We start from the raw sequence: 144,179 nt of genomic DNA on the forward strand, positions 1-144,179 counted from the left end.
AGAATAATATATATTTTTTTCACAAATTTTGAAATTCTGATTTCAGTTTCAGGCTTAGATATAACATGCTGCACATGCTGGTTTCGGCTTAGTATACCCTTTTAGCAACACCCTGTATATAAAATTTAGCAGACTTGCGGCCCAGAGCAAGGTTTATCGCGAAGTCAACATTTACGAAGTAATTAGTGTCAAATTAAATATAATTATTTTGAATCTGAATATCGTTGTTGAATACAAGTTCGCGATACTGGCCCAGGTAACAAACTTATATATACCCATTTTAATAATATTTATAAAAAACCAAAACTTTTAATAAAATTCAAAGAAACCAACATCGGAATATTTTAAATGCGGAACACGACACAAAACGTATTTTATTTATTAAAGTACAATAATGATTCTGGCCGCAAATTTATAAAAGCACATGTTGCACATTCGCGCTCGCTGTTCACCATTTGACATCCGTCGGCGCGCGGCGAAACGACGTAACATCAAAAACATAATAACAATATTTGTTTTATTTTATTCAGAGTACAATTTTAAGCAGTCAGCCATCCTCGTATTTGTAACTAGGTAGGTATCTACAATTTTACATGTTTCACAATATCTTTTAGCTTTTACACATCACCACTTCAGCTCCAACTAATGGTACCTATAACTTATAATAATAATATGTTAATGGTTTGTAGGTACTTACTTACTTGTAATTTTTCGTTTTACATATAATGTAGGTAGCGTTTTTAAGCTATAGCTAAAAGACTATTCTAATTTATAGTTACATCCATGTTTAAAATATGTTAAACGTACTAAAACTACCAACGCACAGTCAAATAGTATAGTTTTTGGTCTACTTAGTGTGTCGGTGTCAAGCTAGAGCTGGACTAGGTATTAGATTAATAAAGTTACTACGAACGAGAACTGAATATTTGAATCATTTTGTTAATGTATAGAATGTTTTGTGAAGAACCTATCCGGCTAATCGTACCTAATAATTTGCATTTTACTAATGGATCTTGTAAAGTTAATAGTCTATAATATCTGTATACAGTATAAAACTAAGTAGTACTAAAATCTTTAGGACTTAAAATTGTTGGTGACACGAGAGCTAAAAAAAGCATAGAGTCGTATTGCTTTGTGTATGGTGGCTATTTATTAATTAAAAATACAGGGTGTTGCAAAAAGGATAAGTATACTAAGCCGAAACCTACATGTGCAGCATGGTATATCTAAGATGAAAACAGAATTTGGGTTTCAGCTTCCCCTTTTTGCAACACCCTCTATAATAATTACCTATCCTATCTATGAATTTGTGTAGGTATATCAGCAATCAGTGACCCTTATTGCAGACTCCGCCCATTATGTTCCATTGTATTCTCTGTGGTTCTGTTAGTACCTGAAATATTTCCCAGAAGGATCTCAACAATCTGTCCTCAGCCTTCCTCAGGCAGAAACCAGCTTTCAGTCAAAGGTCGTCGACCAGGTAGGCGTCCCACGCTCAGTTTAATAAACTTAATTATCAAAGCAAACAACCTCTGGTTAAGTCTTCAAAACACTCAAAACAAGACAATTAAATATATTAAAGAGGAACAGTAAATTGTATTATTACGGGACTGCGAAGTTATTTCAATCAAATTAGAAAGCAAATACAAAATGAATAAGAAGAAATTACATAAACTTGTTTTATTATTTTGTTTCTGTTCGTTTGAAAATGATAGCGGGAAATGTTAACTTAGTTAATTATGTCAAAAAAATCGTTAAGTACAGGGGGCTTAAATTTTTATGTTTAAATTTAATGTAAGGCGTAGTTTTTTTTTCAGAAACAATAAATATTACCAGATACGAAAAAATATAAAGCGTCATATACCTACATAAGTAGGTACATAACATTGCTTTCTATATATTCAGTTTATATAACTATGTATTAGTCCACTCCATAGATTTCTCGTTACTTCATGTTATTAATGTGAACAGATGTCCCGGCGCTGAGTTCGCGGAATCATCGTTGAATATAGAATGCATATTTTGTACAAAACCGCAACAGTTTGCTTCAAAATAAAACATAATACTTCTATCTTTATTCCACACGGTGAACATTAAACCAAACTGGATAAGATGGTTTCAGAAGGTTTTTGCACTGCCCCGAATTAAGCTGCGTGTTGCGTGAATTATACAGACTTTTTGTAACACCCTGTATTACGAACGCATGAACGCACATATATGCGTTTTATACAGGATGTTGCAAAAAGGGTATACTAAGCCGAAACCAGCATGTGCAGCATGGTATATCGAAGCCCGAAACTGAAATCAGAATTTCAAAATTCGCGAAAAAAAATATTCATTTTCCATAGAAACTTAGTTGGTCACGTGACTTTTTACTATGGAGAATGAATATTTTTTTTCGCGAATTTGAAATTCTGATTTCAGTTTCGGGCTTAGATATACCATGTATGTATACAATTATGTAAGGTTTGCAAGGTTTTGAACAGTGTCAGTTGCAAACTCACAAATACCTTTAATAACGATTGATTTTATCCCTTGTTATTGGATTGGTTTTTTTATTCGTTTTCTTAAGGACATATTTATTTTTAGATTTACGAACTTGTATCCTGCTTCAGTTTAATACGGTGATACTTTATTATTTATAACTCCAGCTCAGTATGCATTCATAAGTGGCATATTTATGACGCCATCCATAAAAATGACAAAATATGCAATTAATCATGTCAATTTAGGAGCAATGTCGAAAGTATTTTAATTCCCCACACGAGATCAGAGAAGGGAATTAAATAAGCATAAAATTGAAGTGACAGGTGTGTTTAGTTCTTATAAATAGTGCACGTAAAAGTTTTGGAACTGAAAACTAAATATAGTGTTGTGGTTTTTTTTGTCACTGTTTATTTATTTTTATGATGATGTTGAATTTATACTTAGAAAGGTACAGTCTGCAAAAAAGTCAGAATATTTATGCGTGTGGTCCATGGCCATTTTGTATTTTAATTTATTAAAGATAAAAGAAAAAACATATTGTAAAGCATCGTCCCGAATAATCCCTTGAAAAGCCTTTTTTTCTATAAATAAATCAGCGCAAAACCACACACCTGCACAAAAGAGAATAAAATCAACCAAAATAAAAATATTATTAGCCATAAAACCGACTCTATTACCTATGACAACGGAGTAAATATAAAAATGTGATTTATGACACCAAAACATATTTATGCGAGTAAGTAAAAGCTATTTTATAAAATATGGAAGTGATTTTTTAACGTCTTTCCTCTCGTGAGGTTTAATGCATTTTCAGAAAGTAACGTTCGTCTGTCGGTTCTAAATTTGAATTAAAGAACACTTTTCGAGGGTTGCCGCAGTTTTTGTTTGTAAACATTTGAAACGGAAATATGTAGAATGTGTTTTAAAACCGCAGAAAAAACATGTTTTGTAAGTTTTAACTGTTTGATTTTTAATAAGTCTACAGTTGCAGTTGCTTTTTTAAGTATATCAGATTGAAACTTTTTAAGTACTGTTAAATATCGTATGGAAAGAATATTTTTAAAAAAATCTTAGATTCAGCAAATTTATAAAAATGTTAATTATATCTCGAAAACGATTGAATTTTTACCAAGGTCATATTATGATATTCTGGCCACTCATGAGCTGGTCTATCAGCCCTTAAAGGCATATCGTTGAATTTTGGGACACCCTGTATATTTTTAAATCGTTGAATGGAGTTATGATGATGATGATGATGAAATCCTCTTATCCCTCATCAGGTACATAGGGCTCGAAGAAAGGATTTCCACTTCTCCCGATCCTGCACGGCATCTTCCAGGTCGGCCCAGCCGAGACCAGTTGATGCAGCCTCCGCCTCAACTGACCGCCTCCAGGTGGTACGAGGGCGGCCCGGCCTTCTCTTCCCCTTCGCTTGCCATTTCAATCCTTGTTTGGACAAGTGATTGTCTGGTCTCCGCAGCACATGCCCAATCCAGCGCCATTTCTTGAGTAGGATCTCCTTGTCAATGGGTGTCTGGTCAGTCATCTCCCACAGTCTTGCGTTAGATATGGTTCGTGGCCAGTAGATCCCCAGTATGCGCCTAAGATATTTGTTCACGAACACCTGAAGTCTACTTCCCTCTTAACGAATGGAGTTATATTTCTTGAAAAAAAAAGGAATGCATCCATAAGAAGCGAGCGTCTTTGGACCGCATAATCTTTGCTTATCTACCGCCGCATCCGGGACACTTTCTAAGAAATCAGCAGCAATACTTAAATAAATCTCCACTGCTCCGCTATAGCCCCATCCCCTCTCTTTGAAGAGATTTATCGCCTTCGCACAGCATTTCAGATGAGCGTTAATACAAGGCGAAATTTTATCAGTGATACACCCAAAGTAACGAACAATGTTATGCTAAAAAATGTTTATTACCTACATGCTTGTTTGCGACCAAAACCCAACAAACATGGCTGTCTGTGTCAAAGAAAGTTTTTCTTTCTTTCTTTCAAATACGAGTACTTGTACAAAATTCAAAATAAGGTGGCATTAAGTTCATCCGAGCAAAATAGAAGTAGGTATTACAGACAGTGTAACAATCGAAAACGGTTCCTTAAAATATTCTGTGAATAATACGCTCATATTATGGACCGCTGAGATTGTATCTTTGTGCGAAATGCATAATTTATTAGGGTAAAACATACGGGACTTATACGCGCAACTTTCCTGTCGGGCTTTTTAAATGTTAATAAATATTACTTAGATACCTCTATACTTAGAAAGGCAAAATCATTCCTAACCATACGTTTTTTGAGTTAGTAAAAAAAAGAAGTTCCTATAAAATGTCTGTCTCACAATATCCCAGATTTACGTAATACCTAAATCATCCTACATAAATAATGCTCACGATTGTAATCTCCGAAGGGGGAGTCAAAGATGACTCGCAAGCGAGTCACCCAATTTTCACATGAAAGGTCGCGACCCGTATCGCCATTTTGGAATAAGCACAATGCACTTAGGGTACACAACACATGTATGTGAAAATTTCCTCACGATTTTTTCCTTCACCCTAAGAGCACGTGGTATAAAATGTATTTAAATTCCCTGGCCTCTAGTACGGGTTTTGCAATTTACGTAAACGAAAAAGTTTTGGTTTTCTCCTGTCACCTGCATATATACATTATCTGTCAAAAGTTTCATAAACGTTTCCGCTAGAGGTGCTAGTTTGTATGCGAGAAAACTGAAACTTTTATAGTTTTCGACAATCTATCAAGCCTGTACTAGACGTACTTATTTCTAAAGAATTCATTAATACATGGCCGGATTTGAACCTACGAGTTCACGAATGATAGTCGAGATTTTGTCCGTTACCCAACCACGGCTCTCCTATACAGGTTGTTCAGTTTAGAAGATCCCCTAAGTCACCCAATTTCGGCTTAGTATACCCTTTTTGCAACACCCTGTATACTATACCTACCTAAAACAATCACAGCCAGAGCCAAGCTCTCGGTAAGAACATCCTATAACTAATATTATAAATGCGAAAGTAACTGTGTCTGTCTGTCTGTCTGTCTGTTACTCTTTCACGCCAAAACTACTGAACGGATTTGAATGAAATTTGGTATACATATGGTCTAGACCCTGAGAAAGAACATAGGCTACTTTTTATCCCGGAATTCCCACGGGAAAACTTTTAAAGGCGAAGCGAAGCTCGCGGGAACAGCTAGTTAACTATAAATAGATATGTCAAAGGAGAGTCGTCCGTACGACGGTACTTCCTTCGCATTTTCAAGTAAGTAAAATAGGTAAATGTCGCTCAACTGGAAAATTAGGTTACTTCCCGACTCGGCACTAACTTGTAAAACTCAATTGTTAAGTTAAGAAAACTGGCTGCACGCCCGTGAAACTATTTTAACGTGTTTGGATAAAAAATTCGCCGCTTCATCAAAAGACGTGAGTACCGTGTACTGTAGGAGATGAATAATGATTAAATTTATAACATTTCAGATCTAATATGTAAAGTTTAATACGTAAGTATACTTTTTTTCTGTACATTTTAAATCATAAACGAATTCAATGTTGATGGATATAATAATTATGTAACAGAAATGACAAAGTTTGCAGACAAAAAATTCACTTTAACTGTTTTTAAAATAAAATTCATGAATCTGTGTTGTAATCGGACGAAGTTTTGTCAATTAAATTATTCTATTCTCCTCTATAACAATTAAATTCAAAAGAACAAGACCAAGAAGAGAACAAGCCCCAATGTTAATGGAAAGTATCGCAGGCGGGGATACACAGCAGAGAGTTCACCATTTAGCTGATTGTTACTTAGATAGGTACATACATTGTGTGGCTGTTATGTTGGTCCCCGCCTGCGATACTTTGATATCATGATGTGGTGATATCACCACCTTATTTTTCTATAAAATACCTACTTGTTTCCGTCAAACACACCGTGTCCAAACTTTTTTGTGGAATAATCAAGTTTTTTTTTTATGTACGTGTATTATAAAAATATTTCGTTCAATATTATTTATTTACTTATAGAAAAACTTACAGCTAAAATAGTGATAAGATTAAAAATAATAAAAGGTTATAAATTTATTAATTTAAGGCCGCTATCTTCAAGAGCATTAAGGAACAACCCGACATTAAGATTAATCTATTCGTCGTCATTCCGCCCCACTCGCACGTCACGTTTCAGAGCTGCTCCACATTAGCCGTGTTTACCCTGAATATGGCGGCGCTTGATAATAACGTCTCATCATTGACAATGCAGCCAACTAACGGCATTTTACCTAATAGGTATGAGATTTACAATATACGAGATTTAGCCCCTGTTCCACAATGTCTAGTTAGTGGCTACCTGTAAGATAAAATACATGCTGTCACTCTCTGTTATTATTTTTGTGACAGTGACAGCATGTATTTTATCTTACAGGTAGCCACTAACTAGACATTGTGGAACAGGGCCTTATTATTGTATAGTCGTTGAATGCCTGGAGACAAAAAAATGTTTTACAAGTTGCACATGTACCTAACTTATGACAAAATATAAATATACCTACCGCATATTCTATTCTATTCTATACTCTGTGAGGGTGTAGGTACCTGCACCTGGCTCTCTCGAATGGTAACTTTGTGCATATCGCCAAGGTTTAAACTGCCTTCCTAAGCTTGGACCATTTTCCCACCACGCTGGTCCACTGCGCGTTGGTGGGTTCACATATCTAGATGTGCTAAATCTAGATATTATGCAGGTTTCCTCACGATGTTTTTCCTTCACCGTAAGAGTGATGGTATACATTGTGCTTAAATTCAAAGAACTCATTGGTACATGTCAGCGCCGGTATTCGAACCCGCATCTCTGGCGTGAGAAGAGGGCGCTTACCCGACTGAGCTACCACCGTTCCGACCACATAGGTATTACATATTATTATCTGGAGTAAAAATCTACAAAACGGCAAAAGATTAAAAGCTAAAAACGCAACAGCAGCGCCGCCTAGAAATTTGCAAGGCAAAGAAGACAAAAAACACGCTGTAACAACGTCATTTTTGCCGATCGGAACTACGAACGTCGTCCGTTCGGAAACACGAATATCTCCTACGTTTATTCCGCGAATGCAAAGCACTGGCAGCCGACAAACCAAAACGAACGTTTAATTTTGAATTCGGAATCTCACATAGACAGGCGAACAATTTTGGCCGATACCAGCATAGAGGCCCATTTAGCGAGCCACGGAAGCCGCATTAAACGCATAGAAGATTTTCGACAGGACTCCCGTGCTTTCCATGTAAATCCAGCTTAAAGCGCTGCAAGCAGCTCCAAGCGTTTAGAGCATCCGCTGCGTTGCAGCGCTTAGTGCACAGTTGTGTACTTGAGTTTAGCGGACGGTGTTGTCTTTTGTTTTTCGTGTTTTGTTTTTTGACCGGCAGTGTTGCCAGATTCGAAAATTGAATCCGGTTGGCGGTGACAGATGGCGGGAGGAAGATTGAAATTGCGTAGTCTGTCACGCCAATTATGGATGCTTCGTTTCCGGATTGGGAATGTTTGATGGGGATATCGTAATTTTGCTTTGTACTTTGCATAGTAGTAGAGGAATTGATAGCGTAACACTTTGGACTGTGTTTTTCACAATTCTTCTTAAATAGTCCATCATCATCAGCCTTCTACCACCCACTGTTGGGTATAAAAAATATAATAGTTACATAAAGGGCTTGTTGTATTATTTTTACGATGAAGATAAAATGTACAGTGAAAATAAAAGAAATATGTACTACTAGGTACATCCTCCAGCCTGCACGTTTGAAGTTCTTTAGTATAATACATATTGAATGACGTACCTACCTTTTACCTGTTCGTTATGCCTCCACATACACAGATATACGCTTCCAACGCAGTCTGAGCAATGAGCATTCAGCCACTGACGCTAACACACACACACGCACTCACGCCTTGTACTAATGTACTCCCTTGCGGGGTAGGCAGAGGTGCATTGCTGCACCCACTTTTCGCCAGAGTGATATGTTAGTCCCAATGTAATAGGGGGCGGGCCTATTGCCATTTTACGGGCACATCCAAGACCCGAGAACAAATATCTGTGTTTAAACAAATATCTGCCCCAGCCGGGAATCGAACCCGGGACCATCGGCTCAGTAGTCAGGGTCACTAACCACTACGCCATTCGGTCGTCTGACGCTAACATGACCGGCAAATACTCTCACTACGGTGCAGTGACGGTGGCAAACCTAAACGCATCGTACTGAACGGACGCATCGCATTCAGTATTTTCGTACGATGCGATACCGATAGGCTGACGCTTACCTAAATCGATCTCTATCGAAACGTTAAGAACATAAAACATATATTTTTTCCATAATAATAAAAATAATAAACTAATTCATCATCAACAGTTTGTCAGCAGCTGATACCGTCCCACAAAGCCAGTGAACATAATAAGTTTTAAATCAAAGCTGAATACGCCAGTATGGATTTGCGATGAACACGCTTCATAGCTAAATGACTGAAAATACAATGCGACGCGATAGCCGAATTCCAAAACTTATTTCAATACAGTACAAATACAGGATGTTGCAAAAAGGGTATACTAGCTGAAACCTACATGTGCAGCATGGTATAGCTAAGCCCAAAAATGAAATCAGAATTTCAAAATGAATTCTCCATAGTAAAAAGTAACGTGACCAATATATAGTCTCTATGGAAAATGTTTTTTTTTTTGCGTATTTTGAAATTTTGATTTTACTTTCGCGTTTAGATATACCATGCTGCACATGCAGGTTTCGGCTTAGTATACCCTTTGTGCAACACCCTGTATACGTGCGTTTGGAATAATGCACCAGTAATCGACGAGGGCATTCGTTTGAACTGGACGGCGGTCCATTCTGAATGTTGATAGCTCTACAGTGTTCCAGTGGCAATAATAAAAATGTGTTCGTTAAAAATTACTCTTTTCCGAACCGTAAACCGTTTATTCTTTGTCTACTGACAGAAATAGTAATGCTTCACTCCATTTCCGCACGTTTTATTTTAATATTGAGGCTTTTTTTAATTCGTTCCATTTCATATTCGTTTTTGAAATGATGTCAGAGGTACCTATTTGTTTATAGTATGCAATGTACAACAAACACTACCTACTTATTCCTAGAACTGGACTCGGGTTTGTCATCAACGGCGTAAATATTTTTCTCGCCCTAAAGGCCTCTACACACCAAAGCCGCTGACCCGGCGGCTCAGGCCGCCGGCTCGACCCGCCGGCCTCATTTTGTACAATCATGCCTCATTTTGTACTATGTTAACCCGCCGGCGCTAGGCCGCCGGGCTATGCCGCCGGGTCAGCGGCTTTGGTGTGTAGAGGCCTTTATCAGTGCTTGTTCGGCAAAGTATGAAAAAGTTAGCGCTTATAAGTTTCCATCTTTCTGTCTGTATATATCATACTGAGGTCAGTTGTCAGTGACTAACTGCCCAATACACTTACAACAGCCCTCCCCTTAAGGGCCCGTACAGGGTGACGTGCCGCGCCAATTTTGGGTTTTCAATGCTCTTCACACAGCACACGCAGTGACACGCACACATGTAAGTTTGCACAGTGGGTCGATAAACTTTTACTCGCCAACTTTATTGACAATTATGTTCAAGTACATTTTGGGTGATTTTAGGGTAAGTAAGTATAATTCTTACTTACACTGGTAGGCACCAGGAAAGAGTAGAAATTAATAGGGGTGCCACTTTACTCTATACTCGGAACCCGATTAGCTTTCTCAAACAAATGTGGTATTTACTTGTAGAAAGGTAACTACAAGTATTAAAGTGTAGATAATAAGTTTCGGGCATTCTCCAGCCAACTGAACCCCGACGACGAAGCAAAGTAAATACATAGTGTCGCAAAAGGGCTATACTAAGCCAAAAGGGGATGACTCAAGGGGTCATTCTGAACAACTTTTGTTCTACGAGATTTGCAAATTCGCGAAAAAAAATATTCGTTTTCCATGGTAAAAAGTCACATGTCCAACAAAGTTTCTATGAAAAAGGTTTTTTTTTGTTAATTTCCAAAACTCGTAGAGCAAAAGTTCAGAATGACCCCCTGTCTTACTCCTTTTTACCCGACTGCCGAAGGAGGAGGGTAATGTTTTTTGATTGTATGTATGTATATTTGTATGTTTGTCTGTTTCTTTGTTCCCTCCTGTAGCCTAAACGGCTTGATAGATTTTGATGTATGAGGTATTGTTAGAAGCGTATTGATGGCGCGATGGCTATAGGCTATGTGACGTTCCATTAAAATGTACATAGCGCCCTCTTGAGGACATAACGTGATGATCGAAAAAATAATAATTCAACTTTGCCGTGTAAGGTATCAAATGAAAGGACTTGATTTTCACATTACAAAAATATGCATATTGAAGGTATTTAAATAACAACACCAAAATTATTGAAATAAAAAATGATCATGAACTACCTACCGACGTAAAATTTCATAAAATAAAAACAACTAAAAAGTTACAAATAATAAAATACAATTATAAAAAACTAAAAACCTGACTGTACGCTAAAAACATGAAAACGAGTCCCAATGTTAATGGAAAGTATCGCAGGCGGGGACCAACTTGACCGCCACTCAAGGCCGTTTTCTAAGTAACATTCAGCTAAATGGTGAACCCTCTGCTGGTATAATTTGTTTATATACCGCTTTTTCAATACCTGTAAGTACATTTTTTGGCAGCATAATATTTTTACTTAATTTTAGGGTTTCGAACGTCATAAGAAAAAAAGCAACCGTTATAGGATCTCTTTGTTGTCCGTCTGTCTGACTGACTGTCTGTCACCGCTCTTTTTCTCAGAAACGGGTAAAGATATCAAGCTTATATTTCGCATAGATGGGGAGTACCCCAAAAAAAATATTATGGTACTCCCTGTCCCACACAAGTAAATTGCGGCTTATATTTTTTCCAGTTATTTTGATGTGTATCCTTTTTTTTCTTTGTTGTTTTGTATAAGTATGTGTTTCTTTTCTTTAAATCTGTATTTTTTTTGTTGTTGCTGTCTATGTGTCGAAAAAATGTATCTTTATCTTCAAATCACGCCATCTATCGTTTGTTTTTTTTTGTGGCTACTGTCTATAGAAGAAATTCCGTCATTGACAATTTTACGTTACGAATTTATTTTTATTTATTTTATTTTTATTTTTACATTTTCGTGGAGAATCAACAGCATTTTGTGAATAAATAATTATTACTTATGAACACATAACAACTTGATGCCATTAACAGAATGAACTTAGTAAACCCAGTAAACCTAACACATCCAGAGGAAAAACAAAATCTCTTTCTCTCTCTCTGAAAAACATACTTAATAGCCCAAACTGGATGCTTTTAGCTATTAACATCTTTGAAATAAAATTGAGCCACCACCGTGTTACTGCCCTCATCAGATCCTCACGAGACCATACCTCAACCAGCACCAAGAGACTGTATTTTTGATCCCTAACCTAATGTTCGTGCGTATTGTCATCACTTAGATCCATTCGCTATATTCCTGCTCCTCATCAGACCTTTACGAGACTGTAATGTCACGAGAATATTGCACACTATCTAATTTAATTTAATGTATTGAATATACTGGAAGAATTATGCTTCCTCAATTTCAAATCCAATTATGTTGGTGTCATAAAAGTTGAAAAAGTGCAATGACAACCAATGTGCAGTGATTTTGTATCTGTACACGATAAGATCGCGAGCTGTCAGTGCTGCCTAAACCGACGTGACCCTTCTTTGGAGGCCAGCGGCCAACTGAGTCAAACGTCACTTGTGTTTATGATTTTATAACACAGAAAGCCGCCATAGATATTTGTATGAAGATTTGAGGGAAAAAAATTGCTCAAGTTTGGGATTAATTTACACAAAATAAGTGTGTGTTTATTAAAAAAACAAGGTATTTAGCGCCTAGTCCAAGCCTTTAACTTTATAATATGATAAAAATCATATGAAAATTCTTTATAATTACGACACAGTTGTTACAATACGGGAGTGTGATTGACTGGTTTTTCTTGATATTCTGAAATTAATTTACAGTTATCCATAATCATTTACTTAAATTCGAATGATTCAGCACCTAGCTAGACTCTTCAACTACCTGTGTGATTTTTTTCAAGGCTGAAGAGCATCATTTACTACATAATTCTATGACAATGCCAACCCTCGATTCCCTATTGCAGACCCTTAAAAGATGTTACATTTAATTACATCCCCTTCCGAAGACATTGTTCAATATAAACAACTGTGGCCCGATACCACACTGATTAGCATAGCCGTGGCAGGCGCTGATTTAAAATTAAAATACACTCTGTACATTCCCCTAATCAGGGTTAGTTCCATCTCGTGTTGATGCCCTGTAATAATAATTGGAATTTAATTAAATTGTTTAATATTGTACTTAAATTTTTCTTGCTTAACGGATGGAACAACGTAAAAAAGGCTGTGGTAAAAATATTGTGTTAAGTAAGAAAAAAAAGATTATATCTAAGGCAGTTTACCATTAGTTACAGACATGTATTAGTTACAGATATGTGGGTGTATCGTGGTTCGTTATCGTCACTATATCGCGATTCGCCATAAATACGGCGCTGTGATTCGTGAAACGCGGATTAAACGAGTTTATCGACGGCGCGATAACGAACCCCTGTACCGTTCGCAGGATCAATAACATTTTTGTACCATTACCATATCATTAAATTAAAATAACATAGTACAGACAAAAGCAAAAAAAAATATTACCAAAACGAACATCGTCCTGCATTTTCATTCCATAACATCGTTTTAGGGTGTCCTCCCCTCTTAATTTACAAGTCTGAACACAGAAATAACATGTAATTCCCCATTCTTAACATGTGCGTTACAATCTGTGCGTATTTGTATTATGCTTATGTCACTGCTTAGATGAAGAATATCCGTACAAGATGGTGTGTAACATACAAAAACAAAGCAAAAAACTGAAGGCATTGTGTTTATCGAAAAAAACGCATATTTACTTATGAACACTTTATCGTTCAATAACACATTATAAATACGTAACAAATGAAAGCATACAAGCTTATTGCCAAAAAGCAAATTCTTCCAGCCTGCCTTTGTGAGTGAATAAAATAGTTACTTACATTAGTCATACACACAAAAAACGCATATATACCTGCATTCATACAATTCTCGATACACGCATCGCGTCTAAATACACAACAGACAATGAAATAGTTCCACTCACAAAATGCCGACACCAAACGATCCCATTTATTTCAATAATTTAATTTAAAAAATTACATAATATAATGACTGTATTTTGTCGGTAATATCCTGATGCTCTGTTAAATTTACTTCAATGTTGCAGAAGGCACCATTAAGCTATCCTTTTCCGTTAAAGAGTAATTTGGTGTTTTTCTCAGTGGATCTTTTCATTTCCCGTGAGTGTATTTCAAAACATTAACCAACTGACGACCGAATGGCGTAGTGGTTAGTGACCTGACTACTGAGCCGATGGTCCCGGGTTCGATTCCCGGCTGGGGCAGATATTTGTTTAAAGACAGATATTTGTACTCGGGTCTTGGGTGTTGATATTTATATTTAGTATCTATCTATCTATGTATTTGTGTAGATATATTAGCTGTCCGACATCCATAACACAGGTTCTGCCTAGCTTGGGGTCGGATGGCCGTGTGTGAGATGTCCCCACATATTTATTATTTTATTTTATTTTATTTTATAACTAACGGAACAGGCGCAAATATTTCTGCTTCCATATTTTGTTTCATACGTAACCGAAGCTTTCAGATGTGAAATCGAATCACAGGTGAAAACCCTTTCAGTAAAAATTACCCTTTTGAAATGCAAAAAAGTGTGCAGTTTCATGAATACTGAAACCGCTTATTTGCCTACCAGGTATGGTATCTAACGTTTTCAGGAGTTTGCATGCTTTTTTATATTTATGACTAGGTATAGGTATGAAATGTTTGGAATACTATGTTATGTCGTCAAGCACACTAAGTAAGACTGTCGGTATGAAATTGTTATACTGATTCTAAAATATTATGTATACAGGATACGATATTTTAATGCGATTCGTACATATATTTTAATCTAAGTATGTATACATTAACTCAATTAATGAGGTAAGATTTTTCAGTATCTCAGTAATTTGGTGTTTTTCTCAGTGGAACCTTTTCATTGCCCGTGAGTGTAATATATTTTGAATAGCAATTATTGTCAAATAATTTTAAATAGCATATTTAGGTGGAATCTCACCATACGCTAAACGTATTAAGTAGCCTGTCAAACGTCTGTCAGTTTGTACAAAATGTATTTAAAATTTGATTTAAATACAATTTTAAATACGTTTGGTAAAAGTGATCTTTAATATAAAACGCAAGTTGAACATGTCATTAAATTGATTAATAGTTCACTTTACGCCCCGTTGCAGTCATAATCACGTATATTCAATTTTCCAGTAAACAGCCTGTGTTGTTATTAATATTATGAATATTAGGTTGTTCAAAGAATGAATATTTTTAGGTATCTCAGGTCTTGAAGGGATAGAATAGATAAGGCATGACTCGCTTAAGTAGTAATTTTTGTACATTTTTATTCCAAAAAACAGAAGTATATTTTTTTACTTAATCTACGGTGCAGAGCCTATAGTTACTAATGAAACAGCTGTTATTTTCGTGATTACAAAGTTGCTCCCACATTGAAAGTTTCATAGTATGACGGGAAGATTCATATCATTAATAACAATATTACCTATAATAATATCGCTGCTAAAATAACATCCTGTATTTTTGAAACCACATTCTTTATGTACCATTTAAATCTTACGCGTCATGTTCATGCTTCATGCGTAATAACTCCCATAAACATTAAACCACGAACAAAACAGTCAAACGCAAGTCCCCGATTCACTTTAAGCGTGAAAATACGAGTATCACATTAAAGAGACAATGCCAAAGACTTAGCTTCATCTCCTATAGCTCCCCTATTCATTCGAAAATTAGGGTGTGTGTGTGTTAGTTTGAGTGTAATATTGAGTGGCATTAACAATGTACGATCATGGGAGGGGTGCCGGCAATCTAAGGAGGGCAGATAATGTTATGCGCCCTGCATAATTGAAGCTGGCGTTGGATCCTATGGTGGAATTAAGCTGGGCGGTTTCGCTAGTAAATTGGGAATTATGTTCCTTATTTATCTGACATAAAATATATTATAATACACTTTTGTATTGGGTATACTACTACTACTACTGTCTACCAACCCGCAGTCCCGCACTAGGCCAACGTGGTACTAGGCCTAAACCTTTCCTTCATTGGAAAGAGGCCCGTGCGTGCCCTAGCAGTGGGGACGTGATGGGTCGTGATGATTGGGTACTACACTAGTACTGTATTATGTATTGTATTTGAAATGGAGTTAGTGAGCTTGACATTCTGTGCTAAGTACTTTTGTTCTAATTTTTTTTTAAGTATTTCATTTTCTTTGTTATAATTTTTTTCTACAAACATTGTGTTCAAACAACAAAATAACTAAAAGTAGATAAAACTTAAGACAGTTCTATACGAAGCTATTAAAGCCGGGCTTACATTTGAATTAATGCCTCACTCTGTCTTACGCCTAATGAATTCAGCTGTATTTCACAAGATAAGCTTCAATTTAATTATTGCAGTCGAGCAGAATAAAGACAACCGCAGCCTAACTTGTAAACATTAGTTAACTAATGGAAATCTCATACTATACACACATACACTCACACACCCACACAAATGTGCTGCGCACAATCCTGCGAGGATTATTGTAGTATCTTTAAGTTTGTTTTTTCTTATGTATTTTACCTATAATTAAATAGATAAAAAAAAAACAAAAACACTAGTTTCACTATAAAAATAAATGAACCTTTGATCATAATAATATTATTATCTAGAATCAGAGTAGGCCAAAAGGGACTCTGATGGTTATTCTAAAAAAATACTCCTATGAATTTTCGAAATTCGCGAAAATAAAATAGTTCTCCATAAAAATTCTATCTGTTAGTTACTTTTTAATCCTTATGGATAGGTTACTTTTTTATTGTTTCTTATGAGTTAGGTACAATACAATGTATTTTTACATGTTGACTTGAGTCATTTATTGACAAGGCAAGCTTAGGAAAACAGATGGCTTATTTAATTGGCAGAAGTCCACTTTCAAATAATAATGATAAACATCATAAATAAAGATTACATTAAATTTTTACTCATGAAAGGTTATTTTCAGAATCATGAAAAACAACACTATTACCTTTCATAATGGATATAATGTGTCAAATTCATTCCTGCATCGGCCACATTATCTGCGATGTTAATAAACAGATTTCAGTAACAGTTTAAAGTTATTGTGTATGTACGGTGGCCTGTGCCTAAAAGTATACAGGCGGAGTTTTTAAAATAGCGATCCCTGATGATGAAGGGACCAGCTACATCTGTTATGACTCCGGGGACGTGTTGTGTGTGATGTTTGTAGCCGAGGTGTTTATGTGGGTGTGCTTGAGCAGCATGTGAGCTTGAGATCGCTATTTTAAAAACTCCGCCTGTATACTTTTAGGCTCAGGCCACCGTACTATCACTTATTAACTACTTCGTACACTAATATGTCGAGTGTTGACAGTTTGATACTTTTGCGCCCAACCTACACGCAATTTTCATCAACAGGCTCGCCTAGAAAAGGGTAAGCAGTTTGTCTACTGGAAACGCCTAACATACTGGGCTAAATTTAGGGTTGTCAAAACTGCCTACAGCCCAACCTAATTGGATAGCGAGCTGGTGTCATAAATTAGAATATTAAAAGTTGAAATTAGCCGTTCAATTCTTCGTCGCAGTGACGGGCGTAATCCATCAATTAAGGGCTGGCAGCCGTGTAATGCGTCACTGGAAAGATATGAATATTCCAAATGATTCAGCCACAGAGGAATCGACTGTGGCTTAGCAGGAAAGATGCGTTACGTTAGCGACATGATAGATAGATAGATAGATAAGTTATTTATTTACTTAACACAACACATACATAGGTTAAAGAGCAAGATTACTAACATTAAGTTTAAGATTACATAAACACACAACATTAATATGAGACACTGTTATTCAGGTAGGAAACCTGCTTCGGAATACCTTATGATATTTCTTCGTGTTAACAATTACGTAGGTGCACACGTATTGACATCTATAAAATTTTGCAGATAAGTAGGTACGGTGGCCTGTGCCTAAAAGAATACAGGCGGAGTTTTTAAAATAGCGGTCTCAAGCTCACATGCTGCTCAAGCACATCCACATAAACACCACTGCTACACACATCACACACAACACGTCCCCGGATTTATAACACATGTAGCTGGTCCCTTCATCATCAGGGATCGCTATTTTAAAAACTCCGCCTGTATACTTTTAGGCGCAGGCCACCGTACCTACCTACTTATTATTTTATCATTTGTATAAGTGATATGGTATGTATGATATGGTTCGCAACCCATCACGTGAGTACAAATGTGCTGCGAAAAGTGGGTGGCTCGCTTATGAGCCACCTCTGACTACCCCTCCGGGGATTACAGTTGTGAGTGCATATATATGAGTGCATGTCTCACCAGAAAAAAAAACATGTCGATGAAATAAATTTTGTGGATGTTGAACCAAAATGGCATACTTACTTAAATTATTCCCGTCGTGCACTACTTGTAGTTAGAAAGGGCATGTCATACAATTTCAATTTACTATTGCTATCAATGTGATATAGGCAACATCATGACAATGTTATAAATTCATAATATTTTAAATGTTAACAGTTTTTCGCTAGTGAAAAATTCAAAAGTAATCTACCCATCTCAACCCGACATAGCATCTTTCGTGTGTAAATGACCTCAGTGTCCTGCCATAAATCATAAGCTTGTCAAGATCCAGCGAGAAATATGGATGACTGCGTCTCGGGACTCAACGATGATGAGATTCTGCTGAAAAAAAAAACAAAAGTCCATTTTGGCGTTTGTAATCTGGAAAGTGAGATTTTGAAGTGTAATGGCGTTGTCCCGGACGGAGTTTTAGAGCGGTTTATGCGTTGCGTTTGATAATAATTTATTTCACTTTCGCTTTTATCACCTATGAACGGAGGGCGCAGCGGCAGCGGTTATTAACTCTGACTCTTTGACCCAGTGTTTCGGGATCGAATCTCGGGGAAAATATTGTTTCTAGATAGTTTTTTTCTTAGTGTTTGAATTACATGTTGGTTTTATGTGATATATTTAACCTGCTTGCCGTGGAGATGTTAGGACAACCCTGCAGTCCATCTTCTCCAGAAGGGCAAACACGTAGATAAATTACAAGGCTTAACATTATTTGTATCCTTACTAATATCCAATTTTAGATTCAAGAAAAGAACATTGCAACACCTTGGTCACAGCCTGTTCGTAAACCGCCCAAAGTATATGAAAATCTTAGGCCCAACAGCGTTACGCAACCGACAGTAAAGTTATTCACCGAAACAAAGCAACAAAACAATAACAGAAACTCGGAATCCCCACAGATCTAATCATACACAGCCGAGACGGCCCAGCCTGAATCACTTTATAAAATTAATTCCGCTACCCTACATTTTCATCAAGACGACCCTATTACACATCGCCTAATTGACTCGGTCCTAAGTAAACTGGGCCAGTAGTCGTAGTCTATTCTCATTTGAGTACGAGAAGTTGTTCGGGCAACGTCTAATAGTGATAATTATAATCTTGGCGACGAGTTTAAAAGTGCCAGTAATGTTATTTATTCATCATCAACCTGTTCTTGTCCAATGCTAGAAATAGTCCTCTACCAAAGAGTGCCGCGATACTTTATCCTTAGACTTCTTCATGTTATATAATATGTCGCAGGCTATTGGTAATCGGTTCTTTGGCAGATGTGACAGGCCCAACGCCACTTCAGCTTGAAGATTATAAGAGCTATTGCGATGTCGATTACCTTAGAGTTATCTGACGAATAACCTCATTTTTGCTCATATAGAAACCCCAATACGTATGCTTCCGTACACGTGTTTCGTCTACTCAGTGCTTTTCATTTTGAATTTATAATCTTTTGAAGAAAAAAATCAATATATAACGATAAAAAGAACTATAGAAACCAGTTTCTAGGTATTGCGGTTTAAGCACACTGAACGATCGTTTCAACAGAAACACGACTACAGGATGATGTTATAACGAGAATAAACAAAGTAATAAGACGAAACAAAGAAGATTTCATTAGCCATATCTACAATTCAGGCAAAGCTGATTGGCTTAACAAGTTGGTAAAGTATGAGGGGGATGAAAGTTCGCTTTTCTTGACCTGCGCTTACTTGGTAGCCCGAGAGCGTATTACAAAAAGCTATAGTTTGCCACTTTTTAAATTAAGTGAATTCTTAAAAATTACAGGATCCGACTCAGGGGGTCTTTTTGAACAACTTTTGTTCTTCGACTTTTCCATACAAACTTTGTTGGCCACGTGACTTTTTTATTTTATTATTTTAAGATTAACAAACAATAGTACATTATATTTAAGCTAATGGTATTATACACATTAAATAGTAACGAATGTACTACCAACACAGTTAACCACAGATTATTTTGCTACGGGGACTGATTATTTATTCCGAAATTCCGATATTCGTAGAAGAAAAGTTGTTAAGGATTGCGGTAACAGTATCCTAAGTGCTATAGCAGAAAGAAATGACAGTCCACTTGTCTGGCAACTAGTCATAAGAACAAAATCTGTTTTAGTTATTAAGTAGTGTTAAGTAGATATTAGAATTTAAGTTTTGTAAATGTGTGTTTTTATATGGACAAATTGTCTGAAATAAATAAATTATTATTATTATATATTATTATTATTACCCCCTGAGTCACTCCATTTCATCTTAGTATACCGCTTTTGCAACACCCTGCATATTGAATATTGTTGTGGTGATTACTTGAGTTCCCACTAAATACCAACGAAAATTATTACTTAAAACAATCACCATTTTGTAGTTGCCAGAAGGTAATATTGATTGGATTCCACAAAACCACCTCCTACCCCAATTTAACTTCCACCAAGGGAATCTCCTGTTTCATATTTGATATGAAAATTATGTTATTAATGGTTGGTGTGACGATGTAATAATAATAATTTAATGTATCTTCCTCATAATATTGAATGTGGCATCAACATGTTTGAGGTGAAGGACGAGAGAGAAATAAAAAAAAGGTTTCAAATTTTATCATAAATATATATATAAACACTCATACCTTGTAGTAATGTACTCCCTTGCGGGGTAGGCAGAGGTGCATTGCTGCACCCACTTTTCGCCAGTGTTATATTAGTCCCAATGTAATAGGGGGCGGGCCTATTGCCTTTTACGGGCACATCCAAGACCTGAGAACAAATATCTGTGTTTAAACAAATATCTGTCCCAGCCGGGAATCGAACCCGGGACCTTCGGCTCAGTAGTCAGGGTCACTAACCAGCTAACCACTACACACATCCGGTCGTGTATCGAATTTTTTCAGTGCCCGTCATATAGAGCAACTTTCATTTTGATACGGACTCCACTCTTATTATTAGGAGTATTTTTTTTTCAGATTTATCATATGTGGTGATAGTGAACTTGGAATTTAACTTTCGATGCTACTTTAAAATGAAAAAAGTCCCACTTACAACATTCAAACACGAAATAACCAATTTTTTTATTATGAAATAAAAAAATTAGCACAATATTTACGTTTTAAGTTGGTTTAATTCTGATGCGTTAAATGAACTTCAATATTGCAGACGGCGTCATTATCCTAGTCTTTTCGGTTTACAAATAATTTGGTGATTTTCTCACCAGACCTTTCTCATTGCTCGTGACTCTCGTCGAGGGTATTTTATTTGTTTCGTTAAAACGCATACACATCTGCCACAACTAATTCTAATCTCATGGTCCATACTCCCCATTCCATGGTGCTATTTGGACGATTTATTTATACCGAGATTAGGTGGGATTTATGTCGAAGGACTTTTTGGGATTTTCTCCCCTAGGCCATAAAAAGCAGCGACAATCACTGTTTATTTATTGTGATGACCGCGTGGTGGCGGCGACAGGATTTCCGATTTCGGAAGTATTGAGGGAAAAGCATATTATAGACGGATTGAGAACCTCCTCTTTTTTGTGAAGTCAGTAAAAAATAGGACTTTTACTTTGCAGAGGGACGTAAAGTAGAATATTTAAAATAGTATTTTATACTAGTTGAGTGTTAGGCTCCTGGTGCTATGCTTCTGGGAACTCCTAACTTCTTCAATGAAACTCAGATAGAATTTAGACAAAACTGTATTAATTAAAATAGGCGCTGATTGTGCAAAAGGCCGAGAAATGTATATGTTGCGCGGTCGCGGAGGGCTGAGCGAGTGTGTGTGCCGCGCCGCGATGTCTCGGAGCTCGCATCGCGCGAGTGGTGGAGGCACGAAGATTGCCGAGGATCCCCGAGGCGATGTGGGCAGGTTGTAGGTGTAGGCGTTCCGGTCGGAACATACTCCCCGGGTTGAAGAGCTGTGTCTTCAAGAAGTTGAAACAGGAAGGGGGCATATGTTGTTGTATGCCCTTGTGATGGTCCCCTTCTTTGTCAGGATCTCCGCGACTCGGCTGCGGCCATCAGGACCCGGCTTGACGTCGGTCACTCTTCCCAGCAGCCAGAGTAGCGGGGGTTGGTTCACGTCCTTGATCAAGACCATGGTGCCGGTCTTCAAGTCTTGTCCATCTGTCTGCCATTTTGTGCGTTGCTGGAGAAGAGATACATATTCGTTAGCGTAACGCTGCCAAAAATGGTGACGCAACTTCTCAATCCTCTCGTGACGCTCAAGTTGCTGAAGGTTGACGTCGGCGACCTGAGGACCAGGGACTGAGGTGAGTGGCCGTCCAATTAGGAAATGGGCAGGGGACAAGTAAGAAAGATCAGAAGGATCGGAGGATAGAGGCGTCAAGGGTCTGGAATTTAAAATAGCCTCTATCTGAATCAGACATGTGGAGAGCTCTTCATAGGTTAAGTGAGTAAGATTTAGGACTCTACGAAGCAAATGTTTTGTGGATTTTACGGCTGATTCCCATAAGCCCCCGAAGTGGGGTGAGTAGGCAGGAATGAATTTAAAATCGATGCCATGGTTGGCAATGTCTGCCTCTATATCTTTGGAGGAACTTTCAAGAAGACGTGTGAGCTCGTTGAACGCTCCGACGAAGTTGGTGCCGTTGTCGCAGTAGACGCGCTGAGATTTGCCACGACGAGCCGTGAAACGGGAAAAGGCTGCGAGGAATCCCTCCTTAGTGAGGTCGGACACCAGCTCCAGGTGGACGGCTCTGACTGCAAAGCAGACAAACACACAGATATAAGACTTGTGCAATCTGCACCCTCTACCTTTGCGGTCTGCTATCAGCACTGGCCCGGCATAATCTACTCCTACATTTAAGAATGGGAACTCAAGATGTGTTCTGTCAGTAGGTAGATTCCCCATTTTGATTTGGATAGGTTGTGACTTGAAGCGTACACAACGTACACACTGGCGGACAATCTTCTTAGAAAGGTTTTTACCATTTAATGGCCAGTAACTAAGTCGTATGTTGGCTAATAATATTTGAGGTCCAGCATGAAACAAGGCTTTGTGCATGGCTTCGAATATGATTTTGGTTAAATGATGGTTACTGCCAAGTAGTATGGGGTGCTTAACATCATAAGTGTAGTGTGAGTTATCTAAGCGACCACCCACACGGATTATGTCATGCGAATCAATAAATGGGGAAAGGCTGATTAATTTGTTTTTCTTATGCAAGCTTTGATTATTTTTAAGGATTTTGTATTCATCAGGAAACATTTCCTGTTGGGCAGATCTGATGATAAGGGTCTTTGCTGACTGAAGGTCTGAAGATGTTAAAGAGCCTGAGCTTTTAGCGTTAGATTTACAATTTTGAATGAATCTGAGTACGTAAGCAATAAGTCGGATTAACTTTGTTATTGATGAAGATTTATGAATGAGGGCAGAAATTAAATTATTAGAGCTGCAGTCATTGGTTTCATCTGCAACATCCGCGTGCATCACAACTTCAGGCAGTACAAGATTTTGTAAGAGGGGAGATGGGGGAAAATCGATTTCTTTATGTTTGAGGAAATCGGGACCTGACCACCAAAGAGTTGAAGAGCCAATGGAATCAGCTTTCATCCCCCGTGAGTTTAAATCAGCCGGGTTGCTTTTAGACGGCACGTAGCTCCACGTCTGGTTGATCGTAGCTTCTTGAATTTCGCTCACTCTGTTGCGGACGAAACTATTGAGTCTACTCGGTGACGCAGACAGCCATCCCAGCACAATGGTAGAGTCGCACCAGAAGTAGCAGTGGCTCAAAGGAAGGGTAAGTGACTGGCGTACCTTAAGGTAGAGACGTGTGCCTAACAACGCGCCACACAACTCTAGGCGAGGGATCGTGGATGCTTTGATGGGTGAAACCTTGTTTTTTGATGCTAGCAGGCGAACACTGACGGAGCCGTCGACTGCTACTGCTCTTACATAGACACACGCCCCGTATGCCTTTTCAGAAGCGTCTGTAAAGGTGTGGTATTCAATTAAAACTGAAGAGTCACATAAGACCCAGCGAGGAATGCGGATGGAATTGAGAGCTGGAAGTGACTGAATAAAATCATTGAATTTAAGTTTTATGTCTGTGGGAACGCTAGAGTCCCAATCACATTTTTGAATCCACAGATGTTGTAAGAGCATTTTAGCCAGTACAACACATGGTCCTACTAGGCCCATGGGGTCAAAGACCTGGCTAACAATTGATAGTATGGTACGTTTTGTAATTTTGTTTGGGACAGTCAATTCAATTGTAAAAAACAAGTTATCTAAATTAGAATCCCAATACAGGCCGAGAGTTTTACTGGGGGAAGCATCATTTAAGTTGAGGGTTTTTTCTATGTTGTGTTTGTCAAAATTTGAAATTGATTCTAATATTGATTTACTGTTCGACTGCCACTTTCTAAGATTAAATTTTGCTGATCCGAGCGTCTGAACAACCCCATTGCATAGCTCGACAACTGAGTCTACTGTGTCTCCTCCGCTTAAGAAATCGTCTACGTAAAAATCGTGCTTGATAGAGTCTCTTACTGCTGGTTCTGTAGACTGGTCTGCGAGTGACGTTAAACATTTGGTTGCGAGATATGCGGCTGCAGCTGTTCCATAAGTCAAAGTTTTAAGAGTGTAGGATTTTAAGGGCTCGGATCTGTCAAATCTGAATAATATTTGTTGTAACGAGCGCTGATGAGGCTCTACTAAAACTGCACGGTACATTTTTTCGACGTCGCCCGTTACAACAAATTTATGTTGCCTAAACCGCAATAAGATTGATAGCAAGTCGTCCTGAACTGTTGGCCCTACCATCTGGATATCGTTGAAAGACTTGCCTGAGCTGGTACGGGCTGAGCAGTCGTACACGACTCTCAATTTTGTGGTGGTGCTGGACTCTCGAACCACCCCATGATGTGGCATGTAGTATTTTTTATCAGAAGAATGATGCAATGTATTTTCTGACATGTGATCAAGAGCGATGTATTCATGCATGAATTTTAAATATCTGTCCTTTAAAAGAGAATCGCGCTCCAGCTTGCGCTCTAAGGCGTAGAATCTACGCTGAGCCATTGTATAAGAGTCACCTAGGCTTTCAGGCGAGTCTTTCAACGGTATCGTTACCACAAATTGACCATTATCGTCGCGACGTGTGGTTTTCTGAAAGAGTTCCTCACAGGCTTGTTCCTCATTGGAGAAACACTTACCGGCAGGTACCGAGTCCAACTCCCAAAAACGAGTAAGTTGGTCTGACTCTTCAGTCGAAAGAAAGTGACATGCTGGGGGTTGATGACGATTCATTGATGTATGTACACACCCTGATATAAGCCAACCGAATTGTGATGATTGCAAGTTAGGTTGTTTATGACCTAGCTTAATTGAGTTGGAACCTAAGACGTCCCAAAATACTTCAGCGCCAACTAAGATGTCAACAACTGAAGGTATGTTGAAGGTAGGATCTGCTAGCTGAAGACCTGGCGGTATGGGAATCGACTGTGTGTCTATGTAAGAGCCAGGGAGAGCAGTTGTGATTTTAGGTAGAATGTAACAACCTATGTTTGTCCTATAGTCACCCACGCAAGAATAAATAGTTACGTCACACATTTCAGAGGAGCTAGAAACTTGATCATTTATACCTGAGACGGTGGAGCTGGTGCTGCGTCTTACCAAGCCCAGCTTGCCACAGAGGTCTTGGGTGATGAAGTTGGAGGTGCTCCCGTTGTCTAGGAGAAGTCTAGCAGATTGCAGGTTCCCATCGACGTCGGCAACTCTCGCCATAGCTGTGGAAAGCAGGACAATACCTCTGTTACATGCGGATGTTGGAGAAGAAATAATGTTGGTGGACAATGCTACATTGTCACCGTTGTCATTCTCTTGAAAGATTTCCCTGTGAAGCAGGGTGTTGTGCCTATATTTGCAATATTTGCAATGAGACAACGTGCATGATTTTGCAGAATGACCTGGCCTGAGGCAATTCATACAAACATTGCTCTCAGAAGCTTTCTTTATTCTTGCCTCAATGTCGAGTTTTCTAAAAGATTCACAAGTGAATAGAAAATGAGCATCTGAGCACATAGGGCATTTGTTTTTATGTTGAAATGGTTTATGTTTTGTTGTTGAATGAAAGTTTTTTATTTGTTTATTGGAATCCTGATGGGAACTAATAGTTGTGGCTGATGATGATGATGATGACTTGTTTTTATTTATGAACTTGCTGTTGTCGTTTAAAGTTTCGATTAGATCTGCCCTATTCGACAAAAATGACGTGAATTGTTTTAAAGATGGTGAAGAGTTTATTGAATTTTTGAACTCTTCCCATTGCCTGTTGGTCGAGGGGTCTAATTTTTTGGTCATGATGAAGATAATTAAGGTGTCCCAATTATCCACTGGTTCACCGAGTGAAGACAGTGCACGCAGATTTTTGTTGGTGACATCAATGACATTTCTAAGGGCTTGGCTTGATTCCCGTTGGATAGGTTCAACATTGAACAGAGCCTGGACGTGATTGTTGACGAGAAGGCGAGTGTTGTCGTACCGTTCGCTGAGTAACTGCCAAGCAATGTCGTAGTTCGCCTCCGTCAAGTCCAAACTTTGCACAATAATTGATGCACTACCTTTCAATGCTGCGCGAAGATAATGGAATTTGTTAATGTTTGATATGGAACTATTATTATGTATGAGAGAAATATACGTATCTCGGAATTGGAGCCAGTGCTGATAGTCGCCGTCAAAGTGAGGTAAGTCTATCTTGGGAAGTCTCACGAAGTCGTGCTTGCAACCAGAGCCGCTGGAGCGGGCGCCGTCCAGGCTGGGCGCGGGGGCGGCGGGGGCGGGCGCGGCGGCCAGCAGCTCGCGCGCGCGGGACAGCTGCGCGTAGTACTGCGTCTCGAACTGCTCGCGCTCGCTGTACCGCTCGTCCACGTCCTCCGACAACAGCTCCAGCTCCGTCTGTAACGCGTCGAATTCACTATACAGCACTTCCAATCTACTGACACGCATTTCTAATTCTAATACCTGGGATGGAGTAAGAGAATGACCACTATCAGGCATTAGTTTTAAAAAGGTCATGAACTGAGTCATTTTTGCTTTGTAGCTTCCACGCTTCTTAACAAGCTCCCCCAATTTAGCGACAGACATAATGAAGATTTAAGGCAAAAGAAAGATGTCTAAGCTATAAGAAAGGCGGGATTAAGCAGTTAAAAGTTAAGCAAATAAGTTAAGTTACTCACATACAAAGAAGTACCTAAGATGAGTAACACTGTAAGTGTACGATAAAGAGCGTGAAAAAAAATAAGCCACAAATATGAATAAACCTACTATAGGTATGGTAAGACAGCTGTTATTAATGTATTACTAAGAGAAAGGCACAAATAAATGTGTAAAGGAATTTACGTATTACGCAACAAGCCACGTTATACGATTCAAGACAAGTATAAAATAACAAAGTATTTCGCAATTCTACACTGAAAAAAGATGTTTTAATAAGCAAGTAACGTGAATAACAGATAAAATAAATGTATTTGTGTGTATCTATAACTGGAGAATGTTATTCAATGCAAGCCATAAAACACGCTTAACCTTGACATTGACGACGGCTAGCTGATAAGCGAACAAAAGGTGCTAATGGGTTTTTAAGTGCGTTGAATTTTATTGCTATTATGAATGAACAGCTGATGTGTAAATATGCTATAAGTATCTATTTATGATAATAAGCTTATGAAGAGATCAATGACATGCCTGATCCGTATAGCAATATTTTAAATTCCTGGAAAAATGGATGGGGAAAAAATGACAGGAATATAAGGAAATGGAACGGACTCACTCGGTGTACCAAAGTCCCTCAGGGTAGACCGTCCTTCAGGTGTTCTCCAAGCTCCAAGTTGTCTCGGCGAACGTGGCACGGTCCAAAGTCCACAAGCGACGACGAACGCAGTCGAATCTTCTCGGTCCTTTTTTCGTAGGTATTACGAAGGACCACTAGTTGAGTGTTAGGCTCCTGGTGCTATGCTTCTGGGAACTCCTAACTTCTTCAATGAAACTCAGATAGAATTTAGACAAAACTGTATTAATTAAAATAGGCGCTGATTGTGCAAAAGGCCGAGAAATGTATATGTTGCGCGGTCGCGGAGGGCTGAGCGAGTGTGTGTGCCGCGCCGCGATGTCTCGGAGCTCGCATCGCGCGAGTGGTGGAGGCACGAAGATTGCCGAGGATCCCCGAGGCGATGTGGGCAGGTTGTAGGTGTAGGCGTTCCGGTCGGAACAATACAGTTTGTTGCAAAAAGGGTATACTAAGCCGAAATGAAATCAGAAAGCCAAAATTCACGAAAAAAACTTATAATTTTACTTAGAAACTTTGTCGGTCACGTGACTTTTTAGTATGTAGAATGATTTTTTTATTCATTTCCGGGCATATACATATATAAGATTCCGCACGTGGGTTTTGGCTTAGTATACGCTTTTTGCAACACCCTGTATAAGTAGACGTAAGGCGGTTGTCGCAATGCCACGCATCACGCTGCGATTTGCGTGAAATGTATGGACGGATGAACGCACGTAGATGCGTGTATTTGTGGGATTTTGCGTGTAGAAAACACGTCAACATCAGCGTGGCAGTGTAAGCGGTTCGCTATAGTACAACGTTATAGCAAATCTGATGGTGGTCATTGCTTTAAATTCAATTCAATTCAAATCATTGAATTCAGACTCAAAGTCCATAAGTTAACACAATTAATATTCACAATCAAATTTAAAAACAATAAAATACATATAGGGTAAATCGTGGTATAACTGGCATGCGTCAGTAACTGGCACTATATATTAAGCTTTTGGATATCGTCACCTTAAATCGTAAACCGCCTAACTCCACTTTTTGGCGAAAATGACTTTTTGGTATCAATAGAAGCGTTTTTTCAAGGCGCATCTACTCGTATTACTCGTAAATCGATAAAAAATTTGAATTCTGAGAAAATTTAGTTTTCGTTTTCCTCCTAACTCTAAGTCGTAATTTTTAAACAATAAAACCTCGTAACTCCTCCTACTCCCATACAACGAGCGATGTAGGCGGGAGTGAACGTACATTTTTGCAATAAAACTATGTGTTTGGCTTTGTTTTTATTACTACATAAATAAATTATAGAACTTAACATTCTTATTGATCAATTTATAGTTAAATGTTGCTATTTTTTTTAGCAATATTATGCTCTTAAATTAAAAGTTACGCGTATATCACAAACAAAATATTTTGTATATTTTGGTTGGAATCAGCACTTTACTACATACTAATATAGGTTTTTTGCAAACAAGGCAGGACGGCTGCTGCAACCCGTTGCTGACGAATCCATGGCTCCTCTAACCGATCTCATCACAGTCATTCTCTTCGACTTGACAAGATAGGTGCTCCTTGAAGGACAGTAGATTGCACGGCACCCGTATAGATGCGATGGACTCATTTGCGAGGGCCCTCAGATTTGAAAGTAGCCCGTGCACTGCATGGCGTGTAGAGCACCAGCTACTCTTTGATTCTGGGGAACTAACATCTTGCAATGCTCCTTGAATGACCAACAACTATCTACGACTAGGCTGAGGTAGCACATGTGCCGTTCTATAGCAATATGAACCTCACTAACCCGCACCGATAGATCTGTTGGCTCCCTGCACATTAGGAGTTTGTAGGATATCAGGAGGGGCGCTGTTTTAAGGCCTAGGCGGTGGATCATGCCACTATCGTCTTTGATAAATCATCCTCGATGGACGCTCTCTCAGCCATCTTCAATGTGACACACATTGAAGATGGAGATCAGCAGAATGAATTGTGCTAACGCCATTTGCGAGCTTCATTTGCAGGATAGTATTGTATGCCAAGTTACATTGCAGAGGTGTCCAAGACCGACCCCTGTGGAACTCCACAACTGACCTCCTTCTGCGAACATTAACCCTCTCTTATCGGGTAATTATTGTACCAGTTGGTCCTCTGACTATTTGCTGGAGGTAGGATCGGCCGATGGTATTCAAGAGAGGCCCTGAAGGTTCCTCAAGGGATAGAGTTGAACGGGTACACCATGTCTAATCCTTGGTCTAATCTAACACCCAGCGCAACTATCCCCGCGGTTCACATCCTGCTCTGACAGTGAACGAACATAGAAGTACTTCTACTAATACGTATTGTATCCACTATCGATTGTACATTTCGTAAGCCAAACTGACAATCCGAAAGGTAATGACCGTTCATCCAGGGGTGTCACTAATTTAAAAAGCTTGTCAGCCTCTTATAGCAGGCAGATGGGTCTGTACATAGAAAAAGAATCTGCAGGACTGCTTTCTTTCTTCAGGAGCTTTAACGTGGCCTCGTTTCAGTCAGTGGACACCTCACTGGCACTCTGGCTGCTGTTCAACAGACAGATAAACTTTCTGTACAAATTAGCTTTGAGCGCCAGCACTCACACGCGGTCTGGTATTCCATCGGGGCTAGGAACAGTCTTTTGCGCTCCGTTCCAACTCTAGATCCGTCACTCCTTGCTCGTCAGATGATAGAATAGAATAGAATACTCTTTATTTTTCACCATTAAATAAAACGTGATGATGTTCCTAGTCCCTGGGAAACAGCGTGCTTACCACCAGGGATTCAACGGCAACGCCGGGACCATGGCCTCCTAGTACTGATTTATGTTTTCTACTGCTTATAACGATGACTGCTGATTATATAATCATTTTATTAAGTACATCAATAATACTCTAAATTTGAAGAAATAGGAAAAGGTTGGGAGATTTATCTATATTTGAATAGCGTAAGTCCATCAAAGAGAACAATATTATGCAAAATCGAAGTCCGAAAAACTCGTATTTCCAGGAAAAACACGTATCTCCAATAATAGTATTCACATAGAGATTGGGAAAAGATCGTAAGTCCATTTTATGTATAAAGCGATAAAAATAACTAATTTTTCATAACGCCGTTGAATGCGCAACCACTTTTTTAGTCTAGTATCAACAAAATATTAGGGGGTATCCTAAGTAGAAGTACAAAATAAACAGTTTTTTTTGTCTCCTGTAAAATTTGCTCGCGTGGAGTTGGGCGGTTTACGATTTAAGGTGACGATATAGTAAGGCCTTCTTTGATGTGTCTACAGCAATCTCCAATCATTCATTGATATTATAGTTAAATTTTACACCGCTAGGTGGGTATTTTCCGGCGCTAGAAATTATCTCAGTCAAAGCGGCGAAGATCGCTAAAAAAATACTCGTGTGTTAAATTTTTTTTAAGGAGACACCAAAATTTGTATGGCCTGTTTTTGTGAAAATAAATAAGTTTTTTATAAAGTGACAATAACAAGGAAGTAGGGAAAGGTCTAAACAATATCATGATAGCCCGATTCACTGTGATTTTGGTTGCTTTCGAGTTATATTTGAGGGTGCTAGTTACTGAAATGTAATATATATCTTCATTTAGTAACTGGCACCCCCCTGCCAGTTACCAATATTTTGGGTTTTGTAATTTTAAGCTATTTTATGCCTTCTATCGACAGAAAATACGATTTAAAGTGCACTGTAAAAACCCCCAGTGTCTAGTTAGCTTTGTTTCAATAACTGGCACGGGGCTGCCAGTTACTAATTTGCATAGATTTTTCTAACGCACCAGTAACTGGCACTTACTGGTGCAGTAAACATTTCTTTCATGTTTCTTTTCAGAAAAATCACTAAAATCAAGGCAATCATCATCAGCAGTCTGTAATTGTCCACTGCTGGACCTCTCCCTAGCAGTGACACTGCACTCTGTCCTTGATCTTCCTCATCTAACCACCGGCCAGCTGTATAAGGTCGTTGGTCCAGCTAAAGGTATCCCCCGCTACGCTAGCCTGTTCGTGGTCTCCACTCTAGAGCTGGTTTGCCCCACTGGTCATCGGTTCTTCAGCAGCTATGGCCGGCCCACTGCCACTTGAGCATACTGATTCTAAGAGCTATATCGGTCACTCGAGTTTTCTTACGGATTACCTCATTTCTGATATGGTCCTTCAAAGAACCACCAAGCTTAGGTATTTCTAATGCTCACTGATCGGTTTTGAATCGGTGGACCAATCCAACCACGTCTTACCAGTAAGACGCACTGATTGAAGACCTTGGCCTTCAGGTTTTGATGTGAAAATTAACTTCCCCTATCATATCAGTCCAATCCAGTAACATGTTGAATGCACCTTGCAGCTTCCTTTTCAAAGTTCCTTCTGCCTAGTCGAATAGTTTGTCCAAGGTAGACATAATAATATTGTTGCTACACTAAGGCCGCAAAGCATTTTACTGAGTTTCTGCAGATTGCCACTGTGATAACATGAAATGGCGATGTGAAAGGTCTATCGTCTTGAAGACATTTCCAATGTAATTGGTAAACAGCTTCGGCATATAATTTAACACCCCCCTGTCTCCTCTTGTTTTGTGGTCCTGGACTTGGAAGGCATCTCATCTCAACACCTCGATATAACGAGGGGATTCCAGAACTGTCCAGGTCTCGATGTAATCAAAGGCTTTCTCATAGTCCTTGAAGAACTTGATAGAAAGACGGTTCGTGATGACCTTATACAATAACATATACATGACTTATAACTTATAAACAAAATCGGTCTATTCTTCTTTAATAAGGTCTTATCATCCTTCTTGAAGAACAACACCAAGTTCTTGCTCCACGCCTCCAGTGTTGTGCCAGTATGAAAAAGCGAATTGAAAAACTTCTGAGGCTGTTCAAGGATAGTAATAGCTTTCAATAGCGCTGTACTATCTCCGTCTTTACCCAGAGCTTTGTCCTTTTTGAGCTGTTTGAGGACTATCTTAATCTTACCTCTGTCGACGTCTAGGAAATCGTTAGTGTGGTGGCGTGTTAATGGAGCTCTGTAATCAGTGAGCAAGTGAAGCTAAAAGCCGTAGAAACCTTCAATTTCCCCATGAAATTTCAGATGAGAGATACTACCGTCAGCACTCTTCAACGCCGGGTCACTTCTCCCAAGCTGCTGAGTGAATACATCAAGGTCAACAAGCATTTGCTTTCTCCATTTCCGTTTCCAAATCCAAGGGTTTCTCGATTTGTTGCATCCATATGGACCCACGATTCGTCGCATACTTGTACTGTCATTTTGTCGTAGAAGTCGACCATTACACCGGTGATTTTGAGTCTTACCGGTACAGAACCTAGACAGGTAGTGGTACATTACCTAATATCAAATATATTATTGATTTTAGAGTACTTACTTATTGACCTAATTGCATGATTTTTTGAAAGGTGCCAGTTACTGAAACATCATGTGACAGTTACTAATTTTTACTGCCAGTTACTAGGTTTTTTGGGGGTAGTGGATATAAACTTCATTAAAATCGAATATTAATCTTATATCTTTACAATGTATGCCTATAATTGTTCGTCGTCTTATTGCCAGTAATTCAAGCCTACCAGTGCTTAAATCAGGCCAATACTTTATTTTTAAAATATTATTTTGTGTTGCAAATCGCTTAAAGTGCCAGTTACTAGTACTTTTACCCTACTTACATAAATTTCTAAATTAAATTTCTTAAAGTGGACTTAAATAATTATAAGATAATTAGTGTCAATTTCTCCATTTTCTGTTATCTAACCGATAGGGCTTGATTTATAAATTAAACGTAATAAAAACTCCATTGGATATAAAATTCATGACAGATGTATCAAAAGTTAACCACTACTCCCTGGTTATGCTCTAACCGAAAAATTGGCACTTATGCTGTATTAGAAGTGGTTAAAGCCTGCAGTAAAACATTCATATCATATCCCTTTATCGTAAAAAAATATGCGAGATCCAATATTTACACGATTTGCCATACAATTTCATATATTATGAAATCTAAGAAAACTTTAGCTTCAAAATCATTGGCTGTTTTCAAACACACCTATCGATGTAAATCTATATATTTTACAAGAACCGGTCATTCCGTTGTTAAATCTAACCCCATAATAGAGACCGAAAATTCAACAAAAGTAATTAATCAAATTAACTTTAATGACAAGCCTGCTTTCCCTTTACAATGGGCATTACGAGTCAGACCATAGTATTCTGAATTGCCGAGGGTGCGAATGCAAAAATAGCTTACGTTCATCATAATAGTCCCCCAAAGTTCAACGCTTCGCTTCACGACTTTTAAGCGAGGGGAATAGGGACTATTTTTGCCTGTTTAAAGTTAAACTCTGCTAGTAGCGTTTGAGATAAGCCCATGGGGCTGATTGTGAGCTCCAAGAATAGGGTTCCATATTCGGTATCCAATTTGGTCAATTGAACGGTAGGATTCTACTAAATACACGCGAAATGGATTTGTTTTCTTGACAAAAACATGCAATGACAGGTCTAATTGTAGAGCTGTCATTTTCATGATATTTTATGAGGGATTCTCATTCCATGATAGTAAACGGTTTCAAAAGAATGGATGCATCCGTCAGAACATTTTGTCTAAAGAAAATGTCACTCATGCGCTAGCCCCAATTCCAACAATTATGACAAATATACATAATATGAGATTTTGAGGCCAGCGCAAGGGTGCCCGGTCTTTACGCTAGTAATATATTCAATGACGTTGGTACGTAATTTGTCGACTAAGAATCGCCATAATCTGGTTTAGACTAATGTTGCCCACAAATACACTGCATAGTTTTGCAATGTCTAGTGTTCTACGCCATATCCCCAACCCATAATATGATAGTAACTAGTATGTATTAATATACAGTAAGCAAGACATGCACCATGACATTTATCAACGTTGATAAAGAAGCTGTGCAGCTGGGACAGTACTTGGTTATCGGATAACGATATTGACATTAAAAATATATATTATACCTACATGTTTCAGTAAAATATACTAGAATTGACTCCTTGTTCTAATGTTAGACATCGAGAATATTTAAGTAGCATAATTTACTGTAATTGGATGTAAACTAAGACTAAAATTAAGGAATTGTTTCAATGACCTAGTTTTAGCTAGTGATAATTATAAGTTATTGGTCTTAGTATAAGTAAATTGTACAAATTATATCCCCCTTATTCATAGAAAAGATACAAGACGTTTTAACTAATATACTATTTTGTCTCTCTCTGTCAAAGAAAAAATTGTTCTTCGTCGGAGAGGGACAAAACAGTTTATTAGTTAAAACGTTCTGTAACTTTTCTATGAATAAGGGGGTAAGGGTGGTGGGGGAAGGGAGCGGAAGGAACTCTAGCAAAGGGAGCCCTATTCTATTCTATTCTCTGCGGGGGTACCTGTAAGTACCTGCTCCTGGCTATCTCGAATGGAACCTTTGTGCATATCCCCTAGGTCTAAACTGCCTTCCTAAGCTTGGACCATTTCCCAGCACACTGGTCTACTGCGGATTGGTGCGTTCAAACATCTATATGTGCTTAATATAGATATGCAGGTCCTATTCTATTCTATTCTATTCTCTGTGGGAGTGTCAGTGCCTGCACCTGGCTCTCTCGAATGGAACCTTTGTGCATATCCCCTAGGTCTAAACTGCCTTCCTAAGCTTGGACCATTTTCCAGCACACTGGTCTACTGCGGGTTGGTGCGTTCACACATCTTCATGTGCTTAAACTAGATATGCAGGTTTCATCGCTATGTTTTTCCTTCACCGTAAGAGCGATGGTAATTAAGTACCTACCTATACATTTTACTTAAATTCAAGGAATTTGTTGGTTCATGTCAGCACCGGGATTCGATCCCGCATCTCTGGCGTGAGAAGCGGGCGCTTACCCGACTGAGCTACCACCGCTCTTTCTCGAAAGTCCTTTATGAGAAAATCTTTAACAGGGAGACTGAAGATTGCGGGCAAATGATAAATATATTTAGTAAGGACCTATTACGTATACTAAAATCACCAATTATAAGCGACAGACAATAAATTATCTCAATAAATACGCTATGTTATTATAAATGTTGGTAAAATTAATTATAAATGAACTATTTTATTACTTTCTTTCACCCAAAATCTCTGTTTGAGAAGCCACATGTTGAAAATAAATTTTAATGAACAACACTTCATAAAATTTACGATTGTGTTTTCAATTTTCATATTTTTATATGCTATTAAATATATTAATAAATAAGTGCTTTTAGATTTCTTTTTTATCAAACATCGAGGATCATATAGTTAGTGTGGAATTTTATAAGTGATATTTCCATTGGCACGTAAATCTGAGCAACTTTTAATCTTACGAAATATCTTCCAAAAGCCCTATTTTTATATGCGGAAATTTCAAGAGAAACCCAGTAAATCTGTGAAACATCTCAACTGAATTTGATGAAACATTTTATAAGTAAGTAAGATAACTTAGATACAAATCATTCAAACCAATGTACTAAGGTAAGCTAATTAATTAATCAGCCTTCCTGCTGCACAGAAGCGACATTGAATGAAAGACTTTTTCAGAACTCCAAGCAAGCTTCATATAGATTTCACAAGGGTAGCCCTGTCTCGTTTATTCAATACTGCGATCTCTTTCACATCAGAACTTGGCAAGAGCCCTAGTGCGTACTCTACCCTCCACTGGCATAGACGTCAGATACCCCGCGCGCCCTCGCGACTACGGAATGGAAATCCGCGATTTAAATTTTTGATTTTAGAACGAGTTTTCTTTTTTCGTCGCGCGGATTTTAAAATGTGATTGGCTGCTGTTTTTCCGAATGTTTCCCGCGCTTGAATTGTTCCTAATTCAAAAGTGAGTGTGTGTTTTGTGAAGGAGAAAGTTGTTGCGTTATTTTTCTTCATAAATATTTGAGATGTGAGTTTCTTAGTGGACAGGAATGTAATAAGGCGTAATACGTATTAACTGTTGAAAGTGAAAATTGTTTTAAGCCTGTTTTGGAACAGAAGGTAAGCTTTACGCCATTTGAGTTTGATTTTAAATAATTAATAAGCAAAAGTCATAAATCGGAAATATAATGCGGTTATGAAATTACTTTTTTAATAATAAATGTGTGCTAAGTATAATTCCTTTTTCCGAAGCTATTATATCCATATGCCGGTCGGTTAAAAATTCTGAATGGAAAATGTGATGAATAAATATTTTTTCAACGAGTAATGTTTGACTGAATTGTTACTTTATCTTCTCGCTTTTTACATTTTTACCACGTTCACCAATATTTAATTCGTTTGAATGATTATTTTTATGTGAAAGGAAATTTAAATTTAAAATTCAACCTGACCTTTTTGGAGGTGGTTTTAAGTTTTGAGTGTAAAATTAATGAAAAATACCGACGTTACTTAGGTACATACGGCTATCCAGGGAAGCTAACGTAATTATTTACTGTTTTTTTACCGACTTCGAAAAAAAGAAGGAGGTTTACAATTCGACTGGATGTTGTTTTAAAAGTAATTTTTTAAAGAAAATGTACTATCTAATACCATTTAACATTAATAAAGAAGACAGGGCCTAAAATTTAAGGCTGTAACTAAATAAACAAAAAAAAGGTAAATCTCAGCCCGTAGGTAATAGCGTACTGCCTTTCCAAGACTGGAGGGTTATTCTATATCTCCACGCTTGGCAGGCGGGTTGGAGATATCACACAACTCAGAGATTTATTAAATATCTTCCCCAGCCGGGAATCGAACTCGGCACCTTCGGCATATCATTCAGGCACTACCCACTACTCCTTCCGGTCGTCTTATAACATTAATACTGTATTAATAAAATATTGATTTATTTTAATTGATCATGACGGCAATTCAATAAATCAATACTTAGGTACTCTCTATAATATTATTATAATACTTTAATAATAATAATATCTGGGGACATCGCACACACGGCCATCCGACCCCAAACTACGCATAACCTGTATAATGACTGTAATATGGGTATCGGGCAGCTGATGTATCTGTCGCAGGCATCTGGTTTAATCTTCTGTTTGATTGAACCACTAGCCCGTTCATTGGATGGCGCTGTTCAGTTGTATGACTAGGCCGAACGTTGATTGTACAAGCGTCACAAAACGTCCAACTAGTTAGCTGACTTAAAATCAGTCAGGTGGTGAATAAAACAAATATGGCGTCTAACAGCTGACACAAAAAGCACCTATATTGTTAGTTTTTTGCAAATAAATTAGCTTTAAAGTGCGTTATTTGTGTTAAAATAGTGTGACAACATGAATTAACCTATTATTACGCCGCGGGCGGATAGTTTCAAAGAAAAAAAGTGGCGAAGCTGGATAATTATGAACAATTATATGAAGGTACGTTTATTGTTATTGTTTACTTAATTTGTGAGATAAGAGCTTTGTAACATAGTCTTTTTGTTGACTCTTGTCAGGTGATGTTCACCCTAACCACACATTATAAAGTTGCTATACTATATCCCATTCAACGACTTCGCTGAATGACGTTCAGTCAAGACGTCGAACGTTACAATCAACGACTTGACGAGTTGTCCTTTAGTCATACAACTGAATAGCGCCATCCAATGAACGGGCTAGTGGTTCAATCAAACAGGAGATTAAACCAGTTGCCTGCGACATATCTACACAGATACAGTCATATTAACACCTAAGACCCGATTATCAAATATCTGTAGTATTTAAAAAAACTACGCGGGAAACGACCGCAGAACCGCATTCGGTTATCGCTTACTTTATAAATAATATATCAAAATTATTATTAAAAATACCCATAAATACAATATAAGCCGGTTAAATTATTTATAGGTAGGTAGGTGTAATAATAGTTTATACTTAATAATATTATATTTTTGTTTGGAATGTAAAATGGAAATAACTGTGAAATCGGGCTTAAATATAAAATAATTATTCATTATTGTCAACCTTTGTGTGATCCATACTAGATATTAACCACAAATGTAGGTAACACTTCTATGCATATCCCACCCCTTGCATATTATGTGATTCCATACGTGGTCTCAATTTTTAAGTCATGGAATAAGTTTTAATGGGATTTTAGACACTGAAGATCCTTTCCTTTGAGATAACCTTTCGCTATATTTCAATCTCCTCTTTGACAGTGATCCACCAAAGTTTCTAAACTTAGTAAGTACCTATTTCAATACAATCCGAAGGGTCTGCCTTGGATTTCTTACTTCAAATTGGATTCCTGCTTTAGGTATTTGCATTCAAAAAGGGGATTGATTTGTAGTTTGTGATTAGGGGATTGATTGTAACGACGACTTGTTAGTAAATAATGGTTGAGCAGTTTCGTAATTCTTGTATACTGTATATCGTAAATATTATATGAGTTAGTATTTATAGATATTTAAACAAACTTAACTTATTTCATATCTGCATATCGCACTACCTATCACTTTCTCCACAACACCCAAGGTTAACTGGAGAATTATATTAACATTAAGTTCGCCTATATTTCAATTTATTTATGCGCAATAAATAATGTATTAATAACAATAAGGAATCGTCTATAAAATGAATAAGCCACATCAAAACGGTGAGGCGATTTTTATTATATGCCTGTGACATTATAGTATATTTATAAATGCACAGTAACACTATACTTCTGTTAATAATACCTACATAATCACGGTCGTATGTTACCTAAAGGCATCAAAAGTGTCAGTCATCTGATACCAGTCAAATCCAATATCTTTGAACATACTTACTTACTTATGTACCTACTAAAGGTATTATTAATATGTAGTAGGTATCAAAACATATTCAATGTTTTAAGGAATGGATATAATATGAGGTTTGTGACTTTGGCAAAGTACTAAAGCTTTTAAGATGACTGGTACATACATACACTTAACATATCAATTTTTGGACATCAGCAGATCTAAGTCTGAATGTAACTTAGAAACTATAATTCTAAAAAACAAATTGATCGTCTTTCATGAATGGGAGGGAGAAAGAATTTTATTTTTTATGTATTTTGACATTCTGATTTCATCTTCGGGGTTAGATATAAAATGCTGCATACGTAGGCTTAGTATACCTTTTTGCAACACCCTGTATAAACGGTACCGTGCAGCGTCACAGGCAGCATCGCATATTCTCGTGCTAAGAGCTTTTCCAGACTGTCGAATTTCGGCTTATTGATTAAAGGAAAGCGTCCACGTATTTGGTATTGTACGTATCAGCCCGAACGAATTGTCATAAACGTATGGAGAAATGACGTCACCAATGCCGATGAAGTGGACGCACTTGTGTGAATTTCTATAGGTACAAAGAATTCTGAATCCGATGCGTCTGTTGCAAGAAAGTTGGACCCTTACCATTCCATAAACATACATGCATTCCGTATAAGTGTAAGTAGAAGCATATATAATAAAATTCGCCTCTGTCCTGTCTACGAAAGTTTCTTTCAAGAAAAAACAAACGAACGAGTGAAAATGGCGGCCCAACTTTTTGTCCTTCTCAGAAAGTAGCCTAGAACATGGTCGAGTAAATAAAAAAATACGTAACTATTTCAAAGATGCTCCAAGCTTCGCTACGGTTCCACCGTTTGAAGTTGGTTTTGCTTACGAGCAAAAACTTAAGGTTTATTTTGTTCTTGATACTATTTATTATTCTTCTCCGTACATTATAAAGTAAGTATGTTTTGTTGGGAGCTATTCCATCAATGTCAGCGGCAAATTGAAAAATACCAACATAAATATTTGGAAAGATCCCTTGTTGTATTCCTTACTGATACACATATTAGGTAATTTAAACATAGATAATATATTTTTACTTAGGGACTTAGATATGCACGAATCATGGGAATGACACTAGCGAATAGCCTGGCTCGCCAGTACTAACAATTGTAGAAAAGTTAGTAAAACCATTTATTTAACATGATATTTATAACGTTTACAAGTAATAACATAAAATAAAACGCCAGTAAAAATAAACTATTATTTCTAGGTCCGTTAAAGTCACACCTAGATCTTTTACCTGCCCATAAACTAACTCCTAAGCTATAAAAATATTTTCCTGTTCAGCAAATTGGTTCAACATTACCTTTCACCGTTAAGAAATATTACCTACAAGAGCGTTTATTCTCTTGACGATATTTTTCCCACTAGTGCTTGCCTGATAAATGCCTTTTACACAGGTTTCTGAAAGCGCCGTTCTTTTGTTTTTCACCCTCGACTTAAACTCGTTATAATTTATGACCCCAGACTGGAATCAGGGCGGCCAGTCTGCTAAATTTTAATATATTGCATGTCAATAAGTGTTTTAATTGGATGCATTATCCATATATGTAGGTATATCTGTTGATTACTTTTTCGTTATTTTAAAGTTTTAGAATACTAGCTGTTCCCGCGAGCTTCACTTCGCCTTAAAAAGTTTTTCATGGGAATTCCGCGATTAAAAGTAGCCTTTGTTCTTTTTCACGGTCTATACCATCTGTACACCAAATTTTTATTCTAACCCGTTCAGTAGTTTTGGCGTGTAAGAGTAACTGACAGACAGACAGGCAGACACAGTTACTTTCGCTTTTAAATTATTAGTTATTATTATTATAGTTTGTTATTAACGGCGATACGGCTCGCAACCTATCCCGTGAGTACAAATGTACAGCGAAAAGCGTGTGACTTGCTTGCGAGTCACCTCTGACTACCCCTTCGGGGATTACAGTCGTGAGCATAATGTATTATGATAGTTATGATTTAATACGTAAAATCGCAATATCAAATCTCTGGGAATTTTGGCGAAATATTATACACTAGCAAGCAATGAAAAAGTTCCACGGACAAAAGCACAAAATTACTTCTTAAAAAAAGATTAGCTTAATGAACCCTTCTGCAACATTGAATTGGAATATTTAATAGCGAATCAGTATAATACCAACTAAAAACGTTATTATTTTGTTCAATTTTAAAAGTTTTTTTTATAAGTTGCCCTTTTTGCTGTCTGTATTTTGAAAGTAGATCTTTTCGATCGTGACTGTAGTATCTGTTTTATTTATTTTCACGTTGTCATTATGTATAAACTATAGGAAGTAGGTACTTATTTTACGAATACCCATGAGCAGCGAAATAATAAAAACTCCTTTCGGCTTCCTAAACCACTTTTGCTACACACGTATTACCATAACCTGGCTTAGCTATTCCTAGTTTCCAATACCACGGTAGCGTTATGCCATTAATATCTAGATACAATGTACAATTTGGCAGACATCCAGAAGCGTCAATCAGTGTTCGGCGAAACATGATTTTCATATTTGAAGCCATAAATTATAGATAGGCTTCTATTCATTAGCAGTCTTGATTCTAACAAGCCAGTGGTACGGCTTTTGGCTGATAGATTACTACATTATTGTAGAGTCAAAGAGTGCCCCCTAATAAACTTAGGTAATAAACTGTTTTGTTCATCTATGACAGAGAATTTTGTAAGATTACAGGCTACTAGTGTGTATATTCTGTGTAAAAAGTATCGGGACTGCGTCAATAAAACAAAAAATGTTTGTTATTCATCCAAATTTATTTTATCACCTTCAAACTATGCTCCTTCAGAAACGCCAACGAATTATCCAATCATCACAACATTTTTTTACTTCATTGTAGTACTGGACGCCCTACATTTAGGTTAATTAGGTTTAGGTTTTTATTATATCTACTCATAGTTGCATGTTAGTTTAACTAAGCTGTTGTAAATATAAAAATGTTGTGTTCACCTATAATTGGGGTACATACGTGAACAATTCTTGTATAAAATAATATTAAAACCTTTATGTATGATATCCTGTTGGTGTAACCTTATATATAAATAAATAAATAAATAAATTTCTTGTGCTGTACCTACCTAATACTACCTAATACATATCATCAGACAGTTACGTGAGACGTTTAACATGTTTTTATTTTAGTTTTTTAAGTAGGGTGTTTCAAAAATGGTGTAGGTAGGTATAGTTATCCGAAATGGGATGACTCGGGGGGTCAATTATTTTTTTAACACTTTGCGAATAAAATGTTTACCTTGTGTTTACTAAATTCAAGAGGTATGTACAATAAATTGATTGTTGAATAAGCAAATGAAAACGATTGCTATATGATAAAAAAACATGACATTAGGTCACTCTTTCTAATAATGATTGAGTTAAACATGATTTATGCAAAAAGAAGAAGGTATAATCGGTATAAAACTCAACTTTTACTTTGAGTTTTCTCCTTGATATAACGATGAACTAGAAATTTTAATTCTGAACTAAAAACTCTTTAACTTTTTAATGATGCATCTAAGTCTAAAGAAATGCCACTTTGTTTTCAAAATACTGAAGCCATTTTTACGATAAACACTTCAGAATTTGAAGTATTTTTTCCAAGGACTGTAAATGACAAATATTCAATTTACAGTAAGAAGACAGGGTTATTGGCCGTTTAAATGTTTTTCTAAAACACTTTCATTGGTTATTTATTCATTGCAAGAAACAACTAAGAGTAAATAAAACATTATGTAGATGAACTAACACTTTATTTTCTATGTGGGTACCTACATTACACACAGTGGCAGTAAAAAGGCCAAGCAACTTGAAGAAAACATGAATGTTAAAGTGGGGAATTGATAGCATGCAAAGTGAAAATATTCATGTATGCAGTCTTTGTCATACACAAATATATTCATAGATGTCACTGGACACTCAATATTTTGGACCTCTACGGAATATGAAATGTGTGCAGATCCGCCCGTTTCATGTTTTAAGGTGACAATTGTCTGCCGACGGCAAAAAGTTGCAGCAGACGGCAGACGTATTCGCATTGTGATTACTGGTTTCTATATTTATAGTGTTGTAAAAGTGATAAACTAAGCCACAAGGGAGTGAATCAGGTGATCATTCAGAACAGCATTTTTTCAACGAGGGCGAAAAATTATTGATTTCTTTTCCATTTAGTGACACAAAGTACCTATCTATACAGAAACATGATTTATTTTCTCGAATTTTGAAATTTGTTTATTGATTGAGTCAACTACTTTGAGTCCACTCCTTTGGGTTTAGTAACACTCTGTATAAAGGATCCATTTGGTAGCTGGCTACAATTACATAGTCCACTCTTATATATGCAATTTCTTGGTATTAACATCCAATCGTCATAATTGAGCTCTATCACAAAGGTAAGCGTCCAACTATTAGGTATCGTACGTATCGCACCAATCGGATTGACATAAATGTTTGGAAAAACGATGTCGACAATGCCGATGAAGTCGACCTACTTGTTTGAATTTCTATACAAATAATACTGAACGCGATGCGTCCGTTGCGTACGACGCCGAAAGGTAGACGCTTACCTTTATCATGTACTTCACCCCAATAGTGATGTTGCGAAATGTCGCGTCTTATGCAATCTTATGTAGTCCTCTATCAAGTTGCACCTTAACTTGTGCTAGAGCAAGGCAAGACTTCAAAGAAAATACTGCTCTTTTTCGCGGTGCTGTTCGGCTTGCTAGAAAAATAAAACTAGAGTTTTACGAAGAGACGGGCTGCGTTTGTTTTAGCCTAGATGGCAGCTACTCACGAAGGTAGGGCTAAATTATATTGTTATATACCAACTTTTTATTGGAACACAAACTTTATTTTGACAGTAATTATTGTGTAAACGTACGCTTTCAGCTGATTCAATTTTATTAAATTAGGGTTATGAAATAATGTTTTCCAAAATAGTCACATAATATGTCTAAGAACTTTGAATGTTAGTTATAATCGGTTATAATCGTTAATTCATGGGTTTGTTTGTAGGTTTTATGAAGCCTACGTACATATTATTTATTTATTTATTTAAACTTTTTATTGCATACACATAGAAACATACAAAAATAGGTACAGACAGATCATTACATTTGTCAGTCTATGTAGACAAAGGCGGACTTATCGCCTTAACGCGATTTCTTCCAGTCAACCTTTATGTATACCTATATACTTTTCTATTTATTAATAATGAAAATGGGATCTTATTCCGTGTACTAAGTGCTGTAGTCTAAATTCGATCGTACATTAATTCTAAATGTAACGTTGGACTCACCAAATTAATTCTCCCTTCAAGACAAAGTGATAAGTAAATTAAAAAGAAGTAATCTTCTCATGGGAAAGCACTTTCGGAATTGGAAAGGAAAAGCAAATTACGTTATTCAAACCAAAACGAATTTATTGAACTTCAGTTAAAAAGCTCTTCTTTATGTAAAGGTTTTTATAGGACTAATAAGTGACTCTTATAGTGAGAAAGTAGGCTTGAAATAACTGTGTCTGATGGAATTTTGACTTATAATTGATCAGGTTTTTAGCTCTATTTACACTCACGAGCACGAGCAATAAAAAATACACCATTAACGTTCCATACCTACATGTCACTGAAAAAGTTCCATCCACAAAATGTCGACACCAATTTAATGTCCCCATTTTTTTAAACATTGATGTAATTTTTCATTCGGCTTCCTTGACTCCTTTTTCAACATCCTGTAGAAGTAGTGCCAAAATCCACACAAATTAGTGATATCAAATATGCACTTCAACTCCCGCTAAACATAGATCCAACATTTTTGTGGTAATTAATACAGTAAATATTTAAAAGTAAATAAAGAGATGTTTAAAAACAGCGTAGTAAAAATTGTATCTTCAGAGTGTTTTAATGGCTGTTTAAAATGCCCCGACGTACTCAGCAAATAATTTATAGAGGGTAGAGACTTGGAGAGAGAATAATTTATTTTAGATTTTGCTCGACTGCTTATTTCTGGTTTCCGTTATAAATTTGTGGTTTATTATAACCTGACTACTGCGAAAAGGAAGGTTCCGTGTTCTTCATAGTCTGTAAGTGTGTGAAATATTTTAGGTACTTACTATAAAGAGTCGTGGTGTCATAACGGACACGGCTTCGGCTCTCATTCTTAAGGCCATGGGTTCGAATCCTGCCATGTTCCTACCAATCATTTTTTTTAGAAATAAGAACTTTAAGTAGGTACAATTATACCAGGAAACCCTACCCTTAGTGCATTTTAGTGTGTACTCATTAAAAAACGGCAATGCGGCACCTATTATGCCTAATTAAATAATTACACTCACAGGCAATGAAAAAGTTCCACTCACAAAATGCCAACAGCAATCTTGGAATCCTATTTGACCAAAAACTAACGTTTAGAGACCACTACGATCACATTATAAACAAAGCTTATGGTATGCTAGGGTTTGTAGTGAGATCTACAAAAGGCTTCAAAAACCCAAATAGTTTTATTTATTTGTATAACGCCCTGATTCGGATTGTTCTGGAATATGGCTCTATAATTTGGTCACCACATTACGCGGTGCACTCTGAACGGATTGAAGGAGTCCAGAAAAAAATGCTCCGAATTTTGAGCTTCAAATCAGGTTACGGTCGAAGTTTGATTTCATACACTCAGCGACTAGGTCAATTTAATGTAACACCTCTTTATGTTCGTCGCATGCATCAGGACTTATTATATCTCCATAAAATTATCCATTCCGTTATAGACTCCCCCACATTGCTGTCATTGATTAATTTCAACACTAAACCAAACCCCCGACATCCCAAACCATTCCACCTTCAATCTTATAAAAATAATATTTCATTTTTTAACCCTATTGCAAGAATGTGTCGTCTATATAATGATTATGCCAGCACAAAAGATTCTGTTGTTGATGTTTTCGATCCAAAAGTCATCAGATTTAAAAGGCAAGTACGAATGTTAAAATTTGATACAGAGTAACTATAACTATATTATTATCATCACTTTTAAGTTTGCATGAAAGTTTATATTTTTAATAACTTTATATTTATATAGTACCTAAATTAATTCACCTACTACTAATGTATAATTAAATATGTATATCTAGGATGTTAAATTAGTGCTTTTGTTTACATACGCTTTCCAGGATGTGTATACATACCTCGGTAGTTGATCTAGATTGTATCTTAGAAACTTAAAACTGTGTACCATGTTTTGATTAACTGCTGTTTTGTGTACCATATTGATAAATAAATAAATAAATAAACAGCAAACGACATTTTTTTTTTCAAACTGTATAAAATTTGAACAAAATATTATCGTTTTTTGTTGAAAATATCCTGATGCTCTGTTAAATGTACTTCAATTAGCCGTTTCCGTTTAAGAGTAAGTAATTTGTCAATTTTCTCACTGTATGTAGAAATTATGACTGTACAGTATCATCAATTATCTATATCCAAACGTTGTGAAACCAGGGCCTATAGCAAAGTCAAAATTAGGGTCAAATTCAATTCATTTTCAATATAGGTACCTAGGTTGTACAGACGTTAGTAGTATAGTTGTACTTGTGTACTACACAGGGATACATGTAGTCAATTCATTTTATTGTTGTTAGGTAAGCTATAGAACAGGTTGATGTGGATTGTGTATTAGGTCCGTGATAAGAGGTTTACAAACTAAATCGGATTACCGTCTGTTGTATAGACGTGATTCGTAATCCTGTTATTAAAAACGTCCGGTTTTCTGTTCGTCGCTTATACGAGCAATTTTGTAAGCCTTAAATTCAGCGTCGAATATTCGTTTTCATTTTTATTTTGAAAATGTGAACGTTTTTTTTTATAATTCCTAGTTTTTTGTGCTCTAACTTGAGTTTTCCCCAGTATAAAGACTATTGATCCTTTTATTCAAGATCAGTTTTAGAATCACTTGTATTGATAGGCTTCAATAAAAGTGATTCTAAATCCGATCTTGTATTGATAGGCTTCAATAAAAGTGATTCTAAAACCGATCTTGTATTGATAGGCTTCAATAAAAGTGATTCTCTTCAGGATATAAAATACCTTAAATAATTGTTTTCGATAAAAAAAAGTATCTTCATCTTATTTTACAGTTCGTTATATATATATCTTGATATCTTCTTACATAGTTTTCCTGTAGCTGCGATGATTACAGTACCTTCTTCCTCTTTCTAGCCTTTTCCTTATTTAGGATCGGCTTCGTGCGTCATGTCACGCCATTTTACCCTATCTTCTGTCATGTCCTCATTCACCCTGTATTAGTTAAGTTAGTACCGAATTCAATGCAAAAGTTCCACTCACAAAAAGCCACCAAATGACCCAAATTTTTTCAAACATTTTATTTAAAATTTGAACAAAATATTAGGTACCGTTTTTAGTTGCTAATATGCTGAAGCTCTGTTAAATGTACTTCAATGTTGCAGAAAAGCGCCATTAAGCTAGCCTTTTCTGTTCAGGAGTAATTTGGTGCATTTCTCAGTGGAACCTTTTCATTGCCCGTGAGTGTAGTTAAATCAGTGCCGATTCAAAGGTAAAATAAAACAGTCTGGCGCGAAAAACCATGAAACAAATGAGCTAATTTGCGGTTGAAACCCACGTAATGAAGTGTTTGCGTGATCTATATCAATGTAGATGTAGATACTATTTTATGTCGGTAAATATGATTTCTTTTTTGTTTTACCGTGACGGTTTCTTACAGGTTTGTTAAAAGAGGAAAATTTTTGAGCGTTGTAAAAATTCACGATATTATTTCCGAATAAGGAATACTTACATAGTGAAGTAATCGTGATCTTTGTGTATATAGTGTGTCTAGTAATATCAAATATGTATAATAATATGGGCATTTTTATGAGATTTGTTTAAATTTACATACAAAATGCATAAATATTATAAATTTTCTACCATAAATTATGAAACTTTCAATTAGGTAAAGATATTAAACACCTCACACTTCAGTCATGTTAAGTAATACCGCAATTTCCTATAGGTATGTATCTCATAATACCATTTCATCGCGAAAAAAATGTAAAGAAAGGCACATGAAATTTAAATGGAGTAACAAAATAAGACGCGCATAAAAGGAACTTAATTCCCAAATTCGTATTCTCAAAGAAGCAATATCCATTACAGAATTTCAATACAAAAAAATATAAATATATACCTATTTAAAGCGAAGATTCTCTTGTAAAGATCGTTTCTGGAAATTCCTTAATCCAATACATTGGCAGGTGGGCCGGTAATAGGAGAAAATTTAATTTCGACGCTCAAATCAGTGCGAAAAGGTTCGCCCAATGGACGTAATAAAGAGATCGGCTCGAAACGTTCCAGATTTGAAATTGTGTCGTGCCTTTTTACGTTTACGTTTACGTGTGGTCACCGTCGTGCAGTGAAAGCCAATTAAAATGGGACACTTATTTTTCATAACTAAGGGCGTCTTGCACAACAAAGTTAAATAAAATTAAATAGTTTGTCTCTTGCTCTGACAGTATGCCACAGCAAGAGGTCATAGATTAAATTTTATTTAACTTTGTTGTGCAAGACGCCCTTAGCAAGTCTCAAATAGCCAGTCAACGATAGAAGCAAAGTTGATGAGTCAAGATGACAATTATTTGTATACAAGGTGTTCGGCACATAGACTGCAAATGGCAGATTCCAATTTAGTCGTTCGGTCGCTTTCAAACTAAAAAAAAAACTCAATAACTGTTTATTGTCTTAACAAAAAGTAACTAAGTACCTAACTAATATTTGAAGCCTCCTTTTAGGCGTTGGAAACGCCTGTGCCAGGAGACTCGGCTCTTCCTGTTAAATATTATCTAGACCTAACTTAAGCGTTTATTTGTGATTAACAATATTCGCTTTACATGGTGGAAATATGGCCTTGAAAGTAATAATAACTTTTTACATGCCCAAAAACGCACACGTACATAATATAGGTACTACATACATACATGAATGTTTTCTTATTTGCTTTACATTGGAGTGACTCTACATTTTTCTCTTAGGAGTACAAGTACCTATAGTATGTTTGATAGTGCCGCGGTACAACATATCGGTAAAATTTTAGATTAAACTAGTGGATTAAAAGAAATAAATAATTGTTTTCTAGGAACTGTATGAGTGATTGGCACTAGGCACATACATGTACACACAATGTACATAACTCACGTTCGTAGAAAAAGAAAATTTATTACAGCTGTGTTGTGACATGGTTATACATGCAATTTACTGAAATTTTCCCGCAGTTGTATTGTAACAATTTCTCTGAAAGACTGTAGTTTCCTGAATTTTAATTTCAGCCTAGTTTGTCCCACAAACAATATGAGAAACTATTTTTTTGTTTTGAAACTGCTTTTTAAAATAACAAATCTATCTATTTGGCCGTCAGATCACCGTCAAATTTCCACGAAACAGTCAACAGCCACTTGTGACACAAAAACGATGCGAAACCCACCTAATGCGTCACATTCCCTCTCACTCAAAAAATAATCCGTGTCATATCACATGTAATATTCTTTCATAAATCACTCAGAATGATTAACTGTTTTATTTATGTTACAACACGTGAGCACAATATAAATGATGGTCCCGAGGGAAGAAACGCCAGGATGTAGTACCTTCCAGTTCCCACATAAATAAATAGTTACGTAAGAGAGGTTACATTAGAGCCAGTAGATTTTGTTGTAGTGTTGGAAAAATGCTGCGCTTCTGATGAGTGGGTGAAGTTTTGAACTATACAGGGAGAGTCTTTGGTAGATGCACATCTGAAAGTAGGTCACAGAGGTCTTCATTCTGAATTACATTTCTTATAGTTACTTTGGGATATTATTGTTATCTGATTCTTTATTGCACAAATATAGAAATTTAATGCAGAAAAGGTGGGCTTAAAGCTAAGAACATTTTCTACCAGCCATCCTTCACGGAAAAAATATTAATAAAATAATACACAAAGTTACGTAAACAATTATTGATTTTTATGGGGTGTAATTTTTTCTTATTCTACTACACTCACAGGCAATGAAAAGGTTCCACTGAGAAAAGCACCAAATTACTTCTAAACGGAAAAGGCTAGTTTAATGCTGTCTTATGCAACAATGAAGTACATTTAACAGAGCATCAGGATATAACCAACTAAAATCGGTAATATTTTGTTCCAATTTTAAATTAAATCTTTGAAAAAATTGGGTTCGTTTGTTTTTGGCATTTTGTGAGTGGAACTTTTTCATTGCCCGGCAGTGTATTTCGTTTGAAAATAATGCATCTAATCGAACCTGGCGTAAAGGCCCCCATCACTCTAACTCATTTATCTTTGTCCATAGCGAAGGGAATCCTTTTTCAAAAGTATTTTTAAGCAAAATCTCTATTGCTCTCTAATGCTTCTTCATCGAGTCGCTACATACATATAATCCAAACTAATATTATAAATGCGAAAGTAACTGTGTCTGTCTGTATGTCTGTTACTCTTTCACGTCAAAACTACTAACGGATTTGAATGGAATTTAGTATACATATGGTCTAGACCCTGAGAAAGAATATATGCTACTTTTTATCCCGGAATTCCCACGGGAAAACTTTTTAAGGCGATGCGAAGCTCGCGGATCAGCTAGTTATAAATAAATATAAGTATGTAGTGACATCTCACACACGGTCCTCCGACCCCAAACTAAGCAGAACCTGTGATATGGGTGTCGGACAGCTGATATATCTTCACAAATACATAGATAGATACAATTTAAATGCATAAACGTAAATGCTAATCAAACAGATGTTTGCTCAGGGCGGCATTCGAACCCGCGGCCCCAAGCTTCGGAAGCAGCTTCACTATTGCCATAGATAGCTACGGTGCCGTCCATTTAAAGCTATCGGTAGAAAAAATAATCATAACGAATAAATGTTGCACACAAATAACACTCACGGGCAATGAAAAGGTTCCACTCACAAAATGGCGACACTAAACCAACCCTTTTTTTCTAAAATTTTATTAAAAATTAGAACAAAATATTGCTGTTTTTATTTAGTAATATCCTGATGCTTTATTAAATGTACTTACTTTTATATTGCAGAAGGAGTCATTTAAGCTAGCTTTTTCCGTTTAGGCGAAATTTAGTGATTTTGTCAGTGGAACATTTTTATTTCCCGTGAGTGTATAATAATAACACAAACCTTATACATATACATTTTCAGAAGTGAATGTAATCAAAACATTAGCATTCTCTTATCGGAACATAATCTCTTTATAGAGGTCAGGTATTTATGTTAATTTCAATGTGTTTGAAACCTTTATCACACCGGACCTATTACCAATTTAAAAGTTCCCACATTATTCGAAACATAGGTAGGTATATTTTATCGTAATCGACAAATAATTTAATTTTAGATTAGTTAATCTAAACCTCCTGGTTCTCCTTTTAAAGGTTCTTTATACTTATGAAATAACGACACACAATTATGTACTTATGTAGGTACCTCTATTTTTTAAATTTAGAATGTGACCTGAATATTAACGGTTTTTGTTGGTAATATTCTGATGTGCTGTTAAATGTACTTGAATAGGTATGGCAGTAGACGGCGTCGTTACGCTATTAGTCTTTTCCATTTAGGAGTACTTCAGTGTCATTTAGCAGTACACTATCGTCACAGGAACTTTTTCATTGCTCATGAGTGTAAAAGTCTTCTTGTTAATGATGTGTTAAAAACTTAAACACTAAACATAACCATCTTTATTGCTTAGCTGTACCTACCTACCCGGGTAAACATGCCACTAACATGAAGTTTATTTTCTAAACCGCTGGTCACAAAGGAAATTGAAAACCGTTGCGTGTTATCAGAAATATGAGTTCGACTTTACTCAAATAATATTGAGGCAACGTATTTCATTGGCTAGTGAATGATAAAGCACAAGCCATTTTTAGCGAGGGTTTTTTCATATTCATGCTGTTAGTAGGGTATAAGTCAAAGGTTTTAACCCTTCGATGAAAAATGCGGGTATTTTGTGATTGACTGACATTAGGTATATACCAAGCAGACCTGGCGACGCACGGTAGTGGACGAAGCGAAAAAGATCGGGAAGTCTTGGAGTGAAATCAAAGGCGAAGCTCAAGACAGGTTGCGATGGAGAGTCACTGTGGACGCCCTCTGCCCCATCCAGGGGACATAGGATACTAAGTCAAGTAAGTCAAGTGACATCTCACACACGGTTTTCCGAACCCAAACTAAGCAGAACCTGTAATATGGGTGTCGGACAGCTGATATATCTTCACAAATACATAGATAGATACAATTTAAATGCATAAACGTAAATGCTCATCAAACAGATGTGTGCTTAGGGCGGCATTCGAACCCGCGGCCCCAAGCTTCGGAAGCAGCTTCACTATTGCCATAGATAGCTCTACGGTGCCGTCCATTTAAAGCTATCGGTACGAGTACAAAAAATAATCATAACGAATAAACGTTGCACACAAATAACACTCACGGGCAATGAAAAGGTTCCACTCACAAAATGCCGACACCAAACAAACCCATTTTTTTCTAAAATTTTATTAAAAATTAGAACAAAATATTGCTGTTTTTATTTAGTACCTAATATCCTGATGCTTTATTAAATGTACTTACTTTTATGTTGCAGAAGGAGTCATTTAAGCTAGCTTTTTCCGTTTAGGCGAAATTTAGTGATTTTGTCAGTGGAACTTTTTTATTGCCCGTGAGTGTATAATAATAACACAAACCTTATACATATACATTTTCAGAGGTGAATGTAATCAAAACATTAGCATTCTCTTATCGGAACATAATCTCTTTATAGAGGTCAGGTATTTATGTTAATTTCAATGTGTTTGAAACCTTTATCACACCGGACCTATTACCAATTTAAAAGTTCCCACATTATTCGAAACATAGGTAGGTATATTATTTTATCGTAATCGTCAAATAATTTAATTTTAGATTAACTAGGTACCTCTAATAAGAAAATAGACGAGGTTCTCCTTTTAAAGGTGATTTTCTTTACACTTATGAAATAACGACACACAATTATGTACTTACCTCTATTTTTTAAATTTAGAATGTGACCTGAATATTAACGGTTTTTGTTGGTAATATTCTGATGCGCTGTTAAATGGACTTGAATAGGTATGGCAGTAGACGGCGTCGTTACGCTATTAGTCTTTTCCATTTAGGAGTACTTCAGTGTCATTTAGCAGTGCACTATTGTCACAGGAACTTTTTCATTGCACATGAGTGTAAAAGTTTTCTTGTTAATGATGTGTAAAAAACTTAAACACTAAACATAACCATCTTTATTGCTTAGCTGTACCTACCTACCCGGGTAAACAGACCACTAACATGAAGTTTATTTTCTAAACCGCTGGTCACAAAGGAAATTGAAAACCGTTGCGTGTTATCAGAAATATGAGTTCGACTTTACTCAAATAATATTGAGGCAACGTATTTCATTGGCTAGTGAATGATAAAGCACAAGCCATTTTTAGCGAGGGTTTTTTCATATTCATGCTGTTAGTAGGGTATAAGTCAGAGGTTTCAACCCTTCGATGAAAAATGTGGGTATTTTGTGATTGACTGACATTAGGAATATACCTAGGTCCGAAACGTCTTTGCCATAGGCAGGGAAACACGATACCCATTTTGAACTACGTGATATATTTATTGTGACCTGTATTCTATTTATACAAGTATATATTTATAGTTTATTATTATATTATTTCTATTTATGTATTCCATTTATTGTTAGGTACAGCTGATATTCATATGACGACAGAATGGTGTAGTGGTTAGTGACCCTGACTGCAGGCTATGCCGAAGGTTTGATTTGGGTTTGATTTCCGGCCCGGGCAGGTATTTTTTCAGGGACAGATAATTGTACTCGTGTCTTAGGTGTTAATTTGTACCTATATCATTTGTTTCTATCTATGTATCTGTTCATAATATAAGCTGGCAGATGCTCATATTACATGCTCTTGGGGTCAAATGGCCGTGTGTGAGATGTCCCACATATTATTATTATTATACAGTAAAGTTGGCTCGCAGATTTTGTATGCAATGTTTACTGAACTAAGTAAAATATTACAACATTTAACATCTAATGATTCAATAAAATAAGTATTAAAGTTTATACTGTAACAGAAATCACAGCTCTACTAAACCATTACGTCAATAATCTGGCTTGGGGTTGCGGTTAGTTAAAAGGTATTAAATACTTCGGTGACTTACCGTACTTTAGTTAGTCTAATAATAAACGTGGAAAATACTAAAATAGATTGCAATCCATCTCATACTTGTTTGGTGAGTCCAGTGTAGGCGTTGTATAGCCGGTGAAGTTTAATAGATTTTTGGCACAAGTCTAGGATATACAATAAGCAGCTGTTGGGTTTTTAGGTTTTTTTTTTATATTCCTCTACAAATTAAATAGGTACTCTGTAGTTGTACTAATACCAGCTACGTAAATAAACAAATAGATAAAGGCGCAGTAATCTAACACACGACTTAAATAATATATACCGGCTATATTTATAAGTATAAATAGGTACAAACATACATAATATGGTCTTGTTCATTATATTATTATACTATTTGTTCTCGTGCGTGCATGGTTATTTAAAGGTCTTTTTTTACATAAACCATACACCAAAGGTTCGAAGCTTTCATAAATCGAAAGGGCATATGGACCGGCTATGATGGAAAGCATCGATCGGGAAAATCGTGCTTTCTGATAAAAAAAGGTTCCACAGTGCAAAGATATTACACCGCAACTTTGGATTTAGGTCATAAGTAGTTGTAAAAATCTATTTTACACACTTAAAAAATCTACCTGAAAACAATAAAATAGCACATAGGTACCATTATCATCAAATATTTTCTTGCACAATCCATTTTTAAAGGCCTTGTAAAAAACTGTATGGACCATGTCTAATCGTATAGACTTTAGTAATGGAATACCGTTTGACAAAGCTATCCTTTGCAACGTTGGATTTTGAAACAATATGTCACTGTAGAGTTTAGTCAAAGAGAAGGATTTTCTTGTTGAGTGAGTACACCGTCCTCAATCGGATAGTGATATTGGTGTGATAGAGTATGGGCCTCGAGTCATTTTAAACTGAATGTAGTCTAGAATTACTCAGAATTTTATTTAAAAAAAACATTCTCCTCCTACGGTAGTCGGGTAAAAAGTCAGTTTATGTATCTTTATGTATCTTTTTTGTAATGATCTATTTTAGTCTTGATAGCCTGCAATATTCATACCTAATAATCTAATTATAATAGGTAGCGACATGAAATCCTAAAAAGATGAACGTTCGTGATAGAAATATTACTAATAATAAGTACATAATTATTCTTTCGACACTACGACCTAATTTTCTCTTGAGAATGATAAATTCAACACTATATAAATTATAAATCTACAAAATGCAATATCAATAATAACAATCGACCATCTGTTATTTCGTATCTTTCAAACCCTTTCTACTTATTTAGCAATCTGTACCTATATTTCTCGCAATTTCACTTACCGAATTTCCAGCTTGGCATAAATCAAACCAATACACAAGTATCAATCCAAAAAAAGTACTAACCGTTTCCACGTTATCCATTTCTCCACCGGGAGTAAAGTGCAACCTCATTTTCTATAGTACTTTCACAATTTTACATCATAATATGAGTGCTGCATTGAGCGTTGGGCCAACGTTGGATTTTAAAACAATGCATGTACCAACCGACATCGTTGTGAACGCCGTGGGCTAAAAAGAAAGAGATTATAGAGTTTTTGTTCGCTATTTCTGCACTTCTTTTTCCTTTCATCCGTTTAAAATCTATGCTTCGCTGATCTGTTATGCTTTTATGTTAATCATTTTTCATCGCTGTATGCCGAATCAATATTTTATATATTTTTTCAGTGAATTTCCCGGACGCAGGTATATTTATCTGATAGGTATACTGAAAAACTTTTAATTGCAAAAAATAAACAGCTGTTCCATACTATACGTTAATAAACAATTTTTTTTCTCCGAATCAGTAATTTTCACACATATAAAATAAAATACATTTATACCTACTGATGACATACATAATTATATGCTGTATAACAGTTTAATAATTATAAAAAAAAATTATAAAAGAACCTTTTATATTCTTTATTTTGATATTTAAAGTAATAATGATACATTATTACTTAGACAAACAATAATAAAAATAAGATCCCAATCACAATATTACATTATTATTGCGTATAGCAAACCCCAATCAATACACATTGGAAGAAGCAACCATCAAAATCTTCCTCAACGATTATGATCGATATGAATATCAAAATAGCAAGCCAACCCCAGCACACCACTAGTCACTTTACCAAATGACGTAATCCGCCTCAGGCCGCAACAAAGGCGACCATTTAATCCAATAGGTCAGAGTCCAAATGTCTAGAAACACACAAGAGCCCTACAACCGACCGTTTCCTTTCAACTAGAAGCCAAAGTGTTAAAACGTACGACCGAGGCCGGAAAGCAATCTTTAATACACTCTTAATCAAATGCGAAGAGCCACTCCTCTTAATTGGGTCGTCAACTAGAATCAAACGTTTGAATATCGAGTGGACAACGGGGTAAACGAAATGAAACAGTTTGCATGGATATTGGTTGGTGTTGTGTGATATACTCTTTGATGTTTCAGTGGGATTTCGGAGCTGTGTTTGTCCACGAGAGAGCTCGTCAAAGGTAAAGTGTAATTGCGATTGAATCGTCAGTGCTGGAAAGTTTAAACTTGTAAATATAGGGAGCTGAAAAAGCAAAAGCTTTACTGACGAGGTGACGAGTAATGGTGTTAAAGAACAGAACACACTTTCAATAAGTATTATTCAAATTGAAGCTATGGTAGGTAATTTCATCTTTGCAAAGTTGTGAATCTGACTAAAAAATGCGAAATCCCTGTCAAATGAGCGTTATTACTGTACCGTATATCCCGACAAATATACGGTTACAGTAGTACACAAATGACGTCATTACGGAACAGGCATTACTGGATTAAACCCGGAATAGACTGATTTCAGATAGCAAACGTGACGTATTGGGTACGTTCGTTAAATTCTCCGGAAATTCTGAAACCAGTGGTGCCCGTAGCGGTTAAACTTCATTGAATTATCTCCCCTTTTGTACCTATACCACTTGTACTGGCGTATGTGTGAGGCAGTCAGTGTAAATTATTGTTGGAAGTGGAATTCCAATGTACTACGTTGGTTCACCCAGGTATCGGAGGGTTAAAGGTCTCAGTTGGTTAAAGAAGTTTTAATCAAAGGAGAGAATAGTTCTTGTGAACATTTCAAAACGAATTTTAGACAAAATTGCATTAGGAAAAACTAGAGAGAGAGAGAGACAAAGTTTGCCCAAGATTATTTGCATCGTCGGGCACTGGAATCGAATTGTTAACAGTTCTATGTCTTTTCTAGCTCTTTTTGTCAGCAATTTCTTGGCTGAAGGATTACGATCAATACAATTGGAGCTTGCAAATCTGCATTTCTGCTTGAATAGATTACTCGGTGGTATTACATTTTTCTTTTCATCCACGACGGATTGGATTGAAAATTCTCGTTTGCCGGATCAGTTTCTCATTTTCAAATTTCGCCGCTTGATTATTTTTTTACCGACCTCATTTGTTTGTTCGGTGGGAAAACGGTGAAAGCAATTTATTTATTATAGTTCTGCTTCGATTATGGTTAAAAGCTTTTAGTTTTGCAGTTTAGTTTCCGGTTGTGTACATAAAGTGTGGAATGAATTTACGAGTAGATTATTTTTAGCTCTATTTTATCGATGAGCTTGTTTAGATACCAACCAAGCTTTTATGTAAAACTAAGAAAACTACTATTTACAGAAATAATAATACTGTTTTCGTTAAGTAGTTAGAATCTACACACAATTAATGTCTTAATGTTGGTATCTCATAAAATGTATGAAAGTTACATAATAATAATATCTACCGCTTTCGGCAGAATCTATTAGTTATTTAACTTTAGAAAAGAAAAGCACAGTTCATGTTTATTAACCCCAACGACGTTTTCATTTTATAATCAAAAGGTAAATTGATGTAAAAGTCAATTTGTCTGCAAAGTAATAAAAAAGTTCAACATTTCTTGATGAATGTTATTTCTTTGTGAAATAATAATGAATGATTAATGACTATTGCGTTTACATTGCTAAATATGTCGACGACATTTTTTATACTTTTATTTCATTTCACTACTTATGTGCCTTTTACAAATACCTACATAAATAATAAAATGTTAAACATTTAGGTAGCTACCTCATGTACTGCAAATCAGCGATGCAATGCTAAAAAAGAATCAATTCCTTACGGTTTTTTAAAAGAAAATACTTTTACAAGAAAGTAACACTATTTATATACGGTAATGGTACCTATAATATTTACTAAGTTTATAAAAGTATTGTAATAAAAACTGATCCCAACATGGCCCTTAGAAACAGGCTTTAGCTTTTCCTAATCCAACGCAGAACTCTTGAGAATTCTGTGCCTCGCACGGCTCGGTACGGATATCTCGTGCTCCACATTTCTTGTATTATGTACGTTAAATGAATAAAACATAAGCATGTATACCTTTCGGACGGATGTTTTTAGTACGCATGATGATATTTTTGTCTTTTCAATTATACGAACGAGGTGGATAAACAAGGATACTGAATCCTTGTTTGTACTTAGGTTTTCGTTTCGTTTTGTATTTGCCTGCGGTTGTGTATTTTATGAATTATTATTTCCCGTGGGATCGTTTTTGAATGCTGCGGAGTCATTGTTTTATAATAATAATATGTAATAATTTCAGTTTGTAAAGAAACTCAGATAATTATAATATGATCTAGAATCTAGAGCTACTCATGTACAAATTACATTTTGACCAATACTGGACCTAAGTCTTTCCTAATAGATTTTTCTTTCTTTCCAGAATGCATCACGGAAATTCACACAACAGTTCGAATCAAACCGAACAAAGATCAAGAAATGCAAGATAGTGAAGTGAACAAAATAAAACCATGACTATAAATTTAAGTGTGTACGAACAACAAGTGCTAGTGCTACCAATGTGACACTCCCTTCTATTAGTGCCAAAACAATGTATTGGGGTAACGAACTCAAATTAATTTATGCAACAATAATTTTAATGTTGGAAATCAACGTAAATACGGGTGCGATGGAGAAAATGTCTTCCATAATGACAGAAAATATGGACGATTTGAAATCGTTGGAAGTCTGTATGGCGAGGAACCAGCAACGGTTGGGCAGTGTGTACGGGAATTTCACGAGACATCATAAAAAAGGTAATATGTACCTTTCATTAAAATTTTTAGAAATGAGTTTTTGTATGTACCGGCATACCTATTTGCATTTTTTTCATTGAACAAAAAAAAAGAATGATTATCTGCACTCTCGCAATAATTATAACATTTTATTCAAAATATTCAAGAATATTATATTGGTAACACACAGTATTATTACTTATAATAATATAAAAAAACACTTGCTTTATAATATGGAAAAAATATATAAAATGTCAGGTTTCGGTTTTACTGCTCACCCTTTACGAGCATTTATGGTATTAGATTACGTTTTCATATTTTTCTGGACTAAATTGAATTATTTGACCTTTTTCTGCTTTTGGATTCGAGACCTTCCCGGAAATGTTGTTAAAACCTTAGTTAAATATTTGAACCAGTCAAATTGCTTACAGAAACTTATCCTAACTGAACGAAATTAATTCAAATAATTAGTAAAGTGATAGATAAGGAAAGCGTGGGTCGTCAAAGGCTTTCATAATTAATATTCAAACTTGATTTGTTTGTCTAAGGCTACGATGGGATGATTGAGTTGAATATAACGAGAATAATCCCGATCCTTAATTTATTCACGCCGTAAACAAACTTATGCGAGTAAAACTCAGACGCAATTCATCATAATGATAACTATTTTTTATTAAAAGAAAATGTTTTCTTACAGGTCACAGGAGAAGAACAACAACAACAATTCCAACAACTGTTATTTCCACAACGGAGCTTGAAGAAACAACAACATATGGAACAACAGATCCAGTTTCCGAAACAACAAATGCAAAACTACCCAAACCTCTCCGCCTATCAGCCTCCTCATTAGAAGATGACTATAATGAAGATAATCATAATGTAGATAAAGAATTAGATGAAGAAATAATTGATATAATAGCCAAAGAAAGGCACGCAAAGCATCATAATAGGAATAAAGAGTTAATACAAGATATAAGTGAGACTCGATCGAGTCATTTAAATAAAGTTAAGAAAATGTACAGAGACTCCACGGCATCTGCTGTGAATAGGTTAAATGCTAAATCTAGTAAGAATGGAATATTTTTGACTGAAAACTGTACTACGGTGTTAGCACAGATCGGGACTATGGCGGTGTTGCACTGCGAAGTTAGTGATATAACGGAGAACACGGTGAGTTAATTATTTTGAATAATTTAACACTGAACCACCAACGAAAGTCAGCAATTAACAATCCTTAGTGCCATTCTCGGTTATCTAACCGACAGGGAGTGGTTTTATAAATTAAACGTCATCTCCATATAAAATTCATGACAGATGTGTCAAAAGTTAATCTTTACTCCCTGGTTATGCTCTAACAGAGAATGGTGAAATTGAAAGAAAGAAAGATAAAACTTTATTTGACAATGACAGCAATCATACTTAATTATACACCATAATATATAAACTCACGTATAAATTTGCTGTCCGCGAAAAAGGCGTCCACTCAGCTATTGCAGCGTCCTTGGCCACAGCCAAGGACACCGCGCTGGTGTTTCAGTGGCAATTGGCACTTAAGCAGCGTCGCTCGCTTGTCAAATCTTACACTAACTTGTATGGATCTGACAGATGTTTGACATGCGAGCGAATGTGTCGGTGGTGATACGGTAGCAGGTAGTAAATTAGAATTAATAACATACACACATAGTATCAAACAAAGGCACACTATAAAAAATATAACTCCCCTTCGTCGGGGAAAGAAAAAAATAGCTCGATGCGTCAAAAGGAACGTGGAATTAATGTGACTCGTTTATCAAAGAGGCTTTACTGAAAGGTAACATAGTGAGTAAATCTGCGCTCTGACATTTTCTTCTGAAATTTATAAGAAAAAATCTTCGCACGTTTTCAGAGTGAAAGTAGGTAATGATAAAAATTTGCTCAGAAATATTATTATTATTGGAATATTTTGATGTATTTATATTAAATGGTATGATTTTTGGTAGTATATCTGTAATCACAATATTATGTGTATTATTTTGAAGTCACATTTATTATTATTTTATATTAACAACTAAAGTAAAAACTTTACCTTTTAACTGTACCAAAACCTAATTTTGTTTATGTGTTCCCATCAATCAGAAAGGAGATGCTATAAATAACCATCAATAATCTTATAAAATGAAGTTGATGGATGTTTAATAAACAAAATAACTGTATATTTTATGATAGCAAGGTTCTTAAATCTTATTAATATTTAATAACGTATTTCAAAAGCTTATTCTGATCTGTTGATGGAGCTGTATGTACCTTGCACAGCTCCATCAACAGATCGTAGCGGGATTGTTTTTCAGGTTAGTCACGCAATTCTCTCTATTTCATGTTCACTATGTAGGTAGGTAAGTAGAATAAAATAATTAGATCGGTTAGTATAAAGTATAACATGATGCTGTGACATAATTATGCATCCTAAATACTACGCGTTAAATATTGTTTCCACACCCGGAAAAAGAATCTTAATCCTTATCTAAATCAAGTCGAAACGGCACGCTTCTGAACAAAATTACGAATACATGCATAGCACACGGCCTATCGACTTTAACGAAACTTGGCTGAAAATTCTCGACAAAATGAGATTGTCGCAAAAGTTTGTTTCCCATAAGAGCACATATCGCGAACGGAACGAAATCAGCTTGTCGCAATTTGCCAAGTTTTAAAAGCATTGCTTGTTTCGCCAAGTTTTAAGTTGATAACGTTGTTAAGTGTTACGTTATAAACACGATAAGTTAAATTCTTTTATACCTACATACACGTGCGCGAGGCGAGCCAAGTTTGAGGCCTTCATCCGAATTTAACGCGTTAATTGTAACAGTAAAATTATTATGTGGAGTTCAATATTACGTTATAAATAATCAACATAACTTCGGATAAGTCATCGCATTTTAATTTTAAATGTCAGAAGAAAAGGAAATACTTAAACTTACTATCTCATAATAATATATTGTAATATTTACCTATAATTTATTAAGATAACAATATTAGAAACATAATAATAACTTATAAACTAAAAACAAAACGCACATAAAGGCGGGCCGACGACTTAAACTTATACCTAGTAATAATCAAAGTAGGTAGGCACCTAGCTTAAATATAATTCAATCTAAACTCTTGAAACAATGAATATTGAAGTCGCATAATACAAACACATCTAGCGACACTTTAGAAACACCGTGGCCTAGTGTTGTGTTATGAGATTGTTGTTTGTGTAAACAAATATTTTGCCATTCGACCGGATGGCGTAGTGGTTAGTGACCCTGACTACTGAGCCGATGGTCCCGGGTTCGATTCCCGGCTGGGGCCGATATTTGTTTAAACACAGATATTTGTTCTCGGGTCTTGGATGTGCCCGTAAAATGGCAATAGGCCCGCCCCCTTTTACATTGGGACTAACATACACTCTGGCGAAAAGTGGGTGCAGCAATGCACCTCTGCCTACCCCGCAAGGGAGTACATTAGTACAAGGCGTGAGTGCGTGTTTATTTTGCCATGTATGTTTGAAACATCTTTTAGACAGATTCCAACAAGTTACGCTTCATAGGTACTGTTATGTCAGATTTATACAAGTTACGTTAAATTTGACAGATAACCGATGCGAGGATTGTTAATGCCAGGTTCACGAAAGAAAACACGAAACAAATGTGCAGAGATTTAATTACACAACATTATATTCTACTGTATCTACTGTAACTCGGTATAAGAAAGCTACCTAGCTGTACCTTGCGTAAGGACAATCATTCAGAAATCTTCAATGGCCAGTCTTCATCGATTGTTGAAATATAGTAGCTACAAAATGTTTTTACCTACGTGTGCTTATTAGCGATGACTTTGATACATCGTACAACCCTACGCTTGTCAAGTGCAGAACTTTCATCTCGGGCTATTGTACAAGTTTGAACCAAGACTCGTTTTGTGTTCGCGTCAGTGCATGCTTGTGCTCGTATTTACTCAAATGAGGATACAGACATGGCGAGTCTGCCTTTGAAAACAATGTAGGTACCTAAGTATATTTAGTTGCTGCACTAAGATTCAACAACAATAGGTAAAAGGATGTTGTACACACATGAGCAATGAAAAAAAATCCACTTACAAAATGCTACTTGTACCCACAAAACACTTTCAGATCGATGTTATAGGTTAATTATTTTTCATAGGTATATCAAGTAACACCCAAAAAAAATTAAGCCAAGCTTAAACGCTCGTGTGCCATAAATTTATCTTTTACTGACTGTACATGTAAGTATGTAGGTACCTACGTATCTCTCTAGCGACGGTATATTCCCAACCGTCGCTATCTATTTCAGCTTTAAAAATTCTTCTGAATCTTAAACTCTCCTAACGTTATTTGTTTGTTCCCAGGTAACGTGGATCAGGCGGAAAGATTACTCCTTACTCTCAGTTGGACTCGTTACTTATAGCGCAGATAATAGATTTTACTCTGCGCACGGGCGACACGTTAAGGTAAAACATTCTTTATTCACTATACCTGTAAGACGTAAATTCGTGTAAGGGAACAAACGTGTATTTCGGAAGATACATGGATTGCACCGGTTTTATCTAAAACTTGGGACGTTCGTCTTCGCTCGGCAGTTTTTAGCGTTTTCCAATATTACGTTTGCTCCTAATGTGGTTGTAAATTGTGAGGAAGCAGCCTTAAGATACGTTTTACGTTGGCTTGTATTTCTTCTTTATCCCAATCATTAGTCTGGCTTTTCTTTAACGAATCCGAACTGCCGAGATCATGACTGTGACGAACACTTTATGGCGATGTTGCTAAAGGATAGTTTTGCTGACAATAGTTTTATATAGAGTAAGTTCCTTATTTGTTAACGTTGGTTTCTTTGGAAAAAAGGTATACCTATCTCATATTTTGTGCAATAAAGTATTAAATAAATAAATCAGCAAAATCAGGGGTTCATTCTTAACAACGTTTTTTTTACGAATTTTCAATAGTTTCTCAATTTTTCTATGGACTTGTTTTTTTTTCATTAATAAGAGAAGCATTTTAATATATGCATTTTAGACGATTAATAAATACCAATCAGAATACTAAATCAAATTCGTAGTTTCCTGGAACGCTGTACATAATAAATATTTATAATTCCAATTTTTGCTAGCGGTAACACCCATTATTCGTTCTTCATTTTGTATCGATAGCCATTTTTATTTATTCATGAGTTATAATGAATTTGCTGTTATAACAAATTGTACGAAAAACTTTTAATAAGTTTTTCGAACATTTTCAAGGATATAATGTCTCCACAGCTACACTCACGAGCAATGAAATAGTTCCACTCACAAAATGTCTTCACCAAATCATTTATTAGGAAATTTAATTTAGGTTCATCTAAATATCTCTACGGCATCATTAAGGTCGTCTTTTCCGTTTAGGAATAATTTGAACAAAAGCTTCTATTGTCACTAGATCTTTTTCATTCAATACCTACACGCCAGCTTCACCATCATACAAAAAGCTCATAATTGTGTCTTTAACAGCCACTATTTCGTACCTAGCTCATTAACACAAACATAACTTAAAGAACCTTCGGTGTAATATATGCGGTTAACGATTTGCGAAGCGCCTATGAATATTCAAGCACACCCTACAAGGGTGTACTGAGCATCGACATCGGCTTCGATAATATTATTATTATTATTATGCGTCTGGGGAAATCAGATGATGTTGAGAAAAGCTCTTAAACTTCCGGTAATGTTGGCTTTTATGTTATGTGTGGTAGCGTAATTAAATTCTGAAATTATCAAAGTAACTATTGTTTATCATAATTTTTTGGGAAGTTTAAAATGCAATATTTGCTCGGAGCAGCAGTTGTTTACATTTTTTTTTAGATTTTATCTAAAACATTAAGTAATATGTAATTTCTAAATAATAAGAAGGTCAGTTATGAATAGTTTGCATCAAAAAATATACCAATAAATGTATTTTTTCCTATTCACATTTCATGTTATAAAGAAAAATACCTACATCGCTTTCTTCAAAAACATAATACATCTTTTCTTCGTCTGCAAACTTTGTTAAACTCAATTACAAAGATTGCGAACTAAAACATCTTCAATATCTCACAAAATGTTAACAGAGAGAATGAAAATCAAATTTAGTTTCTACAAATTCCATATCTTGTAAAACAGACTAACGAAAGACTTCGAATATGAATTTCTTGCCTCTTGGATATTCTTTTATGTGCATTATTTGTAGTCGATGTAGGGTAAGATTATTAATAGTAAATATAGAAGACAAAATGCTCTCTTAACATACAAAAATAAAATTGATAGATAAACATCTATCAACTAGTGATAAATAAACATTCTACCTGAATAAGTTATTATTAACAAAAGGGTCTATCATGTAAAACAAGTTTATTTGACAACTTAGGATCTAAATGTCCCACTATTTTAATAATATGGAATCTGAATGCAACATGCATATCGCATCGACTAAGCTTCAAGCGCAATAGCATTTTAACGGGTCTTTTACAGAATATTACAAAAGTCATAGAACAAAATTTGTTTTAAATGACACCCATCCGGCTTCCTATGCCAGTAAATTCATTATTATCACCAATATATTAGATTAATTACCTTTATTTATATATCTTTCTCTGTGTATGTAAATTTGCCACATAAAGTTTTTCTTTCTTTGTCTACCCTTTTTAAAAACCCTGCATTTTTCAAGTATCTAATTTGTTTCCAGGACTGGGCGCTGCACATCCGGTTCGCGACGTCAGCCGACGCCGGGTACTACGAGTGTCAGGTGCCCACACACCCGCCCACCAGCATCTTCTTCAAACTGGTGCTAGTTGGTTAGTACCTACATACACTCATACATACATAGGTATTTTGCTCACGACTGTAACGAAAAGGTAGTCAGAGCTGACTCGCAACCGAGTCACCCGCTTTTCGCTGAACATTTGTACTCACGTGATAGGTGAGCTGTAACGCCGTTTTTACCCGACTGCCGAAGGAGGAGGGTAATGTTTTTGAATGAGTACGATGCACTGAAGTTGTCGAAAACATACACATGAAACAGTTCCAGTGACTATAGCACCTGATTACTTCTGAACGGAAAAAATAGCTTAAAAACCTACTAAAAACGTAAGTATTTCGATCAAATTAAAAAATTATAGCGATCACGATCCTGACATTCTTCTTTCGCTTCCTCCACATCCATAAGTCTCTTCATAGTGGGTAAGTTTACATGTATCAGTCGTACTAGTCCAGGACTGGGCGCTGCACATCAGGTTCGCGACGTCAGCCGACGCCGGGTTCAAAAAAATTCAAAAAATTCAAAATTTATTTGTGCCGACACACCCGCCCGCATCTTCTTCAAACTGGTGCTCGTCGGTAAGTACATAGGTAGATACATACATGTTATTTATAATGTGTTAGAATGTAAGCCTTATCTTTAAGTATTTTAAGACCAATGTACGTATACAATGAGTGAAGCCGTGCGAATGTCGGTGTGCGGTCAAACCTAAACTGGTTTTTGTCACACTGTAACTGTCTTTTTATATAAAATGTTACTTTGTGTAATTTATAATAAAATAATAATAATAATAATACACTCACGAGCAATGAAACAGTTCCAGTGACAATAGCGCGAAATTGCTCCTAAACGGAAAAGATACCTACCTTAATTACGCCGTCTGCAATATTGAAGAACGATTAAAAGCGCATTAGAATATTACCAACTAAAATCGTAAGTATTTTGATCAAATTATAGTAATCTTTGCTACTGAGTCCTGACACGCCTGTCTCCCATTATAAAAACAAATTTAATATTGGCTTGTTAATTTTGTAACGGACCTGATATATATTTTTAGGAACAGCCACATTATTTAATGATTTAGTAGTTACTTTTAAATATATTACTTATTAGGAATTAATAAAAACGGGCATTTTATTTCAAAAAGTACTGTGAAATCAATAAAAAATCAAGTTCCTTTTTCAAAAAAAAAAACTCTTCGCCGCCTTATGAATGTTACATTATTGCAAATAATAGACAGCCCGATAGAACCAAATAGAAAGTTGTTGGGCTGACTGTGTTCCCGATAATAAAATAAAACGATCCCCTTTCGTAGCAAGAAATTGCAGACAGATAAAACGGATGGTCTACAATTTGGATCCAGCATTTCTCTATCCAGTGCATTGCAACGAGGTACTAATTTGTATGTACATTTCACTGCAGCTAACCGAGATAGTAAAGCTTTGGTGAAAGGCCATTTGTGTCTTATTTGTTGGCAACATGCTGAAGAAAATTCATTATGAGGAGATACTTAGAATAACAATTAATGCTAAAAAACGTTTCATTAGCCAAAAAAACTTAGTAGGTATTTTATTATACTTACAGCCGGTCATACATAATTAATAACTTTCAGGAAAGCTAAAAACTATGAAATAATCAAATAAAGAAAAGAATAACGTTGGGGAAAAATATAAGGAGAAAAATATACTGTGCATTATGAACACAGGTATTGGATAGCTTGTATGTATTATTATAAATAGTTAAACTGTGACCGATTTCATTAAATGTACAGTTATTTCCACAAATTACCGCACCGATTTATCTATTTTATTAATTTTATAATTAACCACATGAAAACCGATTAATAATTGTAAAATCCTATCGAGTACGATAAAATGCTACTAAAACTTTAATACATAAAGCCATGTCACCAAAATGGTTTGACATGAAGCATAAAATCTTATAATAATTAAACTGCCATCTTCTCAAAGTGACCAATTTTCAGAAATTTCAATTTACAGCTACTTAAATTAAAGCTTTCACAGAAGATCTTGACAAGCACTAATAATACCTAGAACTAGGTACTATAAGCACTAATACTATTTTACCAAAAACTTGAAAAGCTAACTAGGTACGTGGGTTGAATGTCTGACCTGAATATGTCAAATGTAAAACAGCTTTGTCACCGATGTTCTCACATTTAATTTGACACTAGCTTTTCCGTATTTTCCCAGGGGCTTTTCTGTGGAAACTTCTACTATCTATTTCGGTAATATGTGGCAATCTAAGGCTTTAGCCTTTATACGGCATGGCAATACAATACTTTTCATTGGTTTTTGCCCGTAACTCATGGTACTAATGTAGAATTCAAAATAAGATGGCAACTATTTCCCTTTGCCCTATCAAATTTTGAATTAAAAATATTGAAATTAATGTGATCCAGCGATGAGACTATCTTTCTGAATCAACTTTCTTCTTCTTCGCATTCATTAAACTGAGACCGATGCTCAGAACAACGTTGTATCATCTGTCCATATTGTTCCCGATCCCCTTAAAGGTAAACGTCCACTTATTGGTATCGGACCAAACGGATTCTCATCCATAAATGTTAAAACAGCGTCTGCAATTCCGAAGAAGTGGACGCACTTGTGTGTGTGCACTTATCCAAAGAATACTGAAAGCGATGCGTCCGTTGCGTATACAATACCAAAAGGTGGACGCTTACCTTGACCCACCAACTTTCCCCACACAAAAAACTGTTTCCCAACACCCAATAAAACTCACATTCTTCCACAGCGGCCTACGCGGAGATCATGGGCGAGTCAGAGAAGATCATCCACGAGGGCTCCATGCTGCGGCTGGTGTGCGTGGTGCGGCGCTCCACGGAGCCCCCGTCCTATGTCTTCTGGTACTTCGAGAACCGGATGATCAATTATGATTTGAGTGAGTATAATCTACCTTTATGTCTAGCGTTTGTGGACTATGAGAAAGCCTTTGATTCTATTGAGCTCTGGGCGATGCTTCAATCCCTTCAGCGGTGCCATATAGACTATCGCTATATTGAGGTGGTGAGATGTATGTACAATGCTGCCACAATGTCAGTTCGATTACACGAACATACCAAAAAACCGATCCAGTTGCAAAGGGGCGTGAGACAGGGAGATGTTATTTCTCCGAAACTGTTCACCTGTGCACTGGAAGGTGTTTTTAAGCTTGTAGAGTGGAAAAGACTGTGCATTAACGTCAATGGCAAATATATCTCTCATGTACGATTTGCTGATGACATAGTTATTATGGCGGAAACGCTGGAGGAGTTAGGCGAAATGCTCACAGACCTCAATGATGCCTCTAAACAAGTTGGGCTGAAAATGAACATTGACAAGACAAAGGTCATGTCGAACTAACATGTTTCATCATCGCCCGTAACTGTAGGAGGTGTCACCATCGAAGTTGTCGATCAGTATCCCTACCTAGGACAAGTGATCAGATTAGGTAAATCCAACTTCGATAAAGAGGTAGCTCGTAGAATCCAACTCGGATGGGCAGCGTTCGGGAAATTACAACACATCTTCACTGAAAACATACCTCAGTGTCTGAAAACAAAAGTTTTCAATCAGTGCGTGCTGCCAGTGATGACTTACGGAGCCGAGACGTGGTGCTTCACCAAAGGGCCCGTCCACAAGCTCAGAGTTGCTCAGCGTGCTATGGAAAGGGCTATGGCGTGTCCCTGCGAGATAGGATTCGTAATGAAGAAATCCGCAGGAGAACTAAAGTTACCGACATAGCCAAAAGGATTAGCACGCTGAAGTGGCAATGGGCTGGCCACGTAGCCCGCAGAGCCGACGACCGCTGGAGTGCAAAGGTTCTGGAGTAGAGACCCCGTGTCGGCAAACGGCGTGTCGGTCGCCCCCCAACCCGTTGGTCTCATGATCTGCGGAAGGTAGCGGGAAGCCGCTGGATGCAGATGGCGGGTGACCGTTTGGGGTGGCGATAGTTAGGACAGGCCTATGTCCAACAGTGGACTACAGAAGGCTGAGAGAGAGAGAGAGAGAGAGAGAGTATATTTAAATGCTTTTCTATTACGCCTCCCTTGTCCCACTTATATTATAAAGGCGAAAGTTGGTGAGTATCTGTGAGTTTGTTTCTTCTTCAGGTCAAAACAGCTGAACCGATTTTTATGAAATTTGGATTGGAGATAGCTGACACCTTGGATTAACACAAAGGCTACTTTTTATCTCATAATTACTACGGGAAAACTTTTCGGTTTTGTAGGTTTCGGTTTAGTATAATTATATTTGGTTTAGCATATACCCTTTTTGCAACGCCCTGTAGAAGGTTGCCAGATCGCTCTTAGCGATAAGCCCGCCTACTGTACATTGTCACTACTACTATGTACACTGGGCGAGTCAGAGAAGATCATCCACGAGGGCTCCATGCTGCGGCTGGTGTGCGTGGTGCGGCGCTCCACGGAGCCCCCGTCCTATGTCTTCTGCTACTTCGAGAACCGCATGGTCAATTGTGATTTGAGTGAGTGTTTTTAAACTGTTCTCGCTGTACGGGTCTGTTATTGACGTAGATAAACGTCTTAAATCTCGATGCAGGTTGGCTGGCAGAAAATGCTTTTGGCATTAAGTCTACCCGAGTCTACATTACTACTGTTGTAAAATAAAATAATCAATAAATTAATAAAATAAGTTAAAGGATCTAATGTCATTTATCTTTCACCTAGTCGAAGGTTGGTTGGAAGAAATTGCATTTTGGCAATAAGCCCGCCTTTGTATACGTTTTGTGTTTTTGATTTGTAACTGTTCTCTTTTATGTTTGCTTGTGTATGTGTACAATAAAGTGTATATAAATAAACAAATAAGTAAAGCAGGCAATTAAAGTATAAATAAATAAACTAAATTCGCGATAAATACTGCGCTGTGATTGGTGGAATGAGCATTTGACGAGTTTATCGACATCGATTACGCATGCCGTAGCCCGTTTTGTTTTTATCTTTATATCGCGGACAGGAAGCGAATGGATTTTTTTTGCAGTAATTTTTGAGCAAGGCCGCCCTAAGCTTACTTTACAGGTATTCGTTATCAGTTGACCTCTTGACTACATATCAGGAAAAATCTGTCGAGGTCATCCCGCCATCTTGGCAGAGGTGTCCCTTAATAAAGTTAAAATATCTATTAGTTATTCACGTTTCCGTCTTTCGATCTTTAGTAATGTTGCATTTGGCATCAATGTATGCAATAGCTTATGTTAATACATTTACTAAGACTTTTTGGCTTTAAGACGTGGTCCCTGAATAAAAAGAATATTAGGTACTCGTAACTTTATTTGTTTTGATGTTTTACTAATGCATTATTATTTATTTATGAATATAAAATGGGTATGTTTGTTTCTTGTTCCGTAAAAAGTCAACTTTTATCCTGTTTCTACTGGAAAACCTTTTAGCTACAGGAAAAAGATGGTAGTGCAAAATGTTGGAACGGATTTCCTATTATACCTGAAGTTATATTATGTCGATGACAATAAACTCATGATTCGTAAGCTACAAGTAGTTTCGAGTGTTCGAATCTATTTGGGAATCGCTCTCGCGAATACAGGGGGTCACTCTACAGAGTATTGAAAAAAGGGTAAGTAATTAAGTATACTAAGCTAGAAGGGGGTGAATCAGGGCGCAGAGGGTCATTCTGAGAAACTATTGTTGTACAAGTTTTGAAAATTCACGAAAAATTATATTCTTTTTCCATACACACTTTATTGGTTACTATGGAGAACGAATTTCCAGAACTCGTAGAACAAAAGTTGTTCAGAATGAACCCCTGAGTCACCCCCTTTGGGGGCGTGGCCTATATATATACATAGGCTATAGCCTTTTTGCAAAAGCCAATATGACGAAAAAAGGAAGTTTCGGGGCGCTGCTGCGGGCCCGAATCTTTCTCGTTGTATTAAACGTGCCGATTGCACGACAGCTCTCGTTCGTTCGTTTCTCGTCAGCATAAAGTAACCCCCCAGTCCAAGAGCACTCTCACCGTCGATTGCGTGAACCGATTGTGTCGATTCGATTCCGAATACGATTCACGATTGAATTAACCTTTAATAAAGATGAGCCTCATTGATTTTAAGGACGATTGATTCCTACAGCCGGAAGCCGAGCTGAAAATTAATTCGTCCATTTTTTTGCCTGCGTGTTCGTTATAGGTAGGTACTTATCAATGTATTTTTTGTTCTTGAGTGAAACGTTACCTAAATTTAAATACTTACAGATAATTTCAATGGCAATGAATTTAATAGTAATCAATGAAAGTAATCATTATAATCTACCTAAATTAGAAGAGGTGCCTTGGGGTATACCTTAATGCGTCTGGTGGACAGTGCTTATCCTATCACCACGGTAACAAACGCTAGTCTGGACCTAGTTTCTGTCAAAGCGGTGCGTTTTACACTACCCGCGCTTACGCTTAGATAAATTGAGCTGACCGTTACGTTGCATGTGACTAAATTTACTAGTGTAATATGCGTCAAAACATACCTGATAATTCACTCCTCACCCCAACATCACATAACAGATGTAAAAGCAATTATTACTGAATCAGAATCACACACGGCGCGCCGCCATTACGCCCGCTCCGTATAAATAATTCGCCATTCATTACTCGCGCAACTCGAGTTGTGGCCTAATTTGTGATATAAACCGCTTTTGGCTATGTTCCCCTGGTATTTTGATTCAGGTTGCGCAGCCATTAACAGGGTTTCGCATTAATTTTAATTAAAAAATATATCACTGATGTTCGCGAGCAATGGAAGTTGGGACAAGTCAATGACCCTGATGAAATAAGGGATAGTTGGACTTCACTATAATCGTAATCATCATCACCCATGGTGATCTTTAAATAAGGACCACGAGCCAATGTTATTTTATATAAACATTCTGGAATTATGGCCAAAGACTGTATGAAGGTCGTGGCTAAATAAAGATTACCTTCTAATAAACTATGTATTCTTAGGAAGTTTTGATTTTTGGTGCATCTATCAATGTAGCAAATATATAAATGTTGTCTGCGAAATTACTGTCTTAATTAGCAAGCAACATTTGTATAATATGCAAATACATATACATACATAACTTCCTTAAGTTTGATATTAAGTATTGTCGGAGCTTATTACTTAATACATAAGGATGCACATAACTTCGAATGCTTATTGCATCGACTTGGCTAACGCAATTCGCTTGGAGTTCTGAGTGCAATATTATCATCTTCGGTTTCTAAACCCCTCTTGGAGAAACTGAAGTTAATATGATCTTATGTATAACTATTATGTACATACCAAACCTGTAAAATGAATCATCAATAAACAAAAAAAAAACAAAATGCCTTTTAGAAATCTCTCAAATTCCTTCTCAAACTTTTCGGAAACCAGTTTAAATTTTCGGTATTGCGCGCCCCTTTGCACGTATTTGGTTGGTTTGTTTGTTGTTTATTTACGTTATTACAATGTTTTGTATACTGTACAAAGGCGGTGTTGAACACAGTTCCAACAGCGGGTCACACCTGCATTTCGGAGCCGAGCGAGGAGCGTGTTTGCATTTTGTATTAGAACACTCGCAATTTAAACTTGCAGTGTTGTGTTGGGAAGCGATGTATCGCACATAAGTTTTACAAAATACTCACATAAAATAAATATAGGTACCTTCACTTTATTTTATTCATAACTGTTGGGCACAAGTGTACAGTTATGTAGCTATTGTGGAGCGTATTGAACGTATTGACTGCATTCGGACAATTAACCATACGTCATATTTTTAAGCTTTTGGACTCTGAACTTTACTGCACTTAACCCAGAATATGATTAGGTACCTAATGTACTCGTACTACACACTGCTGATGTAGTTATAATTTTTTTGGTTACTATTTAACCTGAGGACCCACCAGGTGAATAATGGCGAGCGTCTCTTACCCCTGGACAAGTGGATATAGCGCCAGACATCACGTAACAACGTCGCCTCATGTCTATAATAATGTCACCATCCACGTCCGTTGTCGAACCTATAATTTGCAAGTTGAGCATCTCTAGACATATTCACCCAAAGTCTTCTCAAACACTCATCAACATCTCCCCCACAAACCGTGCAATACCGTGCTAATAACTATGGACTTATGTTTAAATTTAGAAAAAAATCTATTCTATTCAATAACTTCACCTTCCCCCAACAGATGGCGTGAGCGTGCACAACGGGCGGCAGACCAGCGAGCTGGTCATCGGCAAGGCGCAGCCGAGACACGCGGGCAACTACACCTGCGTGCCTGCCAACGCCAAGGCCGCGTCTGTCACTGTGCACGTTGTACAGAGTAAGTGGATTTTAGTTACTCTCCTACCCTCTGCCGGCTTATGGGAGGCAAAACGCACAATGTAAGACGAAAATCCACAACAACAAGATACCTTATGCAAAACAACAAATTCAGTAACTTATTTTATGTAAAATAAAAAGTCAAAATAAGTTATCGAATTTAACACAGGATAACCCATAATACCACATTATGAAAAGAGCTTAGTAGTTATTGAAAAATAACAACTATCCTAAATTGGGTGAGAACAATAAAGGTTCTGTAAATGAACTGTATTTCTTTGTAAAACTTTAACGAATTCAAAACAAAATGAGCATGTTAAGTAAAAACATTCAATCAACCTGTGCTAATTTAAAAAACAATGTGTTTATGTTAAAATTCAATGTTTGTTGTCCTCGACTAAGTATCGTGTCGTGTGGCAAGGAGCCAAATAGGAAGGTATAGTGGAAAACACTGGCTAAGTTCAGAAACATATGCTGGGAAATTTTGCTTTTCTAAAATGGATAGACCAATTTTGTCATGTGAAACCGTCTTATTGCCTCCCGTAAACATGCATAGGTCAGTAGAGTATGTAAATCTATACGTAGATAAATGTGCGTGCAAATTTCATGTAACTGTAGGGTGATCTTTAGAATTAATACCCACCTAGGTAGGTACTGCTTTTTCAAATATATGTTAGAATCCTTGAAACACTTAAGTATGAATATTTGAAAGACTGCGGTGTTTGCCCTTAAATTATTACCACAAGCACTAAAGAGGCTTAAAATTATAATAATATTACCTACCTTGGGAAATATTAAGCATTTGCTTTATAGCCCCACGGCAAGCATAAATTTTATTGATGATTTACGAGTGAAATTATTGTTATGTGAAAAAGGCCATTTCCGAACAATTTCGAAGAAAATTATTAGTTTGCTCCAAATTACACTGAAAATGTCGATGTTATTATTGCGGACGCATAATTTATGTACGAGGTCTAGAACCAAAATTAGGTGTTATATTTTTGACGTGAAGTTAATTACGTCCTACTCAACGACAATTCAGCCAATGAGAGGGCTGCATTCCATTCTCAAGTTATGCTTACTGCCAATTTCTCCATAGTCGATTAGAGCATAACCAGGGAGTAGTGGTTGACTTTTGAGACATCTGTAATGAATTTTATGTGGAGATGACGTTTAATTTATAAATCAATCCCTGTCGGTTAGATAACCGACTATGGAGAAATTGGAACTTAACTTCACGGTCTCCAGAGTGAAACTAACAGTACCTAAGTAAACGATGACAAATCGATACTGCTATTCCAAGTTTATGCACTCATATTCTGTTGTCGTTGGTTTCTGATTAGACAGTAAAATTTTATGGTGATTGGATATTTTACAATGTATGGTATTTTTTCAAGTTATAATTACACTGGGTGTTTCAAGAGTGATAGAGTAAGGCGATAGGGGGTGACTCAGGGGGTCATACTGATTTATTTTCACTAATTTACAAAAATTGGTAGACCAGAAGTTGTTCAAGATTACACACTGAGTCACTCCTGTTGGCTTAGTATAGCTTTTTTACATTAAACGGTATTACTTACCTACCTGTATTATATTTTTAAAATAATATTATTAGAATGTAGGTATATAAGACAACTTTTGCTTATGTACCTACACATGAAAACCTGTTCTTGAAATGTGCGAATTGTTTGTTTTTGAAATTGACGCTGAACATTAGTTGTTATTTCTACTTACCCGTCTTGGTTCAAAGTAAAATAATAGTTGATCAATTGGAATGAAAATTCTATTGAGCTAGAGTTATTCAGTTGAAAATTTCACTGCATACGGAGTTGATTTCAATATATTATTTATACATTCTGTGTTTGTTTATACAATATTGCGCAGAATACAAATAGGTTATGTTTAATACAACAATTCTAGAAAACAATTTGGCTGTAGACAGAAAACTTACTTAAGTAATAGGTACTTGTTACCAGAAAAATAAATGAAATACCTGTTACTTAAATTTTAACTTCTTTTGAGTAAATTCATATTTAGTTAAGTAGGTACCTACGTAACTTTTTTTGTCATGGTGTGTTATTAAAGGTACAAGTATATTGTTTAGTAAGAGGGAATAGTTTTTTTTTAATACTACCTACGACGGATTTACATTTGCCTTGGTCTTTTTGTCTCCAAGAGGGGTAGGAAATAGCCCCTTTTTACTTCCCTGCTCACGTAGCACGGGGCGCAAAATGCAAGATAAGACATCATAAAATTTTTACGTTCTGCACGCTTACCTTGTTTCACAAAAGAAATAATAATGTACTTTAAACCCGTATTTCTAAAATAAATGTTATTCGTTTAATATCTATAGATACAATAATATAGAAAATAACAATATACGTATACATTTTGATCAAAAGACGCCCACACATAATATGATTGAATGTCTATTCGATTAATGCTATTCATAGATACCTTATTTCAGAACTAGTAATCATATTGACGACAAATCAATTGCTTAGTTAAAAACTTATATTACAGAAATACTTGGTAACAACATAACTTGTAGCTATAAATACAAATACACATACGACTGTGTTAAATAATGAATTCAAGTGCCAAAACTAGTGGCCAAGGCTAATATTTGCCACAGTGCTCTAAATTTTTTATACCTATCTTCTTCTTTGCGCGTAGGTGACAAGCACTAGAAGAGCTGGTCTAGGGGTTTGTCACATTGATGAAAGGATTAGTGCCAATTTCTCCATTCTCGGTTAGAGCATAACCAGGGAGTAGTGGTTGACTTTTGACACATCTGTCATGAATTTTATATGGAGATGACTTTTAATTTATAAATCAATCCCTGTCGGTTAGATAACCGGCAATGGAGAAATTGGCACCTAGTCAATCAGGATAGCGGCAGTCGCTGACTGCCCAGAGAGCGAAGGCTGTAAATATTAATTCCGTCACTCCGGGAAGCGCCTTTCATTCTCCTATGACTTCCTTATTCCTAATCGAACCATCCTCCTAACTCAGCTGCTTGGAGGGCGTCCCACGATACCTTATCTCATATTACTCCAACATCATCCAATCCACAAGACCAAGGCCGAAGGGTTGCTTTAATAAAATATTTAACCCCAATGTTCTGGGTTCCGTTGTTTAGTTTTACAATTAAGATAACAAGGACGAGTAGGGAACAGGAGCTATGCGTAAATTTTCAAGTAGACTTCACCCGGCTTTTAGGCAATATTAGTGCTTATTAAATTGTTACAAGGGCTGCCTCTTCGTAAAGTTAACAACCTACTATTCTTGTGTTCAGTCATATTTGTTAAGGTATTTAATTGTTTTAAATTTTTGACTCAGTTACTGTTTCTGTAACTGTTTAAAAACAATATTTTGGAAAGTGACAGATTAAAAAAAAATTACAGATGGATTATAAAATAGGCTGTTGTTACAAAACTGTATTGCTAAAAGGGTATCAGTTTACACTATAAAGTTTACATAATGAAGTGTGTAAATAATTACATTTCACGGCAAAAACGATTATTACTTCGATTGCTAAACCGTTTTTGGTGAAATTTGACTCTAACATTTTCAAAGGAAGATACTTAGGTAATACTCTATAATAGTTTCATAAAATTGATCCATCCATTATTGTTATTTGCAACATACCAACTGTCTGACACACGGACAGACAACACATGAAACCAAGTCTTGGGTAAAAAAATACACTCCCATTGCATCGAATTTAATATTTTGTTATAATGTGATATATTATCGCTCTTTCTCGTTTACGACTAATAATACCTACATATTTATATGACACCTATTTACATTGTAATTTTTATTGTTTTGTTACAGGTGAAACGCCAGCCGCCATGCAACACGGAAACAACTCTTCTAGCTCTCGTAATAGGGTTCATTTCCTAATAATACTCCTTCTGGTTAGCCTTATGTCTAGATTAAGTATCAATGGTCACTGTAAAGAATTAGGATAACGTTTTAAATCATAATAACCAGTATTAATCCAGTATGAGTTGATGTAAATACTTTAAATAAGGTTATTACTCTTGTGAGAACGGTGTTTTTACCTCTGACGTTTTTGCGTTATTAATCTTCGATAACATCTTCACTTCATCATAATATAACCTAACCAACTTTAACTTCAACAACCCCTTAAAATTCAACAGATAATATTTGAACGGCTATGCCGATTTTGATATAATATCTAAGTACCTAGTAAGCTAAGAACACTCGGGATAACATTACCTGTGACAAAAAAAAAAACAAAAAAAAAATCGGAGGGTTTGGGAGGGACGCTACCACTTACCATACAGACAGATACACAGATACGTTAAACATTATAACAAACTATTTCGTCGGGAGTTAAAATGATGAGGTATTGAAATGATTAGCCATATAAATACTCTGTTCGAACATATACCTAAGTATAAAGAATTTTAAGTTACGTCAAAGGTAAAATTACTCTGAACGGTCTATATACCTAGTTACCTACTACCTTTAGCATTTTTGTGATAGCAATAGCTTCTTATGACGTGGAATTTATCAGCCGACGATATAATTATGTACTATCGGGGAATCGGCCGGTGGCCTACCTTAAAGGTAAGAACTACCTGCCGCACCCACACATACACGCGCTCGACCAATGACTAATGAGGTAACAAAGACAAAAGCAAAAAAACACTCTTTTGACAGTTAAAAAATAAGAAATATATATACAAAGGAGGCCGTTATTATTATGAGGTCGTATCAGTAACAACATGGCTCTACACAGTATCAGCCAATATCCCCTTTTCCTTAAATACACGCCATTGGTTCACACGTATGGAAGGGGCGGGGCTGCTACGATGGGGTGCGTAACAAGCGATATTGATTTGAAATCGGGCATGGATTTCCCCGATAGTACTTATCTTTTCGGGCATGAAAAACCAACACAATTAAAAATGTTCGGCAATGTGACGTCATGACGTGACCAAAGCTCAAGCACTGATAAAGTTCCACCATGTAAAGAAGTTCAATAGTTATATTTAAGTAATTGATTAGTTTTACTTATGTTTCTCCTACGCGATCGTATGAATTGAAAAATATTTAATACCGTATTTTTTTTATAATTAACTCTGAAACTAATTCCTGGTTTAAAATGATCAATATTATTATGATCATCGTTTACAAAATAGATTTTATTTCAATTAAAATTTTCCTATTAATTTGAATAATTTTGTTAAAAATGATATAAATATGATATAAGGATAAATAAAATACACCTAGCATTGTTTTCCCAATTTAATAACATTGTAAATAATAGTATTTTGTATGTTAAATTTAAAATATTTTATGTATATCCTATTGTTGAGATATTAATATTCCATGCAAAGATATTAATAAAATATAAAACGTATACCAATTGAGTACAATAATGAATCCGTGTAAATAATAATAATATGTGAAATATTAAAAACTAAAAGCTAAGAGAATCATTGAAAGAATCTTATTAACTCAATATGTTTGATTTAATTAAAATAAATAACAATTTTGAATTTAATGTGCCAAGTTCTTTGTTTTATTCCTGTTTCTAATCCACACATTTAAACAATAAGTAACATGGGCTATATCGGGAAGTCAGAACGAAATATAATAACATTTTTACGAATAAATTAGTGTTAAATTCAATACATTTTGTAAAAAGTCTACAATTTAAGTATTGGAAGTGAAAGTAGTTTAATGCAGAAAAAGTCATAAATAACATAAATTATGTAGGTACACGCCTGTAACTCGACAGGAAAAAACCTCACAAACCGGCAATAGTTGAGGGTGCCTATGCATTTATATTTTATTAACCTCAGAAGACGAAATAACCATAAAAACACTTACCACACTAAAAAAACAGCTGATCCATTCCATACATTTTGTCTGAGTATAAGTACCTAGTTACTTAATCTTAGTAAATAACTGTTGTAAGATTTCTGTCGAGATTATACAGGATCCCAAAATGAAAAGTTTTACAGTTAATTAATCCACCCTGTATATAACGCATCAAGTAGCTATACCTGACTAGCTTCTAATTTGATGCTCGCTACAAAGAACCCTGTCTAAGTGGCCGGCACATCTCCATTTCAAAGTAATTAGAAGGCTAGATATATCGCACACTTAACTTTTTCTATCCTCTATTTTCGTCCCGTGCAGACATCGACAAAGCTTAATTACAAAGTCTAATGCCCTCATTAGGCCACGTATAAATTAAACAATTACAGTGGCACAAGTTTCACAACTCACTGTAAACTATTTCAATGCAATTCCAGACTGTGTTAAATCTAGACCCAAGAATAGATAACCTAGTTTGTAATCTGGTCCTTGGCTGTTCTGCGGGCAATTTTGAACTTGAGACTCGGTTTTGTAAACTGTTTTGGATTGGCAGTTGTTTGTAAGTAGTTCTGGAGGTAAGTAGACAATCAAGTTCACTAATAAATTTAACATCAACTTTTGAATTAGGTAGGTATTTTCTGCCATTGGTTTAAAAATGTGTTTATGTGTAAGTTTAATGATATTCTTACTTTATTTACAGATGATATTCAAGATTGAACTACTTTCGGGAAATTTACTATAATATATTATTACCTGTATTGAACTTCCACAAAACCTATTGCGTCTAATAAATACTAGCTTATTCAATTTTATCTACTGCTGCTATCAATATCAATTAGGTCTTAGCTTTTAGTAACAATACCCTTCGCACCGGTACCCGACTTCTCATAATTCGGCGCTCGTATATCGTTGCGGCAGTGCAGTCCAAAATACGCTTTCTATCATCGGTGCTGCCTGACACTAGACGCCATAGCCTCACTGCATAGGTACTTCTGGAAATTCGGACCGCTCGCTCCTGAAACGTAGGTACCTATATGAAACAAAAGCTTTTGGTACGTCAGATTCTATGGCGTCGGGTTGAGACTAGTTACCTAGTTAGTGCTGTGGTTGTACCGCTGGCTATCCTAGCGATGACCTTCATGATAATGATCAAGGCTGCTACGATTTTTTCATTGCTTTTGCATCTGTAATGCATAAACAAATCACATTATCTATAAAAACAATAAGTAAATCGTTTTCCACTTAACGGTAAAGGTTATTTTTCTTCAGCATCAGCCTGCAATCGTGTCAACTGCTCCTCTGCCTTCCCCATCTAGCCACTACCAGCCACTTGTCTAAGGTTATCGGTGCTGCGGACTGGAGGATATTTAAAAATTGTATATCATGAGTATATCATATATTCCATTTCACGGGAAAAGTCATCTGATACAAACAAAAACTACCCTTATTTGAATGTAATAAGGGTTCTGTCAGATGTCTGTCCCCGTGAAAAAAAGTATAGTAGGTATTTGGAGACATCCACCACCACCACCGAACATTAGAAAAAAAAATACAATTTCGCACGCTTTTCAAATCTGACGTAACTTGTATTAAGGATCTGAAAGATGTTTGACAGTTGCGAGCGACGCAGCATCGCTGCATGCTTCATTGCTAATGTGTCGTGGTCCTGGTACGGGAGCTTGAGGTTAATATTGGATTCAGGGAAAAAAAACACTAGCAGCTTATTTACAACGCGCGAAACAAAAGCACGCGGCATAAAACCGCGTGCCGAGTCACTCCAATGGGACGCGGTCCCTAACCAGCTAACGAGTACCTCTGCCCCAACAAATATTAAACTCTAGGCTGTATGAATAAAGGGTATTTCCAGAGGTCGAATAAAGTTGGCAGATGCAAGCATTCAAAACGTCGTCGGCAGACGTGGCCAGGCACTTTAACCACCTACAATTGGAGTACGGTTTCATAATTTTCAAAGTTAGCGTTTCCGCGTACGGTGTGCCGTGTGGACGGTAAATTTTCAATATTTTAGCCAACTTTGTTTTTGCTTTAGGTATTCTCTAAGGCTTGGACTAAACTGTTTTCAAACGGACTCACTCGTGTATTTTATTAGGTTCAACGAATTTGCACTGACCGTATATTTTGCAACAGGCTCACTCGAATAGAAGCTTTGTTATTAAATAAATAAATAAAAATGTGGGACATCCTCACACACGGTTATCCGACCCCAAGCTAGGTAGAATCTGTGTTATGGGTGTCGGACAGCTGATATGTCTACACAAATACATAGATCGATACATACTAAATATAGATATCAACACCAAAGACCCGAGTACAACAACTTCTTTCTTTCAACAAATTTAATATCTGCCCCAGCCGGGAATTGAACCCAGGACCGTTGGCATAGCAGTGAGGGTCACTAACCACTACACCATTCAGCCGTCTATGCCATATTATGGTTATGATAATATAATATATGAAAGTCATTTAAGTCATAGTCTGAATTTCTTTCCTATGGTTCAGATATATCCCAGCACGCTGGTTACACGTTCAATATCATCTCGCTATCCTCCTTTAATTCCAAAATAACTTTCAAAACTCGAAAAATTATGGACTAAATATAAATTCGATTTTCATACCAATGACATTACCATAATATAGTTATTTTATAGGTCCATAGCTTTTCGTTTCGAAATGTTAATTAAATGCTAGTACAAAACGCCACAAAACCACCGTGCGTTCAGCATCCCCACCGATAAATCACAAGCGGAATATTCTAGAAATGTCCATAAAACGTTATGACTGCGTAAATTTTCACCTGCCGAGTTATTGTTTTATTGCAAATTAAACTGTTTTATTGTAATTACAGAGCCCGGAACAATAGCCCATGGAATGAGTTTATTGAATCTCTTGAAAGGGCGACTGGTTTTGAAATATTACTTCATTGTTTTTTTTTATTGTTATGTTATACGGTGATGTGTTTTTCACATATTTTTTTATTAATATTGTGGATCAAACGCGGTTAAGAAGAATACGATGGCTGATTGTTTATGAATACCTATATAGTATATTGTCATGTATTGTTGTGCAGTTAATAAAGGTACCTGTACCTACCAACATTTATATTTATTCAGATTAATGATCTATAGGTACTTAGATTTATTGCCAGTCCTGCCACACGTGCTGTGTACGCAAAAAAAGCAATTACTTACATCGCGACAGGAACAGTACTTAATTGCGAAATTCCATGTCTGGAATTTTTAATTTAAACTTATAAATCTTATCATCATTACTCTCGAATCACGGTTGCCTTTTCTCATTACCGACAGCTCAATTTATCATAGATCTATACAGGGTGTTCGGGGGAAAAAACCCCTCCTCTATCACCAAACAAATGTGAGAAACACCTATATAAAATATCTGAAAATTTTAATTTAGCCAATGAACATTATTTTATACACACCTAAGTAAGTAGTAATTGAAGAATAATTTCAGCGTGATCAGTGCAAATGAAACAAAACTGAAGGGTCATTTAATCAGTGATCCACCCTTTATTGCAAAGCTACGAATACTTAGATAAACAATATACGGACAAGATGGAGTGTCATTGCAAAAGAAACGCCTCTAAAAATAACACCCTACTTATACCACTGAGCTCTTATTTTGAATTAGTTCGGTTAGAAGATTTGTAACCGTATTCATTGGTACAATGGTTGTTATTAGTTTAAACTTAAAACGGTTTGACAGTAAACAAAATGCGGACTGTTTTTTTGCTTTATTTTTATTTGTGACGGACCATCTTGTTCGTAAGTATATTGTTTATCTAAGTACGAACACATAACATCACATCTAAGTAATCTAAACTCAAAATTACTCAACCAAACACTAGCTCAATCCAGCTCGGTGGCACATTCAGAATCCGCATTGCGTTGGCAAATTCAATTTTCATGTCTCAGGCAATTAGCACGACTGCATCTGTGCAATCTAGCCAGCTGCCGCTACACGGGTACGTTATCGACGTAGATAAACGTTTCTATATCTCGATTCGACATAGGTAAATAGGGCTATTGATGGAACGCGCTTTGAATGAGTTTATCGACGTCGATAACAGACCCGTGAAGGGGCAGCAGTAAAGCTAGGTCCCCACGACGGATGAGACGTATCCTCATCACAACCCTTCACGTGCTCACTGCTGGGGAACGGGTCTCCTTCCAATAAAGGAAGGGATTTTGAAGGGAGTCTTACAAGAGATATCTGACCCCTCTCAGGTAATACCAGTGTCATTTTAAGACTGTTCAAAGATAAAATTTCACCCTTTATCACCTTCAAGCTTTATGATGCCACGTCATGTTGGTGTGACGTCACGCGCTACGAGTGACATCGTACTGCAGTGTGATTTCTGCTGACATATTCTTGGCTGACGATAGACACACCGGTATAGCGAATGTTGCTGAAGTTACCTTTACACTAAATACGCTGAGTTGCAGAATGCAGAAAGGAACATTATGATAATGTCGGCCGCCATTAAATCTATGTCAGTCTCTTTCTATCTGTATACTATCAAAGCAAGACATCTCCCTTTAAGTCCCAAGTTCCTTTCTTGCAAATCGGCGTTAGTCAATCCTTTTTCAGATGTTTAAAATTCAACTTTCAGACCTTATACTTCTTCATAGCGTGCCGGTGATGGTGTAACGATAGATCTGTGGGACTACCACTACCAAACGTAAGTATAAACAATCCTTTAACAGCGTCACTGGCCTGTCAAATCTGGCGTAACTTGTATGGATATGACATATGTCTAACAGGCGAGTGACACCGCTTATGGTTATTTGCTATTGTGTCGGTCGTGGTACGGTGGCTGGACCGTGGATTAAAGTTATACATATAAAAGGTACACTTGATATGTTGTTGGGATCTTCTAAGTGGACTGTACTGCAAGGACAATCTCTGTAAGTGGGGCTATACCGTTGGTACCAACCTATGCGACTGTGGTACCGCCCCCCAGACTATGGAGCATTTACTCTCCTGTCCCCTGTGCCCTTCCACCTGCACACGGGAAGACTTACTCCAGGCCAACCAGAATGCTATCAAAGTTGCTTCTTTTTGGTCTGGACAAATATAAAAATTCGCATGTTCACTGACACGAAAGAAGAAGAAGAAGTGGACTGTATTTTATAGGTAGAAAGATGAGGTAAACTGCACTTTAATAATTTTCACTATTATTTATTCCAAGCAAGGTACACAAGTTAATGTGGTTGGTGGTTGAACTTTGAAGAGAGTGTTGCCACATACAAAATAACTTTTATTATTTAACTGTGTGTTGCCAACATACGTCACTTAAAGGTGCTCTTTTCATGCACAAGCATGAGATTTAGACAGAACCTTTTATTTTATACACCTACATACCTGCAAATAATTTTACATGAGACGTCGAATAACAGGCTTCCAATTAAAATCCAATGCTCAATAATAATCGGTACACAACTCAACAGTGCATTAAACTATAATAAAGCCTTTTAAATGAATGGAAGTTAACTCGGGGCGATCGAACGACTATCTCAGTATCGCCTCCCCCAAACAAAGCCAATAAATAAATAAGACTTCTTTTGTCTTGGAAAAGAGATCCTCTGGATTAAAATGAGAAAAAAATCTATTGAATGGTTTTTATTTAGTCCTGAGTGGAAAATTCTGGATGTTACAAGATTTTGTGAGAAGACTAAGGGCGCCTTCAAATTAGTCGCTAATTGTCGCGCGGCTGCAGCGCTGCTGCAGCGCTGCAGTCGCGCATCTTTAAAATTACAAAATTTATATGGATTTTGACAGCAGCGCGGCTGCAGCGCTGCAGCCGCGCGACAATTAGCGACTAATTTGAAGGCGCACTTATACATAACTAGCTGTTCCCGCGCGCTTCGCTTCGCCTTAAAAAGTTTTCCCGTGGGATTTCCGGGATAAAAAGTAGCCTATGTTCTTTCCCAGGGTCTAGACCGTATGTATACCAAATTTCATTTAAATCCGTTCAGTAGTTTTGGCGTGAAAGGGTAACAGACAGACAGACAGACAGACAGACACAGTTACTTTCGCATTTATAATATTAGTTAGGATATTAGTTAGGATTAGGTAGTGTTTATCCCCCTTATTAAACGTAGACTAAATAGGCATAGTTTAGAACCGGTTATAGTCCAGAGAACTTCACACAAATCAGCAGTCTAAATCTGGATTTAAGTGCTTTTTTTAGTTTTTGTTTTGTAATAATGGGGTATAGGTGGTATAGGTACATATATTTATGGGAACAAAAGGAAAAATAAATCGGACTGACATAGTTAGACTTAACAACCAGCCATCGTCTAACATAACTTCTAATTATAGTTAGTCTTTAAATAAGTGTGACTACTTAGAAAATCAATAGGCTACTTATTTGTTTTTGGGTCGGCCGTGGGAAACACTAGCTGCACAGTGTACAGTCAGCTTTATAAGTGTCAAACTCACAAACCTCCTTATTTATTCAACACTAGCTGTTCCCGCGCGCTTCGCTTCGCCTTAAAAAGTTTTCCCGTGGGAATTCCGGGATAAAAAGTAGCCTATGTTTTTTCCCAGGGTTTAGACCGTATGTATACCAAATTTCATTCAAATCCGTTCAGTAGTTTTGGCGTGAAAGAGTAACAGACAGACAGACAGACAGACAGACAGACACAGTTACTTTCGCATTTATAATATTAGTTAGGATTAGGATGGTTCAACAATAACTTAAAACGAACTAGATGGAGTGTCAGTACAAAACAAACGTCTCCACGAATAACACCCCACTTCTACCAGTAGCTCTTATTTTGAATTAGTTCGGTTAGAAGATATGTGACTTTATTCATTGATACCATTGAGTATGAATGGTCTGGAGACGAAATAGGCAGACGTTCCCCTCTGCCGGGGTAGTGGGCAGAAAGGCCTACCCATTTATAAAAACTAGTTGCAATCTCAATTTTCACTAGACTGAATCTAGTTGGCAAAGCGTTCGTTTCGTGTAAAATAATTAGTTTACATATTAAATGACAGCTTCATTGCATAGAATATTCGGATTTGTTCACCGATTTGATCGCCTTCGGTCATGGTTTATTGTTATTAGCCGTTGCCTAGCAACCGATCTCAGAAAAATGCCATAGTGATGTACCCGTATGTAAATGCGTGCTTATCGACAAAAAGGTCACAGTTTAAGGAGGCTACACATACATAACTAGTTCGTTTATTGCTATGATATACAAGCTATTACAAAAGTGGTAAACGTAAGCCGACAGCAGGGTTGACTAGGGGGTCATTCTAACCATTTTTTGGTTTGACAAGTAAGTAAATCATATGGTTAACTTTTTGGAAGCATTTCACCTACACTCTATATTTTAAGTAAAAACTTAAAAGATAAGGAATAGAAATAAATGCTTCATATGTTAATCATTCATAATTTAATTTATTTAAAATTATTATTTCAAACACATGATCTCGAATTCATCGATAACGCTTATCGATAATTGTTACATCCATGGCAAGAAAGAATGAAGACACTGTATTCATAATTAAATGTCTCTTAACATAACCCTTAATGCTAGGAATTAAAACTCATAATGACATGTCCTATGAGACATAATCAAGGTAAACGGTAAAATTTCCCCCCGCAAAAATTGGCAGACTTTTTTGTATCAAGAAAGATCGCTATGACGCTTCCCGAGGGTACCCCCGAGTCCGCGTTGTTCTATGATTGATACAATCAATGGTTGTCATTAGGTTGAACTTAAAACGGTTTGACAGTAACAAAATACGGACAGTTTTTATTTAGCTTTGTTTTGTATGTGATACTGGCATTGCTTGGTTAAATTCATAAGGTATACCTACTCGTACAGTCTGGGGAAAAGAAATCTGACTCCTAACTGAGTGACAATGCTATGAAGCAAATTTTAGTATTCTACAGTTTGCTAGTTTGGGCAAAATTCCTACCTAGATACCTACAGATGATACGTCACTCGAGGAGGCCCAAAATAAAAACATAATTTAATAAGAGGCACAGTGACGATAGCGAACTATCAGTGATAGTAACGTAATATGAATCAGAGTGCATTCGCAATAAGGAACTCAGCGCGAGGCACGAAGTAGGTCGATACACTTGTGTGTAATTTAGCCAGCGCTTCTTACGATCACCGTCGTTTATTGAAGTTACAGTATCTGTTAGAAGAAGAAAAAACAAGATAAGGATTTTTAAAAAAATATACTTACAAAAATAAAAAAATACAAAATCATTTATTTCCTTTAACAACATAATCATAAAATTTACAAGTAAGCAAACAATACCTACCTGTATCAGGAGGCTCCGCTTTTCCACAATGATTACAATATAAGAATATATGATTTTTATAAAGGAAGTTTTAGTAATTTAGTTTTGATAAGTGTAAGTGTACCTAGTTTGTAAGTTAAAGTAGGATTGATCATCATCATCATGAGATGTACGGTGGCCTGCGCCTAAAAGTATGCAGGCGGAGTTTTTAAAATAGCGACCTCAAGCTCACATGCTGCTCAAGCACATCCACATAAACACCACTGCTACACACATCACACACAACACGTCCCCGGATTTATAACAGAGATGTAGCTGGTCCCTTCATCATCAGGGATCGCTATTTTAAAAACTCCGCCTGTATACTTTTAGGCGCAGGCCACCGTACGAAAGGTAAAGCCTCCCCGTAGTGTTGGTCACCAACGCGCTAAGAAAAAGATAATCATCAGCCCGTAATCGTTCACTGCTGGACATAGGCCTTTCCCAAGGAGCACCACAACACCTTTCTTCTTCCTCGGCCTTCCTCATCCAGCCACCATCGGCTACTTTGTCTAAGCTCAAATTTCTCCATAGTCGGTTAGATTTCTTGACAGATGTATCAAAAGTCAAGCAATAATCCCTGGTTATGCTCGAACTCACTATTGCGAAATTGGCACTAAGGACGTCAGTCTAACTGACGGTGTTTCACTCTCGTTTAAAATGGGTCATATTACCTCCGAGTCTTTATTTACCCATGACCTAGACATAGACTAGACAAAATTATCATTTATTCAATACTAGACCTACGTACAGCCATGTACATTAATAAGTTCCTACACTGTCGATAAGTAATTGATAGGTTTTGAATTTATATTTTGACAAGGTTTGGAAATTTTATCGCGTTTATAACAATGACTATAAATAGGTTCGTCACCTATAAGTACTTAGGTAGTTTGTAGACAAAACGTTCGTTGGACGAAACCTTCAGAGGTCATGGATCAATCAACTCATAATGAATTGCTACACTCCTGACGGAACTAATATTCAGTGAGAAACCGGTTTCAGTTAGGCTACCTACTACACTCAAGAGCAATGAAAAAGATCCACTTACAAAATGTATCAAGTGTTTTTAGTTGGTTATATCACGTAATATTCCGATGCGATACAATATTGCAAATGGCGTGGCGTCATTAGGCTAGTGTTTAACATATAGGAGAAATTGTTTATGGAACATTTTCTTAACTAGTGTGAGTGTACTACTATAGAATGGTAATGAGTGACTGTAACTTCTTTATGTTGTTCGAAGGTTTCACTTATTTACAGTACAAGAAGTAAATGGATCGGGCAAAGTGGAGTGAATGGAAGATGAAAATCAAGTGCAGTTCAATGGAAATGCAACACTTGACTCTTTTCCTCGTATTATAAAACAAAGACTAAAGATAGTTCTGGTTTAAAGCCGGCTTGAAACTAGTGATGTTGTATGAAACCTCTTGTTTTTTGTTGTACCTAATAACTGGTGCAGTAATGTATTCGTGATTTTGTGAGCAAATAAATGTGGCAAATAAATACCTAGGTATGTTTTGTGTTCCGATAAATAAATACCTAATTTATCTTGTTTGCATGTTTTTTCCGTATGCAATTTCCAGTTTGTACATAATATAACAGCAATTTATATAGCAGTAACTTTTAAAACCTAATAAAACGAGGAAGCCCAATATATTTTCTTCCGCCCATCTTCCCTATTTCGAGTCAAAACACACAAGAGATTCCAACTTCGATCAAAGTTGCCTTTCGCAAAAGGAATTGTAATTCGTTTGGAGACCAGAAATACGCCGCCGCTGTCTTCAGAGTCAAATAAAAGATAAACATGGTTTATTTGAAGATCCAAAAAAAACAAGGGGCGGGGAATTTGCTGTTTTATTTTAGCAGCTATCACAGTTGATTTAAATTTCAGATTTTGTCAATCATTTTTTTAAACTCTTTTGTAGGCAAAACATGCAAGCTGAAGTTGCAGCGGGCTGATCATATCTGCCAAAGACCGTTGGGGTAGACGAGTTCTTGAGTGGAGTCCACGAACAGGCAAACGCAGCGTGGGATTTCCTCCTGCCAATACTTTTTATGAGTTATGACGCATCTACTAACGCAGCCTATCGTTATTTTTTTCATTCATAAGATAAAAGAACTTTTTTAGTATGAATCAGTTTATAAATATTAAATAGGTATTGATATGGTCAAAAGGGAAAAAAATACCTATTTATTATTTAAAATCTGATACTACGGTAATGTGTGTTGAATCGTGACGCCTTATTCGTGATTTCTAGAAACCGTAGGGTAGTTGAACATTCACAATTTCAAATATCATATTTTCTCATTTATATACCTTCAGTTCATAATCAGCTCTCATTGCATTCGTATAGCAGTGTGAACAAACTAAACTCAGGATTAATTCCGGCTAATTACGTGATACCTATTGAAGTTCTCATTGTTAATTGCGTTCATAACATTTCCCGTATACCTATAACCTATTAAGTGCATGTTTGAACGGAGTATAATGATCGTGATTTTCCTATCATTTCTATTTGAAATTGTGTGTTTGTGTGTCGGTGCGATATGTGTGTGTTGTGTGCTAATTTGGAGTAAAAACCTCTGGAATCTGGATGGCTTGTCAAGGTAAGTGATCAGTGATGTGTTTTTTTAAATATTTTCTATGAGTGCCTAGTTATTGCGGCTAGTTTTTAAAAGACTATTGGAAAGCAGTGTTGTAATAAAAACAAAGCCGTGTCATTGCCTTAGGCATTCTTCATATAATTATGTTCATAGCTTATACTTAGGTAGGTCAGAGATTATCTTATGCAGTTTTAAACATAAATTATGTCCTTCAATACCTAAGTAAGTACATCCTAATCTTGGGTAAATTTCTCCATAATATCCATCGGATTTCGAACCTGGAGTCTTCGTCCCAACTGAAAGTAGGTATTTCCTACCACTATAAATACACTAAGCAATCATCATACCTGAAAATGATCAATAAAATAACATCTAGATTCATATCTTCAGCTGAAACAAACAAAACTACAACTTGATGACTATATTTCCTGTAACTACGCATAGTTTATTATTATACCAAATAATAGAATTGTACAAAGAACATTCTAACAATATAATAATTCATAATCTTGTTCATTTATTCTACTGGCCGCTAGTCCCAGTAATGATGTGGCACAGAACATATAGAATACAGTAGCGGCATTTGTGTATTTTTTTTATAAGAGTAGGTACCATCGATTTGGTTCAAATTGTTGGTACTCTTATAAATATATCTTTTATTATATTTTTTTGTTACTTTATCATGATTTCGCTCCAAATACTCGTGATTGTTCACATAAAATGTTTTAGTAATCTTTAGATAAATAAGAATAATATTGACTATGTACACGCAAATAAAACATATCTTCATAAGTTTTCCCGTGGAAATTCCTGTGTAAAGTTAATAATGTGTTACTTCAGAGTGTGAGCTTCAACATACCAAATTTCATTCAATTTAGTTCAGCCATGTTTCTGTAAAAAGTAAAAAAAACATACTCTAAATGTGTGATGATAAGTCGTCCTATGTATTTATTAAGGTTTACTGCAGACATGCCTCGGCTGTAGTAATGGGGGGATTGCGTGATAAGTTCTGTGTATTCGGAGGTTATTCTTTTGATCTTCAACTGTTCACGTTACTCCATAAATGTTAAGTAGTGTGTGTAACTTTGTAATGTCTTAACTTGGTCTTTTAGAGGTCAAACTATCATATAGGTACTTAATACCAGTATCTATAGGTACTGTAGCCCTTTCATTTTATTCACTTTTAATTACATTTTATGTAGTGATATGGAAAATTATACTATTACCTAGTGATAAGGCCACTGATTATGCTATATCGATACAGTAACTCGTAGAAGTGGGGTGTTAGGTATTTGTCGAGAAGTTTCTGTTGCACTGACACTCCATCCTTTTTCATATTAAAATACCTATCGTTGATAATATAGATGACAGGCCTACCATGAAGCTTCAGACAAATATTAAAGTGGCTCCCTATTCGCCTCCGCCGGAATACCCACATCCTTTCACTATTGCATTCAATACTGTTTAACCCAGCATACCCTGCGTACCTTAAAGAGCGCTTTAACTTTCGGTATGAATCTCATACTCGGACACTTCGCTCATCACATAATCTTCGCCTCAATATCCCTCCCCATTCAACAAAATTTTACGGTGATTCCTTTACCATACAAGCCATCACCTTATGGAATGATCTCCCACTACACATACGTAAAGCGCCGTCATTGGCTTCTTTTAAAAGAATGGTAAAGGATCATTTTCTTAGTGTTTAGGTAGTTTTTTTTTGTTTTTTTTTCCGTTGTCTTATTATCGGAGCTCAGACAAGAATTAATATAATCCTATAAAATCTGATAATTATATTTATGTAGGTATATGTAGTTTATTATATGATATATATGATTGTTATGGGTATATAAGTATAATTTCACGTAAGTATATTGTTTAGTTTGTAGGTATTTATAGTTAATTAATAAATTCTTTAGTACACTTGACCCTATCTGAACATAAATATTCTTCCACCTAAAGGTTGTCTTGAAAAAATCGCTTTTAGTGATAAGACCGCCTTTTTTGTACCTATGTGTTAATATTTAAGCTTTGTATAATTTATTCTTGTGTACAAATAAAGAATATTCTATCTATCTATCTAAAGTTATAATGCTGATTACTCGACGGAAGAAAACGTGAACTGTTTTCATAGGTAAAAGATGGCCGACTGTCTGTGACTTTTACACACCAACACTACATACTAACATTCACTAACACTAACACTGTATTTGGGGCGGTTAGATTAAAATTGATGATCTCTAATACCCGGTCCGATGTTACCACACTGTTATTGATTAAAATAAATTAACGTAATCATTGGTCATGTTCATTTTATAGAAACAAAAGCCTGACGGATTAACTACCGTTTGTTTGTTTGTTTTTAAGTTGATTAGGGTGTGTGTATGGGTGAAAATTTATCTGTGCTCGAGAGTATAGCCTAAATAACGTTAAAACATCTGACATTCAACCCTACAAGCATAATTTATGAACGGCTAAGCCGATTTAGCTAAAATATGCCTAGAACACTATGACTCAAAAAATAATCAAAAATCGGTTCAGCCGTTTTGGAGCTACGCAGGCACATACATAGACATTAGACATGTAAAACTTATAACAATTCCTGTAGTTATACGTGTACAAATTTAAAGGCAACGTGAGAAGCTTATAAAATAATAATTTTATTATGTAGGTACTCATTTTTATATTTATTTTCTTTTCCGAAGATACCCATTTCCGACAGGCAGCCCCAATAAATCTTAGAAGCCTACTTTAAAATAGCAATAGCTTTCAAACTCAATTAACCATTACGCCACAAGTTACATCGACTTTCACGAACTTTGCAATTTACAGAAGTACATTCCTTTAACCAATTATTTATCCTTGTTACTTTTAGTTTTTCGTTTTGGTTTAGATTTTTAGTAATTGCTTGTTTTAATTGATTGATTACACTGACAGACGAGTAAAGATACCTACATAATGGGCCATGCTAACAATTTATGAAACATATTTTTTTGTAAATACCTTACCTAGGTATTTACAAAAAAAAACATACGTATGCTCACAACTGTAATCCCCGAAGGGGTGATCAGAGGTGACTCGCAATCGGGCCATCCGCCGTTCTTTGTATATTTGTACTCACGTAATAGGTCACTATCCGTATCACCGTTTTTGAATGAGTACAATGCTGAATGCACTAGACGGTACGGGGACACATCTAGAATCTAGATGTGCAGGTTTCCTCACACTGTTTTCATTCACCGTAAGGATACGTACCAAATATAAGTTTAGTATACTTACTTAAATTCCTTATTTCTAAATAATTTATTGGCACATGGCGAATGATGGAAGCGCCTGGTGTCAGCCCCAGACTCCTCGGAGGAGTAACGGGATTGAAGAAGAAGACATGACAGGATTTGAACCCACAGCCTCGCGAATGGGAGCCGAGACCCCATCCGCTACGCCAACACGACTCTAAATTTTATACTACTTTGTTTTATGGGAGCTAAAACGGTTGACTTTATTGCAGTTGTAGTTTTAGTTTTAAAGTAGACACTGGAACTTTTTCCATTATCAGCCTTTGCCGATGAGAAGTTTTTTTTTTAGTTTTTTAGAACACAGAAAATAAAATTGAGTTGGAACTATCAGTTAGGTGTTACGGTGAAGTTGCATAAATTAATGGAAATGAGAAAAGTCTGGTAGTTGGTGAAATTTGTATAGTTTATTTGAATAAATTTATGAATAGGTACAATGTAAGCCGATTTTCTGTATTTTATGAAATAGCATGTGGGTATTAACACTATGCAATACGAGTATATATAGACTCCCCGAGTATAGTAATATATTATTATTAACTGAATGTACTTAATTACCTTTAAAATGTAGACTAAACATAGTTCTGGCTTACTGAAAATAACTAATGCTGTATATTACCCTCTATACCAAGTTGGTTTGGGATAAATGGCAGTCGGCAATTAGCATCTGAGTATAGATAATCATTTCGCTTTTTTTTTCAGGTATTGCACCATGTTTTGTGGTGAGTACCTATAGGGTAACGTAACGTACCTTGGGACGCTTGTACCTCGGGACATTGATTGTATTTTAAAAACCGGCTAAATAAACACATTAAAATTCTACCCTGGGCATAGTATTTTACTCGCTTGGCAAAACTAGTGAGTCTCGTGATCATACCAGCATCGAGTGTGTGGTGAAGACAATATGAAGTTTTTTGGAGTCAAAAGTAGCTTTTGTATAGTTTTTTGTGTTGCTTTATCTCATTGAGGCATGCTCAAAATAAAGACATGGATGTCACGTATAACTTTTCAGTTATTAAATTTTATGACATGGCAATTATCTGAAAGATTCCTATTAATTAAAAATAAAGATATTTAAATTTTGGTTAAATATGGCTTTTTTGTACCTTGGGACACGATTAAATTTGTACCTTGGGACACTGTTTCCTATGGCTTTGTACTATGGAAAATGCAAACATCTAAATAACGCCTTATATCTCTGTTCTTATTAGTGCCAGAGTGAAACTAGACAGAAGAGAGATGCAGTAAATCAATAAGAACAGAGATATAAGGCGTTATTTAGAAGTTTGCATTTTCCATAGTACAAAGCTATGGGAAACAGTGTCCCAAGGTACAAACGTGTAACGTACCTTGGGACAAAACAAGCATTTTTACTTTTATCTTAATTTAATAAAATGTGGCCACACTAAAGCTTTAGCACAAATACTAGTGATAATAGATTATATATCCTACCGAATAAAGAAAATTTCACATTAATATCTTAGTTGTACGCTGCGATAGCTTCATTCAAAGTTGGGGTAGTCGAAAATGTCCCTAGGTACGTTACGTTACCCTACTCTGTAGGGCGTGCAAAACCGGTTAACCGGTTAACCGGAAAACCGGTTAACCGGACAATATATCACGGTTTTTCATAACCGGTTTTGAGAGTTCAAAACCGAAAACCGGGTTTTCACCGATTTTGATCGTATTTTTATATACTTTTTTACATACATTAGAAGTTGAACCCATAAATTCTAAAAATAAAAGAATTTGTATATCGGTTGGCACACTGATGGACACTAGATTAATGGTAAAACTCATAAAAAAGAACTAAAATATTGTATGGAAATTGAGTGACGATTTTCTGGTGCACATGCCGGCACTCTGCCTAGGCGCAGTAAAGCAAACACGACGTCAGTGACCGATGTGTGCGTGTGAGTTCACATTTTTTGCTGTATGAAAACTTATTGCTGTGTGAAAAAAAGGTACTCTGGGTGCACATAATTATAACGTTGAAATCTGGCCCAATAAAGCACAACAAGGTGGTCTTCATACAAACTCTAGGTAAAACAGGACTGCATTGACCGTTGTTGAAAATATAATTAGGCCAAGTGCGGGGACTGCATTCAACGTTATGGACTTTTTTCATGAAGTGTTGAGGACGTCAAATCAAATGCAGTCGTGTCCATCAATGAGTTAGGCTTTCTTTCGTTGCGTTGATATGAACAAATCTGTACATACATCAAAAAAACATTCATCATCTTACTGCTACTATAGAGTGGTCGTAAGAATCAGACGATAAATGTTTTTTTTTCAAAATCTGCCTGTATGTTTAAAATATACAATTATTGATGATAACAGAACGATATAAAAACACCATTAAGGTGCCACACACTTTTTTTAGATGTGATAACAGTAAGTACTATGATAATTCTTATTTAACTTTTTTTCCTGTTCACTAAATTATTAATTTGTCATTTAAAAAATGTTTTATTCGTATGTTTTGTGGATATCTCTCAATATGGGTTCCTTGTTTAATTAGTACCTACTGTATGACAAAAAATATTTAAGTAATATCAAAACCGGTGAAAAACCGGTTACCCGGTTTTGAGGCTGAAAACCGAAAATTCAAAACCGGTTTTGAAAACCTTCCGGTTTTGCACGCCCTAATACTCTGTACCCGACACTGCACCGACGAGCAATGTAAAAGATCCAGTGTAGTGGTGCATGGGCAGGTAGAACGTTTTTATTGCACGTGAGTGTAGGAACTCGCTTATGAACTTATTATGTACTCTGCTCAGAGACTATCCTAACTAATATTATAAATGCGAAAGTAACTGTGTCTGTCAGTCTGTCTGTCTGTCTGTTACTCTTTCACGCCAAAACTACTGGACGGATTTGAATGAAATTTGGTATACATATATGATCTAGACCCTGAGAAAAAACATAGGCTACTTTTTATCCCGGAATTCCCACGGGAAAACTTTTTAAGGCGAAGCGAAGCGCGCGGGAACAGCTAGTAATCTATATATTTCTACCTAAGTGAACCCAATAGGCGAAATAAATAAATCTTTACATGGCTAGACTAGGTGTACCTAGTAAAGGCTAACAAATTTCGCTTTCACTGACTACTCGTGTAAAGGGACACACGGAACCCTTAAGTACCACTGAACTGTGTAAGGTTTTATATGAAAAAGACAGGTAGATATTTTATGTATTATTCTCGGTTATTAGTGCGTCTTTTCGTATTTTTATATTAAAACCTAAACTTGGTCTTTTATTTAAAGTCTCAATTTGCCTGTATGTATATTTATGTTAATTTCTTAGTTTCTCCTCTCCTGAATTAAATAGTATAAGAACTGTTAATAACTAGATGACATAGTTAGCTTAAAGATCTCTAAAATTTGGCCTAGAAGATATAGGTAAGTATTAGACTCAATTTGAATCAAACCAAATCTTATTGGCAGCTCTGTAACATATCTTTTTGATCGTAAAATCTCTGGTATTCACCTAATAACCCCTGGGATGGTCCATTTAACGAGCTCAACTCATACATTATACCTGTAGACAGTAATCTGCAAAGTTCTGTTGACATAATGTGTGAATTTCCAAATGGACTTTTCTCTGTTCGCGGCGAGGCGAAGCTAATTTTTCTTTTGTAAGCTGGCCATTTCGTGAAAATGACTTTTTTAACTTCTGTTGCGACATTACGCCAGTTTTGGACCTTAGTAAATGGTAGTGAAACTGCGCTATAGAATGTATTTATGAAAAGTACCTATTTACACATTAAACAAGACGAAGAAGCAGAATGATTCCATAATGTACCTGTATAGCAAATATCTGCTAGTTATCATAATATATTATAATGACTATTTGATGGCTCAATAAGTAGTAATACTTACTTATATATCTACCAAGGTTCAAGGGTTCAATCTCCGGCTAGGGCAGATAGGTCTTGGTTCGCTACCTTTCATTAGGTCTAACAAAATATTTCTTCTCGGTACATAACATAGACTTAGTATATACTAGTATATAGTGGTAGGTACATAACTAATATAAAATTTAACCTGAGCTGTCCTCGTGCGAAATATCTTCCCTACTGAGCTACCCTGTACTCCAATTGCCCCTAAATCACGTACATACAAACAATATAACAGGCCTAAACACTGGACACATAGCTAACGGGCTGTCCAATAGTACAGTCAGATGCGAAAGTCGAGCTGTGGTCTAAATTTCAACAGTACAATACCTAATTCTTCGACAAAACACAATTTTTTCAACAAGAATCGCAATATCACGGCCTATCGTGTGGCCGCAGTGCCGGGCGCATAGCGCGCCATGCCGCACTTAATGATACCATCCGCCGGGCCCTTGCCAGTGCAAACGTTCCCGCTACCTTAGAGCCAAGCGGGATCATGCGGGACGATGGCAAGAGACCCGACGGCATGAGTCTAGTGCCATGGAAGAGGGGCCGGCTGCTGGTGTGGGACGCAACATGCGTGGACACACTAGCACCGTCCCATCTTCCATCTACCTCCACAGAGGCCGGTGCTGCGGCCGGGCGGGCGGAAACGATGAAAGGCCGCAAATATGCATCCCTAGGAGAGGGGTACATGTTTGTGCCTTTCGGAGTCGAAACCCTAGGGCCGTGGGGACCGGAGGCGCGTCGGCTGCTAAAAGAAATTGGCAGCAGGCTCAAAGAAGTCACAAGGGACCCTAGGGCTGGCTCGTACCTCGCTCAAAGGATAAGCATCGCCATACAGCGAGGTAACGCGGCCAGCGTCTTGGGTACCCTACCCGACAGTGGCAGCGATCTGGCCAGCATCTTCTTTTTAGTTTAATTTTATATTAGTTAGTTTTAGAGTTAGGGATTAATATTTTATCATGTATTGTATAATAATTAAGTATTAATATATTACTTGAAATAAAAAAAAATAAAAAAAAAAAAAAAAAAAAAACGCAATTTGAATATTTTGCACCGATTTGCAAACGGTCCCTTTGTATGTTCTTTGATTGCGCGAAGTATTAATCTATTTCTACTTCTAGAGTAGTAATAGTTATTTGCTCTACAATCTAGTATGTATTGATGTACCTATACGTTATTAACGTGTAACTTTATTTAAATAAATTAAATAGGTAGGTAACCTACCTACTTTCGTGGGTTTACTGGTTTAAAATGAGCATCCCTTTGAACACTTTGTATACACTTATGTTTAAACTAATTTGTGCAATAAATAAATAAACCTGCATAACCACTTTTGCAGCTAACTGTACGAAGAAAGTTTCCCAATAAAATGAATCAGCAATAACAATAGGGCGACAGTGGCGCCGCCTGTCGTGACTTCCTCTTAGATCATAAATGTCGTAATTCGCTAACTCGCAATGTGGACAAGGGGTTAGTCTTAGATAAACGATATACGAACCAGATGGTGTGTCACATACAGGAACAAAGCAAAAACTGTCCGCACTGTCTATGGATATACCTATAGACACTTTTATGTAATTAATACGGATTCATGGCGTCGACACTGAATTGCTTTAACATACATAACAGCGGTTTATGTTATGCTCATTAAGCATAACATAAACCGTGCATTTTCAGTTGGATAGATGTAAACCTTTGAGAAAAACTGAGTATTTCCAACGCCAAGCCAACGTTAATACTTTATGTAACCAGGGACTAAAATCAGCGAACTATACGTCTCCGACTGTACTTTTAACACAATAATATAGAAAACCCCTCCACAATTCCTCGCTTCGGAACAACTCGAGGAAATGACCTGAGGCCTTTCATCTTTCCTTCGTGACTTTATACAGGACCAGACTTGGGAACAAATTGCTTTAGCGCCAATTTCTCCATAGTCGGTTAGAGCATAACCAGATATTAGTTGACTTTTGATACATCTTTCAAGAAATGTATATGGAGATCCAATCCCGGTCGGTTAGATAATCGACAATGGAGAGATTGGCACTTAATCTTCTATTAATATACTCTTATGCTTATGTACCTACTCTGTCAATACAAAGTCTAAATTTTTCATAAAATTTTGTAACGTCTATACTTTACAAGAATACAGAGTGTCCCGTAATAGAGGACCTATTCGGGATCTGTCAATCAAACGTCTTAGGACTCATGTTATATTTTACAGTGCCACAAACTTATCTGTTCCGGTGAGAGCGAACTAAATTGATCCATATCTCATTATTTACTAATGAATTATATATTGATATAGATGCAAAAAAAAGATAAGTATATGAAAGCAGGAAAAACTAAAAAGTCACTTGATAATTAACTTAAAAGAAATACATAAAATATACATATTACAAGAAATGATAAATATAAATTATATTATTTACACACGAATACTTCATAAATATAATATTTATATATATATATAGAATATATACATAATTATAATATTCAAAGAGGTAAAAGAAAATGCTATTGATCTAACTTGCTGAGGTAATTATGTATATTCTATAAAAAATACTTGTCAAAACCCCGGTCCTGAATCCGCGTCTGCGCTTTCAGAAGTTCTGCTCTTATAAAATCTTGAATTTTCCAAGTCATTCAGCCTCATAGCCGTAAGGTTGTGAGATTTTAGCACTTGGAATATTGTTCGCGTCGTGACGTAATCTTTTAGTTTCCCTCTTAGTCATTTCTAATTGGATTTGGCGATTGGACGTTTTGTTCCGTCATGTTTCTAGTGGTCGCTTTGTTCTTTTGAATTTGTGGAAAAGTGTTTTTGTGGTAGCAATGGCGGTAGGAAATGAGTTGCCGTATTTTGGTTATGACTTTGTGAGTATGTTGTGTACCTACAGTAATACTTTATAAGTGTTCTAGTATAAATTATACAAATAATATTGGGTGTTGTAAAACTGGTATAATTGTGTTAAGCCGCGAGGTGACTCAGGGGGTGTGAATAACTTTTGCTCTTCAGCTATGAAAAGCTCTTGTTTTTTTTTGGTTTCTACCTATTTAAACCTTATTTAATTTTGTTAGGTACTTACTAGTTTTTTTTTATACGAAAAGTAGGATTTATTACGAAGTTCTTAGTAAAAAGTTGTTCAAATATACATTTTAATACAAAAGTATATATAATATATATTTATATAATACGTACTGTATGTAGCTACCTATGTTAGCATGTTCAATTCAAACCTCAAGTTATTAAGAATTGGTACAAAAGTGGTATCGATCTGCATATTCGTTGAATAAAAAAAGCTGTTTAATCTTCCATGACCTGGATTATCCAAGGCTGAGCCATAAATCATGTATTGTAAATAACCACAAAAGAAGTGGTAGTACTTAGTAATAATAGGTTCAATACAAATAGACTTAACAAAGTAAAATTTGAATTTGAAAGCGTAATTTTGAAAAATAAAAACGTAGGGACAAGAGAAGACGAAAAAGAAGTGTATTCTAAGAAATTAACTATTAAGTATACTGTACTGTAATTTTGTAGCAATGACTACGACGGTTGTAGCAACAATTGCTACGAAGTTGATTGGTTATACCGGTATCGTTATATTGCAAACATTTCATAAGCAATTAAAATTTTAACCCTCTCCGCAACAATAGGTAAGTAGTAACACTTTTTATTAATATTATTACCATATCATTTGCTTAGTAATTGTTTTCTACTAAGTAAAAGTTTGATATCCGCATCTTTTAAATAAAATGCACTAATTATTATGATATAATTAGCTTAATAATTGTTTTCTTCTTATTACAAGTTCGATATCTTTTATCATTTCAAGAGGTTGTTTGTTACATGTGTGTATCTGATTCAGAATATATATGCACATGCATTTGAATTTCCGCTCATCCATTAATGCACTTCGAAATTTTCGCTCAGTCATAATCTTTCAAAAGCTCAGTATCTGCCGTTTCCGCATATTCCAAGAACAAACAATTGACAATCCGAATGACAGAGAACAGATGAATGATGACCGTCCTCCAAGTACCAAGCAAGTATTTCAGAGAATATTCCAGATGATTTCAGTTTCATATGCTAATATTGGAAAGCTTTCCTGAAATATTAAAAAAAAGATCCCGACGAATTGAGAACCTCCTCCTTTTTTTGAAGTCGGTTAAAAATAGGCTTACTAACTTAAAATTTCAGTCCTATTGTAAAAAAAAACAATATAATTATGAAAAATAACTATAATAAAAGCCCAATATTTAAAAAAACTTGCTGCATAGATACTAATCATTTTTTGGAAAGTACAAATGAGATGTGCTATTAAACACAACATTTATTCATTATCATATGGCAAAATAATTTACTTCATTTACAGACTTTTCACTAAATATAAAATGAACATAGTTATAAAAACTTATGAAAGTGGCCAGATTCGTGCCGACATTATATTTTTCGTTGAGTTTAACAAAAATCTATCAAAGTTAGGTAAAAATGCGGTTCACCCCAAATCATTAATCAAGCCAGCCTTTACATAAAATTTTGTAATCGGTTTTGAAGTGAATACAATTTTAGGTCAAGCCCTCCACTTAACCTTTTGGTATCTCAACATTGACCCCAAATGACACTTCAATGAGGCTTCAATTTTTACAAGATAGATAGCTATAACTTTTTTAGAGACAGGTACGTAAATCGTATTTTTAATTATTCCAGTAAAGACCTCAAAAAAGCGTTTTTTTTTATATTCGGCCGGTTTCTCTATTTCATCTTTGATTTGATTGAATTATCTATTCTGTAAAATCTTCTACAAATACATAATTATAAACGTAATGAAAATTCAATGATTTTGGCATACGTACTTGCAAGAGACTAGGTAAGTATAATTTTATTACCTATGCTCTACAAATTTAATGCATATCAGCCTATAGTTCGGGGGACGGAGGTGTATGAAAGAACCGTTTTTTTTATACAGGGTGTCCCAAAAGTCAACGTCATCCCTTAAAGGGCTGATAGGTCAGCTCATGAGAGGCCAGAATATCACAATATGACCTTAGTAAAAACTCGATAATTTTCGAGATATTTACACTTTTATAAATTTGCTGAAAATCGACACCTTGGATCAGTTTTTTGCGTGCCGTCGGTACAAAAATCCATATTGTTAGAATTTGTTTGGTGTTGCATCACCCTGTATAGCCCTGCTATTGATCGCAGTCAAAAAAATATCGAGTAATGCTGTATGTTTAAAAAAAACACAGTTTTCAAAGTCATAAAAGGTAACCGTATTTTTTTATAAACAACTTTGACTCTACATACTGTAAAAAAAATATACCACGCAAACCTGGCACCTTATTTGAAAAGATTGCTCATTTAATGCAGTTTCCAAAATGGTATGAAACGTTGCTATTGTTTCAATTAACAAAAAAGTTATTGCTATTTTAGTACAAAACGACCTCGATGTAAAATTGTTTGAAGGAAATTTATCTGACTGAATTTATTAAGGGTAAGTCATGTTGGAATGAGTAAAAGTAAAATAAGTGGTGGGGTCAGCTGTGGCAACATAGATGACGCAAAAATAGCTAAGAAAAAACTTACCAAACTCAAATAAAACATATTTTGCGTTTTTTACACCTTATTTAAAAAAAAACAAACATTTATTGACTTTTATTTTTATTTCTCAAAATTATAACACCACAATATTATATTAAGTACATAATCAGCAAAAAATAATACTCATTAATGGTCATAATTTTTAGAATTTGGTTTTGTTTAACAATAACTTTGAAATAAATAACAAGTAATTAGAGGTAATGTTAATGACAAACTGATCTGTCCTTTTTTTGGATACTGTGGGTGTACAATGTACATGTGTAAGCGTTTTACTTGTACAATATCACACATTAGCACTACTCAGGAATGTACGTTACCATGCGCTACATTTATGGGGAATGTGGAGTTGCTATAGTCCACTTTTTTCGAGAAAGATACTTAAAATGCGTTTTTTTATTAACTATGACAACGTTGTCTCTTATCCCACTCCCGGCCACACCACCTATTTTACTTTTACTCATTCCAACATGACTTACCCTTAATAAATTCAGTCAGATAAATTTCCTTCAAACAATTTTACATCGAGGTCGTTTTGTACTAAAATAGCAATAACTTTTTTGTTAATTGAAACAATAGCAACGTTTATACCATTTTGGAAACTGCATTAAATGAGCAATCTTTTCAAATAAGGTGCCAGGTTTGCGTGGTATATTTTTTTTACAGTATGTAGAGTCAAAGTTGTTTATAAAAAAATACGATTACCTTTTATGACTTTGAAAACCGTGTTTTTTTTAAACATACAGCATTACTCGATATTTTTTTTGACTGCGATCAATAGCAGGGCTATACAGGGTGATGCAACACCAACCAAATTCTAACAATATGGATTTTTGTACCGGCGGCACGCAAAAAACTGATCCAAGGTGTCGATTTTCAGCAAATTTATAAAAGTGTCAATATCTCGAAAATTATCGAGTTTTTACTAAGGTCATATTGTGCTATTCTGGCCTCTCATGAGCTGACCTATCAGCCCTTTAAGGGATGACGTTGACTTTTGGGACACCCTGTATATGTCACCTAGTTAACTTACAAATAAAATTTTGTGTTCAAACGAATATAGTATATACTTCGGAAGCAGGTAACAATTACACCCCGTTACTTTAGGAACAGCGTCCAAAATTTTACTTATGATAATAAATTTTCGTTATTGTAAAGTCGACTCTAGTGAAAGGGAATTTATCTAACAAAGGTGAGGTGGAAAATTATTGGGATCCCGTTATTTGGGAATTGTTTCGGAAGTGTGCAATGTTGGGAATTCCGACAACTTTCCAAATCTGAACTCAACAGTGATAAATGTAGCGAGTTTTGCTTAAAGCCTGTGTTGTTGGATCAGAAGAGATACGACTCTGGAGCGGTGGTAGCTCAGTCGGGTAAGCGCCCGCTTCTCACGCAAGAGATGCGGGTTCAAATCCCGGCGCTGACATGTACCAATGAGTTCTTTTAACTTAAGTACAATGTATAATAGCGATTATATAATAGTGAGGTTTACCTACGTAGATAACGAACGCGTGCAGCGGCAGTAGATTCATACATAATATTATGTTTTAAAACAAACATAATATTTTGTCTAAAAACTATATTCGAAACGTATATCTGCAACCCGCTGGAAAAGTTCAACTAATTACAAAAGTCACGAGTCATGCATCCTTCCTGCAAACATGTGCCACTAATGTGCGAAAAAAACAAACCCGCCACGTAATCTGGCAAAATAAATGGGTACCTACATGATAGGACATAATACATGATATTATATAAACCAGTATTTAATGTTGAGCTTCGTAAATATACACTTAAGTCTTGCATGGACAATTCATTCATCCTAACTAATATTATAAATGCGAAAGTAACTGTGTCTGTCTATCTGTCTGTCTGTCTGTCTGTTACTCTTTCACGCCAAAACTACTGAACGAATTGAATGAAATTTGGTATAACATAGGCTACTTTTTATCCCGGAATTCCCACGGGAAAACTTTATAAGGCGAAGCGAAGCGCGCGGGAAAAGCTAGTTAATAATAATAAAAAAAATCCTATGATTATAGAACATTCTCATAAAGTAAACAAAATCATTGTTAGAAAGTCTAGATTTTAAAAAGAAACCCTTTTATATAATTTATCCTGTAGGCTATGCTACCTACGTAGAGGAATAAATATGATTGGGAGATATCAAATACATCCACAGCAACACGTAACAGAGCACATATTATCTGGTGAAAATGACCCTAAAATGCTAGAAGACACATTATGTGTACTCATTTAAATTTTATACTTCATATATTTCTACGGTTGCTTGTTAAAAACCAGACTTGATCCAATACGTCGATACAAGCATCCGGGCTTTCGTGAAAGTTGTTCGGAAAAAAGTTTTTTTTTCCTTAGAAAGAGTGTGTCTTTTACAAGTAAAAGACCCCACGTCATGAACTTAGGCGACGGTCTTGTTGATAATGGTCGTTAAATAATTACACCGAATTTTCGAGAGATAGCGCTAACTTGAAACTGATATAAGATGAGAGATTTTTTTGGGACCGCCCCCCAGACTATGGAGCATTTACTCTCCTGTCCCCTGTGCCCTTCCACCTGCACTCGGGAAGACTTACACCAGGCCAACCTGAATGCGATCAAAGTTGCCTCTTTTTGGTCTGGACAAATTTAAAAATTCGCATGTTCACTGACACGAAAGAAGAAAAACCTCCCGAGAAAAAGAGGGTTGTTATAAGTAAAGTTTAACGTGTCTGTATAGCTGTGGTAGTGTATATAGCTCCCAAACGGCTTAACCGATTTTCGATTTGTTTTTTTTATGAATGTACGATACGATAAATACGTTTAGAACTTACTCTTATATAAACTAATGACAAATGAATTAAAAGAACTTATTACTACGCGATTAAAAACCTTAAGTTATGATGAGACAGAAAACCTTTTACCATAATTATAATATAGCAAAAACCTGCCTTCACCAAAAATATAAAAAGACATTGCTTTTGTATAATATGAAAACTTTCATATCTTAAAAACCTAACTAGTAAAATCCACACACATCAAATTCTATATAGGTATTTATGTTTATAACCTTGTGACACTCTAATATAACACACATACACACACACATACACACATACACACACACACACACACCACACGCACACCACACACACACACATACACTTCAATTAGTTATCTTTCAAAAATAGTTTATTTTCCCTACTGTTAATGTTAATCTAACCTAACCGCGTTAGCATATATATATAAAGTATGTCATAATTATAAAAGAGCAGGGCCGCCTGGCACAGGTATCTTTGTATACCTAATAGGTAGGTCCTAGCCTTAGTTCAGAAACTGTTATTTTCTTTACTGTAATAAACTATATTTTCTTTCTTTCTTTCTTAGGTACTTAGAAAATCCTTACTATATATAATATATAATATTATAAATGCGAAAGTAACTGTGTCTGTCTGTCTGTCTGTCTGTCTGTCTGTCTGTCTGTTACTCTTTCACGCAAAAACTACTGAACGGATTTGAATGAAATTTGGTATACATACGGTCTAGACCCTGGGAAAGAACATAGGCTACTTTTTATCCCGGAATTCCCACGGGAAAACTTTTTAAGGCGAAGCGAAGCGCGCGGGAACAGCTAGTAAAATATATGTACAAACTTATTATTCAAAGAGAGTGCCCAGTATATTTTTCTGTGAACTACGTAATACCTCAAAAGAAAATAATACAATATTTTCTTCGAGAAACTTTTATAAGTACCTACTTCTTTTGAAGGAAACTCCAATAAAAAGTTGCCGAAACTTTATTTATCGATAACATTTTCGAAGGTTTTATTTAAATACTTGTTCACTTGTCATTTCAAAACGGCTATGATACTGAGTCAGATTGTTGATATAAAATTATTAAATATTTTTTTCTTTAATTATGTAGGTATTAAGTATTAGTAAAATTAAATACACTAGTTGTGGCCTTTCTAAGTTATTAAATTAACCACCTGTATAATATATATGTTTTTAAAAAACCTTTTAAACCTTTTAAGTAGTTTAAAATCTATTATTTATGAAATTAGAATTTTCTTCACCAATTATATAATTACTTCGTTAATGACCCTACTATTTTCACCCTAATCAAGAAAAAAACCAACACGGATAGAAACTTAATTCCCAAAAAAATACCATAGAAACCAAATGCTCATTCGTATTTTAATAGATTTCACACTCGGACGCTTCTTATAACCATCCTCCCGTGACATTTAGCTTATTACCGAGTGTCCCCTGTCTCCTACTATCATTAGCCAATCTAGGGGGTTCAGGGGTCTTCATAGACTGGTCCATCTTTAATAACAGCTTCGAAGATTCGAAGGCGGTGTCAAGGAGTTTTGAACCTTAATGGATGAAGTTCGATAAAGTTTTTCCATCAATTAGGTTATAATGGTAGAGGGACGTGACATCTTCATTTTTCTTTTACAATAATAATGAGTAGCAGACATCCAGAGGGTGTAATTATTAATATGAAAGGGTGTTTGTTGACCACCGAAAAAAACTTGAGGTGTGGGTGGTGCTATAAGTTTGACTTGTGTATGGCACTCGTAAGATCGCCCCGAAATTGATGAGCTATAATTTTTTGTATGTGGTTTATTTGCAATATGATGCTCACTAACTGGATCGTTAGTAGTGAGTAGTTGTAATAGTTGTTATAGAATCTACCGATCTTACCACAAAGCCAGATACACGATACTTATACACATCTAGTGTTCTCAAATATCTTCTTACACCCATTAAAACGAAATTGTTTTTACCAAGACCTGCAGGCTAACACGAAGTGCAAGACGCGGACGTCAAGGCGTGACAAAAGCTTTGCATCGCGCTCGCTCATATTATGGCGGCCACGAGAGCGAGCGCGACGGATAACTTTTGTCACGTCTTAATTGCGCCCTGTGCTAGGCTAGCTGTACTGTACCATAACCTTAGTTTTCGAAGCAATATCAGCATTTAAATTGGTGAAGCACCCTTGATACGGTCTCAACTTGGATGGGTGCTGACCGCCAGCAGTAGATTTAGTGCTGGGGGGTCACTCACTTAATTGACGAACGAACGAACTAGAATTATCACGCAATTGGCACGTTTGATACAACGAGATAGATTCGTGGTTAGTGCTGCAGATTTGCTTTCCCAAAGTTTCGGAGCGCTGCACGAACCACGGCTTTATCTCGTTGTATAAAGGTGGGTACACACCGGGCCAACGAAGGCCAACGAACGGGTTACGTTGGCCTTCGTTGCTGCAATCTGCCCTGTATTATGTATGATAAATATCCATCGTTGGGATAACCGTTGGCGTTCGTTGGGCGTTCGTTGGCCCGGTGTGTACGCGGCTTAAAGGTGGGTACTGACCACTGACCATCGTTACGGACATGTAACATTCCCAGCGAGCATATCACGCAACGCTGTGTTCTAAAATCTCACTGGTTTCTCCGTAACACTACGTACTGACTGCACGAAGCTCGCTGTGTAACATGTTACATTACACCTCGTAACGTTGGTCAGTACCCACCTTAAGCATGCCGATTGCGTGACAATTCTAGTTCGTTCGTTCGTTGATTTTGGGGTCTCAGCACATATAATTATACAGGGTATTGCAAAAAGGGTATACTAAGCCGAAACCTACATGTGCAGCATGGTATATCTAAGCCCGAAACTGAAATCAGAATTTGAAAATTCGCGAAAAAAAAAAATATTTTCCATAGAAACTTTGTTGATCACGTGACTTTTTACTATAGATTTTTTTTTTGTATCGCAGGCGGGGACCAGCAGAGGGTTCACCATTTAGCTGAATGTTACTTCTAGATAGGTAGATACCTTGTGTGGCGGTCAAGTTAGTCCCCGCCTGCGATACTTTCCATTAACATTGAGGCTTGTTTTCATCTTTTTAGCGTGCAGTCGGGTTTTTGTTTGTTTATAATTATATTTTTTATTTGGAACTTTTTAGTTGTTTTTATTTTTTGAAATATTATGTCAGTAGTCGGGTTTAAGTTTATGAAAAAAAAATATTTCAATAATTTTGGTGTTGTCATTTAAACACCTATAATATGCATATTTTTGTAATGTGCTAATGAATCCCCTTCATTTGGTACCCCGCACGGTATAGTTGGAAAAATAATATTTTTTTGATCATCACTTTATGTCCTGTAGAGGGCGCTATATACATTTTAATGTGACGTCACATAGCCTATAACCATCGCGCAATTAATACGCTTCTAACGATACTCATACATCAAAATCTATCAAGCCGTTCAGGCTACAGGATGGAACAAAGAATCAGACAAACATACATACATACATACAATCGAAAAACATTACCCTCCTCCTTCGGCAGTCGGGTAAAAACAAATGTCACTTTTGGAACTAACTTTGCCTTACATTTTGACAGTGACAGTTGACGATACGCAACGTTAACGGAGGTTCGATACTTGTGCTCGGGACTCTGGTTGACATAAGAAAAGGATCCCTTTACGTTACGCTTATATGTGCTGTGACCTTTAGACAGTGAGCCGCTCCGTGCTGCGGTGAACACGTAAAGCTGTGTGTTCGTCCGGCTGTTGTTTGGCGATTACGCTTCGTAAACAAACTAGCCATCCGGCCTGGCTTGAAGTTCACAGATAAATTTCCACCCTGTATACAAATATGTAATTCCAGGGCCATTGACTTTTAGTTTCATGCAAATTATTCCAAAAAATATCTTCAATCTTTGAAACTTTGATGGGCACGCAAATTTTTGCAATAAAGAAGCATTTATTTCCAAAAGTTGTTCACTTGGCCCCCTGAATAGTAATAGTATAGGTAGTACTACGCTTATATCACTTTTGCAATACCCGTTTGTATACGCTGTGTTTCGAAATAAATAAACTCTTACCCCAGGCCAATTTTCAACTCTGTTTACTTCGAGAAAGTATTTTTTCATCTCGCCATTGTCCTTCAGATTTAAATTACACCGTGGACAAAAGAAAAGTAAATATACTCAAAGACAGATTGTCTCATAAAGTCTTCCGAAGACGAAAATTGTATTCAGGTAAGCACCTTTTTATGATGAAACTCCCACCCAAATCTGTCTTCAAAGGAACAAAATTAATATTGTTATACGTACACATTGCTTATAAATATTTTTTTCAATTTTTAACATAGATTTGCTAATATTTTGTAACGGAAACGTGCTGTATCGGCTATTTGGATGTTTTATCGTACTCTTATTTTATTAGTTGTGGGGTTGTTATTATTTTTATTTATTTATTTTATTTGTTTATTTATAGGTAATAATACATAACAAAAAGACAAGCTTAAGGGTCGGCAATAGGGAATCGAGGAATAGGCAATAGGGCATTGTCATAGAATTATGTAGTAAATGATGCTCTACAGCCTTGAAAAAAATCACACATGTAGCCGAAGAGTCTAGCTAGGTGCTGAATCATTCGAATTTAAGTAAATGCTTATGGATAACTGTAAATTAATTACGAAAAACCAGTAAATCACACTCCCGTATTGTAAAAACTGTGTCGTAATTATCAAGAATTTTCATATGATTCTTATCAAATTATAAAGATAAATGCTTGGACTAGGCGCTAAATACCTTGTTTTTTAATAAACACACACCTATTTTGTGTAAATTAATCCCAAACTTGAGCATTTTTTTTCCCTCAAATCTTCATACAAATATCTATGGCGGCTTTCTGTGTTATAAAATCATAAACACAAGCGACGTTTGACTCAGTCGGCCGGTGGCCTCCAAAGAAGGGTCACGTCGGTTTAGGCGGCACTGACAGCTCGCGATCTAATTGTGTACAGACACAAAATCACTGCACATTGGTTGTCATTGCGCTTTTTCAACTTTTATGACACCAACATAATTTGATTTGAAATTGAGGAAGCATAATTCTTATACTATATTCAATAAATTAAATGATAATGTTTTTTATTAGTTAAGTCCATGGTACTTCTTGATTAAATTATAATTATTAATGCCTAACTAAAACTCACTAATATAAAATTAAAATTAAACTAAAAAGAAGATGCTGGCCAGATCGCTGCCACTGTCGGGTAGGGTACCCAAGACGCTGGCCGCGTTACCCCGCTATATAGCGATGCTTAGCCTTTGTGATAGGTAAGTGCCAGCCCTAGGGTCCCTTGAGACTTCTATTAGTCTGCTGCTGATGTCTTTAAAAAGCTGACGTGCCTCCCCACGGCCCTGGTATGAGGAGCAGGAATATAGTGAATGGATCTAAGTGATGACAATACGTAGGAAGATTAGGTTAGGATTCAAAAACACAGTCTCACCATGAGAGGCATGGTCTCGTGAGGATCTGATGAGGGCAGTAACACGGAGGTGACTGAATTTTATTTCAAAGATTTAATAGCTAAAAGCATCGAGTTTGGGCTATTAAGTATGTTTTTCAGAGAGAGAGAAAGAGATTTTATTTTTCCTCTGGATGTGTTAGGTTTACTGGGTTTACTAAGTTCATTCTGTTAATGGCATCAAGTTGTTATGTGTTCATAAGTAATAATTATTTTTTTTTTTTTATTATTATATTTATTTTAACAAAATGCTGTTGGTGTTCCACGAAAATGTAAAAATAAAAATAAATTCATAACGTAAAATTGTCAATGACGGAATTTTTTCTATAGACAGTAGCCACAAAAAAACAAACGATAGATGGCGTGATTTGAAGATAAAGATACATTTATTCGACACATAGACAGCAACAACAAAAAAAATACAGATTTAAAGAAAAGAAACATATACTTATACAATACAACAAAGAAAAAAAAGGATACACATCAAAATAACTGGAAAAAATGTAAGCCCCAATTTACTTGTGTGGGACAGGGAGTACCATAATATTTTTTTTTGGGGTACTCCCCATCTATGCGAAATATCAGCTTGATATCTTTACCCGTTTCTGAGAAAAAGGGCGGTGACAGACCGTCAGTCAGACAGACGGACAACAAAGAGATCCTATAACGGTTGCTTTTTTTCTTTTGACGTTCGAAACCCTAAAATTAAGTAAAAATATTATGCTGCTACCAAAAAATGTACTTACAGGTATTGAAAAAGCGGTATATAGTACTAAACAAATTATAAACAAACAAAAAACCCGACTGCACGCTAAAAAGATGAAAACAAGTCCCAATGTTAATGGAAAGTATCGTAGGTGGGGACCAGCAGAGGGTTCACCATTTAGCTGAACGTTACTTAGAAAACGGCCTTGAGTGGCGGTCAAGTTGGTCCCCGCCTGCGATACTTTCCATTAACATTGGGACTTGTTTTCATGTTTTTAGCGTACAGTCGGGTTTTTCGTTTGTTTATAATTGTATTTTTTTTATTTGTAACTTTTTAGTTGTTTTTATTTTATGAAATTTTACGTCAGTAGTTCATGATCATTTTTTATTTCAATTATTTTGGTGTTGTTATTTAAATACCTTCAATATGCATATTTTTGTAATGTGAAAATCAAGCCCTTTCATTTGATACCTTACACGGCAAAGTTGAATTATTATTTTTTCGATCATCACGTTATGTCCTCTAGAGGGCGCTATGTACATTTTAATGGAACGTCACATAGCCTATAACCATCGCGCCATCAATACGCTTCTAACAATACCTCATACATCAAAATCTATCAAGCCGTTTAGGCTACAGGAGGGAACAAAGAAACAGACAAACATACATACATACAATCAAAAAACATTACCCTCCTCCTTCGGCAGTCGGGTAAAAAGGAGTAAGACAGGGGGTCATTCTGAACTTTTGCTCTACGAGTTTTGGAAATTAACAAAAAAAAAACCTTTTTCATAGAAACTGTTTAAAATGTACTTAGTATATGGAAGAGCGGGGTATCCTGGCACAGGTACTATATACTTAAAAGGATACCCCATCAACTATTGTAACTAGTATGTAAGTTTACGAAATAAAATATTTTGTATTTTGAATTTTTGAATTTTGAATTTTTTTAGAAACTTTGTTGGACATGTGACTTTTTACCATGGAAAATGATTTTTTTTCGTGAATTTGCAAATCTCTTAGAACAAAAGTTGTTCAGAATGACCCCTTGAGTCATCCCCTTTTGGCTTGGTATAGCCCTTTTGCGACACTATGTATTTACTTTGCTTTGTCGTCGGGGTTCAGTTGGCTGGAGGATGCCCGAAACTTATTATCTCCACTTTAATACTTACTTGTAGTTACCTTTCTACAAGTAAATACCACATTTGTTTGAGAAAGCTAATCGGGTTCCGAGTATAGAGTAAAGTGGCACCCCTATTAATTTCTACTCTTTCCTGGTGCCTACCAGTGTAAGTAAGAATTATACTTACCTACTTACCCTAAAATCACCCAAAATGTACTTGAACATAATTGACAATAAAGTTGGCGAGTAAAAGTTTATCGACCCACTGTGCAAACTTACATGTGTGCGTGTCACTGCGTGTGCTGTGTGAAGAGCATTGAAAACCCCAAATTGGCGCGGCACGTCACCCTGTACGGGCCCTTAAGGACACTACAATAATCCTCGCAGGATTGTGCGCAGCACCTTCATTCTGCGTTATATCTATCATATATGTGTAATTATCGGATTATCCGCACTTAGCTCTATCGAATGGAACCTTTGTGCCTATCCCCAAGTTCTGTACTTACTGTTTTTCTAAGCTTGATCATTTCCCACCAAGCTAGTCCATTGCGGATTGGTGGGTTAAAATATCTAGGTGTACTAAATCTAGATATACAGGTTTCCTCACGATGTTTTCCTTCACTGTAAAAGCGATGCTATATACAGGGTGTTGTACTTAAATTCCAAAGAACTCATTGGTACCTACATATCAGCGTCGGATTTCGAACCCGCATCTCTCGTAAGAAGCGGGGGCTTACTCGACTAAGCTACTGCCGCTCCAACGAACTGTATAAAATATGTTGTATTATTGGGGGGGTCAGATATCTACGTTGCAGACTGTACAAGGTACCTTGTCTTTTAGAAGCCACGAACTAAATTGGGACCACATGGAAATACGTCGACAAATCCTTTCTCTTTTCACTGGAAACTTTTGATGTTGACGGTACTCAGCGAAAACCCTTTTGTGTGTGCAAAACACATATTCAGTGGACGTATTCAGGATAACTTAGCGTTTACAAAGCGAATTTAATTTAATAATAAAAATAAAAATAATTTAATTGTAGATTGCGGTAAAAGAATACTTACTGATTTTATATATTGTGTGTGATCATGATTAACATAATATATTTACTCATTTTTTAATGGTTATGTTACCAATTCTGTGTTCTTAGCAATTTTTCATTAAAATCCGTTCAGCCTTTAAAAGCTGTGCAAGTTTTAGTGTTCAATGTGGGGGTTTTTAACTTAAAGATATCCCATAATGAAATTCCATAGATTTTCGGAGTCGTATACAATTGTAATGTAGCAGCTCGGCAGGAGCTGGTCTGGATCACCGGGGAGCGACCCCTGGGCGAATCGACCTGCCTGGCCTTCCCCGAGAGTAGGGGTTGGGTGCTATATTGTAATGTGGTACTTACCCTTATGACTAACGTCCCTAGTGCTTAGGGCTGGTACCTACCTAATAACTCTCAATTAATATGTACCGGGAAGCGGTCTTAGGCTAGCTCAGCTTGACGCCGGCCTCTGAAGGAGTGCCCGGTCGCCTGGGGGATCTACACTGACCGTGAAGCGGTCCTAACTACTCTGATCTTGGTCCTGAGGCCCCTGGAGGGAAATAACCTCGGTAGGTGTACGGGGTGAGAATTAATAATGCCGATTAATTAGTGTAACACAATTGAGGCGGCACTGGACCCGCTTTATTTACAATCAAGTTAACTTATATGTCTAAGGTACTTACAGCTTACGTACTTAATATTAACACACTACACAAATGCACAAATACTTATCGCGATTACTGATATTTATATTGGTCGGGCCCTGAAGGGGCCTACGCGGACGTTACTATCTTAATAAGGGGAAGGATATAGGGTACAGGAGGTCGGGCGAATACCGGTGGTGCGTGTGGACTTGTTCCAGGATTTGTGGAGTGTATTTGTGTCGACAAGAGTGTGGCTGAAGGCTGGTGTGTGTCCGGTGATTGTATAGTTCGGTACTTACACAGATGCTTTCAACTAGGCAACCCAGGCATCCATGTACGTATCCGGGGGACCTCGCTCCGCTAATTAGGCAGCCCACTGTGTCGGGTCTAGTCGGGTATACGGATGCTTTCAACTAGGCAACCCAGGCATCCGTATAACCGAGAGGCCTCGGTCCGTTGAGCAACCTACCTCGCGGGGAGACCGGTGATGTGAGATTAGTGTGCGTGAATAGATTACTTGAATAGATATGGGTGCGGGGAGGGATCTCGGGAACGGAATGATCACTCGTCGGAATAGGAGGTGGCGAATGGTGCTCTAGCGGCGGTCCGGCGGCTATTTATAGGCGGGTCGCCCCGCGCCCCTTGTATTCTCCGGAGTCGTCTGTGTGGTGCCCCGCCTCGTCTCGCACACGCCGGGCGCTCTCGTGGCTGCGGTGTGAGGGTAGGTGTGTTGGGCGGTTGGTTTGTAACGGCTCGTTACATTCTCCCCCCTCAGCAGAAGAATTTTTACCTGGTAAAAATTCACAGGTCATGTAGATACATACAAGGAAAAATTAAGAGAATGGTGCATGTACTGGTGCATTTGTTTACAGACGGGTTCCTATTTTATCATCTGGATTCAGGATATATTTTATTTACTTAGATATTTATATCTGGTTAATTTTACACAGTATAATATTATTAGCTTTGGTAAAAAAAAATTACACGGTATTGTCCATGAGCATTTCATCCCTGCTTGGTGCCGGTAAGTTCGGACGGAAACGGTATATTATATTCGGGATTCTTTTCTACATAAAAGATGTGAATATTTTGTTTTTTACAAGACATGAGCAAGGATAAAATGCATGGTTGGTTTTACTTACATTGTAGGCTATGTGTATATAACTTATTGTGTACTGATATACATTTTCCTGTTAATTACATTAGGTATACGGTTTCAGCTTTACGGTTTTAAATTGTTTACATATGAAATAAATTAAAATTTATACGGCATGTGCCCTTGCGCTGAAATTTACTCGGTCGGTTTGACACTTGACATTGACTTGACAACTAAAATTCTAACCTGTGTACGTTCACAGAGTAACGTATTGGGCTGCGTTCAAAAATTTACAATCTTTATTCTAAGTCTGAGCAAAATTTTACTTGCGACTTTGATGCAATAAGGTGGATGTTATACGTTTAACATGTCTGTGTGTCTATTATTTACTTATATCATATTATACTACGGACGGACGGTGTAAAATGTGTGCATTTGCGTTTACATTTATACCTATTTCTATATTTTTAATATAGATTGCGGTTTTTCAGTTGTATATTTATAATTAAATTACAAATTAAACGTAATAATTTTTTTTTTTTTTTTTTTTTTTTTTTTTTTTTTTTTTTTTTACGGTACGGTACGGAATGACTAGGTCATAAATATACAAATGTTTTAACTTTTTACGGCTATTTGTCTTCAATCTTCATTATGTTGATGATTGAGGGTAGGTTTGGAATAATCGGTTCGTTCGGCATCGCATGAGTACCGCGGCTAGGCACATCTGGCGATGGGTGATGACGTCGTCGGTAGGTTATTACTGCTTCGGTTCGGTGGAATTTGGTTGCAGCGAGTTTGATGACGATGATTTTAGTCGTTCTTTGTACTTTTTCATATGATGAAGAACATCTTTGTACATCCCGGGCCAGTAATATGTTTCAGCAATGCTTTTTATGATTTTTCCCGTGCTTCGGTGGCCTGTTGTTGTCGGTTCATTAAGGTGTTGTTCGATAATCGACCTTCTCTTCAATGTCGGAACGCATATTTTCCACTGCGATTGTGAATTGATCTTGACCCCGTACCTCGGATTTACAATTCGTTTATGGAGTGAGCCGTTTTTGATTGCGAATGTTGGGTCATTTTGAGGTGATTTTCGGGTTTCGGTCATTTTCCTCTCGAACCATTCTTTTCTTTCCTGGATTGAAGCTGTGTCGGGATATCTTGGTGGATGTTGTTGCTTAGGTTTTTTCTTATGCTTGCGGGATTTTGTCTTTGTTGGGCCGTTGATTATATTATTATTCGGTGGTGTTGAATCATTTGTGACGACTTCGGTGACTTTCGGTGTATTTTCGGTGTTTTTGTGCCAGACTATTGTGGCTCCTGCTTTTCTTAATAGGTCTATCCCTATGATAACTAGGTTTGGCGGTGAATAAGCTGGTAGCACGAAGAGTTCGTGTATTATTTTTCTCTGCCGTATCTCGATTTCTGGGTCTATTCTGAGCTTCACGTCCATGACTCTGCCGTCTGCGACGGTTACTCGCATCCCTGTTACTGTTTCTTTGTCGGCGTTTGTCGAGTTCTCTTCATAAATGTTTCTACTTATGTATGATCTGGTGGAGCCTGTATCAACTAACGCTCGGTATATGATTTTACCTATTTTTACGTCTTCAAAAATTCGTTGTTCTGGTCGGTTTTCTTCGGCGGTTATGTTCGTGTCTCCGAACTTGGTTTCTCTTCTGCAGCAGTTGCGCGTTAGTCTCCCGAGGACTCCGCATTGGCTACAGAACAGTACTTGCCTGTCCCGGCATTCCTTGTGTGAGTGGCCTGTTTTGCCACAGTTCCAACAGCATGTGGTCTTGTCGTATTTTTCGTGTATTTTACGCGGTTCTGGTGATGTTCCTGGATGATTCTTCGGTGTCTGGCGGTGTCGGTCTGGTCGGTGATTCCACTGTTGAGATGAGGATTCTTCTGTGATCTGCTCGTACTCGGCTGCCTGTCTTATTAATTCCCTGAGGCTGGTGAAGTCTTGCTTCTTGATGTAGTACTTGTAGTTCGCGTTCATGTTTTCGTAGACTCTTTCTTCTTTTTCGGTTTTGGTCATTTTTCCGTACCTTCTCATCAGGGTTTGTATGTCGGTCAGGTAATTGACGAAAGACTCATGGTTGTGTTGTTTTCGTGCGATGATCATTTCGAGCAGGTTCTTCTCGTATCCCGCCGGGTAGAAAAAGAGTTTGAATTCTTCTAGGAAGTCCTCCCACTTTTTCCAGTTGTCAGAGTTGTTCCTGTACCATAACAGCGGTTTACCTCTTAGTACTTTAGGTAGTACCTGGAGTAATCGGTCCTGCGGGACGTCACCTGATGACGTCAGTTCATCCAAACGCTCGATGAACTCAACCGGGTCGCATGCGGTGTCGAACGATATATTCCATTCCCTCACGATGGATGACAGGTTCAGCTGGTTCGCGGTTCTGGTCTGGTCTTCGGATGTCATCTCGAAGGTCTCCTCCTCTTCTTCTCTGATGTAGTCGGACAGCTGCTTTCTCAGCTTGTCAACGGTTAAATTTACGGTCGGTAGCTTCCTTTCCCTACTTTCCCTTATTAATTCCTCTTTACTAAGGTTATAAATCCAAGAAGTTGGCATTTGATGCTGTATATTTACCTACTATAAAACGGGGCCAGTTTGCAATCGGTTACTACAACTTAAATAAAAATGACCAACAAAATTTTATTTGCTCTTTACTTTTGAATTGTAATTTTTGTGAAACGGGGTCGGTCGGTCGGTTGTCGGTCTATTTTTAGAATGATTATGGGTAGATATTTAAGTTGAACGGTTAGTCAGTCGGTTGGTTATTTCTAGTGAATTACGTGTTATTACGGGGGGCTAAATAGTATTAGATATTAATGAGAATATGTGGATTTTTCGTTGGGCGCCAAATGTAATGTAGCAGCTCGGCAGGAGCTGGTCTGGATCACCGGGGAGCGACCCCTGGGCGAATCGACCTGCCTGGCCTTCCCCGAGAGTAGGGGTTGGGTGCTATATTGTAATGTGGTACTTACCCTTATGACTAACGTCCCTAGTGCTCAGCGCTGGTACCTACCTAATAACTCTCAATTAATATGTACCGGGAAGCGGTCTTAGGCTAGCTCAGCTTGACGCCGGCCTCTGAAGGAGTGCCCGGTCGCCTGGGGGATCTACACTGACCGTGAAGCGGTCCTAACTACTCTGATCTTGGTCCTGAGGCCCCTGGAGGGAAATAACCTCGGTAGGTGTACGGGGTGAGAATTAATAATGCCGATTAATTAGTGTAACACAATTGAGGCGGCACTGGACCCGCTTTATTTACAATCAAGTTAACTTATATGTCTAAGGTACTTACAGCTTACGTACTTAATATTAACACACTACACAAATGCACAAATACTTATCGCGATTACTGATATTTATATTGGTCGGGCCCTGAAGGGGCCTACGCGGACGTTACTATCTTAATAAGGGGAAGGATATAGGGTACAGGAGGTCGGGCGAATACCGGTGGTGCGTGTGGACTTGTTCCAGGATTTGTGGAGTGTATTTGTGTCGACAAGAGTGTGGCTGAAGGCTGGTGTGTGTCCGGTGATTGTATAGTTCGGTACTTACACAGATGCTTTCAACTAGGCAACCCAGGCATCCATGTACGTATCCGGGGGACCTCGCTCCGCTAATTAGGCAGCCCACTGTGTCGGGTCTAGTCGGGTATACGGATGCTTTCAACTAGGCAACCCAGGCATCCGTATAACCGAGAGGCCTCGGTCCGTTGAGCAACCTACCTCGCGGGGAGACCGGTGATGTGAGATTAGTGTGCGTGAATAGATTACTTGAATAGATATGGGTGCGGGGAGGGATCTCGGGAACGGAATGATCACTCGTCGGAATAGGAGGTGGCGAATGGTGCTCTAGCGGCGGTCCGGCGGCTATTTATAGGCGGGTCGCCCCGCGCCCCTTGTATTCTCCGGAGTCGTCTGTGTGGTGCCCCGCCTCGTCTCGCACACGCCGGGCGCTCTCGTGGCTGCGGTGTGAGGGTAGGTGTGTTGGGCGGTTGGTTTGTAACGGCTCGTTACACAATAAAATATAATCACCTAATTGCACAGATTTCAAAACAATATTTGTGCGTCATTGGGAAAATTGTTATTCATTATTTTTGGCTGAAAATAGGTAGGTAGGTACTATACTTTGTCCATCTTATTAATGGTTTTTTGACATTTGCTTATGTCTGGTAAGTAAAGTTAGTTTTCGTTTTCATAAAATATGTATGGGGTTTCGAATGTCAAAAAACCAATAATATGATGGACAGAGTATAGCTTTGAAATTGATGAATTGTCCCGAATAGGGCTCCGGTTTGTCTGTACCTTGCGAGTTAATCAAAGTCCTACGCAGTATCATTAACCTGGGGGATTATTTAAGAGACTTGTGTTATTAAATGGCTTTGGCCTGTTTTGTATGATTGTGTTCATACAAAAGTGCTGTTTATATAAAATATGAAATGTTTGTTCAAAAGTGTCTGGTTAATATAGCCCTATTTGTGTGTCTAGTATACTGTTTCAATACTAAATAGAGACTAAGGACCTGATTCACAATGTCTGGATAATGCTGTCACTGTCCTAAACATAATTAGAGAGAGTGACTGCATGTATTTTATCAGTAGCCATTATCTAGACATTGTGAAACAGGCCCTAAGTGAATAAGAGTATATAAATTGTTGGTGTTTCTACAGTAAGTTTCTAGACGAAGTTTCCCTGAATACATTTAGATTGTTACTTCACTTATCGTCTTAGGACTTAGGACTTACTTAAATACTTACCTGAGGTACAGAAAATGTAGTAATAAGAATAAGTTAGTGCTCTTATTGTTTAGTACCTAATAGGTACCTATGTGAATTTATTATTGTGTGAACGATATAAGTTCATAAATTATATCTACATAATGATGTAGTGTGAAATACGTTTCGATAAATACTATCTTATACTAACTATGTACTTGACATACTGAAAAAGTTTAAATTAACGACTCTAAAATGGCCAAAAAACTAATTTCGTGCCCCAACCATGGTAACTTGTTTTTATATTGTTTTGGAAATAGTTAAATACCTGTAATATATGTATAAGTAATTCTACGACTTTGACGACCGGGTGGCGCAGCAGTTAGCAACGCTGACTCTTGTGCCGAAGGTCCCGGGTTCGATTCCCGGCCGGGGCAGATAATTTGTTTAAACAAAGATATTTGTTCTCGGGTCTTGGATGTGCCCGTAAAATGGCAATAGGCCGCCCCCTATTACATTGGGACTAACATAAACACTGGTGAAAAGTGGGTGCAGCAATGCACCTCTGCCTACCCCTCAAGGGAGTACATTAGTACAAGGTGTGAGTATGTATTATTAGTATTATTATTATAATTAACTAGAACATCACTAATAAAATACCCCTCTATTGTCTAATCCCATAACAGCAGAGCACGTCAAAGAGCGTTTCGTTTTCGAGGTCCCGAGTAACAATAGGCCGATGATAGGTAACGTAGGTAACCTAACAAAGACTGGATTCTCCGACACACTGCTAGTAATTTACTAGAGCTATATTGCCTTTGCAAATCCCTAGTACCTGATCAGTTTCACTGGGTGGGGTTACCACCACGGAACTTTAGCAATTAAAAAGCGTTAAGCAGCGTCCCTCGCCTGTCAAATATCTGTCAAATCCATGCAAGTTACGTCAGATTTGACTTGTGAGTATATTTTTTACTGTCTGATTTATGTGGTTTTCAATAAAGTAATATTCTATTCAATCATATATTTTAGACAATCCGCTAGGTACCTACACAAAAAACGGAGATAAACTTTTAAAAAAAATTAGATGGACATTTCTACTTTGCAAGTTGTGTTTCCGTAAGACTTAAGTCTCGTTGAGATCCAAACAAGAACGTAAAGCTTAGGGCGTGTTCACAAAACTTGTTTAGAATAACGAATTGTGTCACTATGATTCTGATATACTTAGGTATACAATAATAGCTGTTCCCGCGAGCTTCGTCCTTAAAAAGTTTTCCCGTGGGAATGCCGCGATAAAAATAGCCATGATTTGTGTGAGCGTTGGATTAATATAATTATGTTAATCCAAAGATGTCAGCTAACTCCGTAACTAATTCATAAAAATTGGTTCAGCCGTTTTGACGTGAAGTAGTAGCAAACATACACACACTCACAAACTTTGTTTTATGGAAAACAAACATATTATTTTCGCGAATTTTTATTATTTTTATTATTTATATTTATTATTTATTTATTTATGTATAGCTGCTTCCCTCAATCGGCTGGACCGACGACCTTAGGCGGGTGGCCGGTAGTGGCTGGATGAGGCTGGCCGAGGACCGAGTGTTGTGGCGCTTCTTGGGAGACGCCTATGTTGTAACGTTATTTATTTCTTCTAAATAAATAACTTACATATTAGTAAATAACTTCATAATTTAATTGTAAATTCCCTTTTTTAAAGTATCGACTTCATCGATAACTTAATCTTCGGCGTCGATAATTCTTCAAATTATCGACGCGTTCCCATCCCTAGTCAGCGAAGCGGTCTTTTGTTCATGTCCCCACTATCGCGGCAGCCCCACTCAGTGACCACTGGCTCTCGATCATTCGGCCACGGGCTACGGCATCGACTGCGCGTGACCCTACCTCACGGCAGTCCTCTAGGTGCCTAGCCCGCTCTAAAGTGTCGAATGACCTAGACTTTACCAGTGGTACCTTGTGCGTGTCTTCCCCAATATCGGGGTCCAAGGTCCACGCTACTACTCCAAGGTCCACGCTTACGTCCACGGTACGGTTTACCGACTCCATGGTCCACCTACCTGGTTTCTACGGCTCGCCCTCTACGTGCTGGTTCGGCAACCCCCTGCCTTCGTGTTGCTGACCACGCCGCGCAGCCGACCTACACGCCACGCGCACGCAACGGCCACGTGACCTGCCTGCCTACCTACCTGGCCACTGGAGAAGAGGACTTCCACGCCGGTCGCGTTATCGGGATTCCACGCCGATACTCTTCGACTCAGGGGAGTCCCTATCCGTACCAACTGAAAACTGACTGATCGTGTAGTGTAGGCCTAACCCACGTTGACCTTTAAATAAATTTGTGTCAAGCTGAACCCTGGCTTCTCATTTCTACTCTCCTCTTAGCTAGCCATTTTTTTATAAGCGCGACACTGGCGCCCTCCACGTGGTTCTAACGGTCAGTCATTTCTTGGTTGGTAACGTAGCTTGTTTTGTGTGCGTGCAACTTGTAAAGACTTCTTTTTGTCAATTTATTTTATTCCCGCTACACCTCGTAACTGTGGTACTGTGTTTGTAATCTAGTTCTGTGATAAATTTAAAACAATCGATATCGATAATATTTTCTGTTTAAAATATTTATTTGAATGTTTCTTTAAATTTTATTCATATTCAACACAGTACAATAGTTGCATTTTCTTTTCAGCTGCATCTTTTATGCTTTGCTTATGTAATTTACTGTGTACTTGAGAAAAACTGTCTACTTTAATTGATTTTGTAACAGAACGGAATCAATGAGTTAAGTAGATCTGATCACACAGTAGTTTTAAAAATGACGCTATTCGCTATAGTTTTAGATTTTCGGATAGAATCCATTTTTAAATTATTTTAAACCTATTGACATCTACCCTATATCCCTTGTTTTAAATTTATTGACTTAAAATCGTTAACTTTCTTTTATAATTGTACCCTCACTTTAGAATATTTTCTTCATGAATAATGATTCTGCTTGAGTTAGCAAATTATTATATTTGCTGCCTCTTTGAATGAAAGGTGGCCTTATTATTCTCTAAATCTATGATAAGGCCTATTATGATTGAAAGTATGAAAGATTTTTGCAAGAGAAGTATGAATGTGTATGTAGTTTCTTTTAGTTATGAAGAAGTATTAGTTAAGCTGCGGATTTTGACTTTTAGGAGGTCAAAATCCTTGGGCAGAAAGGGGGGTAATGTAACGTTATTTATTTCTTCTAAATAAATAACTTACATATTAGTAAATAACTTCATAATTTAATTGTAAATTCCCTTTTTTAAAGTATCGACTTCATCGATAACTTAATCTTCGGCGTCGATAATTCTTCAAATTATCGACGCGTTCCCATCCATAGTCAGCGAAGCGGTCTTTTGTTCATGTCCCCACTATCGCGGCAGCCCCACTCAGTGACCACTGGCTCTCGATCATTCGGCCACGGGCTACGGCATCGACTGCGCGTGACCCTACCTCACGGCAGTCCTCTAGGTGCCTAGCCCGCTCTAAAGTGTCGAATGACCTAGACTTTACCAGTGGTACCTTGTGCGTGTCTTCCCCAATATCGGGGTCCAAGGTCCACGCTACTACTCCAAGGTCCACGCTTACGTCCACGGTACGGTTTACCGACTCCATGGTCCACCTACCTGGTTTCTACGGCTCGCCCTCTACGTGCTGGTTCGGCAACCCCCTGCCTTCGTGTTGCTGACCACGCCGCGCAGCCGACCTACACGCCACGCGCACGCAACGGCCACGTGACCGACCTGCCTGCCTACCTACCTGGCCACTGGAGAAGAGGACTTCCACGCCGGTCGCGTTATCGGGATTCCACGCCGATACTCTTCGACTCAGGGGAGTCCCTATCCGTACCAACTGAAAACTGACTGATCGTGTAGTGTAGGCCTAACCCACGTTGACCTTTAAATAAATTTGTGTAAAGCTGAACCCTGGCTTCTCATTTCTACTCTCCTCTTAGCTAGCCATTTTTCATAAGCGCGACAATGTCCAGCAGTACATATATGAATATTGGCTGACGATGATGATGAATCGGCTTACTATATTTTATTTTTTAAATTTCACGCGATTTCCAAAGGTATTTAGGTCTCTCGGGGATGTTTTTTAATTTCCAGCAAGAGACATAAGCCATTACATGTACCTATTTAAATATCAGTAGGTATATCAACTCTAGTATTCTGAGGCGACCGTTTTTCTACCGTCAGTCCGACCAAAGTCTTATGTAAGGCGGAAAGTAACGACCATTACATTGTATTTAGAGCGAAAAGTTCTGTAACGAAACTCCGGTAAATATACATACAAACTTTGTTTACAGGTTTCACTATCAAAGAAGTGCAGTGAGTTGTAGGTACATAATGTAGAATGCTTGGGTGACAACTTTTATTTGGGCACGCAAAACAGTCCAAATCTTATACTCTCTAAGACTTTGACCACGCTCTCTCATTATACTAAGGGCCTGCTTTATAATATCTGGATGATAGCTACCTGTGGGTTAAATACCTACATGCTACCACTCTCTGTACTATGTTTTAGACAGTGACTGCACAATACTTATATCCATCTTTTATCCCACGGGCAGGTATCCATTATCTAGACATTGTGAAATAGGCCCTAAGGGAACTAATAAAACAATGTAGAAAGACAAGTCAAGCAAAGCATTATAATAATTAGGTAGGTATTTGTCTCTCACATCCCTTTCAATGTAACAGAGTCTCTCTGTTCTCTTCATTATGATTACTTACCTTCTATTTGCGGGTAATTTCTAGAAGCAATATTATTTAATGTCTAAAAATAAAACATTAAGTAGCTTTTTGATTGTTTACGACGATATTCCTGCCTCATTATTGTTACTATGGAAGGTCAGTCACATTGCGGATTATAATAAACTAGCCGTTCCCGCGCGCTTCGCTTCGCTTTACAAAGTTTTCCCGTGGGAATTCCGGGATAAAAAGTAGCCTATGTTCTTTCTCAGGGTCTAGACCATATGTTTACCAAATTTCATTCAAATTCGTTCAGTAGTTTTGTCGTGAAAGAGTAAAATACAGACAGACAGACAGACGGACACAGTTACTTTCGCATTTATAATATTGGTTAGGATAATAAGTACCAAAAACTTTGCCTTTAGGTTGGTCTGTAACAAATAATTGAATAATAAATAAAACCTATAAATAATATTATGTTTTCTGAAGTACTCATAAAAGTGAAAGTGACCGTTATCATAATTACCAGTAATCAGTATTCACGAGATAAATATACGACCACGAGAATATTTTCTTCATAAACTTTTTTGCGCAATTTTTCAGTACATTTTGTAACTTTTTCAGCCACCCGATATATAAAACAGCATGTTCTCGATTTCACACACAGCAAATCCGTGTTCTGTGTTACTCACTTGTTTTTTCAGGAACGATAAAAGAATACACATTTTCGCTTTTAAATTTAGAAGGTTTTTTTGCCCTTCCCGCTCGGCGGGCTAGCTTTAATAAAACTGTGGCCGAAGGCTCTATCCGCTATTGTTTTTACAGCCTGCCAGTGGCACTCACCAACAAAGCTTTTATTTAGGTATTTAAATTTCTAAAAAACATGTTTATAAATGGAATGGGTTAGGTGATGACTGCTCGTTGGTTTAACACTTTAGGTTAGGCTACTTGAAAACTCTTATTGCTAAGTATTATTTTTTATAAATGGTGTTACCCACGATCTTGGCTTCACCGTATATTAAGAGTATTATGTAGATACACAATCATACTTAAACACAACCTTCTTCTTCTTCCTCTAGTGCGTCTCCACTACTGGAGGTTGGCGGTCAGCTCTGCATACTCCTCTCTATTCAAGCGCATCAGCTGTCCTACGCTAGCTACTGCCGTTCATTCTCTAATATGCACAGTTCACACAACCTTACCCCATACAAAAATAAGTAAACATATGTATACTATTCCAAGTCAAATGTTTTTATCCATCGTATAAATATAAAATTTTCTGATGAACGTAAATTTTTACAAACTGCTCTCCGTTCGGGGCTCTTTCCTCTTTATTTTATTTATTTATTTATTAAATTCGAAAAAATTAATTAACATGGAACTGTGAGGATGTTAATATCCTTAAATAGTTCTCTCAATGAATCCCTGGAACCAAGTTTTATAGAGCGGATGCCTCTTTTCTGTAATACAAATATAGTTCACACTGGTTACTATACATACTTATCTAACTCACCATTAACATTTTACGATGAATGAATAAATTTCATACATTTTCGTCAACGTGGAAGGTTACTCCAGCTCAGTTACAACTTAGTTTTCCGTCCTCTTTAAACAGGAAATGTTGGTTTACCTGTAATAATAGCATCTATAGAAAATAGATAGTACACACTTCACACTTATTACACTCACGGGCAATGAAAAAGTTCCATTGAAAAAATCACCAAATTACTCCTTAACGGGAAAAACCAACTTAATGACGCCATCTGCAATATTAAAGAAATACCTACTAACAACTAAGAAAGTAAACATTTTGTTAAAATTTACTATTAAATAATTTTTAAAATTGGGGCCATATTTGGTGTCTGAATTTTGTAATTGAATTTTGTCATTATTTCTTTGCCCGTGCTTTCTTTCTGCGGAGGTTAAATCCACAACATTGGCGTATTAATACCGCGGTTTCCGATGGTAGGTATAGAAATATATTGAACGATTCCAATAAGAAAAGATTCCTTCTAGCTTTAAAATATTTTCAATATTTCCCATCTGTCTTGGCCACAACTGAAATACGCTGTGGGGAGGGGATTCCCGACTGACAAGTATTCTCATGAACCAACTAACAAGGTAAGGGTGCTTATATATATTTAATTTTATAATATATATAAATATCTAATATTTTGACGACCGAATGGCGTAGTGGTTAGTGACCTGACTACTGAGCCGATGGGCCCGGGTTCGATTCCCGGCTGGGGCAGATATTTGTTTAAACACAGATATTTGTTCTCGGGTCTTGGATGTGCCCGTAAAATGGCAATAGGCCCGCCCCCTATTACATTGGGACTAACATAACACTCTGGCGAAAAGTGGGTGCAGCAATGCACCTCTGCCTACCCCGCAAGGGAGTACATTAGTACAAGGCGTGAGTGCGTGTTTTTTTTTTATATTTAATAACTTTATCTTACTGAAGCGTCCGTAGTCGAGCGGGCCTCAGTGATCGTAACTGATCGCTGAGGTTAAGCAACAACTGACATGGTCAGCCATTGGATGGGTGACCAATTTCAAGTGGTGCTTTTCTGGACGCTTCCGTGCTTCGGACGGCACGTTAAGCCGTGGGTCCCGGTTGCTGCTTCGGCAGCAGTCGTTAAGCCTAGTCAGAGGCCTTCGGGCGGCTTGAAAACATCTGACAGTCGGGTTGCCCACTTACCCGACAACTCTCTCAGCACAAGCTTGCTTGTGTTGGGGTCCACCAACCCGCACTTGGCCAGCGTGGTGGACTAGGCCTAAACCCTTCCTTCATTGAAAGGAGACCCGTGCCCCAGCAGTGGGAACGTAATGGGTCGTGATGATGATCTTACTGTACCATACATATTATTGTCATACCCCCTTATGCATAAACAAGTTACTGGACGCTTTAGCTATTGAACTGTTTTGTCACTCTCTGACAGAGGACATTTTTTTATGAATAAGGGGGATAGATTATATAGTCATTGCCGAAGAGCCTGCCAACTCAAGGCTATTTCTCACTGGATTTTTCCAGTATTTTCTAGAATGATCCTTGCGATATTCTCACTTATGTTGCCCTAGTCCACGCGTTTGTATTGCATTGTTATCATTTCAGTCGTAACAAGGCATTTTTCACTTTATTTATTTGACAGCTATGTCGGTAACCTGAGTCCTCTGACGGATAACCTCAATTCTGATATGATCCTTCAGAGAAACCCAAAGCATAGCTCTCTCCATAGCACGCTGAGTGACTTTAAATCGGTGAACCAGTCCTACCGTCAGTGTCCACGTCTCTGCACCATACGTCATCACTGGCAGGACGCACTGGTTGAAGACTTTTGTCTTCAGGCTCTGAAGAATGGCCGAGGACGTAGTATCTCCATAGATTTATGACAATCCGTTTGCAATATGTATCATACCGATAGTGGACGCTTAACTTTATGCACCCCTGTCTTGATTGTTATCGGAAAGAAAAATGTTGGCGATTTATTCTTCCTACTGATACTGCACTTGTTTCTTCGTACTACTTAACATACTTCTACTGCCGTTCTGCCAATTATTAAAAAAGTATATCATTACTAGATGACCAAAATCAAGAACACCCATGACATTTATCTTTATGATCAAGGTCCTCTATCGCCATAAAAATTACTGTCGATCAATATACGAATACCCGCACATGTTGGTATGTAACGTGCATATTTCATCTTCCCAGTCCAACAGTCCAACACTGAAATTGATAAAGCAACACAAGAACTGTTCCAATTGAAAATCAAGCAAAGCGGTGCAGTTGTAGGTTCTGAGCGGAGATATTTATTTCTGTATGAGTAATGATGCTGCAAGAGTAAAACATTTGTTCTACGGCGAGGCAATTTGTAGAGTTTTGTTGCGGTATACAGTCGTGGCATGAAAAAAAAGAAACAGAAACACGCACTCACGCCTTGTACTAATGTACTCCCTTGCGGGGTAGGCAGAGGTGCATTGCTGCACCCACTTTTCGCCAGAGTGTTATGTTAGTCCCAATGTAATAGGGGGCGGGCCTATTGCCATTTTACGGGCACATCCAAGACCCGAGAACAAATATCTGTGTTTAAACAAATATCTGCCCCAGCCGGGAATCGAACCCGGGACCATCGGCTCAGTAGTCAGGTCACTAACCACTACGCCTCGGTCGTCGTTCGTGGCATGAGAGGGTTTATATTTATATATCGTTCTAAAAACGAACGTCAGAAGGGTTAAATTGAAACTACAAGAGTGTTGTTGAGTTTTCTCTACTTGTACTGTTGTATTGTTTACTACGCAGTGATAAAAACGTCGTTGAATTTATGTTGCTTTAACAGTAAACCTATTTATTTTGCACATGGTTCTTTAATGTTTTGGACCACTTCATTTAGTTAACGAAGATAATAGATATATCATCACAATTTGACGGAATGAAACAGTATCGAAGCCGCCCCATTTTTTTTACATTTAACAGCAATACTTACAGTCAATAACTGAATGACTGACGTAGAATCAAAGAATCAAAGCACAGCCTAATAAAACTACTGAACGTATCGACCTGAAAATCTCTGGTATTGTTGTGAAAGTCAACGGCAAGGGGGTAAAAAATAAGGCAAAGTTTGTATGAGATAACAAATTGTGAAGAAAAGCCTATACCTAAAGCCTATTGTTAATCCTGCACCGTTGTCAACGAGAAACAGATCCGCTTGACAGATTTGGTCAATATTTTTAAACCTCACAATTTTTGTATCAAATTCAATATTTTCCTGGTGGTATTGTCACCGTCCGTACGAGAAAATCCATTCTTATCGCCATAAAGTTATGTTTTATTATTCGTTGGTAAATCTCCGTATGTGACATTGACATCAAACATTTAGTCATCACGGACGAAGTCTTTGATCTCCCTTTGTAGTTTTTCTATTGCTCGTCGAGAATATATTTGATATTATGTTATGTGAGTGTTTGCTTAGATTTTGGATTTTTTTCGTGTACGGTAAACTTGGCATGGATAAAAAAACCGACTTCAAAAAACCACTAAAATGTAAGAAATAATTTAAGGTTTACACAAATTCTACTCGTATGAGACAGTACAAATATACCTAAGCAGGAACTGTTCTTTTTTGATGTTGGTGCGGTGACAAAGTAATCTGAAGAAATATGGCACCAACTTCAAAAAATAACAGTTCCTGCTTAGGTATATTTGTACTGTCTCATACGAGTAGAATTTGTGTAAACCTTAAATTATTTCTTACATTTTAGTGGTTTTTTGAAGTCGGTTTTTTAATTTTTTTAATTATTATTTTATTTAATAGTTTTTAGTTTATTTGTAATAATTTTCAATCAAAAGTAAGGTGCAAATGATACCAAAAAGTCCTACTAATCAATACGAATCATTCAAGCCTAAACACGAAGTAGTTGCTATATACCGTTGAGGAGTTCCCTTGACTGCCTTCCGTTTCCATCATCAGATCAGCTCAAGGTCACCATCATATTTTTTTGTTATAAGAACTATATTTACGTTCTTAATTTCATTAGAATCGGTTAATATGTGCCCAAAATGGAAATTCATACCCTGTTTTTACCCCTTTACCCACCCTTGGGGGTGAGATAAAATTCTGAAAAAAAAATGGGACCACCTGGGAGCTCAACCCAATACAACAAAAAAAGAATTTTCAAAATCGGTTCATAAACGGCGGAGTAATCGGTGAACATACATAAAAAAAAATATATAAAAAAAAAAAAAAAAGATCCCGACGAATTGAGAACCTCCTCCTTTTTTTGAAGTCGGTTAAAAATGGGCCACATGCTTCGAATATTTAAAAATTTAAATACTTGCGAGTATATTTATTATTTTCATTATGGTCTTCACACAATATGCATTAATCGTATATGCATTACAAACAGATCCGATATTGTACTTGATTAATATTTAATAAATACATACGTAGATAATTTTTAGAAATATAAATATTCTCGGCGTAATACATTTACATTTAAATTGGTTTAATATGATTTATTCAATTCAATAATACTCTTATGAATAATAATGTCCTACAAAACTATACAATCAAAACAAACACTTATCAAATAATATTATACAATAATGTAGGTAGGTATGATAATGTCCTTTTGAATAAATTTAATGTCCTATTTCAAATAAGTATGTGGGTATATAATTACTTTATATTTTATTACCATACACTCTATTTGTTAGTCGCTGAATTTACAATCTGCTTTGTTAGTTCGTCCTTAAATTATAACTGTACTACCACTAAAACCTTTAAACACAGTTTAACAAGTGTTTAAAACGAAATTTGATAGATTTTGTAGGCGTTTGACAGCACTAAACTCCTGTTAATTACTGTTTAAGTTTTTGTAGTAAGGCCCTAAATGTTTATGGTGAGTAAATATTATTATAGTGCAATCATACAATGTTATTACGTGTCAACTGTCGACTTACTTTTTTGTGCTTTGATGAACAATACGAATAAGATGGAGTGTCAGTGCAAAAGAAACGTGTAGAGTTGTAGACAAGTAACACTTCCCAAGTGAGCTTTAATTCTGAATTATTTCAGTGAGAAGATGTTTGATCCTATTAATTGGTATAATGGTTGTGATCAGGTTGAACCCAAAATGAATATGTCGGTTTGACAGTTAACTAAATGCGGACAATATTGCTTTGTTTTTGTATAATATATGATTCTCCATCTTGTTTGTATTGTTTATCAAAGTTTTCCTGCGACTGTCGCTCGGCCTTGACTGGATGGCGTTGTGGTTAGTGACTACGATGAACATAAGTCTTACGTACTTATGTAACCAGAAGCTCTGCCTGATGTCCGAGGGTCAAGGGTTCGATCCCTGGCCAGTACAGTATTTTTTTAGCACAAATAAGTAGTTAAATATTTGCTCTCGGTGCTTGGGTTTTCAAATGTGTGTTGCTCGTGTCTTTTGAGCTTGTGACTATGAAAAAGTTTTTTTATAGTGTAATTACTTAAATTATAAACCTATGGCTGAGAGTATATTTTTTTTGGCTTTTATAGAACGCGAGATGAAAAAATAAATTACTTTGATACAATCGCGATCAATTAACAAAATTCCAGTGTCTTATTATTATATGGAACGACAATGCATTTCATTGCTCTCGAGAGTCTCGAGTATACCTGTTCCACCTAATGGTAACTCAATTCAATAGGTACTATAGGAAATCCCATTATCCTAACTAATCCACTGTATAAGGTCAGGTTCTAAATGACAAGGCATTAATCTGAGCCCGTTAAGCCCTATTTACACTTCAATAAATACCTAAGTACAGTGGCAAGATGGACTAAGTCTTTTCACATTAACTTTTTAACAATTATGGGCCTTACCAAAAAAACTAAGACAGTATTTACAGGAGTTTATATAGCACTGTCAAACGCCTACAAAATCTGTCAAATTTCGTTTTAAACACTTAACAGTGTTTAAACACTTAACAGTGTTTAAAGTTTTTTTGTGGTATTAGCACAGTGTGTTTAACTTCTTCAAAAGAAAACAGCTGGACCTCTTTTTACAAAATTTGCCATGTAGATACTATAATTATAGTATGCTGACACCTTGGATTTACATAAAGGGTACTGTTAGAAGGAATTATTCACAACAACTTTGTGGCCGCACTCATATCTCAAGGAATAACACAGAATAGAAGAAGTTGTCGTTGACATGTCTTGTCTATGGACTGAGCGTTTTCTGACGTTTCTGGCACCTTTTTGGCGAGCATGGATTGCGCATTCTTCTTTTTCTTCTTATAGTCCTGTTACTCCCCTGTGGAGCTTAGGGCTACAGACATTCTTCGCCACGCTTCCCTATCTTGAGCCACCTCCTTCACTTGGGCCCACGATAGACCTGCCCTCTTCATTTCCGCCTCCACGGACCTTCTCCAGCTCTGTACGGGTCTACCTGGTCTCCGTCTTCCACTAGGCTGCCACTCGAAAGCAACTTGAGCATGGTTACAGTCGTGTCTTCTCATTGTATGGCCGATCCATCTCCAGCGCCTCATTGCGATTTCTTTCCTCAGTGTGGTTTGGTTGCATTTTTTCCATAGGTCCACATTAGAAATCGTGTCCGGCCAGTATATGCGGAGAATCGAACGGAGGCACCTGTTGACGGTAACTTGGAGCTTGTGATGTAGCAGCTTTGTAGTCCTCCAAGTTTCACAGCCATAGAGAAGGACCGACTTTACATTGCTTTCGAATATAGACAGCTTTAGACGAAGGGGCATTATGTGCGACTTCCAGACTGGGGCAAGCTGGGCGAAAGCCGCTTTTGCTTTCTTGATCCGGTTATCGATGTCCATATCAGCACCGCCTTTGTTCGTCAGGATACATCCAAGGTAGCAGAAGGTGTCTACTAGCTTCAGTTGCGAGTTGCCCAAGGTGACATGTTCTGTACTGCTGGAGCTAACTTTCATGCTTTCTGTTTTTGACGCATTTATCTTAAGGCCATATTTGCCACCTTCTCTTTGGAGATCTTCTATTTTACTCTGCATATCTGACAGCCTTTTGGATAAGAGTACAATGTCGTCCGCGTAGTCCAGGTCTTCTAATTGGCCTTGTCTCCAAGGGATTCCTCTTGAACCAGCAGAGACTTGTCGCATTATGTCGTCCAAGATGATTATGAAGAGAAGAGGAGAGAGAAGGCACCCTTGTTTGACCCCGGTAGAGATAGGAATAGGTGGTCCAATAAGCCCATCATGTATAACGTGGCACGTGCTGCCATTGTAGAGAGATTGTATGATATTGACAATTTTTGTTGGAATGCCTTTTTTCTTCAAACACGTCCACATAGCGGGCCACTGTATGGTGTCAAAGGCCTTTTCAAAATCCACAAAAGTGAGAAACAGTTCCGCATTCCATTCAACACACTCTTCAATGGATTGCGCATGGCTATATTATTTTAAGTAAATTGAATCCTACCAATATAAATAAAGTAAGTCAATATTTTAACGTCTAAAAGTACTTTTATCCCGGACGCGAACTTTTTAAGGCGTAGCCAAGCTCGCGGGAAACGGCTAGTAATGGAATAAAATAACAGATAAACGCTTACAATACCTTTCGCGACATTAAAATACGTTTGTTGTGCCTTAAATATTTATAACAAGCCATCCCTGTCATCCCAGGGGAAACGAAAAGGGACAAACTCATAAAATAGTTAGAACCTGACCTTCCGTCCTACTTGGTCACGAGAATGCGTATTTTCTGCTGAGTGCTATACAGGTTGGAAATTTATCCGTGATCTACCCGTTTTGACATTGACCTTGTCTTTAGCCCTGGCACTTTTAATACTTTGTCATCTGTGACTCAAGTATTTGTCACTGACAGAATAAAAAGAAAATGTGATATTGTATATCGCGGGCAATGAAAAAGTTTCACTCCCAAAATGCCAACAGTAGTACCGAATGGGCCCATTTTTAAAACATTTACCTATAACTTTAACAAAATTTTAACGTTTTTAGTCATTGAGTATGGAAAGTACGACCGAGTCCGCGTTGTTATATGTTTTTAGTGGGTAATATTCTGATGCGCTGTATCATCATCAGCCAATAATCATCCACTGCTGGAAAATTGGAGGTAGGCCTCTCCCAAGGAGCGCCACAACACTCGGTCCTCGGCCTTCCTCATCCAACCACTACCCGCCACCCGCCTAAGGTCGTCAGTCCAGCGGGCAGGAGGTCGTCCCACGCTGCGTTTGCCTGTTCGTGGTCTCCACTCGAGAACGCGTTGCGCTGTATGTACCTACCTAATCCAATATTGCAGACGGCGTCATTAAGCTAGTCTTTTCCGCTTGGGAGTTAATAATTTGGTGTTATTAAATTATCACAGTACCAGTGTACCGTTTTCATACATCGTGACTATCGTGAGTGTATTTAGTAAAAATTTACTGTTTAAATATCGCCCGTGTCCTTGTTATTTTACTTTTTATAAAAGTATTTTTTCCTCCACCCTCGACAGCCAGTCTTTGCATATTATTAAGTCAATAGGTACACGCTCTCAAATGATTTGCATTTAAACTGTATGAAAATTTATACATGTTCCAACAGACATGGAATACATGAATTTATATGAGAAAATATTGATACAGGCGCTGAGAATTAACGAGAAACATGTCTTTTTTATGATAACTTGTTTTATGTCAAACTAGCTGTTCCCGCGCGCTTCGCTTCGCCTTAAAAAGTTTTCCCGTGGGAATTCCGGCATAAAAAATAGCCTATGTTCTTTCCCTCTATATACCAAATTTAATTCAAATCCGTTCAGTAGTTTTGGCGTGAAAGAGTAACAGACAGACAGACAGACAAACAGACACAGTTACTTTCGCATTTATAATATTAGTTAGGATTATTTCTAACTGACTATGAAAAAAAGGAGATTCTCTATTCGTCTGTTTATATGTTGTCCTAGTTACACGAAGATATATATACTTCCGTATCACCACGTACAGTGAAAAGCAATAAAAAAAAATTCTACCTACCCCTAAGTTTATCCCCACTTAGGTACCTACCTATCCTCCACACCATATCAAGCATGGCTTTTTTGTTATAATTGACAGTATTTGTAAAGATGTGAAAAATGAAATGCCCAAGCGAAAAGGCAGCCGAAATTAAGTTTAACCGAAGTTCAACCCACCCCTACGTACTTTCATAAAAACTGAAGGCATTACGGTCCTCGGCTGCCTTTTAGAATCTGGAAGTAAATCTGTCACTTACTTTAAGAGTCTAGATTAATTTAGGTCATAAAACAAGAAGTACTAAAGCAAATGGCCCGTCGCTTCCAGATGTTAATTGTATTTTTTTATTTTATTCTTGAGGACGTTTGGCATTCGCTCAAGATTTTTCTAGGTCGTATTCTTCCCTAATTGCTATACGATTAATTTTATTATATGACTTGCTGAGTTACAGAAGCGTATTTATGAGGTTTGCAAATGATGGCAGGGATTTCTGGGAAAGGTTGTCTGGGAGAGATTGCTTTAAGCAATAAGACCGCCTTTTTTGTACTATTTTATATATAAGTTGTGAAATTGTAATGTTTTCTGTAATGGTGCAAAATAAATAGTATTCTATTCTATTCTATCTCTTAAAGTAGGTACAACAACATTATTAGGTACCATGTTTTCATGTTGAACATTTATTTATGTTATTAAAATCTTATTTTAAGATAAACCCACTGACCCCAAGTCGTCCATCGAACTAAGTGGGTCTTGTTATACTATCGGTTATCGGGTCACTACATACAAAGCTCTAGTTGATATCTGTTTTGATAGGATTAAAGTTTCTGCACGCAAGGGTCTCCTTTGGTTAAGAAGGTCAGTGATGTATGTTATGTTCAAAGATGATACGGTTTTTGCAAGGCCTTGCAAAGTTAATCATTGATTAATTTTCAGTTATTTATTATAATTATGTATAACTTAAAAAAGGTGGCTTACAATTGTTAATCATTTATGAGTAGAACAAAATATTTTATTGTATTGTATATAGCTAGGTTATAACATTATATAATAATATATTTACAAAAAGAGTACATCAAGAAAGTTTCAAATATTTTATAGTTAATAATTGTAGGTAAAAAGTTTTCAACCAGTGCGTCCTGCCAGTGATGACGTATGGTGCAGAGACGTGGACACTGACGGTAGGACTGGTCCACCGATTTAAAGTCGCTCAGCGTGCTATGGAGAGAGCTATGCCTGGGGTTTCTCTGATGGATCGTATCAGAAATGAGGTTATCCGTCAGAGGAAAGGTTACCGACATAGCTGTCAAAATATGCAAGCTGAAGTGGCAGTGGGCTGGTCATATCTGCCGAAGAACCGATAACCGTTGGGGTAGACGAGTTCTCGAGTGGAGACCACGAACAGGCAAACGCAGCGTGGGGCGCCCTCCTGCCCGCTGGACTGACGACCTTAGGCGGGTGGCGGGTAGTGGTTGGATGAGGAAGGCCGAGGACCGAGTGTAGTGGCGCTCCTTGGGAGAGGCCTGCGTCCAGCAGTGGATGATTATTGGCTGATGATGATGATGATGAATTGTAGGTAGGTAGGTTTTTTTTATGCAGCCTGTATAGTGTCCCACTGTTGGGCAAAGGCAAAGGTAGATAAGAAAATAATGAATTCCATTGCTGAAGTCAGATGCGGTCTATTCAACTATCTTTAACAAACGGTTCATTAAACTTCTTCTAATATTTCAGCCATAGACGTATAATTTTATATCTTAAAATAAAATTTATCCTTAGAAAAGTACGGCTAGATTTGCAGTTTGACTTTCAAAGTGATCCATACTTAAACGAAAAAATTAACACTATCTTAAATACAATTTCAACCTTCGAAAAGTTCGGCTAGATTTGCAGTTTGATTCTCAAAGTGATTACGATAGCGTATTCTCAAGTCTGAATCCGGCTCCTGTAATCAAATGGGCGCTCACGGCCGATCATGACTCAGCATTTATTAAGTTTGCTAAATTCACAGTGAGACCTGATCATTCTGATAACATACGATATGAGACGACCTTATGAAACTAATAAAGGTATATACTTAAGGTTGCATGTGTGAGACAGTATAGACTATTGTAAACATAGGTACATTGTACTTTTTATTGGTTATGAATATCATGTGCATATTATAATAATAAACAAAATAAAAAAAATCTTTATTGCGCAAAAGAAATGTTACATATTTACTATATATTATACAAGGTATCATACTTAGACTATAAAATATCTATGCACACGTCTGAATTGAACATTAATCACAAGGAGCAGGGGTCCCCAAACTAGGCTCAGCCCGTATCTTGGGGTACCAAAATGAGATATTGTTGAGTGATACCTGATTTACAATCCAATCTGGCACTCACAGCAACACATCAAATATCGGAAAATCATAGCTATACCTTTTACACAACATAGGCAGTTGTATTTCAGAAATAGTCACGGAAAAAATCTTTTAAAACATGCAATGTCAATGGCGGAAAGAGACCTAGTTAAACCTATGTTTATAAAAACTTACGAAGTGTTTCTTTACAATAAATTCTGTATTAAAAATCCCACCACCACCGCGCTGGCAAAAAATATCTCCAGTGAAATCTGACATAGAAAAGAGAGCATCCAAAGATATAGTACTGTCAGTTAAATAAGTATACAAGGTAGACAATCGCACTTTGGAAATAAAATGTTTAATTTTCATGTATTATAATTTTTGAGGGTTTTACTGAAGGAAGGAGAACTTACTTATACCTACATATAGTTTTTAGAACAACAAAAACTTCATTCATTGGTACACATTGGTTAAAACTAAATATGCTGAAGCTATGGACCCTGACACAAAGCGCTATTTTTCAGCTCAGAAATAACACTGCGGGCCTGTTTTACAATATCTGGTTAGTGGCTACCTGTGGGATAAAATACACGCTGTCACTGTCTAAAAAAATAAAAACAGGGAGTGACAGCATGTCTGTTATCTCACAGGTAGCCACTAACCGGACATTGTGAAACAGGGCCCTAAACTTGAAAATTGCGATGTTTATGTATAATGTAGTAGTAGTAGTATAACTTTATTGTACATAAAACACTTAAAATAACATTTAAGACTTAAAATCTATAATACAATAAGGACGGCCTTATCGCTAAAAGCGATCTCTTCCAGGCAACCCTACGAGCTAAGAGAGACAATTTTGAATTTTAATGAGGAAGTTGTACAACAATATAAACACTGAATGTATACGTTTCTTCGAATTCATATCACTGTCTATAGACGTAGACATTCGTGCCCTCTGAGAAATTTATACCAACTGACGAAAGAGACGACCACACGACGGCGCGTTCCTATTGGATGCTGTCATTCTTAGATTAAAAATATACGAATAAGATGGTGATAAATCTTCTAACCGAACTTATTGAAAATCAGAGCTGTGAAGAAGTGGGGTGTTATTTGTCGAGACGTTTCTTTTGCACTGACACTCCATTCCATAGTAATATATCGTTTCTATCAGTATAAATAAAGTACTCTGTTGATGCTATATTTAATACTGGCTGTTCCCGCGAGCTTTGCTTTGCCTTGAAGTTTTCTCGTGGGAATTCCGGCATAAAAAGCCTTTAGCCTATTGTTCTTTCTCAGGGTAGTCAGGGTCTAGAGTCTAGACCATATGTATACCAAATTTCATTCAAATCCGTTCAGAAGTTATGGCGTGAAAGAGTAACAGACAGACAGACACGGTTACTTTTGCATTTATAATATTAGGTAGGATTAGGATACTATCGGCGTTTTATTGATTTCGTACTCATAATTATGCATACTGTCTGACGGTAATTGACTAAAATAATATGGAGATCCCGAATGGAAATAACCACTGCTAGATGAATATTATGATCGATTTTCTAATAAGACGACCGAATGGCGTAGTGGTTAGTGACCCTGACTACTGAGCCGAAAGTTTGATTCCCGGCTGGGGCAGATATTTGTTTAAACACAGATATTTGTTCTCGGGTCTTTGATGTGCCCGTAAAATGGCAATAGGCCCGCCCCCTATTAAATTGGGTCTAACATAACACTGGCCAAAAATGGGTGCAGCAATGCACCTCTGCCTACCCCGCAAGGGAGTACATTAGTACAAGGTGTGAGTGTTTGTTTTTTTTCTAATAAGTTGCATGAGAACCTTTGTATCTCCTTGTCTAGTGGTGAACGGTTGCAGAACGATGGTGATGATAATTATAACAGACATTATTCAAATAGTATTGAATATCACTATAATTACTTCTTTTAAAACGCGATAACCCCAAAGGACAGTTAATTTAGGTTCTTTTTGTATCTGATGTGTGTGATGTGAGTGGCGATTGAGGGGATTGACAAAACTGTTTCTTCTGTAGGACTTTGATTAATTATTACCTATTTGGCGTATATTACAGTATGTAGGTACTGTTTAAGTAGTATACCTTGCACCTCTACTCCCATTAATTATGTTATAATTGTCTCTTCCATCCAAAGGTTGTCTGGTAGAGATTGCTTTAAGCAATAAGACCGCCTTTTTTGTACTATGTATATATAATTTGTGATACTGTAATATTTCCCTTAATGGTGCAAACTAAAGAGTATTCTATTTTATTTTTTTTTGGCTGCTCGCTACTCCGCGTTACAACTAGCAACACGTCGCTATCAAACGTTATGACCTCTAGTCTTTTATAGTACGTAGATAAAATAATGAAGCCTAAAAGCAGATGGTTGACATTTTTTTTAATTTTTTTAATATTACTTAATACACTCACGCGCAAAGAAACAGTTCCACTTACAAAATTCGGACCTAAAATTACCTACATTTCTTAAAACTTTTAATAGGAAATTTCAACAAAATGATTACGATTTTAGTTGGTAGTATTCTGGTGTGCTTTTAAATGTAGCTTAATATTGTAGAAGGCGTCATTTAGCTAGCCTTTTCCGCTTAGGAGTAATTTGGTTCTTTTCTAACTGGAACTTTTTCATTGCGTGAGTGTAAATCTGTCTACAGTACATTTTTTTCTACGGTAATATTTATTTGTTTTATTTTTAACAGTGATATACAGGACTGGCCCATGTCTGAATTATTTAGAGTCGTCAACCAAGGTCCTAGGCGAGCGACGAACACAAAATGGTTGTCCTGTTTCAGTTGACATTTTTTATTTACTTATTTATCTTGACTAAAGATATTTCGGGATTTTGTACATCACTTGGCCAAAAAGAATAGGTGTCGGACAGGTTTTTTAAGTCTTTTCGTGTTTAGGCCAAACCAGTTAACCAGCCAATGAAAGTTACGCAGTATGTAGAGTATGAAGCCCGATTTGTGCGAAGTTTGTTGTTTGAAAGTTAAGTTAATGTTTAAATGTCAAAAAATATACTTATTGAAGTGTAAGTAGCTCATAATACTGATATAGGGCAACGATATTTTATTACAAACAAGATGGAATGTCAGTGAAAAAGATTCGCCTCGTCAAATAAAGCCCTACTACTACCACAAAGCCCTTATTTTTAATAAATTTGGTTAATATATTTGTGGCAATTAGTATTTTACGGGGAAATACATTAAATACATGGACTTGAGGACGACACTTACACTGATGAAACATCACCCTTTATAAAAGGTTATTTAAAAAGTAATCAATCATCATAATTAAACAGAGATTGTCTCATCTTAAAACCTAACCCCCTTATTCATAGAAAAGTTACAATACGTTTTAACTAATAAACTGTTTTGTCCCTCTCTTTCAAAGAACAAATTGTTCCTTGTCGGAGAGGGACAAAACAGTTTATTAGTTAAAACGTATTGTAACTTTTCTATGAATAAGGGGGTAAGACTATAAGTTGAACAGTCTTTTAAGTCGCAGAAACAAGTAAATTTTGATAAAACAAGTTTAGCATAAATCACTTTCTCGTTTCGTTACTGAAAGATTTATGTTTTGTAGAAAGCGAGCTGGAGAGACTTATTACACTAATTAATATTGAATGAAATAATCAAGTTTCTGGGGGGTTTTCTCACAGTAGTGTTATGGCTTATAATGTTAAATTTGTATACAGGGTGAAATTATATCAAAGTCATCCCCGTTAACAGGTGGAGGTGAATCTTCCTGTCATACTGAGCAACTTTCATATCAAAATACCAGTGTTGTCAGTTACTTAATTTGGTTTTTAAAATGTTATATTGTATCAGACTAGGCCTCAAAAGTATATAAATAAATACATGTATGTTAATTTCCATGACTATTATAAGTACTAAACTTAGTATATTTATTTTAGTCAATGACGGTCACCCATCAAATCACCACGACCAATCACATTGAAATCAGCCATCAGAGCAGAGGTAGTCATATTACCTATATATTGGCTAAGTGTTTGC

The 144,179-nt window shown here is 36.8% G+C and overlaps 2 protein-coding genes and 1 long non-coding RNA gene across 3 annotated transcripts; 1 reads left to right on the forward strand and 2 right to left on the reverse strand.

Moving 5' to 3' along the window:
- Nucleotides 1-21,794: 21,794 nt before the first annotated feature.
- Nucleotides 21,795-27,946, reverse strand: LOC105384064. The gene is made up of 2 exons (XM_048631342.1): nucleotides 25,785-27,946; nucleotides 21,795-22,898 (listed from the first exon to the last, which is right to left on the reverse strand). Exons 1-2 carry the CDS (start codon nucleotides 27,283-27,285, stop codon nucleotides 22,102-22,104), a joined length of 2,298 nt encoding a protein of 765 aa, XP_048487299.1. The 5' UTR covers nucleotides 27,286-27,946; the 3' UTR covers nucleotides 21,795-22,101.
- An 8,739-nt stretch (nucleotides 27,947-36,685) lies between these two features.
- LOC105383917 lies at nucleotides 36,686-80,227 on the forward strand. The gene is made up of 8 exons (XM_048631386.1): nucleotides 36,686-37,018; nucleotides 59,794-60,166; nucleotides 60,843-61,315; nucleotides 64,535-64,636; nucleotides 66,885-66,993; nucleotides 69,732-69,878; nucleotides 75,149-75,283; nucleotides 79,123-80,227. Exons 2-8 carry the CDS (start codon nucleotides 59,962-59,964, stop codon nucleotides 79,257-79,259), a joined length of 1,308 nt encoding a protein of 435 aa, XP_048487343.1. The 5' UTR covers nucleotides 36,686-37,018; nucleotides 59,794-59,961; the 3' UTR covers nucleotides 79,260-80,227.
- Nucleotides 80,228-116,885: 36,658 nt separating this feature from the next.
- Nucleotides 116,886-118,276, reverse strand: LOC125490929. The gene is made up of 2 exons (XR_007267973.1): nucleotides 117,880-118,276; nucleotides 116,886-117,527 (listed from the first exon to the last, which is right to left on the reverse strand). It is a non-coding gene; the product is annotated as an uncharacterized LOC125490929 (long non-coding RNA).
- Between the last annotated feature and the right edge of the window lie 25,903 nt (nucleotides 118,277-144,179).

The sequence above is a fragment of the Plutella xylostella genome, chromosome 28 (genome assembly GCF_932276165.1).
Source record: "Plutella xylostella chromosome 28, ilPluXylo3.1, whole genome shotgun sequence".
NCBI classification, from domain to species: domain Eukaryota; kingdom Metazoa; phylum Arthropoda; class Insecta; order Lepidoptera; family Plutellidae; genus Plutella; species Plutella xylostella.

Bases quoted from the DNA above. Each gene is read 5' to 3' on its own strand.
- LOC105384064 (XM_048631342.1), bottom strand. From the start codon at position 27,285: ATGTCTGTCGCTAAATTGGGGGAGCTTGTTAAGAAGCGTGGAAGCTAC. The intron at 22,899-25,784 runs GTATAAATGATC...TCTGCTTTGCAG, and splicing joins CACCAGCTCCACCGTCTCAG to TCAGAGCCGTCCACCTGGAG.
- LOC105383917 (XM_048631386.1), top strand. From the start codon at position 59,962: ATGTATTGGGGTAACGAACTCAAATTAATTTATGCAACAATAATTTTA. The intron at 66,994-69,731 runs GTTAGTACCTAC...ATTCTTCCACAG, and splicing joins CTTCAAACTGGTGCTAGTTG to CGGCCTACGCGGAGATCATG. The intron at 69,879-75,148 runs GTGAGTATAATC...TTCCCCCAACAG, and splicing joins GATGATCAATTATGATTTGA to ATGGCGTGAGCGTGCACAAC.